Genomic DNA, 134,856 nt, shown 5'->3' with positions numbered 1-134,856 from the left:
GTTGATGGGTTTCTGTTTCCTTCATGGGTCAAAAGTTCTCCACAATATCCAGTCAGCTCTTATGCTGATTGCTTTCCCCTTTGCATGAGATGACATGCAAGCGGTCTCTTACAGGGGAAATACGGTAAAAATGAAAAACATAGGAACCTCAATGTTTAAGTCTTTAATGAAATAGTGTTGACTTACCAGTCCATTCATCTTAGAGGAAGGATAAAATGAAGAAATGGGCTGGGATTACATATTTAAAGAAATGTATCTGCTTTGTCAGCACCACTGGTACAAACAGAACCAAGTTAAAAATAATATTTATTTCTGCATAATTGAGGATTTTCTGAGATTACTGAGAACACAGTTGTTGTGTATTTAACTATTTGAAGAGATTGATTTTCTGTTGTAGGTTGGAATGTGGAAAGACCTTGATGAAAAGTACAGAACTACTTTACTTTTCTATGTTTCTGACACCTAAAATAATAACTGATTTGCTCCCAGCAGTGCTGAAAGCCACTGTTTCTTCTTTGGTGGTTGGTTGTAGCCCAAGCACAATTGGGGTAAGGATTTTCATCTTACATTCACCCAACGGGCTTTCTGTGGACTTAAAATTTGATTCTTCAGCCACATTCATCTTGATTCCTCACTTGTTGGATGGAAAATAATCCACTGATCGCAGGAATAATATCTTCAGTAGACACAACCTGAAGCCACAGGTTTAGCTTCATCTGATTCGAGTTGCTGCTGCAAGCAGTGCAACAAATAGACATATTCAAACATGTCCATGCTTTAAAACGTCATGTCTATAGTTATGTGATTATCGTAACCGACAAAAAAGAGAGAAATTCAGCTAACCAGTTACTTCGAAAATACACCTCAATTTGAAACCAAAAGAAATGCTTTGCTGTAGCTGCTGCCATCATACTGGAAGTTGATAACATATTAAATCCCCCAGCAGCACCACCTGGAATAAGGATACAAATCGCAGATTATTACCAGAATATATACTGATATTTGTTTGTGACCAAAACAGATATATAATTAACAGCAACGTTGCTGTTTTAAATGCACTACCCTTTCTACAGTCCCTCTGTTAAACAGTTGATGTCTCTGCAGTGGAAATAAAGCAGCTTCGCTGCGTAAATTACACCAGAACAGTCATACTTCTTATACACAAGGAGGGGGGTGTAAATACTTGTAGTGACTATCTGGACAGCGAGAACAAAACGGACTGGCCAGCAGGGATGAGGATTTAGTACCTCATTACTCCACCAAACGTTCTTACAATAACCAATGCTAAATGCTTGGTTCCTCACTTCTAAGCGGCTCTGGGTAAAATGCTTTGCCGACTGTAAATTGAATGTTGATGTTTTCAGTTTGAGAAGCAAGTATTCACAAGTTGTGCGCTGTTTTTTCATTAAAGATGGGCCGTCACGAGGGAGTCATTACATTAACTTGATGTTGTTCTTATCAGCGGCATCTCCAGGCTCTCTGCTTTAGCCTTACCAAAATTAGTTCCCCCACCTTTTTACCTTTTCCTGCTGCAAGCAGAAGCACCTTAATGTGCAGGTTAGATTTTTAAACCTTAGCCCAGGGGGTGTAGTTACCACACATTTCCACACCTTCTCGTACACTATGCAAATCTTGGTGAGTGATGGTAATTGTGTAGCAAGCCTAGACTGAAAACCAAAGGCTGCGGGCGAGCCAGCTGCTGAGGAAGATCTGTCTCTGCAAGTAGCAGGACCTAAACTCCCACACCAGGAGGAGAGAGAATGAAACAGCCCGGCTATAAATTGGGATGTGATGCTGGAAACAGAGAAATTATATCTCCTGTACAAATATTAAGGTGGTAATAATGTTGATCAGAGTGAGCACAGCTTCTGGCCTTGGAGCTGCAGTAACTTTAACCATTGGCTTACATCTATATATCTACATTGTATTGTGCAAAAGTCTCAAGTCATACTTTTTACCAGTCAATCATTCAAAATGTGTTAGTATAGCACATTTAAAAGATATTTTCCATTGACTAAAGTGTTTTACATTGAGTGAAGTTATGAATCAAAATATCCCAATAAAAGTTAAGATGTTCTGTTCAACTAGAAATAAAAGCAGGCAGAAACAAATGGACCTCAGGCAGGGATTTAAACTGTCTGAACTGTTCTAATTGGCAAAGTTAGGCTGCTCTACATACAGAGGTTGGACAATGAAACTGAAACACCGGTCATTTTAGTGAGGGAGGTTTCATGGCTAAATTGGACCAGCCTGGTAGCCAGTCTTCATTGATTGCACATTGCACCAGTAAGAGCAGAGTGTGAAGGTTCAATTAGCAGGGTAAGAACACAGTTTTACTCAAAATATTGAAATGCACACAACATTATGGGTGACATACCAGAGTTCAAAAGAGGATATATTGTTGGTGCACGTCTTGCTGGCGCATCTGTGACCAAGACAGCAAGTCTTTGTGATGTATCAAGAGCCACGGTATCCAGGGTAATGTCAGCATACCACCAAGAAGGACGAACCACATCTAACAAGATTAACTGTGGACGCAAGAGGAAGCTGTCTGAAAGGGATGTTCAGGTGCTAACCCGGATTGTATCCAAAAAACATAAAACCACAGCTGCCCAAATCACGACAGAATTAAATGTGCACCTCAACTCTCCTGTTTCCACCAGAACTGTTCGTCGGGAGCTCCACAGGGTCAATATACACGGCCGGGCTGCTATAGCCAAACCTTTGGTCACTCATGCCAATGCCAAACGTCGGTTTCAATGGTGCAAGGAGCGCAAATCTTGGGCTGTGTACAATGTAAAACATGTAGTGTTCTCTGATCAGTGCAGCTTTACTGTTTCCCCACATTCGGGAGAGTTACGGTGTGGAGAAGCCTCAAAGAAGCGTACCACCCAGACTGTTGCATGCCCAGAGTGAAGCATGGGGGTGGATCAGTGATGGTTTGGGCTGCCATATCATGGCATTCCCTTGGCCCAATACTTGTGCTAGATGGGCGCGTCACTGCCAAGGACTACCGAATCATTCTTGAGGACCATGTGCATCCAATGGTTCAAACATTGTATCCTGAAGGCGGTGCCGTGTATCAGGATGACAATGCACCAATACACACAGCAAGACTGGTGAAAGATTGGTTTGATGAACATGAAAGTGAAGTTGAACATCTCCCATGGCCTGCACAGTCACCAGATCTAAATATTATTAAGCCACTTTGGGGTGTTTTGGAGGAGCGAGTCAGGAAACGTTTTCCTCCACCAGTATCACGTAGTGACCTGGCCACTATCCTGCAAGAAGAATGGCTTAAAATCCCTCTGACCACTGTGCAGGACTTGTATATGTCATTCCCAAGATGAATTGATGCTGTATTGGCCGCAAAAGGAGGCCCTACACCATACTAATAAATTATTGTGGTCTAAAACCAGGTGTTTCAGTTTCATTGTCCAACCCCTGTAGATCTACTTACATCTCGCTTTTAATGACCCAGAGCTTATCATAACTTTTTTGTGTTCTTAGTTTTTTTTAGGATTCCTGAATGTCTTTTGTTATTCTTGGATTTCAGCTGCTTTTCAACATATTTCCTGTTTATTCGGAGGTATAGTGTTTTTTATTTCAGCCATTAACTCCTAAAAAAAAACCTATTTTGCACAAAACAAAAATGTAGCAAAGAACCAGTTGTAAATTTTATTCTTTAGACATTTTGTTACCAGCTGGCTGTCATAAAGATCCCAAGATTTTTATATAAACTGATAAATATCAATTAAACCCACAGAGCTAATAGCTGAAAACCTGCCATGACCAGCTAAAGGATGGTTCATCTGTTTGCAGTTTTCTCCTTGCAGTTATGCTGACTGGGCCAGATACAGGGATTAGAGGAAATTAGTAAAAAAGCAAAGTCCAAAGAAAAACTTAAACATATCTTTATAAAGAACAATTGATAGAACCTCTTTAAGATATTAAAAGGAAGTCAGACTCCTTAGAAACAAAGTAAAAAGACTTAAGGTATGGTCTACAACCTTCGCAGAGTAATATATAAGCTGATGATACATATGCAAATGTGAGAGAAGCCTGAGTTGACTTGTTAAAAGTTGAATAAATAGCATGAACCATAAAATAACTGAACCCTAGAGCAGAGCAGAAAATCATCTGAAAGCTGTAGTGTTGCCTTGTGTCGTGTTCACACTATAACAGTCATGGGAACCCACTAAAATACTGCTTTTCTTCTGTAATCACAAACTCACAATGGGAGTACCATTAAAGATTTTCTCCAACTCTTTTTGTCTCTCTCTCACACAAACATTCATGCTCTTCGTCTGTGCGCAGCTCTCGGTCCTCAGCATGCAGTGTAATAAACGCCTGGTCGTGGCTGCTTCATAATGGAGAGATAATGGTGGAGTAATGGACTGATGCATTAGCTGCATTCTCACACACACTGTTCCCACCTGCAACTGATGAGTTCACATGTGCAACATATGCTTGTTATAAAGGTCATTTATGTGTGCTAACGTGTGTGTGTGTGTGTGTGTCAGATGGACAGAGTCATCTTCTGCGTGTTCTTGCCGAAGGATAAGGAGCTGTATCTGCAGAACCTCCCGCTCTACTTCCCTCCTGGTGAGCTGTCAGCCCCAGAAAGCACAAACACACACTTTTTAGGGCACTTTTTAGGGCTCAGTCAAATTTAACTACCCTAACACACGCACACGCAGACACACACACATACACAGACAGAGAGGGTGGTGGGAAGACAAACTTAATCATCGGTTGTGAGCTGTTTGCACATCCAACACGTTCATACAAGCTGAAGGCCAGTAAACACACAAGACTGTGTAAATGTTTCCTGTTTAGATCAATTTAATTACATTAAATAAACATACACTTTACTCCACATGTACACTCAGTTCAGTGTCTTAAACCACAAATACACACACTTCACCTGAGTCAGATGTGTGACACAGTCATTATAAATGCATACAGCAAGGTCCTGACCAAAGAAAACAGTCTAAAAACTTTGGTTTTTGAGTCATTTCCATTTATTTATTTCGTCACACTAGACTAGTAATTGTTACTGTGACATTTCTTGGTGAGCTAAATGTAAACACTGATGTTGGTGTACACATAAAGGATTTCAAAGGTTGTAAACAACAGAGCTGTAACAGCTCCTTGCCTCCATACAGCTACAGCACCGTTGATAGATGCAGGCAGAGTTATTATAGTGAGTGCAGTGATCTGTATGAAGCAGTAACAAGCAGAAGATCATCCATGCATTCATTTTGTTTGTTGTTGCTAGATTGTTTAACCCTTCAGAAGTCCTTTCAGATATAATCTGGTAGACTAAAGTATGCTGTGTAAGCATATCAAACACCTAACATGAAAAAGGGGAGCACAATTTCTACCTTTACTGCAATATTGTCATATTATCCCCACATATCACATAGATACAAACCTGGAAAAGGATGTTTCCACTGCAGCTGTTTCAGTCCAAAACTGGTTCTAAAGGGGGTACTCAGCTCTTTCTTGAGTAATAGTTTTATGTCTTCAAACAGATGCCCTAATCCTTATAAATGTTCCTTTTAAACAACAGTCAGTGTTTGTCAACGCTCCTTACAATGCCCACCAGGTCTTTTAGATGTATTTATAATAGTGCTTTAAATGTGCATCACACACACACAATGATCCAAACAGGATTTATTAACACAAGCTTGTGGAACCTCTTAATCCAAATTTAATTTGTATGGCGAAATAATGATGAAACAATAACTAATAAGGACAATTAACACAGATTCTCTTGAACACCCAGCTGCATTTTCATTATTCATTTAATTTTAGGATTTTGATTTTGATTTTGAAAGGATTGTGTGTTCCCCATCCTAGATCATTCTGTCCTGTGCCCAAACACTACACAACAACAACAACAAAACCTTTCGGTATCACTGGCGTCCCATCCTTCCAAGCTCTGGAAGAAATCATGTCACTATCTCTGGGCTTGCCATTAAAACTGAAGCAGGTTATTGGTGACTGTTTCAGCCTGTGCCTCAAGACAAAATAGTAATAGCAGAAGCTTGAATTGGGACACTTCACAAACTGGCACCCTATGAAGGGATTTAAGAGTTTGTGGTGCTTTATGTTTTCAAGGTTTTATGTCTTCTTGCTCTAAAATATAACAAATTCACTTTAAACACAGAGATTGGTTATAACTGGAGGTGCAAACAGTCTCTATACTCTGTGTTTGCTGCCTAACATTTCCATTGCTACAGGCATTATTAAAACAAGCAGCAGGATGATAAAATAGTTACCTCATGGTAACGTAATGCTAGTCTGACACATACTGTTTTCTTATTGTTTTTGTTCAAAATTAGGATCAGATTAAGAGCTGAACTAACTCGATAGTTTTGGAAAAGGTGTTCAAAACATTTTGATTGGTTGATCATCTCCACTAGCCATTCCACAACTTCTGATTAAAATCTTTTTTTTTTCCTCTAAAACACGTTGGTGTTGAAGACAGAGCTGATTTTACTGTGCTATTGTTGTTGCTTTTGGCTGTGGAAATAGAAGAAACTGGTGCTCTAGCGCTGGTTTAGCATTGATATGGGTTTGGTAAATCTGAACTGGGATCAACACATATTTTAGGGCTGATTCAATTACTGTTATTATGAGTGGGCATTATGGTTCAACTGATATTAATCAGTAAAGAAAAAAGTTAAAATAAATCTTGTTGTATGAGCCTTGAATGGTTTCTTGTTGAATGAAAACAGGTCAAACAGACATGATGCTGAAATGAATAAACCTGGTTAAAGATACATAGGTTCATTGAACAAGTTGCAGTACTGTTTGTTTAAATATGTACCTAGCTAAAGTGTTCAGTCAAGCATACGATTTTGTTGGTTTTTTTGTGTTTTTTTGTATTTAATGTTTTATTTCCAACTTTTAATTTTTTACCTTTATTTCTTTGTCCTTCACTTTAGCCTGACCCATCCCAGCAGATTGTAGCGCAGGTAACCTGCATGCTGTGTGCCGACTAGGTTAGAAGTGCTGAAGTTGTTTCAGGAAGAAGGCCTGTGTGTGAAATGTTGAAAGGCGAAATGCTTTTCCAACAATAATTAAAGTCTGGATCATGGTTGTTCAGCCTTCCTTTCAAACAGGGTCTAAAGACGAGAAGATTGATCTGTGTGGGTAAATGAAGTTTAGTGACTGCATAAATTTAATGTGATTTCATGTTGGCTGGTGCCGTTACATGATGACTTCTCCCCATTTGGTTTGATTACGTTTGTGATTTATAGAGTTATACTGCTAAACAGTGCATCTGCTAAGCATGATCACTCATTCACTCAATTATTCAAATTAAGGGTCTGTATTACAATTACAGTCTTAACCCCTAAAGTCCTGCTTTTACCAGCAATATAAATCAAACTCCACCTTCTGCCTTCAAAACATTTTCTAAGCATAATCTCAACTTTATTGGGTCTTCAGATTTTATTTCTTATAACTGAGTTAAGTCCATCATTGGAGAATTGTAGCCACAAGCATGATTACTTAAAATTGTTTGGCAGACTAAGGAACCAGCATGCATTAATAGAACAAGCTTAATATGTCACTTCCTGGTTAGGGATGCAAAAGCATAAGATGAAATTAGGGCATCACTACAAAATATTGTCTAACATTATAAAACAGATGCCTACCTCAAACAGTCATTATTTGTTTATTTTGTCCTTCAAAATACATTTTATCTGATTGTTAAAATGCCAGGTTTTTGTGAAGTAAAACAATGAGACTACAATTAATAATTTCAGAACATTTCCCCCCTCTACTGTAACCCGTACAGTTAAATTGAAAACAAACTTGAATATTTTAGGGACAAAAAGAAGAAAAACTTAAAGTGCCTCTGATTAACCTCAAAGTTCAGCTCTTCTATTTTTTCCCCTTCTGAGAGCAAAAGCCATGATCCAGACCTTTCAAAGCATCTCTGATTGCCAAAAACAATTTCCAACACATCAGGTAGAGAAAATATGGTGCAAACATTCCCAAACCTGGGCATCCCTCCGAAATGGGTAAAAATGTGAGAAGAAAACAGGAGCAATGAGCAGCAAAAATCCTGTACTGGCTGTGTAGCACTTTTATTAACAATCTCCTGATTTCCTTGTTTGCCTGGGCTAAAGAGCAGGTTGACAAGACTGAAGCCTTTTCTAACTCAGAAAACATCTAAGCTAAATTTAGAAAATGTTTTATGGTCTGATACAAAGCCAGGGTGAACGTTTTGGCCATAACTGCTGATGGTTTCTTTGGCACCAAAAACAACACAGCACATAACTAAAATAACACTACGCACAGTGACGCATGGTGGTGGCAGCATCATGCTTTGAAGCATTTGTTACTAGTCAATGTTGGCAGGAAACCTTCAGGCTTCAGCTAGAAAGTAGAAGATGAAGAGGTACCTTCAGTAGGAACCAAATCATTCATCCAGATATAAAAAAAAGAATAACTGGACTGCAAATATTATAATGTCTTGGATGGGCCTAGCAGACCTCAGACCAGAATCTGATTGAAAATCAGCGGGGTGATTAGAACAGGCATATACAACACGGGACTTTTACAGAACGGGCAGATATTGACAGGTTAAGAAAGGCCTTGCTGAAAGTCTCCTGATGGAGTGCTGTAATAAAATCATATGGTTAATTTAGAAAGTATTAGCCTAAGGGTGTGACATACCTTTGCAACCACATTAGTTAAATGTTTATTAATTTTGGCTTTACCTCTCAAAAACATGGCATTTTAACAGGGGTGTGTAGACTTTTGTATCTGTGTGACTGAGAAACTTAGAATAAGATTATTACATTTTTTTATTTTACTTCTTAGAGAAGATTCTGGCTATTATAGAGAATCGTGGGCTTTATGCTTATTGATTTTTCTTTCATAATATGTAATCTGTTGTTAATACACTATATAAAAAGCCCGAAGTTGTTTGCAGTAACTAAGCTTCCGCTGCTGTGGTTTGATGAAGTCTTGCCAGATATTAAACAACTGATTGTTCATGGTAGGTTTTTTTCTTTGTTTTGTTCCCTTATAATATTTATCCTGGAAATAATCTTGAGAAATCCGAAACTCGGGTTTTTAATTATAACCTATAAGAGAAAGGCAAAATATTATTATTATGGACATTCATTAAACTTGGCGTGTACATTACAAAAGAGCAAATATCAAATTAAAGCAGCAATACATAAATACGTTCAGTACCCTGAATTACCTCAGCAACATCAAGACATTTTAAAGTTTGAATCTATAGCATCCGCCACAATTATTGGCAACCGGGTAAAGAGGGGCAATAAGCCCTAAGCTAAATATTTGTTGTGGGCAAATTTAAAAGAGAAGCTATTTTCTTGTTGCCGTTTTCTGACCTGTGACAATCCATAATGATCTGCCTTATGTAGATGACATGTTTTCTTGACTTTCCCGTTTTGAAGATTGGCAAAAAAAGGTTTTCTGCTACATCATATATAAGCAAAAAAAAAGTAATGGAGAAATTATCCTTGACACTGGAATCAACTTTGAAAAAGCAAAAAAAATATAAAACATTTTACACATCTTCACCACGATGTATGTAAGGTTTTCCTTTTTAAAATAGGAAGTTGGTGATTTAAAGCACCTTAGTCATGTTTACTGGGTGCTTTTTAGCACAAGCATTTACTTTCTCCATCTTGCCCATACACTCCATGTACATTATAAATAATACAGCCTTGTACAATGAAGATGTAGCAAGAAAAACACTTATTGAGGGACAAAAAGGATTAAAAGCTGTTTCCCTGATGAATTAGTTTAACAGACTTAAGCTTCATTTTAAAAGATGATTTATTCACTATTTATGCTTTACACTCGACCATGTGGGTGAAATCTTCTCTATTTATGCATATAAACCTTCATTCACCAGCTACTGCATCAAGTATGCTTTTCCTAGTGCTGGGTTAGACTCCATTTTGCCTTCAGAAGGACTAATTCTTCATGATATAGAGATTTTGGTCCCTATAGACATGATAGCAGCGGGTAAATCTGCACCAGCTGCACATCCACAGATCATTCCTCCTGTTCCTCCACATGCCAAAGGATTGGATTGATCTCTAGTGACTGTGTAGCCCGTTGGAGTCCAGTGAGATCATTAGGTGCAAGAAAGCACAGTGAAATGATCAGAACAAGACATTGTGCATTATCCTGCAGGAAGTAGCCATCAGAAGATGGTAAAGTGTGTTTATAAAGGGACGGACAAGGTCAGCAACAATACTCAGTAAGGGGCTCAAAGTCGGGCTAAAGCAGTTTCCCCCATACTAATGCACCACTACCACCACCAGACTAGACCATTGATGCAAAGCTAAATGGATCATTTATGTTGTTTATGCCAAATCTGACCCTGGTCTGGCATCAAAATTGCCCACATTCCCATTCTTCCCCATTTTGATGCTCAGGTTTGAGTCTAGGTGTACCTAAAAACAAGTGGCTGAGTGTATAGTACATGCATTGATGTACAGGGGTTGGACAATGAAACTGAAACACCTGGTTTTAGACCACGATAATTTATTAGTATGGTGTAGGGCCTCCTTTTGCGGCCAATACAGCATCAATTCGTCTTGGGGATGATATATACAAGTCCTGCACAGTGGTCAGAGGGATTTTAAGCCATTCTTCTTGCAGGATAGTGGCCAGGTCACTACGTGATACTGGTGGAAGAAAACGTTTCCTGACTCTCTCCTCCAAAACACCCCAAAGTGGCTCAATAATATTTAGATCTGGTGACTGTGCAGGCCATGGGAGATGTTCAACTTCACTTTCATGTTCATCAAACCAATCTTTCACCAGTCTTGCTGTGTGTATTGGTGCATTGTCATCCTGATACACGGCACCGCCTTCAGGATACAATGTTTGAACCATTGGATGCACATGGTCCTCAAGAATGGTTCGGTAGTCCTTGGCAGTGACGCCCATCTAGCACAAGTATTGGGCCAAGGGAATGCCATGATATGGCAGCCCAAACCATCACTGATCCACCCCCATGCTTCACTCTGGGCATGCAACAGTCTGGGTGGTACGCTTCTTTGGGGCTTCTCCACACCGTAACTCTCTCGGATGTGGGGATAACAGTAAAGGTGGACTCATCAGAGAACAATACATGTTTCACATTGTACACAGCCCAAGATTTGCGCTCCTTGCACCGACGTTTTGCATTGCTATGAGTGACCAAAGGTTTGGCTATAGCAGCCCGGCCGTGTATATTGACCCTGTGGAGCTCCCGACGGACAGTTCTGGTGGAAACAGGAGAGTTGAGGTGCACATTTAATTCTGCCGTGATTTGGGCAGCCGTGGTTTTATGTTTTTTGGATACAATCCAGGTTAGCACCCGAACATCCCTTTCAGACAGCTTCCTCTTGCGTCCACAGTTAATCCTGTTGGATGTGGTTCGTCCTTCTTGGTGGTATGCTGACATTACCCTGGATACCGTGGCTCTTGATACATCACAAAGACTTGCTGTCTTGGTCACAGAAGACGTGCACCAACAATTTGTCCTCTTTTGAACTCTGGTATGTCACCCATAATGTTGTGTGCATTTCAATATTTTGAGCAAAACTGTGCTCTTACCCTGCTAATTGAACCTTCACACTCTGCTCTTACTGGTGCAATGTGCAATCAATGAAGACTGGCTACCAGGCTGGTCCAATTTAGCCATGAAACCTCCCTCACTAAAATGACAGGTGTTTCAGTTTCATTGTCCAACCTCTGTATTTCTACTGTCACTGTTAATAAAGGAATGTAAGCTATACTGTTGCTAACACAAGCAAATATGGCTACATCTTACACACCAATACTGAGGAACATGGTCATCTCACCTCTAAACAGGTTGGCCTTATTTGCTCCCATCTTCTGGAGCTGTTGTATAAAAATGAATGCAAATTAGGTGAAATAAAAAGGCTAATATGAACCACAGCAGACAAACTTCATGCGCTTAATCCAAAGCAGTAAGTGCTTTTTAAAATTTGAAATTAAAAGGAGAAGATTTATGTCTCCATGTGGGAGTAAAAGCCAGACAAGTGCTTCAGGCTCCTGAATACATCACGCTGTACAACCCTGATATGAATTCTGCCTGACAGATCAAGGCAACATGTGTGTTATACCATAAAATAAGGATTTACATCACATAAACTATATCCCCCAACAGACTAACAGTTAAAGAAGAGAGAAGCTGTCCGTACGAGAGCAACTTTTCAGAGTGAAGATTTATTTTGTGGACAGATCCAACCTGGAGGGATTTCTCTTTTTATTTCTTCTCTGGCTTCAGGGAAGATCAATGGCTAAAAATAATGAGATCTCAAGCTGTGATGCACTTGGACCTGCTTTTTAAAATTTTTTTCTTAAGATAAAAATGTAGCATGACTAAGTGTGAATGGTCAGAGCACACCGAAGGTCTAAATTTATTTACAGTCAGTCTCACATACAGCGTATTACTGGCTCCTTTTATCTACTCCAAAAAGTGGAGCCTCATAAATGCAATATTTGACATAGCTAAAAACAACAGAGTGCAGATGTTTTATTCAATCTGTATCTAACCTTTTTAAGTCTTTATCTTTGGCAGAAACAGTATTGCTTTGGTATGAGCTTTAAAGTATCAGGGGGAGTAAGCCATAAGGTATTAAAGGAAAGATGCAGATACAAATAGAAGAACAACTTTATCCTTTATAGGCACAGAAACAGAGAGAACATACAGAAAATTATTAATAAAGTGGAGATAAAACAGAATAGCAGCTCATTTCTGTTTAAAACACATTCTTCTCTTACTCCCCTTTGAGTGATTTTAAAATTCAGAGCATACTTTGAGGAAATTAATAGGAAAAGCATTAATAAAACTTTTATGCAGTGTGCTGCAAGCAGGCTGGTCAATAGTGAACCTTTCAAGGGCTTAAGTAACATGGATTAAGGGTGTGTAAAACTGGCAGTGTTTTATACTCTCAAATGCATGAGGCAGAAATGTATATAAACATCATTTATATCAGGTATATGCACCCAGATCTGAGTCAGTGACAAACCTGTGCAGAAATCCGATTTTTCTCTCCATCTTTAGCCCCTGCCGTGAACTGAAGAGAAGATTTTATTTGGCAAACGGCCAAAAAAGAAAGAAAAAATGGACATTAAACATGTTCAGATCAGAAGGTCGTAGCAGAAGAAAAAATAGAAAAAGCTGAATTTTGACCAGTGTAGCTGAGGACCAGGATACTGCTGGCTGCAGTGTTTTATTTCTAACAGACCCAATGAAATAAAATGGATGATTGTTTTATTTTCAGCAAATCTAGAGGTAAAATGTTCATCGTAAGATTGGCATAATTATGTTAACAATTATTTCAAAAAGTGGGTAAGTTTTTATTATTTCTTGGTAGAAATTATTTAGGGTTAATAGCTAAAAGATGCTTCAGTTACATTCACATTTTTGAAATGAACTTGCTAAACAAAATTTGTTAAATTCTAGCTCATTTTTAAGCTTGTTTTCATATTCAAATGACTTAATACAATCCTAACTAGTCTTTATTTTTGTACCGACTTAAACTTTATACACAACAAGCAATATAGGAACTTTATGTTATGAAGTAAATGCAAGAACTAACCATCTGCACACTCAACACTTCATTAACAACAGGATAATAGTCCTTATTTTAACATTTTTAGCCCAGAATCATCTTCCCTAAACATTCGTTTTAAACCTACAAGCTCAGACCAACCAGCACCAATCACTGCAGATTGATAGGGTTACAGTTTCACAGCTCATTAATTTACAAAAACAAGTTGATGGATGCAGAAGATCTGCTGTGTCCACCTTCATAGGACAATCATGACTAACAAGCACCTTCAGTCTTTCTGAAATCATCCGGTTTGTCCCTCGTGGTTAAAAGAAGTAAAAATAAAAGTTGGTTTGTGATTAAGGCATAAAGTGCTGTTCTAACAAAGAAGCATGTAAAGCTCAGAGGTGACTTTAACTGCCAACGTCTGTCTCAGGGTTCAGAAGCTCAGTTTGACTTTAGTATTAGCGCTGAAGCTAAATTAGTTGAAGCTGGAGACAAACTTCAATTCTTGCTTCAAAAACAGAAACTTTAACAAGTGTTATAACAGTCCAGTTCACATAATTGTTCATATTACAACTTCTATACAGTTAGCCCAAAATTATTCTGCAGAATTTGATTGGAATTGTTTTTATTCAGTCAAGAACTTTGTTTCTGTTAAGAAATGAGACGGGCTGCTCTCAACATATAAGCGATGTAGGAAGGTATCAGTTTAAAACAGTTTATCGGTTTTTAGTTACATTTTATTTACGCCTTTCACAATAATCAATAAAAAGGCTTTACTGACATTACAGCAACCACTCCCTTCTTATAATTGCTGAGCTGGTTTTTGCATTTTTCCACTGGTTTTTTGACAATTTATCTTTGGTGATGAGCTCCAATTGACCTCCTTGCCATCACCCTAATCTTTAACTCCTTCCATAGATTCTCTTTCAGATTTAAGACACGGCTCTGCTGGCTGGCAGGCGGGCTGGCTGGCTGGCTGGCTGGCTGGCTGGCTGGCGGGCTGGCTGGCTGGCTGGCTGGCTGGCTGGCTGGCGGGCTGGCGGGCGGGCTGGCTGGCTGGCGGGCTGGCTGGCTGGCGGGCGGGCTGGCTGGCGGGCGGGCTGGCTGGCTGGCTACAAAAGAAAGATTGGCTCGATGTGAACCCAGATTCAGTGATATTCACATTTAGAATGTCAAATGCATCGAATCTCCACTTCAAGCATGAAATCAGTACTTTTTGCATCTTGACACTGGCTTCTTTGACTGAGGAGGTTGTGTAGCAGAAATTGCAGGTGTTCTTTAAAAAGCTTGTCGCTGTCTTCCACTCTAATGGATATGCAGCAGATTTTTTTTGCAGCAATGAGTGGTGCTCAGCAGGTAGATGAACCGGAACCGTCTGCCTGTGTGACAGAGTGGCTGCAGGCAGGCCTCCAAGCCTCCTCCATAAACCTAATGTGTCTCCAACACCTGGCGATCGCTGCCCACGATGGCTGGCTGCTGGACATCTACGTCTCTGTGTGCTTGCATGTTTTGAACCAAGAGCAACTAATCCTTGCTAACAGAAGCAAGCAGATGCTCCTAAATGCCAAAACGCCACAAACCGCTGTGTGACCTGGGTAAAATGTCTACTTCACTTTTATATTATTATTATTTCTCTGCTCGCTCCCACAGAGGCCACTGTCAGGAGTAAGCTCTGAACGAGTGGATTTCTCAGACATGGTTGCTGTGGATACACACCACCACATCCAGATTCGTCATCCAGATCAAGACCTTCTCCTGCAAGAAAATAGCTTTTTTTTCTCACATGTTGATTAGATTTTTCTGCTTTAGAGAGGTGTTGTGATTAAGGTGGGAAATGATGTTAACTGTTTTTATTAAAAGTCTACCTAAAGCTGCATTAAACCTATGATCTGTTGCGCACCTCCTCCCCTCCCCATGAATCACATGTCGTGTGTGCTTCTGCGTTTGGATTCCAATTAAATGTGTGTGTATGTGAGAAACATGACAAAACTTATTAAAGCAAACCTCACAGGCCCGTTGTGTGTGAAGTGATTATTTCTCTGGATGTGATTTGAGTCAGTGAGTCAGGAGGCCACTGGGAACACATTTTGCATTAATATTTGCTTCTTCGTTATCTCATATTGTTGTGTGTGGGAGGCTGAGTGAGTGGAACAATAAATAATCAAAGAAGGTTCAGTTTATTAGGTATTGGTTCAAGATATATTTCCAATGTTCTGATGTTTGTCCATACTGTTGAGACCCCAGCCATGGGTAACAACATTAAAGGCCAGTATGAACCTTTCTGGAACTTAAATCACATTAACTCTAGTTGAAGCGGCTTTCCGCACGGCCTTGAGAAGGAGGCATCAGGGCCGCAGCATTGCACACCTTCCTGTGTGTATGTGCAGGTAGCGACGTGGATGACCAGACAACTTTGCTTCCCAAAACCAGCGCCTGTCGAAACTCCTCCATCAGAATGGATCACATAAGAGGTGGTGTTTGGGCAGAGAAAATGAGTTTAGGATCAAATAATATGAATAATATTTATTTCATGATGTTTGGTTTTTGTTTGTGTTGAGAAAACTCTGCTATCTAAGTGGTAGCAGGCTAGCTGTTCACCTAATGATGTGTTCTTTGTTGTGTTTTAAAGTTAAGACAAACTTTATTTAAAGGGTGGTTTTAAATGCAGATTGGCCATAACACACCGTCAACGCTTATGCATTTTAATCCTTTTATTAACGGTATTTTAAAGGTACATGTTTGACTTTGAGGAATTTATAGGCGTCCCTTTATTAGCCTTTAACAGCTAGCACCAGTCAAGTCAGAGGTTTACCTGCAACTCGCCGCCATCTTATGAGTCCATAAGCGTTCCTCGGCACCATCTTGGTAGTCCATTACTAAATGTGATAGCTAAGTAAACATCATTAAGAATCATTTATCCAGAAAGGTTTTTGATTCCTATTCAATATTTTCTTAAATATTTGTTTTATCTTTTCTAATAATATTATCTTAAATATTAGTGTACTAAATAAAGACATTTGAAGGTGTACCAATTATTGTCCAAATTAGTTCCAAGATTAATTTAACTTCATTTCCAGATTCCTTAAGATAATCCCTGGTTCTCAAACATAAATAACATTGAATGATAATGTTGCATCACTTTATTGGCCACCAGTATTTTTGTTAATAAATTCTTGCATTTGAGTGTTGCTGTTCAGTAATGCCAGAGCTGGTTCCACCCTTTTCTCTATTGTCACTTAACACTTAACAGGCCAAATAATGATTTAATTAAAAATTAAAATATTAATATTAAATAATGTAATCATAATAATAATCACAACAATACACTGTACAAGAACAGTATAAATTGCACCAGGGGAGTATTCACAGCGTTTCAGTTTTTACTCCTTTTGTTGTGTTACAGCCTTATTCCAAAATGGATTCAATTCATTTCTCCCTCAAAACTCTAGACACAACACCCAATATGGACCGGGTGGAAAGACGTTTTTCATGTGCATTCACAACCTTTGTCGATGCACCTTTAGCAGCAATTATACCCTCAGGTCTTCTTGAATATGATGCGACAAGCTTGGTCCCCCATCTTTGTGCAGTTTGGTCCATTCCTGTTTGCAGAGCCACTCAATCTCAATCAGGTTGGATAGGAAACGTGGGTGCACAGCCACTCGAGATGTTTAATCAGATTCAAGTCAGGGCTCTGGGTCAACAACCAAGGATATTCACAGAGTTGTCCTGGTCCACTCCTCTGATATCTTGGCTCTATGCTTGGGATCATTGTCCTGCAGAAACCACCAATCAAGCTCAAAACCTGGGTGTAGGGATGGACTCAGACCTGAACCTTCAGGGGCACATAAAGACAGTAACAAGGTCGGCCTTCTATCACCTAAAGAACATCTCCAGGATTAAAGGACCTTGAAAAACTAATTCATGCGTTCATCTTTAGTAGAATTGATTACTGCAACGGTGTCTTCACAGGTCTGCCTAAAAAGTCAATCAGACAGCTGCAGTTGATCCAGAACGCTGCTGCCCGCGTCCTCACTAGCACTAAGAAAGTGGAGCACATCACCCCGGTTCTAAAGTCCCTTCACCAGCTCCCTGTAGCTCAGAGAATAGACTTTAAAATACTTCTGTTAGTCTATAAATCACTGAATGACTTAGCACCAAAATACATTACAGACTTGTTGTCAGTGTATCAACCACCCAGACCTCTCAGGTCTTCTGGCTCAAATCTACTCTGCACACCCAGAACCAGAACCAAACATGGAGAAGCAGCTTTTAGTTCTTATGCTCCACTAATCTGGAATAAACTGCCAGAAAACTGTAAAAGCGCTGAAACCCTAAATTGCTTTAAATCAAGATTAAAAACGTATTTGTTTAGAGTGGCCTTTGACTGTGCCATCTAGGCATGATTAGTTTAGTTTTCATATCCAACTTTCCTGTCATTTTCTTATCCATCATTTTATCATTTATTTTTTATTTAATTTATTTTTTATTATCATCTGTTTAATTATTCATTTTTTATTCTCTTTAATTATTTAATTATCTTTATGGCATTGCAATGTACTTTTCCTACTTTTATGTCTCTTTTTTTTTCATGTACAGCACTTTGAATTGTCTTGCCTCCCGAAATGTGCTATATAAATAAACTTGCCTTGAAAGATGAACCACCTCATGAGGTCAAGAGCTCCCCGAAGCAGGTTTTCATCCAGGATGTCTCTGTACATTGCTGCATTCAGCTTTCCCATTATCCTGACTAGTCTCCCAGTTACTTCTGCTGCAAAAACATCCCCACAGCATGATGGTGATTCCCCCATGCTTCACTGTAAGGATGGTGTTGGCCACTCGAAGAGCCTCCAAACATGAAGCCTACAGTTCATGGCAGAGAGTTCAATCTTTGTCTCCACGGATTAAAGAATTGTATCTCTAATCATCTGACTCCTTCACGAGCCTTTTAGCCAACACCAGGTCGACGGCCTTGTGCCTCTTATTAAGAAGTGGCTTCCATTTGCTGACTCTACCACACATTCCTTCAACAGAGATGGTTGTCCTTCTAGAAGGTTCTCTCCACACAGAGAGGTGCTCCTACAGAGTGACCTCGGGTTCTTGGCCACCTCCCTAACTAAGGCCCTTTAGACGGCCGGCCAGCTGTAGGAGTCCTGGTGGTTCCAAGCTTCTTCCATTTAGGAAAGATGGAGGCCACCTTGCTTTCCCATAATTCTGCCTTGAGACAATCCTGCTTCAAGGTCTACAGATAATTCCTTTGACTTCATGCTTGGTTTTTGTTATATAGACAGGGATGCGTTTTCAAATCCCGTCCAGTCAACTGAATTTAGCACAGGTGGAGTCCTTGCATCTCCATGCTCCAAACATCTTAAAGATGTTCAGTGGAAACAAATTTCACCTGATATCAAAATTGAGGTTCATGGCAAAGGCTGTGAATACTTGTGTAAATGTGGTTTCTTACTTTTTTTAATATATGTGCACAAAATATGTTGAGGGAAATAATAAATTTAATCCCATTTGGAATAAGGCTGCAACATAGGATGTGGAAAACATAAGGCGCTGTGAATACCGTCTGGGCCGGGCTGTAGGAGTAATTACAACTCATCATTTCATCCCCTGAAAGACAGGTTTGGCTTCACCAGATGGTTGTTTCAGGTGAAGATACATTTATTTATATTGTTGATGAGCTCGCTTTCTTTAGATCTGATTTGCTGTGTAAAATAAAACAAAAATGCAGTGCTTTGCAGTTTATGTAAACCTCATATGTCTAAATCCAAATTTATATGAAAGCAACTCAGCGTTTCATTAAGTTTCAGAACCTTTTAAAATAATTGAATGACTTTGGTTTTGATGCTTGCTTTTAAAACTTAAGGTTGGAGAAGGCTATAAAAGGACTGGAAAATATTTGTAGAATTAGATAAAATGATTTAAAACAATCCTGAGCAGCTTTTGTCTTCTAACCATAATCTGCTGTTTACAGAACAATATTCTGGGTTTGGAGCAAAACATTTCACAGTTCTTCAAATTCTTCAAGGAGGCCATCTAAATACTCATTATTGTTCCTGTTTAGCCCAAATAAATACATTGAAAACCACCTTTTTTAGCCCATATTCTTAGTTCATCCTAAACAAAGACTTTCAAAATCAGGCTTGTTTGATCAGCCTCCAATAGCTTTTCAACTACATTTCTTTAGTTTTCACCCACATTTTGAACAAATGGGAGAAGATTTTGCTCAGGAGGAGGTTTTTTCTTTTTTGGTTTTAGGGGATCATTTTGAAAACACACAAAAGAAAAAAATATTTACAAGTTTAAATTCTGAAACGGACTCTGCATGGTCTTAAAAACAATAATAATAATGAATCTGAATTATAGGCCCTAAAAAGTCTCATCATTTCATCAGTAATCACTTAAGTTACCTTTAGTTGGGTCTTAAATATATAAATTTAAGTCAATGCTTCTTTAAATTTTGGGGGATATGTTTGTTTTTTTGACAATACTTTAACTGCATAATTGTTTTTCACTGCATTGTAGTCCTGGCTAAGGAATCTGGTGCATTATTACACTTAAACAAAACTACATAGCCCATGATCAAGGACAGTGAACAGTACAGTGGGAAGCAGCACCTGAAAATATTGGCTCTTTCCAAAGCTGACTTATTGTTAATACAGCAAATAAAATCAAAGCATTCTTGTTTGTTGTTTGCAGCAAGCTACGTTGTAATGAAATGTATACATTTTTTAACAAAGGGGATTTCAGTAGTTGACTAAAGTCTATTTACATTAAACGTGAAGCCTACTGTAGACTGTTTGAAAACCCATATTTCAGAGATGTGAAACACCTCAACTAAAAAACAACAGCCAAAGTGGACAAAGTTACAGGTAAGTAAGGTGTTAGGGGAACTCAGTCTACAATTTAAATGAAATCTTTAATATGAGACCAATAGAAAACATATTTTAGTACAGAAATGTTGTGTTACTGCCTACACAGTCATAGGGAAGATGCCTAACCCTGACAGTTGTCCTGCAGACACTCACGGGCACCTCGCTCCTCAAGGAGGCTCAGCCACTGAAGGTCAATGCTAGAACTGCAAACTGTAGACTGCAGCTGCAATCAGGGCTTCAAAACCCACAACAAACACATGCTACAGCTGTTGTGTTCGCTTCTGAACCGGACACAGTGGTTGGACCGTTGATCTGTGGTCCAAACTCTTCCTTTCAGATGAAAGTAAAGTTTGGATTTTATTTGGAGATCAAGGTCCCAGAGGAGTGAAGAGGTGCAGAGTCCACATTGCTTGAAGCCCAGAGTGACATTTTCACAGTCAGTGATGATTTAAGAAGCCATGTCATTAAACTGGCAAACTCACCTTACCAAACCCCTGAAGAACCTATTGAGCATTGTCAACAAGAACATGAGAGATGCCACATCCAACAACGTAGACAAGCTGAAGGTCGCTATTAAATCAACCTGGGTTTCCTGAAGACCTCAGCAGAGCCACAAACTGGTCCTCCAACTGTACAGTTCATGCAACGTTTCCACAGAGAATACACCACTATACCTTCACTTCCACTGGGCCATAAGCTTCTATTAAGTGCAAATTATTTGGTGTGGGGCTTCATCTGCCTTGTCTACATTAAAAATGTGGAAAAATCCGTGTTAAAGACACCCTGCAGTAAGTACCTTCTGGATAAATTGAACTAAAAGTGAAATTGTACTGAACAGTCAGCACTCCCTGATCATCCCATGTAACAGTCATCCCTCCATCTTCATTTCCCTCCTGTCTCTGTGCTTTTTAATTCCCATCCACCCCGCCTGCCTGTCAAAACGCACCATATGCACATTAATGCAAGCGCTATCAAGCCTTCCCCGCAGCACATTTGTATGAGTTTTTAATTGTTGCAGAACGCGGCCGTCGCATGTCGGCTTTAACGCAGGTGTTGATTTGTGTGAGGCGAAATGAGCATTTAGCGAGCCACCATCCCGCCCCACGACTCTCGTCTGCCAACAACCATCTTTATTGATTCCAAGCAATCTGCCACAGTGGCACAGACGCACGGGGAAGGAAGAGGAGAAGGAGGAGAGGTGGGCCTGAGGGGATGGAGGGGAAGAAAACTACAAAGAATATAAACAGGAAATTGGAAGAAGGGCCTATATTTTATATAAAACCATCATCTGTCACAAAAGGGATTGTCTTTTTCCTCTCCTGAGCTCTTTGATTCACTCCCTGTGTGAAGCTCAGTGGCCTCCTCCTCAGCAGCAGCAGCTCTCTGTCTCACTGTTCTGCTCTACAGGATGGTGGAAAAAATAAACAGATGGAAGAGCAAGGGATAAAGAATCAGAGGAAGGATGTAGGAGTTCAAACTGAGGGAGGAGGAGAAAGATTTTAAGATGCAGCGCCTGCAGTTGAATGGGAGGATGGAGAGGAGAAGAAGAGGGATGGAGAGGCTGATGAACTCATCTAACGGAGCTGTGGGTTTTTTAATAAGCACCAGACTGTGAAGCTTCTCTCCAACCAGTTACTCTGAATAATGAGAGCAAGAGACACGCAGGATGAGAGGATGAAAAGACAACGAGACTCATTATCCCGCAACCAATTTTCATCACTGTCCCGTCAGTAATCCCTCTCCCTCTTCCTTCTCCTCTCCGCCTCTCCATCTCCAGCCGTCCTCAGCTAAGTTTGAGATGACAGATGAAGACCAATTAACGCTAACTGTTTTGGTAACTTGAAAGCTGATTCCCTGCCATCTTCCAGAACGTGTGCTGATAATCCCATTGGTCCTGGAAATTACTCGCTGCCCACAGCCCACCAGCTCACCTGTGTGTGTGTCTGCTCCAGTTTAACAACCCCAGGAGAAAAGCTCAGGTAGAAAAGCCTCTGAAAGTGCTGCTAACAGCAGTGAACGCTCCTGTGTTTGATGAAGAGTCATTAAAGCTGCCGGCTTTGATGCAGACTAACAAGTTACCGCCCTCTCAACATCCCTTTGGTGTCTAAAAATTTTGGTTCTTTTATCTCTTTCCACCAGAATAAACTTGAAAATTGTTCTTCTCTTCCAATATTTTGCTTTTGTCATTTTAATCTAAGCGGCTCCGACTCAGTATCAGTCACGTCCTGCTGTTTCAGGTTTTGCAGAAAAGCTCTTTGTATGGAAAACGACATGATTTCTGCCCATTAGCAGTTTTGCTGAATGGTTTTTATTACGACAAGCTCTCTTGATGTGTTTCCACCCCCCTCACGCTGTGTCTCAGCTGCTCATTGCGTTTGTGCAAGCTTGGGGAAAGCAGCTAATCGGGCTGGGAAGAGATAATTCATTTAAATGCAGATATTTGTCAAATAACTGCACAAAAAACGTCAACTGCTGAACAAGGTGACACAAAACTTATCTCTGAGTGTGTGCTACAGACAAGTAAATAAGAAAAGATTTATTGGTATGAAACTTTCATGAAAAAGAAAGAAAAACTTTCCAGTAAACAAGTTTATCCTGATAAAATGTGTTCTTTCTGTCAGGAACAGATCAATCAATCAGAGTTGAGACATTTTCACAGCAGTAACTGCTGATAAGTAGAAATATGAGCTGAAGGCTGCACACTCTTCATAAGAATGGACAAAGAGTATTTTGTTCTCCATATGAATACAAGTGATCTAATTTTAGTCGAAACAGAAAAACAGAATCAAAAGCAACTGGACTCCTCGTAGTTCTTGAAGACGTTCCAACCTCTTTCAGAGGTCTTTGTCAGTTCTGAGTTCTTGTGCTGCTCATCTCTCGCCATTGTTGTTGCCATTCTTTGACCTCTTAGACTTGCTACCCTGGTCACATGATTCAAGGTGTGAATTGCACTGAAACATCTTTGGAAGATGGTGAAACCTCAGGCCTCCTCCTTGGTGAAGGAATGGTTTCTCATGTCTGATGTAAATGGCTTCCTTTACTAATCTAAGATTAGGCTTTTCCCCGGCCCCCAGTCCAATCTGATACTTCATTAAAGTTAATAAGATCAGTGGTATCTATGTGCTTGAAACCTCTTGCTTTAAAGTGCATCAAAATACCACACATTTCATCAGTATTACAGTTTTAATCAGCAAAACCTACTATAGGCGTGAATGTCATATTCATTTCAAGCTTTTTGATGATGCATTTGGACTCTTCAGACTTAATTTGCAGCAAATATCTTCAATAAATTTTAAAGTCAAGAGTTGGGTTCACATGTTTGGATTCCCTGATCCACACAGGGTCGGAATTAGACATGAAAACTCAGAAATATACATACACTAAATTACTACAAGGTTGGATCTTACTTGTACCTCCATCAAATGTCATCAATAAGCTTCTGGCACTATTCTGGCTGGATATTTGATGAATTTTATTGGGAGAATTTCTTGACTTCATTTAAAGAGTCAGGTTTCCTGACTTTAATGCATAAGTCGTCAAATCTTCAGCATGTTCTTGGGTCGGGGCTTTTCCAGTGTTTTGGATCATGGTCCTCTTAGAACATCCATCTGTGTTACAGCAACTAGCTCCTGGTTGCAGAAGGAGAAGAAATGGAAGGTAGCTGTCCTTCATTTTAGTCCATCTGCACCAGTACCACTGACACTAAAACAGTCCCATAGCATGATGCTACCACCACCATGCTAGACAGTTGGTTCTTAAGTTGTGTACAAATAACTCAATCTTAGTCCTTTCTGACCATAAAACATTTCTCCAGAGGAAATTTATTTTCTCCCTGTGGACAGTTGCTCTCAAGCTTGAAGGTGTTGATTTTGGAGCAGGGACCTCTTCATCCTCTCAGTTTTAACTTCACTGTGGCCACCACTGATGCTGATGTTACAGTTCATGGCAGGCTTTAACCTTGGTGATTTCTGAACTGTTGCTGATTATTTTACCAGGTTTTCTTTCATCTAAAAGGGGTTTGGGGTTGAAAAGGTTGAAATGTGGACACAACTATGAGCTCCAACATGACCATCATCCTAGTAAACACATAAATACAGGAAGTTTGGGGATAGATAAAACAGGTTAATTTTGGAAAGCCCTGATCTCAACCTACTAGCCTGATCCTTGCTAGGAAACCAACCAGTTTAGAGAAACTCTACAAATGGTTTTTGGTTTCTCTGCATCTTGCTAAGGGATATATAACCAAATATTAGTGGGGTGTGTATGTGTAGTTTCGACCATGTTTGGATTAGAGAACTACTACCCCACAAATAATTTGAACCTGTGCACTGAATTATTGGTTTTAAAAATATTTTGTTTTGTTGTCATTGCACTCTGGAAAGAATCTGTTTAAATAAACAATTTTATAGCCAAGAAAATAATGTGGGAGTAATGTCCATGATAAGAGTATATATATTTCTAACTAGCACTGATTGTGCTTTACTTCAGTTTTCTGATGTGAATCATTGAAATTCACCCACCAACGGCATGCTGGACACGTCCTCCTATCCGTTTTTCTTGACAGCAAAAGCAGCTTTGTCCGGAACCAACGTTTGTGCAGGAGAGCCTTCTGGTGATACAGCCTTTTAAAATCTCCCATTTTCTTCCTGACTTCATGCAGAGCAGTTTGCTGAATAATGTAGGTAGGTGTACTCTCTGTTTTTATATGATAATTTGTGTTGTAACAAATGTGATTATAGTCCCTAGTAAATTATGTGTGGACAAACATAATGAAAATATTGTTTTTATCCCATTTCTTAACTCAACACTTTGTTTTAAATGTGTTAACATTTAGTAACTGGTTTTTCAGCCGCTTTCTGACCAACTTTCCCCCACATCTGCAGGTTTCTGTCCCTATCCAAGTACAGCACGCCTGGCCAAAAGCCCAGTTTATTACTGACAAATTATTCTTTAAGTGTTGTTCAGATCTCTAAATAGAGAACGAAGTCTTCTCTATAAAGTCTTGTACTCACCATGACCTTATGAAGGAAGACGTTGCAACTTAACTCTTTAAGTTGAGTGATAACCTGACTGAGATGAAAAACTAAGGCACAGGGTTTAAAACTTTGAAGCTAATCCAATTAAAGGTTACTTTGACAAAATTGTTAGCTGGGTTGTTTTTTTCTATTACACCCAAACTATAAAAACTGGTTTACAAAAGAGCAGCAGTCAAAGGAAAACTGCCAGGAGTCTGTTATGCAAATTTTGTGAGTGATCCATGAGAGATTAAGATGTCAAATAAAGCTGCAGAGTTTAACTTTGAATATCACTCCCGATCGTAAATTGCAAGGTTCCCTTTTTACCTTAATTCAAACCCGCAAAGTGGCAGTGGTTAAAGATGGGGCCCTCCTTTAGAGGTCTATATCTATCAGCTGTCCCTGAATGTTTTTCCTTTTTATGTAGGCTGAGCACGGAGTCCTTCCTTTTGCTGCTATACCACTGGTATACCAGGATTTTGATGTCTTCTCACTTCTTGTCATCTGACTTAGTCTCTAGAGTGTCATCAGGGATGCATGTCTCCATGCTGACAGCATTATCGCCTGGGTTTGCAGTAGTGAAGCAATCTCTGACTGCCATTTCACAAGTTTTTATTATCATTTCCTGGAAACCATCCCCCCCCAGCACACACAGACTCAAACACATCCTCTGGGTCACAAGTGTTATGGCTCTCACACGGATGCTGTGGAAGATGACACGTGGGATCCCACATTTGCTCTGGAGTCTTGCACAGTATGCTGACTAGAGTGATTTCTGGGAAGATGCATACTGTGTCCGTCTGTGAGGTAAACGTTCACTACAGTAGGGAAGTGGTTCTGCCAGTAGACAGGACTGTTGCAAAGTTTCTGGTTAATGGTCGCCACGTCCTTCATTGCTCTGTGGATTATACATCCCAAAATCTTTCAAAACAGCTTCCTTTGATGCTCAACGTGTCAACTTGGGTCCCACTTTTTATCCAGAATGGTCTTGCATGAAGCATTTTCTGGCTATTTACATTATGCCATTTTGTACCCCACAAACAATACTATCTGAGGTCAGTTTTCCATCCTATCTCTTACCCATCTCTGGGTGTTGGCTGGGTTGTTGTTATCAGCTTGAAAGCCAGTAGTTGCTTGCCCAGTTCACTGAACACAACGATAAGCAAATTGCATTAGTTTTCCACCTCCAGGCTGGAATACAGTATGTACCCAGATCAAAGTTCCACCTAAGGTAGCCCAAAAATACCCACATTCACCATAAGCAACTATGCTTTTGCTGCTTCATGCTCTTGTTGATTATCAAAGTTTCTTTCTAACTTAATTTTACGGATGCATCTGAATAATAATATCAGCTCCAAAAGAGTTGCACAATGCAACATCTACTGGCTGCTGTGAACTCTAAACCTAAACATCCTTCTTGATGATTCTCATGGTATTCAATGAATCAAACAAAACTTGATTTATAAATAACATGCCATAAGTGCTGCACAAGTGAATAAAAAAAGCAGAAAGCAATAACAACACAATAAAAAAACTAACAAAAAAATAATACAATAAACAATAAAAAGCAAAGACAGTACACAGATTGGCCTGTTAATCATGCTCTCTGGAGTTAGAAGTCAGTGTAAAAAAATGTGTTATTAAAGGACATTTAAATTCATCAAGAGTTCTGGTAGACCTCACAGAAAGAGGAAGATTGTTCCAAAGTTTAGAAGCTGTAGCTGAAAAGGCTCTGTCCCCCCATCACAAGTCAAATCCTAGAAACCACCAAGAGCATTTGATCTTCTGATCTCAGAGCTCTACAAGGACGATAACTATGTAGGAGCTCAGCGAGATAAGGAGGTGCCAGACCAGGGAAACATTTAAAAGCTAAGAGTGAAATTTAAATTCAACAATTCTAAAAGAAACAGGCAGCCAGTGAAGAGAATGCCATATTGGGGTAATGTGCTCACAGCGTCTAGTCCCCGTTTATAGGCGGTCCAATGAATTTTGGACCAGCTGGAGACAGCAGAGTAGAGACTGGTCAATCCCACTATAAAGGGAGTTATGATTGTCCAATCTAGAAAAGATAAAAGTGTTAATGACCCTTTCAGGGACATTTGCCTGAGATGATAAAAACCAGACTAGACTACTGCACTGATCTGTCTATTAAATTTGAAGTTATTATCAAAAATAATCCCAAGATCCTTAATAAGAAGAGGGTCAAATGAGTCCAAGGAGCCGACAGCACTGCTACAGTACATCTTGTCAGCACGTTAGTTTTCCTAAACCCAATGACCTCAGTTTTATGTTCATCAAAGCAAAGGAAGTTGAGCTCCATTAATGTTTTAACATCCTGTAAACAATTCATTCTCTATACACTGGGCTCCATCAGATTTCAATGTGCATACACATGAAATTACACATTATATTTTAAATAAAAATGGCCCTCGAGTGGAAGCAAATAGCTAGAAAACAAAGTAAGCCAAAAATGGAGCCTTGAGGAACCCCACCTTTAAGTGGGGCTTCTATGAAGAAAACTGTCCAGGTTAGACAAGAAAGTCCTATCAAACAAGTAGGACTCAAACCATTTAAGTGCTGTGCTCTTCACACCCACAGACTGTTCCAATAATGATAATATGATGACATGATCCACTGTGTCGAAGGCAGCAGGTAGATCAAGAAGAATTAAAACAGCAGAAGCTCCACAATCAACAGTTAAAAGCAATCCTTGAACACCTTGAGAAGTGTGACGTTGACTTAAACCAGACGGAAGTTTATCTTAAATGCCATCTACCTCTAGACGGCCCTGTAACTGAGGATAAACCACCTGCTCTAACAGAAAGAAAAGGCAGCTTGGAACTTGGTCTAAATTGTGAGAGAACATTAGTTCATTAGAGTAGAGCAGGCTCTGAAGGTTTTAAAACAGCAGGAGATACAGGCAAGATAGTAGGATCAAGGGTGCAAGTAAAGGGCACTCACCTTATCAATAAACTATTTTAAAATGAAACAGAAGAAGTCAGGCTAAGAGGGTTTTTTTAAGGATTCAACAGAGTTCAGAGAGTTAAAAAGGGTTTGAGGCTTGCTGATATTCTTAGACACAAACTGGAATAAACGGGACCTGAGCATTTTTGACACCAGCCTAATACTCAGATAAACTGTTTAAGATCTCCATGTGAACCAAAAGCTAAAATTCATATATGTCTGCATACAATCTCCACCTTTTATTTGTGTTGAGACAAAGGTAGCCAGTGGATAAAACTGTAACTCAAAAATGTTTAAAGGTTTTGAAAAGTACAGAATGACTTAAAGATGGAGCTCGATCAGGTTAGTAGTTTGACAATTAAATTATCAGTGACTGCCATAGTCTTCCTCAAAGATCTCACTGAGTCAGTCGCTAAAATATGAGTAAGTAATGATGACAGTAGCTTCAGGGATTTCAGGAATCATTCTTAGAAACCACAGTCCCCCTTTAGCTAAGTGTATATTTGCAGCTTGAAATTTTGTTCTTATATATATAGGTTTTTGTGAAAAATCCAAACTCAATCCAAACTGGTAATCTGGGGCAGGTCTGCTGGGAAGATCAAGTTAAAAATTAAGCAAGCTGAAGTAGTTTTCAGATTTCAGCTAGCCTTCTGAATACTTTAGGTTTCCTAATTATTTGAATCACTTAAATGAGAATTTAAATTGCTACTAAGCATTTTCCTTTTTGTCCCTATTAAACATTTGTAAAATCACCTCTCAAACCATTATTGTGCTTGTTTTTAGTTTTAAATGCCAATTTAAATTCTCCTTAGCTACACTTCTTCATTATTTTCTTTCTATAAATATGTTTTATGTTGCATGTTTTCACCATCTTAATGCATTATGCAAATCACTTTAAAATGTGTCCATGAAAAAAAAATCCTTCACTTTGCCTTTGGTTCAGAGGCTTTATTGGAATCTACAGCTGTTGGCAGAAGGAAGGTTATGACTCTTGATGTTTGGATTCAGGTAATCACATCAAGAGCCGAGATTGGAGTTGCTTTCATAAAAGTGGCAAGCTAAAGTATTATTCCAGCTGGGTCTTGTTAGCTAAAACTGCATTAGGCAACAACATAAACTGTGGTTTCGGGCTATTTTAAGCCCAATTAATTAATTACACGTAATCACGACTGTAAACGCTGCTGCAGGTGGCTCACATCAGAGGTAAATCCAATTAGCGGCGACAATAAGGACTGTAATTGCAATTTTCCAACAATATGAGGAAACAGAACAACAGTATGTTGTATTTGTCTTGTTTTTGAAGAAAAGAATAAAGGCCTCAAATAGTAACCGACCGGTCTAATCTAATTAGAGAGGACTGAAATTGACGGCCTCACAAAGAGTAACATATAAGCACTGCACTTCCTTCCTTGTTCCTCCCTGTTTGGGTTATGTTGTCACACTTAAATGTTTCAGATCATCGAAACACTTTTTTAATGGCAGGCAAAGAACACCAGAATAAATTCAAAATTATTTAATATTTTAATAGAAAAGGCTATCCACACCAACCTGTGTAAAAAAGTAGTTGGCTCCTTGTGTCAGATTCAGTTCAATTAAAAAATACTAGATAATGAACTAACTGGGATTAACCAAATTTTGGACGTTATTACCTGATTACCGCCTTAATTCTGTTTAATAGAACCTGTCTGGCAACGTGAAAAAAAAAAAAAACCTTCACATCATGTTCCGGTCTAAATTCAAGAACAAGAAAGTCGTTGATGTCTGTCGGTCTAGAAAGGGTTAAAAAGCCATTTCTAAAGCTTTGGGATCCAGCAAACCACACTGAGAGCCTGAAATGGAGAGAACATGGAAGAGTGGTGAACCTTCCCAGGAGAGCTTGGTCTAACAAAATACTCTGAGAGTGCATTAAAGATTCATCTAGGAGGTCACAGTAGAACCCAGAGCAGAATCTAAAGCCCTGGAGGCCTTACTTACTTCAGGTCCAGCAAGGGTTCATGATTCAACAATAAGAAAAAGAAATGGCCTCCATGGGAAGGATCCAAAGTGAAAAACCACTGCTCACAAACACAGAGACCTATCACACACTTGCCAAGAAACATCTTGATGATCTCTAGGACTTGATGAGATAAAAAACTGATGGAAATGTGCATTCTGCGCTCTACCAGAAAATCCTGAAGAACGTCCAGCCATCAGTTCGTCTGTTCACCTATAGCCCATGTGCACCTGCCTGGTGCAGCAGGACAATGGTCCAGGCCTTAGGCCTTAAGAGAGCTCCTAACGTGAGGACATGTTAAGAGTAGTGAGGACTTTTAGTGAGCATAAGAGTGTCTTAAGCAGAGAAGATGGTGGAAAGACAGAGAAAAGAGAGATACTGTCCGAACAATAAATAAAAGTGAATTAATAAAACGCTACCGGCTCAAACGCACAGGGATCCACACCCATAAACAGTCGAGTAAATGAGCACATAAACTTCTATAACAATCACACAAATATTATTATTGAGAAAAGAAAAACCTTATCACCCCTCTAGGGGGAAATTCAACTCAGTTTATTTATAAAGTGCCAATTTGCAACACAAATAAATAGTTTCAGCAGCAGGGCAGGTTAAAGGTGCACCTCTAGGATGTAATATTAGGAAGGATAAATAAATAATAGAAACAATAATAAATAACCATGAATAAAAAGTGAAAATAAATTACAGACAATATAGTACAGACTTATTTAAATGTTATTTGGACTGTAAAATGCTTTCCAAAATAAAAATTTGGAATAAATTGAAAAAGTTGAAAAAAATATAGAAATAAATGTTCTCTCTTTGTGATCCTGACAGCAGATTTATCTTTAAACGCTCCCCTATTCTCCTCCACCAGCTGTGCCACCAGCAGGCTCTGCTCTTCTACCCGGTTTTCTCCACCTTTTTTCTACATTTTGTTTTGGTCGTTTTACCAAAGCAAACCTCTTTGTAAAAGAAGGCAATCAGAGTAACATGCCGACAGGTGATATATATTAACAAATAAATGAAGTAGGAAAATGACCATCATGGCGAGTAAACATACTGTAGCAATAAGCAAATCAAAATGATAAGCATGTAAATAATGAAATGTATTATGTTTGAGATTTATTTACGTTGCAGTCTGATTTGAATCTGGTTACATGGTTGGTCTGCACTAAAATGAAATGGATTAATAAAAATGGAATTTGTACCAAATTGGATTCGATATGAACCAGACCTGTTTGTCTTGTAAAGGGCCTTGAAATGACATTTGTTCTGAACTGGTGCTACATAAACAAACTAAAACTGATGTTAAATGTTTTCACATTTAAACAAAATGCCAACTTTCAGAATCTCTAAACCAATCCTTTTACAAAGTCCCACAAGCCAACCACAGCCAATAGGACTCCTTCTTCAGCTTGACAGCATCCCTTACTGCCGGTGTCCACCACTGGGTTCTGGGATTGCCGCCGCGACTGGCACCGCAGACCTTACGGCCGCAGCTACGGGCAGCAGCATCGACAATAGATGCGGAGAACATGGTCCACTTGGACTCTATGTCTCCAACATCCCCCGGGATGTGGTCAAAGCTCTCCCGGAGGTGGGAGTTGAATATATCCCTGGCCGAGGGCTCCGCCAGGCGTTCCCAGCAGACCCTCACCATGCGCTTGGTCCTGCCAAGTCTGTCCGGCTTTCTCCTCCTCCAGCGGATCCAACTCACCACCAGGTGGTGATCAGTGGACAGCTCAGCCCCTCTCTTCACCCGAGTGTCCAAAACATGCGGCCAAAGGTCTGATGACACGACAACAAAGTCGATCATCGACCTCCTGCCTAGGGTGTCCTGGTGCCAAGTGCACTGATGGACACCCTTATGTTTGAACATGGTGTTCGTTATGGACAATCCGTGACTAGCACAGAAGTCCAATAACAAAACACCACTCGGATTCAGATCGGGGAGGCCATTCCTCCCGATCACACCTCTCCAGGTGTCACTGTCGTTTCCCACGTGGGCGTTGAAGTCCCTCAGCAGAATAATGGAGTCCCCGGGAGGGGCACTATCCAGCACCCCCGACAGGGACACCAAGAAGGCCGGGCACTCCGTACTACCGCTCGGACCGTAGGCCGAGACGACAGTCAGAGACCTATCCCCAACCCGAAGGCGCAGGGATACAACCCTCTCATCCACTGGGGTAAACCCCAACACGAGACCGCTGAGCTGGGGGGCAACAAGCAAACCCACACGAGCCCGGCGTCTCTCCCCATGGGCCACTCCAGAGTAGAAGAGAGTCCAACCCCTTTCAACGAGATGGGTTCCAGAACCCACGCTGTGTGTGGAGGCGAGCCCGACTATTTCTAGTCGATATCTCTCGACCTCCCGCACAAGCTCAGACTCCTTCCCCCCCAGCGAGGTGACATTCCACGTCCCTAGAGCCAGCCTAAGCATCCGGGGATCGGGCCGCTGAGGTCTCCACCTTCGTCCGCCACCTTAGTCCGCCACCCAATCCTCTTTGCACTGGTCCCTCATGGTTCCCCCTGCAGGTGGTGGGCCCACTGGGGGAGATAAAATATTATTTTAAGAAAATAAAGTTTTTAATAATGATCTGCTGAATAAAACCAACTTTCTGGATGAATTCTCAACGGTGTCTCTTTAGCTGCCTTTATTTATTGAAATAATAATAGAAGAAATACTATTAAGGGAATATTTTTGAAAGAGCCAAATCTTTCTTGAGAAATGGGGCTTAATGGTGTTTACTTAGTTATCAAATTTAGTAAAATGATGTTAGGGACACATTTACTGGATTGAAAACTAAACCTTTCTGGGTAAATATTATTTGGCAGCAAGCACATGTCCTTAGCTGTTAGCAGTTAAGCTAACAAAGAAGCTGCTAGCTTAGCACCAGATTCAAACACACACCTTTAAAAATACCGTTAATGAAAGGGTTAAACTGCATAAGTGCAGACGGCGCGTTATGATCAATCTTCTGTTTAAAATCACCCTTTAAATAAAGTTTGTCTTAACCTTAAAAACACACAAACAAAGAACACAAAACTGAACATGTGTGCTACAGATAGTCTGCTAGCACCAAGATAGCTGAGTTCAACACAAACAAAACCAAACTTCATAAAATGAAAACATTTAGATCATTTCAATCTAAATCACTTCTATGTTATTCTGCCCAAACACTTCCAGGCACGTCCCACCGGGAGGAGGCCCAGGGGACGGCCCAGGACACACTGGAGGGACTATGACTCTTGGCTGGCCTGGGAACGCCTTGGGCTTCCCCCGGAGGAGCTGGAGGAGGTGTCTGGGGAGAGGGACGTCTGGGCGTCTCTCCTGAGTCTGCTGCCCCGCGACCTCATGAACTGTGGTGAGGGACGTTGTCCAAGGCGGAGAAGTTTGAAGAAACGTCCACAGTCTTTAAACAGTCAGCTACAGCTAACCTCCTTAGCTGTGGATGAAAGACGGCTCGTTCTGTCCGCCAACCACACTGCACATTAACTCGGTGATGCGGCTCCTGTTGTCCTTCTCTCAGACAGGGAAAACCGCTCCGCTCGACTTCATAGACAGTCTCTGTAGGGAACTTCTCTGGGACAGTTTGCTTCTGCAGGCCTCAGAGAGAAAGTAAGCAATTCTCACACCTTAATTTCCCCGTTCATGAATGAAAATACCAGATACACAGACAGTATTTCATTTGTACTTAACTTTGCTTATGATCGATGATCGTATGACATCCTTGGATCCAGTTTCTCCCCTATCCGGTCCCTTTGGAAGGCCGTGTGGAAGAGGTCGGCTTGTTGGAGAGGGGGTGCTCTTATTCAAACAGTGGCATCATGGGAAGTCTGCTTACCCCCCTTTCCTCAGTTGCTGGAAGTCAGTTAAATGCAATTTATTTTGAAAGTTCCAGAAAAGTCCGTACCGGAGTTTAATGTTGTTTCCATGGCTGGGTCCCAACAGGACTGTAGCCTCAGTTTCCTGTTCATAACTGATAGGGGTGACATCTAGTGTGGTTTGCTGCTAATGTAGTGCATCAGCTTCAAGGTGCATTCAGATACCTCTTGAAGCTCATCAACAGAATGCCAAGAGTGTGTGGAGCAGTAATCAAAGCAAAAGGTGGCTACTTTGAAGAACCTAGAATATAAGACATATTTTCAATTGTTTCACACTTTTTTGTTCAGTATATAATTCCACATGTGTTCATTCATAGTTTTGATGCCTTCAGTGTGAAGCTACAATATTCATAGTCATGAAAATAAAGAAAACTCTTTCAATGAGAAGGTGTGTCCAAACCTTTGGTCTATACTGTGTATATATATATATATATATATATATATATATATATATATATATATATAATTATGATTTTATTATATATATATGTATAAATAAGTTGTTTAGTTGAGGAATCCCAGATAAATTGATCTGAATCTGTTTAATAGGAGGAAACGGTTCATCACGTCCCTGCTGTGGAGCATGTCTCATCAGTGCAGGCAGAAAATGTTCTCTCTGTTACCGGTAATTATTTCAAAAGTTTTCACAATATTTCCAATCCTACACACTGAATGACACATTTCTTGTGTGGCATAAGTTTGGTCACATTGTGCCTGTTTATGTTATGAAGCCTTTTTATAAGCGTTTAATCCAGAAACACTTGTAATTCTTGCAGCTTTACCAGCAAACAACAGAAGCATGAATGCATGCAGAAATAATTTAATTGCTGCTCACGATCATCTTCAGACTTTGCTACCAGGTCGCATCAAGATTCAAGCATTCTGTGTGGTTATTCCTCCAGAGTGCAGGCATAAATGTCAGACCTGTGATGTTTAGAGTGTAGAAAAGGCATAAATCTTGTAATACACCAGCAGCTCTGGGCTGCTTTTTTCTCCAGAGTTTCAAAGCTATAAAACTCAGATTGAAAAACTACCTTCATAGAAAAGTACAGAGTTCATATCGAAAGAGGGAGAAAACCAGCCTGGAAAGTAAGAACTCAATTCTTTACCCAGCTCATGTCAAACTAAGTCCAGTAAGGATGATTTGCTCCTAATATGGACGGACTCAGAACTGTTGATATCAGAGGACATAGCTGCTGAAGAGGTGTGGTGCAGTATATAAATACGTGATTATGTGTGTTGAATTATTAACAAAACCTTTCAGGCCTTCTAAAGGTGTTTCGCTTGTATGAAAATTGAGAGTCGGCAGCAGCGGCTGGCACTCAGAGAGAATGAACATCCAGCAGCTAGGTGAGACGGGTGATGTGTATGGATGAGGCCATGATGGAGGGAGCGAGAGAAGAGGGCGGAGAACGATGTTTACAGGTGGGGGGTAGCGCGGCCAGTAAACTGCTTGTGAAATGAAAATGGCTCTTTAGCAGAATCCAGGACACTTGGGCGCTGCGCTGGATCAATGTCTCTGATTTACTGTCTGAAAGCCTGTCAAAGAGAAAGAGAGGCAGAGTAGGGGGGTGGACGGAGAGAAGTTAGAGCTTAAGAGGTAGAAGAGTCCTTTAATGGAAGGAGAAAGGGGAGAGAAGGGGAGCACTATGGATGGAGAGGGAAATTGTCCATCACAGTGACAGTGCAAGGAGGGAAAATGAGAGGGATTGCTCCTCAAGTCCTCACAGCCAAGATACAAAATCAATCACTCAAGTCGGTGGGGAAGGGCAATCTTGTTTTGTGCAGGGAATTGGTGCGGTCATTTGGGGTAAAATCAATAAGGGACACACGGTGCTTCTTAAATCCTGACTATCCCACGGAGGCCAGGTTATTGACAAACAGGGTAGTGGAAGAAGGCAGTACACAAATCCTTAGCTTGACCTATCTGGAAGGGATCTATGTTCTTATGGTGCCTTAAGGAGTGCTGGTAACAGATAAAGGTGCATGATGATATTTGGTAATTAGAGCAAAACCCCAACATTTCTAAAAGCAGGGGTTCAAGCAGAAGTGCATCAGAGGTAGAAGGTATGAGTTTGATGAATATTTATTGCAGTTTTCCCATTTTCTGTGAGTGTGTTTGGATCGGGGAATGTTTCCTTTAATTTCAGAAGAATTTCCAGTTCTTCAGAAATCATAAGTAATAAGTTGGAACTCAAAACTCCGTAATTACTTTCAAAAACCTGAAGCTCAAAGACAAAAATGTCTGTTTGCTTAGTTACTGTTTCAAAATCCTCACATTCTGTTGAATGAAAATGGAAAAACATAATTCATTTAAATTATCCAACCAGAGCGCAGATGCTTACAGTTAGTTTGTTCCTGTGATTCATATAAAGAGGATCATGGTGAAAATTTCATTATAAAACATCTGGTTGCTCAGTAAAATGGCTTTAATTATAAAATGTAATCTAAAAGTAATCATCAAACACAGACTGTACAGCAAAAACTGTTGGGTGTACTGAATTAAACTATTGTATTTGTATATTTAAATGACAACCAAAAACAATAAAATGCAGAAGGCAATGCTAAAACAACTGATCAGAATTACCGAGTAAAAAACTGTCGCATGCCTTTCAATCAGGTGAACCAGTCCAACACCCCTGCCCCAACGAGCATCCCATATCTGCTAGTTGGTGTCATATATCAAGCCCGTCCTCATCTGAAGTTTAGTTTGGATACAGTTTGGCAGCAGAGACCATTGCCCAACAAGTATATTTAGACACCATAGCTTAGGGCTTAAATTAGAGGTTCACTTGGAAGTTGGCAAAAAATTGTGCAGCACTGTCCCAGTAAGATCTTAACGGTTTGTGTAAAGCTGCTGCTAAATTATTAACAGTTACAAGATAAATAAAGCAATTTACAGTAATGATCCAACAGGCAATACTTGTCAGTGGATAAATCTAGTTTTTTGAATGTTCTCCTTCTCAGACATATATTTGCTCTAAAGCAAAAACCTAAAACTAAAAAATCTAAAGAGGCATCCTGCATTTGGTTATAGCATCTAAACACAGTAAATGCTTTCCACAGTTCAGTATATCATTAATAGCAGCAATACCCCATTCACCTTATTTCTGTGTACCTGGTGCTGTTGCATCTGTAACGCGTTCTCCAGCTAAGTCAGGCATGAGTATCGCATCTTAAAGATGCCACATATATCGCACATATGAATTTTATGCAACTGAAGTATTGCAGCAATGACCCGATAATAATGTTACTTAATCTCATGCTACTCTTTGTAGACGCTCTGTCTGCACTGATGAAGATTCACCCGCTGTGCAGCGGCTCCAACTGCAGGGTAGTCTAGCTGTACAGAGCATCCTTTAACCAGAGAAAAAAGAAACTGTAAAATGACAGCAAAAGTTAGCAGTAGCGACCTTTAAATTAACACCCTTCATCCCAAAACACTCTCTGAATACAGTACTTCATCGACTTGATGATGTGTTGTTGAATGGGGTTCGTTTCTGAGCCTTTAGACAAACTAAAAATGTGTTTTCAGATACTTCGACATCAGATTACAGTGATGTTGTGATCTTTTAGAAAGGTTGCTTGGCTGTGTTGGATGTATACATGTTTAAGAGAATGAACTTGTTGACCATGTCGCTGACTTCGTATTCTGCTTTAGACAATGTCTCCATCTTAAAACGTCAATACATTTTATGTAAGAGACATTGTGAGGACTTTGCTTTTGTCTTCATAAAGGGGCAATATAATACCTGCTCACTGACAACACAGACAGACAGGGAGCTGTGGGAACCAGGAAAACACAAGAGACGTCTTGACCAGTGTTTTCTTGCAGCCCCTGGACATCCAAACGTCTAGAGAGAGAGAGAGAGAGTGTGTGTGTGTGTGTGTGTGTGTGTGTGTGTGTGTGTGTGTGTGTGTAAGGCTAGGTGTGTTTTATTTTTATTTTGAGTGTTTAATGTATTAAAAGGGGCCGGGGTAATGAATTATAATCTTTAATGCAAAAACCGATCGATACCACCCAGAGAATAAATCAGCTTTTACTGAGAGCGTCAAAGCCCCTTAATACACTAGAGGAGAGAAAGGGAGTGCATGGTGGGGGGGGGTTTAGGAGCCGGTACAAACTAGGAGGAGGAGGAGGGATCCAAACGAACCAGATAGAGAGAGAGGAAGGCCAGCAGGGTGAAACAAAGGCGAGGGGCAGTACGAGGTAATAGAAGAGGATGAAGAGATGGATGGATGGAAGTTATAGAGGAACAGCTTCACCTCAGGGTTAACCTCATTGAGTAAAAGCCCAGTGAAAACACATAGATTCTGACAGGTTTGCGAGGAGGAGAGGTTGCAGGGTCACTCACTGAGAGGTACTTATTTTTTCTATCCAGACGCATTGTGTTCACTCTCAATGACTTTCTCCCTGATTTCTGTCACCAGAAGCAAAATATAAATTTAGTTATGCCCTTCGGTTTAATACCGCATTACTTTCCCTCAGTCTCTCCCTACCAAAGAGCTCTAACCGAGGGGGGCGGATACCTAAAGGAAAATCAAGAATTTAAGGAGTTTATATTGACTAATAGTTAGATTTTGGTTTTCTGTGCTTTCTCCAAGTGTAAATCGACCCCTTTCCCAGAGCAATCGGTTTGAATAGCTTTTTTCCAATACTACCCCCGGTTCCTAATTTAGTGTCACAAAAAGCAGTGGAGAAAACCGATGATGAACAGCACACATAAACCACGGTTTGGTGAGGATTTGGTGTGGCAGCAACAAGAAAATAACCTCAGTTGCTGGTTCTCGTTTCATTTATTTCCAACAGAAAATAACAAACACAAAAACAGAGACAGTTCAACAAACCACCTCTTCTAGTGAATAAATTATGACTTTGTGAGGAAAGGTAGGATTTATATTTGTATTTAAATGAACTGGAATGTCATAAAAAACTTTCTTTTTTACATGTTTAGTATTCACAGAGGGATAAAGTGCCAGCATTTATTTCTATTAATTCTGGTGATTATGCCTTATAGCTAATACAAACCCCAAATTCAGGATTTGTAATACAGATATGTTATGTTACGTTGTGCATCTCGTCCAGTTTTCATTGTCACCCGTCACAAGGTGGCTCAGCCATATAAGGTCGCTGCCTCTTCACTGAGTGCTATATCCAAGCATATTGATGAAAAGTTGAAAGGAAGGAAAGAAAGTGTGGTAGAAAAGGCTGAGCAAGCAGCAGGGACAGCCGCAGCCTTGACAGAATTGTGAAGAAAACACGCATGTTTGGTGGAGATTCACAGGTGAGGACTGCTGATGGAGTCAGTGCTTTAGGACCACTGCACACAGATGTATCTACAACATAGACTACAACTGTTATAGTTTTTGGAACTCCTCAACCAGGGACAACATCAGAAGTGACTGAAAAGAAAGAAGACAGAGCTTTTGCTCAGTGGTCCACTGTCCTCTTTTCAGATGAAAGTAAAGCTTGCATTTCATTTGGAAATCAAGGTCCCAGAGTCTGGAGGGAGAGTGGAGAGACACAGAATCCATGTTGCTTGAAGTCCAGAGTGAAGTCTCCACAGTTAGTAATGATTTGGGGTGCCATGTCATCTGCTGGTGTTGGTCCACTGGGTTTCCTGAAGTCCACATCTACCGGGAGGTTTTAGAGCACTTCATGGAAATGCTGATTTCATTTTCCAGCAGGACTTTGCACCTACCCACACTGCCAAAGATACCAGAAGCTGGTTCAGTGACCATGGTATCAGTTTGCTTGACTGGCTAACAAACTGGCCTGCCTGAACCCCATAGAGATGGACTATTGTCAAGAAGAAGACAAGAGACACCAGGCCCAACAGTAGAAATAAGCTGAAGGATGCAATAAAGTAACTTTGGATTCCTTAACATGTTAGCAAAGCCGCAGGCTGGTCTCTATGCAAGGCTAAATTAGCCCTGAGTTCATATACTCTACAGTATGTGGAAATAGTCTGTTTTAAAACAATTTTATGGTCTTTTTAATTGAACATATTAATATTTTTTATTTTGTGAGAAACAGGATTTGGTGTTTAAATTACCTTTAAGCCATAATCATCCATATCAGCAGTAAAATCATCATTGTGTAATGAATCAAACTTTTTGATGACATTGTAATTTATTGAGCTGTACCTGTAGATGTGATCTTTTTTATTCATTCTTTGCCAGATGGTCCTGTTGGTTCCCAGCATGTTCCCATGTTCTTGGTCACTCTCATGTAGCCTGTTTTACGTGTGCTAGTTTTGATCCTTGTTTAAGGACAACCTCAATTCCAATGAAGTATGGACGTTTTGTAAAATGTAAATGAAAACGGAATATAAGGATTTGTAAATCCTGTTCAACCTATATGCAATTGAATACTATATTTAATGTTCAAACTGATACACTTTATTGTTTTTTTGCAAACAGTCACTCAATTTTAATTTGATGCTTGCTACACGTTCCAATAAAGCTGGGACAGGGGCAACAAAAGCCTGGGAAAAGCTGAGGAATACTCAAAAAACACCAGCTTGGAACATTCCACAGGTGAACAGGTTAACTGGAAACAAGTGAGTGTCATGACTGGGTATTAAAGGAGCATCCCAGAAAGATGTGTATTTGTAGGTGCCATTTTGATGTGTTGATTTGATTTGTCAACAATGACCAAATGATAGGATGTGAGGAGAGAGACAAGACATCAGGGACACAAAGCTGGACAATAAACTGTTTCAACTATCGGAGCTAATTTACGAAAAAGCAAGTTTCATGTTTATATTTAACATTCTATGAAAAATGGTTGGAACCATGACATGTATTAATGTCAAGTTCAGTAGATGCTTCATAGAGTACATGCATCTGATTTATTTTCTAGGTGGAAATTGAAAAACACAAAATTGATATTCACTGGCTCTACTTGGGCTGCCCAGCTCCACTCCACTTGGTCTCGTTCTATTCGGCATGGTACCTGTAGCGTTTCTATTGACCCACTGGCGGCTGAAGCTCCGCCTCCAGCCGTCAGTGTAGTATGCTGTTGCTTCTAATAATGTTAATTTGTGACATTTTCACATTAAGAAACAATAAAAAAAAGAAAAATAATAACAGAAATAAACGAAATACCAATAATGTTTGTATTATTGTATATGCAACAATGTTTTATATATGTGTTTTTTTATGTATAAAATGATCCACTCAGATAATTATCTGGACCACAGCCCAGCCAGAACTTATAAAATAAGGCTCAGGGGTTCAGATGCTGCTGTCTGGACTGGTAATGCTCCAAAGTTTGCCTGAAGAAGTTACAATTTTGGGCTTTAGGAGGAAGTTTTTATCTCACCCATGACAATAACAAGAACAAGGAAGTTAGTTTTAGATTGGATAGTGGACATTCGTGCTCCGTGGATTCACCGGGGTCTTCTTCCAGTTTGACCCGATACAGGCAGTCTGATTACGGGCAGCTGCTCTGTGCCTGCTCCCTCCTGCAGACGCTGGTTCGCTAAAGGACCATCAATAAATTTCCGAACCAAACACGCTGTTTCATGGTGGTTTTGTTTTGTGTGTTTTGGGGAAAATGTTTGTGCATTTGAACAGCTGTTTTTATGTGTGATCAGCTGATTTAGGATGTTAAACACAGCTCCCCACCTGCATGTAATTCAGAAAGTTAACATGTCCTTTTCCTTTTCTTTCAGCCTTCAAGCATGGTTTATGATTTATTATTATTGTATTCGCTCCTCTTTTCCCTGCACTACCTCCTCCAGAACCTTCTCATTTCTCATCTTCCCATGGCCAATCAGTGAACAGCAGCCTGTTCATGTCACATGAAGTCCCTACTCAGTCACTAAAAAAGTAGGTACGGGTTCAGAAAAAGCAGTAGTGGATTTCAGTTAAATGTGTTTGTTGTTTTATTAGAAGGATTCTCAGAGGTCTCAGAACTCCGATCCAAGCTTCATAATAATAAATTATAAACCAGATTTTGAAACAAAGTTTGTATCACATTTACGTCTGTTAATATGTCCATCTTTAATGCCCTGTAGAATAAAATGTTTTTGCGATTTGTTATTTATGAATTTGTTGCATCTTCATATAAAGCATGTGTTTTTTTTTTTGAGGAATTGTGCAAAGATTGTTACAATATCTTCAAAAGTTACTGAGAAATCAGGTTTTAAAAGGATTAACATTACAGGCGTAAATGTTGGGAATGTAAGTTAAAACCATACAAAGCGAAAGCCACATATCAACAACACCCAGAAACATCCCCAGCTTCTCTGGGCTTGAGCTCATCTCAGATTGACTCATGCAAAGTGGAAAGGTATGCTGTGGTCTGACGAGTCCACACTTCAACATGTTTTTGGAAATCATAGTGTTGTGTCCTCCTGTCCAAAGAGGAAAAGGACATCAAATTCAAAGTGAAGGTTTGCAAAAAAAAAAAAAAAAGACAACAAAGTTTATCAGTTTAGACATTAAATATCTTGTCTTTGTAGTGTATTCAGTTGCATATAGGTTGAACAGGATTTGCAAATAATTGTATTCTGTTTTTAATTACATTTTACACAACATCCCAACTTCATTGGAATTGAGGTTGTAAGTTTTGGTCTCTTTATATTATTAAATCTTCACTTCCTTTATGATATTGCCTGCCTCCTGCCTGCATTTGGGTCCACCATCAACTCCAACGTGACAGAATGAAAATTGGGATCATTCATAACCCTATTCTTACATTTTTGTGTTCTCCCACCAAGTGGTGAACATATCCCAGATCATACTGGTGATTTAAGTGGAAGGCAAAGAACTAAAGTGAGCAAGGCACACTAAAAACAATTCACAGTCACACTGCAGGTGAATAAAGGTCTGTTTTTCCAAGTTTTACAGTGTGCAAGAGTTTCGCTTTTGTTTCTGGATTGATCTGTTTTTCTCCTGCACAGCTTTCTTTTGCAAGCTGAACAATGGGAACTGTAGTACAAATACACAATCTCTTTATAAGCAAGAAACAGGTCCAAATCAATTATTCATAAACTAGGGTTACCCAAAAAATTTAATTTACCTTAAATATGCTAAGCAGCAGAGAAAAGGTAAGAGTTAAAAATAACATTTAGATTTGGTTGCAGAGATTGATCTTGGATGTTCACAAACAAAAGCCTAATGCAACTCTGAGCATTTAGGATGTCTACCCTGTTCAGTCAGTGCACTAAGTGGTTTAAGCGAGGCTTTTGGTCGCTGGAGACTCTTTAGTGAGACACAGTGATTAAAATTTGATAGCTCAAGCCAGGACTGGAGGTACATAGGCAGAGGGGGCACTGGGGTAAAGGGCAAAATGAATACGGACAATACAGACATGGGGCGAGGTAACCTAAAAAAATCTAAATCAGATGTTAGTTCAGAAAAAGGAAATCCTTGATATCTAGAGAGGTGTCTTTACAAGCAAAGGAAGGCTACAAACGTTGAAAAAGATCCTGTTACACCTCTCAGGTGCTCAATAATTAATCAGCTGAGCAGACTCCTGAGATGCAGCAATGATGCCAGCCAAGGCAACCATCCATCATTCATCGCTTAAGGAATCAGAGCCGGAGATAACATTCAAGCACTAATTTTGTTGCAGTTTCTTCCCACTATTTTTTTTAATTTTATTTCAAGGCTTCTTTTTGTCTGACTGTGTTGCTTCTGCATTTTATCCTTGCCATGTTCAAGCTTTCTATCGTTTTTTTTTTCAGACAGAGCTTGTGCTGGATAAACAGAGATCAGATGACAAATGAGTCAGTTTGGTGTCTTTTTTCATTATCTTCTTTTTAACGTCACTATGCTTTATTGGTTTTTTTTATGTGATACATCGACACAAATTTGTGCATATTTGTAAAGTAGAAGGAAAATGCTAGATGTTTAAAAAAATCCAAATCTAAAGTGTTGCGTGCATTTGTATTTGGATCAGTAGAACAACAATTCACTTCAGTTGCATTAGCAAATATTTTGGGGTATGTGCCTACCAGCACTGCACATCCAGGGCTGAATTTTTAGCCTATTCTTTAATAGCTGGAGTTCAGTCATCCTGGATGGAGAACATCTGTAACCATCAGTTATTTAGTCTTTCAAGTCTGGCTGTGTGTTTGGGACTGTTTTCCTGCTGGAAGGTGAACCTCCACCTCAGTCTCAAGTCTTTTGCAGCTTCTAAGAGGGTTTCTTCCCAGCCTACTCTGTATTAGCTCCATTCATTATCCCATTAACTCAGACCAGCTTCTTGCCCCTATTGAGACACATCCCCACAACATGATGCTGCTACCACCATGTTTCACTAAGAGGATGGTGTGTTTAGGATGTTGTGCAGTGTCAGCTCTCCTCCACACTCCAAAGGGCTTTCTTCCAAATGTTTGCTGTCCTGTTGACAGATTCTTCCCCCTGATTTGTTGATCTTTGCAGCCCCCTTCAGAATTACCGTTGGTCTCTTGGCTGATTCTCTAGCTAATGCTGTCCTTTCCCAGCTTGTTAAGGTAGATGCCCATCGCTTGGTAGGTTACCAGTTGTCACATACTCTTTCCATTTTCAGATGAGGGATTGAACAATGCTCCATAAGATGTTCAAACCTAACTCTGCTTTAAAGGTCTCCACAACTTGATGTCTGATTTTTCTGCTGTGCTCCTTGGTCCTTATGATGCTGATTTTCTCTGAGGCCTTCACAGAACAGTTGAATGTATAAATTACACACAGGTGGACTCTGTTTACATGTTAGGTGACGTCTGAAGGCAACTGGGTGCACTGGATTTTATTCTCAGAATAACTGGGAGAGATTTCAAATACACTTTTTAGATTTTTTAATTGCTTGTGTCATATTCATTCAACTAAACACTGAGGTGATATACGCAGGTGATATATGGGTGTGAAAACTTCTGCAAGATGCTGTGTTTAAATTGAGAAAACACTTGCAGGAGTCTTTGCTGTTGAAAGTTTAAGGCTTCCCGCTTCAGTGTTTCCTCTGTGGGGGCTGTCTGTCTGTGTGCCTGAGGGCGTGTGATTGTTGCATCGCACTCATAATAAGCCTCTGAGTGACTGGCAGAACCAATATCTTGCTTTCGCTTTGCCCTGCGTTCAGTCAGGCGGCTCAGTGTGCAGCTCCCGTCATGCATCTCAATTCCACAAACACAATTTTCAAAGCCGAGAAAGGGAGTCTGTTTTTTGATTAATGTCACCATGACAACTACATAATTCATGAATTGTATTAGAGATCCATTTGTCATTTGCAAATCATAATTCATGATGTGTTTGGGGAGGGCAGCTTGAGAAAACGGAGTTTCGGCCTGCTATAGTCTCCTGCAGTCATCAAAAAAAGAACCGGGGGGAAATGCTGACGTGTCCTTGTCTGGGAGGCAGAAGCTGCTTGTTTTGTAGGAGAGCACTTTTAGCTTCATAATGAACTCTCAGGTCTGCTCATTTGGGAAGCTTGCATGCTAATTCCCCCTTTTCATCTGTCCGTCTGGCTGTCTGTTGACAGAGGCCTGGCCGGCTCTAAACTGACACTATTTGGTGCAGCCGTGGAAGGAAATGAAGAGGACGCTCATGAGAGCAGTGGGGTAGATTGTTTCTAAATAGATCAATGGTTGGATTTCTACCGGAGCCCTAAAATGAAATAGGATTGTCCTCCTTTCTAAGCCAGATGGTGGGGTTTTCCTTGTTTGCCCAGCTGTATCCACACCAGATCTGGGTGTTACAAACAGATTTATCACTCTTATACTTCCTGACCCACAAAGTCAAACAGGATTGCAGAAGACAAAACATTTTTCCTCTTGGATCATTTTTGTGGAGGGAATCCTTGTGGTTTTGGTTCACTGGTAATACTTAACATTTTACTCACTCCCTGTAAGGTGTCTACTCTTACCTAAAAGTACATCCAATATGGGACCCTATTTATCTTGAAAAGCATGGTCATCTTCTTAAAGGCACACTCCTTTGAGTATGAATGAGTTTAAAAGTGGACGATTTCCAGCTAATCCTGTAAAGGTTTATAGATGAAACACTTCAAGCACTGAACTCTAATGATCAAATAAAATGTACATATGAGGGCTTTTAGTTCTCCTAGCTCCTTGGCTGAGCTCCGTATTTGTCATATGGATACCAAAACAACCAACAGGATCCCGACCGATATTCCCAGTTCCTCTGCAGCCATTTGTAATTAATGTTCCATGCTCTCTACAGAGTGGCTCTTTGACCGCTAAAGGATTTATAGGTTCGATATGAAGCCTTACAGCATTTCTGAAGATCTCACAAAAATACCAACAAATATATAATTAGTAAATAATGTTATCAAATAAAAGGGACTAAAGAGATTTACATGAATTCTGCTGTGTATATAGTTTTTTCCCCTTAAACTGTTATTAGGTAACACTTTATAGATGCAGTGGTGAATGAGGCTCCTATGGACTCTGGAAAAGTCTGGAAGATGATTTCTGTGTTCTCCAGGTCTGCTTAAATATGGAAAAAAGAATTATGGGTATAGAAGAAATATTAGCATTTCCAGTCTTTATTTCCTATCCCACTGTCTAAATGTTATCCTTTCTTTCTTCTTCCTAGTAGACTTCTGTCTGTTCTTTTTTTTTGCTTTTTTCCTCACTCCCTCTTTTTAGTCCTTCCATTATTCCTTTCTTCTAATCCTTCCTTCCTATCATTCTTCCTCCATCCTTTATACTTGCTTTTCTTCTTTCCCTCTGTCTTTCTGTCCTTTTATACTTCCTTTATTCCACCATCATGTCCTTCTTTCATTCCTCGTCCTGATTCCCATTCCTTCTTTGTATCCTTCATTCTTCTTCCTTCTATCATCTCCTTTATTTCATTTCTTCGTTGTGTCCTTCCTGTGCTACCATCACTGTATCCTTCCATTGTTCCTTCCTTATTTCCTTTTCATGTATTCCTTCTTCCTTTCCTTCAATGGGTCCTCTCTTCCTTTCGTTCCTCATTTGTTTCTTTTTCATATCCCTCCATTTTCTTGTGACCTTGCTTCTTCTTCTCCCCTTTGTCCTTGTACCCTTGAGTCCTACTTCCCTTTATTGTGTTCTTCCTTTCTTCTGTTTCTTCATCTTTCTGTACACCCATCCTTTTGTTCTGCCTCCCTTCCTTCATTTCTTTCTCTCCTTACTCATGTCCTCAGTCTCTTTTGTGTCCTCGCACCCTTCCTTCCTTGCTTTAATAGATACAAGGCCAACTTTCCAACTTTCTAATGCTGTTTTAATATTGGATATCAGGATGCCATCATTGCGGAGCTGACTGTGGCAGAAAACCTGGCACTGTTAGCCAATGTTGGCAGAGCTCCTTCTAACAAGACATTGTACGGTTTTCTGCACATGCAGCAACATGTCCACAGATAGACACTACTGTATATGACAGACTGAGTAAGGCACATATAGAAAGAGCTGCTTAAATTGTGTTTTACTGTAGAATTCACCCCGGTTGATGGACAGAGCAGATATCTTGGAAATTGGAGCAACTATATAAAACCTCTCATTTAACACTTAGTTCAACTTTATTTGGAGGAAAAATGGGCAAATGGGTTTCTGGGAATTTGCTTCTGAAACGTATCAGCTGCCTATATGAAGACGAGATAATGTTTCTGACTGTGAGCATTTTATGTTTAAAATTCAGAATAAAACTTGAGCATATTTAACATGTTTGACATATTAAGCCCGTAATAAAGGCCTGTAAATTACCCCCCTATTTACAGCCACTTGATACTTTGACTACCATCTTTAAATCTACTCAATATGTATATATTTTGTTACCTCTATTTAATACTGGTGGTGTTCATTATTGATCAATATGCTGGTGGTCTTTCTAATAATTCAGCAAATGTTTACATTCAGAGAGAACTACTGTTCCTCCAGCTCAGGTACAGACACTTTTTGTCATTTTGTTGTCTTAAACTCACAAACAGCTTCCCTTTTCCTGCTGGAAAAAAAAGAGTCCTCACAGCATGATGCTTGGTGATGATCAGGGTGATGTGATGAGTTATTATTTTAAACAAAGAATTTATATATAAATATATGAGCACATTACACTTTTTGTTTTTTATTTGTAAAACACGTTTGAGAACCTGGTATCATTTTTTTCCTTCTAATTTACAATAATGCACTACTTTGTGTTGGTTTATTACATAAAATCCCAATGCAATATATGAAGTTTGTGGTTGTAATGTGATAAAATGCCAGAGTTCAAAGGTAAAACAACTACTTACATTAAAAAAAAGTATTGTGATAATGATGAAAGATGTCCTCTTCAGACACAGAGGACATGTTTAACATTTGTGATGTAAAACCTGGAGGTATGGGTTGAAGAGCGGGAACAGAGGTACTGATTTAGCAGCCACTGATTGCACCGTGGGCTGCCCGGGTGTCCCAAGTGTTTCCGGTGTTTAGCTCTTGTTAGCGTTAAACTCATTTTTAGATTTCCCTGCTATACAACAATTACATTCAGCTCTCAGACATAAGTGGTGCTTCTTAGCTTGTCTAGCCAATTTCCTCCCTCTGCGCTTATCTTTTGGGAAAATTTTGAAACGTCTCTCCCAAAAAGGAAGAACAATCACATACGATAGACAAACTAAAATACTAAATCTGAAGACACTGATCTTTGCTGATGTAGAAAAGGTAGCTTAATGCTTTGACTTCATTTAGGTTTACTTCCTTCAGCAGTTTTTATTTAGGTGTTTGTTTTAACTGCAGTCCTAAACCCAGCAGTTCCACTCCTGACGGGTTCAGCTTCTTTACGCTGGCTTGTCATTAATTTTACTCTCCTTTGAACCATCTCATTTCTTTCATCCTTAACTTTCGGCTGAATGAAGATTGCCCCGATTCTCCTGGTTGTACTGAGCAGCTCTTTAGAAGCGCAGTGAAGATCCTTTTACTGCCCTTTCACATGGAGACCTCGCCAACACTTGACATTTTCAAAACCTGTTTGAAAACTCAGTTTTATTCGTTGGCATTTAAACCAGACTACACCATGACATTTGACTTTTGTCTATTTGTTTGCAAAGTGCATCTTTTTACTGTTTTTCTTTTGTTGTTACCCAGAGCATATTATATTTTCAGCTCATTTGTTTTAAAATGCGCTCCTAAATGATTTGACTTTATTTTGTGGTTAATGGCATCAGCACATAACAGCCTATGACCAAAAAACATTTAAAATATGTAGTTTAAAAAAATAAAATGATTACAGCGATACTTATATAAAATAATACTTCAGTTTAAAAAGCCTGAATACTTGATTTTAGTATGGTTACAACTTGTATTTTGCAGGAAAAGAAACTGAAAATTTAGACTTTTCTGATTTCTGTAAATTTTATTGCAACTATAATCTATGAAGCAGCTGATGACGTAGGACAGTATTGTCCAACTTCAGTCCTCGAGGGCCAATGTCTTGTATGTTTTAGATGTGACTGTGCTTCAGGACACCTGGTTTAAATCCATGGATGGTTGTCAGACCATGTAAATCGGGGGTCTTGGAGCAGGGACTCATCTAATCAGATGAATCTGTCAAACACGGGGGTGGTAGTGTAATGCTCAGGGGCTGCTTTGCCACTTCAGGACCTGAATGACTTGTTGTAATTGATGATCATGAGAATGTCTGACCATCAATTTGAAACCTTTAAATGTCTCCAAAGTACCAACATTTGGTTTTGGAGTGGCCTAGTCAAAGTCTGGACTTAAATTCGATTGAGATGCTGTGATATGATCTTAAACAATCCAATGTGACTGAGTTGAAATAATTCTGCAAGGAAGAGTGGGCCAACGTTCGTCCACAATGTGAAACACTCATTGTCAGTTATCAGCATCAAGAGTGGCACAACCAGTTATTATGTTTAGGGAACAATTACTTTTTTCACATAAAGCAAGGTAGCCTTTTTCCTTTAACAAATTAAATCATTTGAATAATTTTGTATTTACCCGGTTTGCCTTTATCTGATATTAAGATCTGTTTGAGGATCTGAAACATGTAAATGTGACAGAAAACAACTTTTTATTTAACAGCTTAATGTAACCTAATCATGCAGCAACTTTAAGAGGGCATTAGCCTGTGTGTAAAAGTACCAACGTCACACACCAGATGTGAAACACAATGTAGATTATATTTAATTCTATAGATATTAAGTTAAATCAAGTTTATTTTTTGTACCATCTTAAAATTAACTGTCCTTAAATGTTGTGAATTGTACTGCTGGAACCTGCAGAAACATTGTTATAACAAGCCACTTTTCTGTTTTCTGGAGCATCTTAGTGGAGGTCTGGAGCATGGATATAAGAGGCAGAGCTGTTAAATTTTCATGGGGATCCAGATGTCCCACTAAGGACATCTGCCTCTGCATGGGAGGTTGTTTTCTGTCTTTTAACTTACTGACTTATGAGTCATGGTGGAGGATGCTTGTGACGGTTAACTAATCATCAGTTTACAGACGTGAGCAACACTTCAACAATTTATTTATTTGTATTTAAAAACTCTATAAAGATCATATTTGAAAATAGTTCATAGTATGTTGACACAGTTTGTATTTTATATAAAATATGTCATCAGTTTACAGAGGATGTATCAGCAGGTCTCTCCTGTGCTGATGTGTCGTCGCTAGAGGGATGACTGTCTAAAATGCAGAAAAGATTGCAGTTTATTAGGCAACGTGTATTTATTAGAATAAATGTTTTAAATTTTTTTTTATTGCAAATAATCCAGTTTAGTTTTAAAGTCTTGATACTACTTAAAGCTTCATAATCCCACCTACCCCTCCTCACCTTTCCCTCCTTCCTCCTCAGTACTCTCCTGGCTGGTCAGAGAAGTAGCATCATGAGGTGCCTCCTTCTCTCTTCCTGTCCCCTCCCACAGGATGGTACTATTCTGACTGGAGCGAAGCCACTGGCGGGGAGGTGTCTTGTTGTCACCGGGACTAAAGGATTGGGAGATCCCAGAGCCCCCTCGGGCCAAACCAATCCCCCAACCGTGACGGGAGCCCAGCTTTCGTCGGGGCCCGGAGCGTGAAGGGTTTGGAGTCCCTGGAGCCGAGATGTCCGGCTCTGGGTTGGACGATGTTTTCCTCAAGGGTAACGGAGAAACTGGAGCACTGCAGAGATCTGAAACGTTATGAAATATATATAGAAAAAAATTAAATGTTAACCTAAATATTAAAGTTCAATATTGTAAATCCTACCATATTACAGGTTGGTAAATTTATCAGATCAAAGCACAGATCATCTATCAAGTGTCACATGATTATATTTTATCTGGTGCTAATGCAGTTTTATAGACTGCGACTAAGACGGGTTTATGTTTGATGAAGTGAATTCATTCTGCATTTCATTTTATTTTTACAGAAGATGACATTTTTAAATCTGAAGTTGGAGGTTTTTCATCAATCCAGACCCCGAAATCCAAGATGTATGTAGAAAGTAGTTATTGTTATGAAGGTTTGTATCAAATCAAATTTTTATTCCACACATTTACTAAATGAATGTCCAAACTGGAGCTCAGAGGGAAGAGTCTGCTGCCACCGGGTTAGGTTGGTTATGTTTTAGGCACCTTATTGATGCCGAGCAGTTCATTTTAGATTATGAATTAAGTAATAATTGGGTAATATTAACGCATAACAGTTTTAGCGGTTTCGGTCTTTATGAAAACAGTTACATACATTCGGACCAACTCAACCATGTTTGCAAGTCAGAAATCTAGTTGTATCCGCTAATAAGGTGGCTCTCTGGGTGTTTTTTGGTCCTTTCTCTTTCTTCTTTTTTCATAGAACCAGTTAAGAAGGATCTATAGGACCGGCTCTGGTTTAGCATTGGGAACACTTTAGCTGGAAAACCAAGAATAATGAGCTTCAGATGTCAACGTTAACCTTAGTGTTAGCGTTCTCTGTTGGCTCAGATTACAGAGCACGATTTTGACCAATACACCGTACAACCTCACTCCAATTAACAAGCTTCTGGTGCTTGAAATTTCACTCAACAACAAATGCTAACTAGCAATAAAGTACATAAGCAGACTGGTCTAGCACATCTACTGTAGCTCTTGTCATGAAAAAAGAAAAAAGGATCATAGGAAAGGCACAAGGCTTGGAAAATTTATCAGGGAACAAAAGAGATTCTTAACACTAAGTTACAAACTTGAACCCAACTTTTAAACTTTACAATCCAGCCGGAGGTCAATATTTTCTCCCAAAAATCACGCATCAACAAATGTGCATCATACATGACAGTGCCTAAAAATAATTATTTAATGAAAGGAGGGAGTATTGTGATGCCCACAATGCAAACACACACCAAACACACACACAGTGAATGTTGTGGTACTCTGTGCTACATCAGGCAAAGATCCAGGCTTTGGATCATTATATATAACAGCATTAATGAAACTGCTTTCTGTGGACACTGCAGTGAAGATCTGCTCTTCACTGATTACAGCTCTAATCTTAATCACACCTTTTAAGACCTGGGTTGCTACAGTTTTCTCCTGTACATTAGCAGCTCCAACAATGCTGCTGAAATAGCAACATTTAAGACAATAAACTCAAAAAGTGAAACAGCAGCAGCTATTTTCACTTGGGCTCTATGCTGAGTGAAAGATCTTTTCAATCCATTCACATGATGCAGGGGTTTACTTTCTTTTCATCCTGTACAGCACAGATTTTAAAACAGTAGTTGGAATCCTCAGGACTGAAAAACCTGTGGCCTTGTTTCAATATGATTTAAATTATTTAATAAAGAGAATACATTTAAAGAAAATAGAATGCTAATTAGATCCGTAATGAGCCGAACAAAACTTGCTTGGGTGTTAAAATATGCTCTTGAACTGTGTGGCACATTAAGCAGGTACTTTCCCTATTTCTATTGAAGCACATAAAACAAGAAAGAGGATTATAAGGTTAAAATATGTACATAAACAGTCAAATATGCTGGTGAAATTTTAAAAGACTGCTTTAAAAATGTCCGCAGTGAGATTTCCAGGTCAGTAAATGCATCAAAAGGGAATAAAGCCTCAGAAATCATCTCCTTTCAATGCGTGGTTAGCAGGAAAAAGGCCTGCTTCAGTGAGTCCAGGCTCTTTACAAGGAGAGATCTAAGGAGATGAGAGCGTTATCAGTGCAGCCCACACTCAGTAGTCATGAGATGATTTGTATGCGTGCCTGCACTCTTCCTTGATGGCGTATCTTTGAGAAAACCAGTCAGCTGATGTTTCGGTATTTCTCTGAAAACGACCAGTTGTGTTCAGATCTGTGTGTGTGTAAGATCTCACCAGGCTTTGGCGTGTGTGTGTCCGATGTAAATTCATTGCTGTCAGCCAGGTTTTCTATGCTGCCTGCGGCAGTGAAGAGGGCACGCCCCTCTCTTCCTCCTCCACGAGGCTTGATTAGTTTCTTCATCCTGTCTGCGATCCAGTTAGACTTTCTGTGAGGACACAGTGGACAGGGACCTTTTACAAAGAGGGTGAAGCATTTCAGTGCACAGTGGTTCATATTATGTACACAAGCTGGTTTTCCTGAAACTGGTAGGATTCCAACTGTTGGTAAGAGGTGGCGGAAACTAGCCTCGGTGGAGATGTATTTTCAGCATCATTAGCTGATTAGTTGTGTTTGCCTATTTCTTATCCAGCCTGATTACACAAGAACAACCAAGCTGAACTTCACAAAGAAATTATGCAGGTGTAGCACAACTGAAGCAAAAGTATTCCTACACCGTCATGTTTTCACATTTCGTAGCATCACCACCACAAGCCTCAGTGTGTTTTATCTGTATTTTCTGTGATAGACCAACACAAACTAGTAAGTACACCACTGTGAAGTGGAGGGAAAAGGAAACATAGTTTTAAAATCTTTTAGCAATGAAAATCTGAGTGTGCCATTTATTTGTATTGAGTCCCACTGAGTCAGTAATTGGTATAACACCCTTTTTGGATATGTCTCCACCATCTAGACACAGATATTTTTGCCCATTCTTCTTTGCAAAACAGCTCTAACTCAGCCAGGATGGAAGTAAACATAATTTTTTAAGTCTTCCTACAGATTCTCAATTGTATTTTGGTCTGGACTTTGAATGGGCCATTCTAACACATGAATATGCTTTAAACTAAAATCCTCCATTGTGGCTCTTGCTGTATGTTCAGGTTTATTGTTCAGCTAGAACATAAATCTCTGCCCCATTATCAAGTCTTTTGCAGCCTCTACAAGGTTTTTTTTTTTTTTAGGATTGCCCTGAATTTAGCTCCATCAACTCTGACTGGCTTCCCTGTGTCTGCTGAAGAAAACTGTCCCCACAGCATGATGCTGCAACCACCATGTTACACCAAGGGGATGGTGTGTTTAGGTTCACGTGCCGTGTTAGTCTTCCACCACACATGGTGTTTTGCATGTAGGAGAAACAGTTTTTTTGGTTTCATCTAAACAGAGCACATTATTCCATGTTTGCTTTTGTCCCTTATATGACCTGTGTCAAACTGCAGGTTCTTATGGCTTTCTTTCAACGATAACTTTCCTCCAGCCACTCTTCCGTAAAGGCCAGCTTTGTGAAGTAAATGACTAATAGTTGTCCAGCTGACAGATTTTCTCACTGGGCTTAGTTACCATGGGCCTCTTGGTTTTGTCTCTGGTTCCCTGGCCTATTGGTATGGGTGGATCGCCATGTCTTAGTAACCTTGCAGTTTGTTCATACTCGTTCCATAATCACATGGTGGACTGAAGAGTGCTCCATTAAATGTTAACAGCTTGGGATATTGTTTTAGAACCTAACCCTGCTTTAAACATCTCCACACCTTTATCCTTGACCTGTCTGCTGTGATCCTTGGTCTTCATGAGGCTGTTTGTTCTCTAACAAACCTCTTTGATATTCACAGAACATCTGTATTTACACTCATTAGATTGCACACATGTGGATTCTACTAATTAGGTTCTATTCATAAGACAACTAGCTGCACTGAATTTTATTTAGGGGTATCAAAGTAAATTGAGCTGAATCCAAGTGCAAGCCACACTTTTTGGATTTTTATTCATTTTTTCTTGAAAGTCACAGTTATGAACAACTTTGTTCTGGTTTATCACCTAAAAAACATTTAACTTTGTGGCAGTAACATGATAAGATGTTCAAAAGTTTAGGGATGAATACTTTTGGACAGCAGTGCACGCAAAGGATTTTGCTTCCAACCTGCAAGAAAAACCTTTCATAATATTAGAGATATTTGTGAAAAAATTGCTTATATTTCCTTTTATTTCTTTAAAGCTCCTAAACCTCTCAAAGAGGTCCTGGTTTATTTTCTTTGCCAATTTTTCTTCCTGCCATGTTTACCATCATATTCACGCTGGTAATCATAGTAAAGATTAGAAAGCAGCATGGTGGTAAGTTAATGTCTTTTAACTCAGAGTAATGTTAAGAAGCAAGTGCTTCTTAAAAGGATTAAGACAGAATTAGTGACTGAGATGGCTAAAAGTTACAGATGGCTGACTGTTATCCTGCAGAGTTATGTAACCCATTAATTAATGCCAGTTTTGCAATTATGTGTTTCTTCCGGATGAGAAAAGGCCAGAAAGTAATGGATCTTTGTCACAGTAAGTTCAGTTTTAAAATATTAGAACTATTAAAACAAATAAAAAGGACAAAATTTTTCTTGATCAGAAAACTGCTTTAGCTCTGCAGTCTAAGAAAGATGCTCTATTTTAAAACAGATAACTGTTCGAGCAGGATGAGGATGAATAATTTGTCTTAATAAAAGATGAGTAAGGATGAGGATGGGACAGAGGCATCCTATATAAATATGCATTTCTGTAAGGCACTGATGGGGTAAATCTTCAGCCTGATCTTTGGTCGTGTTTGTTATAGATGTTTCTCTGCTCCGACAGACCTGATTTAAAATGATGCTATCATTAAAAGCTATCTGTTTAAATTGATGACACACTGAGAAGATCTACAGCAGAAGGCAGAGGAAATAAGGTGTGGGAAAACATCTAATACATGCAGAGTGGTTTTTACTGGAGAGCAGCACTCAGAAACACTGATAAATACATACACTGAGCACAAACATATCTGGCCACTGCTCTCCTCCAAGGCCATTTAACACATTACTCCTGAACCTTTTGAATGTAGCCACATCAACCTTGTATCCCAGGCAGATGGTTTCATGAATCTTCAACTTATTAATGTTTTTTCAACCCTGAAGTGTTACGCTCAAAGAATCTGAACGTCTGTTAATACATATTAAAGTCTCTCTTATGTGAAATGTCTTAGTTTAAAAAACTTTCAATATTGAACTTTGAATATTGATTAATGCATTAAAGCTTTAATGTGAGCTTATGTTTTTATTTAACAGAATGATTACATGTTGAAAACCTTAAAGGTGAAACAGCTTCAGCCTGGAAATAGTTTAATCTACAAAAATATTTTTAACATTTTTGGTTCCAACTCTAGGTTTAAAAAATGTGGTAAATAAATAGTAGAAACACTTTTGGCTGACCATGTAAGGGGGCCACCTGTTTACCCAAGTCCATTTCTGATTGGTTGATCACCACCTCTTGACGAGTCTTTTCTCAGAAGTTGGAGGAGCCAGAGGAACTGCTGGGTTCTGAGACTCGCACACAGCAAAACAGAACCAGCAACAAGCCAGCCAGAGCAGAACCAACCCTGATTAACCTGACAGATAGGGATTGAGATAAATGTTTTATTTTCATTGTACTTTTCACTATGTCCATCTAATTTGGTTAAATTCCTAATTGATTTTTCTCATGATTTCCTTCATGTCAACTGGTTCTGAATCCAAAGTGATCCACCACCTGGATAACTGAACCAGAAAAAACAGCCTTCTAGTCAGAGGGGCTTTCCAGCTTGAGAAACGGTTCTTTAATTAGTCTGTTTAGTATATTGAATATTCATTGTTTATTCAGACATATTTCATAAATTATTTGTTAATAGTGTTGTGTTATTTATTAAACACATTTTAAAGTTAAGAAATATGAAGAATCTCATTGCTTCATTTAATGAGAAATGAAAGTATTTTTCCTCACTGGACAAGTTATTGACAGATTCTGAGAAGGATTATATTAATTTATGCACGTACATTTGTATATTTAACATGGTTATAAACTGTTGCTTACAGAACACAAGCAAAACATTGAGAGAAAAAAAACTATCATCAGTTATTTAATTTTTTTTTTGGGGGGGGGGCTTTCTAAAACTGTTAATAAAATCTCTAAATTATATTTTTCCTCTCTTAACACAGAAGCTTCTTTTAAGACAATAAACATTTCTCAATAAAAAAAATGTGACAAAATAAAAAGACAAACTAACCAATTGTAAACACACTGAGAAAAATAGTCATCTCACATTCTTATCACCAATTTTCAATTCAGTCTTACTTTTAAAAAAAAGTTATTTTGGGATAATTAAATATTTTAAATCGTTATCTCAAGAAAACTTGGCTTTTGGTTCAAAGTGAATGCCTATTATGAAGTGCAAGAAAGTCATGGAGCAGAAATAACCTATTCATTGTAACACTTTAATTTGCTGAAATATTTTCATTTAAAACCGGCACAAAACCTCTGCAAAGTTAGTGACGTCTATTCAGTTTCTACATTTTAGTTCTGATGTCACCCTTTATGTAAACAGTCCGTTGTTTAACATTTTAGAGGCTTAGTGACGTTGAAAGTTATGTTCTTTAGTTCATGATTGACTTTTTCTCCCCTCAACATTGAGTGGTTCCATATTTTTTCCCTTCTCTACTTGATCTAAGCAAACAGATTTTTCATTGATTACAAACAACTTTCATTTAATACAGTCTGAGTTATGTTTGAGAAACCAGAATCTTCAGCAGGTTAATAACATATTTTTTGTTCTTATTGATTCCAGTTTTGACCAATCTATTACAGCATCTCATTTAACTCTGGCAATGTCGGCAAATGCCTTTTACAGTAAACATTTTTGATACTGTATCAAACACTGTGTATACAACTGCACATATAGAATATGTGTATTTACCAATAAATAAAACTATAGACTTATTTTCATACTGGTAAAAAGAATTTGTACTGAGTTGATCTTTTTGGAAAATTCTGTTTAACATTTATTTTCTTTCCTGTTTACAATTTTCCTGACAGCTATCGCACCAAATATTATTGTATTATAATTATTCTTGATGATGCACCTAAGAAAACACCAATTACCATTTGGCGTATGTAAGTATAAAAAAGTAAAATAAAAAAAAGGATCAGAGTTCACATTCATCAACACGCTAGTGTAAACAGCAGTTGTTCTGCAAAATAGTGTAATCTGTGTGTAATTATGTCTGTACTTGGCCTTGCTGGTAGGAGGTTGCATGTTGGGCTCGAGGACTCTGTACTGATCCATAATCTTCTCCACCAACTTCTGCTTCTCCCGACGGAGCTCACTCAGCTTCTCCCTGAAGGCAAATGCATGAATCATTAGATGAGGAAGGAGGGAATATCTAATTTATTTCATGCTGGCATTATCAGTTCATTTTACTTGTATTATGCTGGTTGTGTGTATGCAACGTGGCTGTTTTATTCAACCGTAACCTTACGTCTAAAGAAACTGAGTCTGTTGTGATGTTTGAGCTGGAATTGTTTTACAACCTTCACATTAGAGAAGATTAGATGAACTGCAAAATAACATAAGCTGGGTTTGTTGACATGAACCACTGCTTAATACCTCTAACTCTGGACATTTTGTCTATTCTGACATAGTGGTAGGGTTGAAGAGAAATAGAAGTTCTGTTCTTCACTCAGCACACCAACTGGGTTCAGACTGAAATAAATCAATAATTTACATGGAATGTTTTGATCAGTACAAACAAGGATATGCTTTGAAACTGACAACATTGCAGCAGAATAATTTATGGCATAATTATGTAACAGCAAGCTTAATTGTAATTTATTACTTTATTTAGTAAACCATTTATAAATATGTGGCAAGTAGAATGGCTATAATTATTATTTTTTTATTTTCCAAATTGTTTTTCTGTTGATATACTGGGTGCAAAAAATATTAAATGTATGCCCTCAAACAAAAATGCAGAACCTAACACAGCTCTGTCCTTTATGTTTAATTTACAACAAATTATGAAATATTTTCATATTTTTGATGTTCTTCCCTCTGGTTGTAAAAATTAAAACATGACTCATAAGGTTAGGCAAGGTAAGATAACTACAGCTCAGATACATTTGAGTTAACTTAGCTAAAACAAACCAAAATAAGTGAGAGTATGGTAAACTAAGATAAATTACATTTAAATAAACTAAGGTAATCTAAGCTAAGGTAAACCAACATCAGCTAAAATAAAATAAGGTAATCTAAGATTTAAAAAAAAACAATATATATATATATATGCAGGGATTGGACAATAAAACTGAAACATCTGTCATTTTAGTGTGGGAGGTTTCATGGCTAAATTGGACCAGCCTGATAGCCAGTCTTCATTGATTGCACATTGCACCAGTAAGAGCAGAGTATGAAGGTTCAATTAGCAGGGTAAGAGCACAGTTTTGCTCAAAATAGTGAAATGCACACAACATTATGGGTGACATACCAGAGTTCAAAAGAGGACAAATTGTTGGTGCACGTCTTGCTGGCGCATCTGTGACCAAGACACCAAGTCTTTATGATGTATCAAGAGCCACGGTATCCAGGGTAATGTCAGCATACCACCAAGAAGGACGAACCACATCCAACAGGATTAACTGTGGACGCAAGAGGAAGCTGTCTGAAAGGGATGTTCGGGTGCTAACCCGGATTGTATCCAAAAAACATAAAACCCCAGCTGCCCAAATCACGGCAGAATTAAATGTGCACCTCAACTCTCCTGTTTCCACCAGAACTGTCCGTAGGGAGCTCCACAGGGTCAATACACACGGCCGGGCTGCTATAGTCAAACCTTTGGTCACTCATGCCAATGCCAAACGTCGGTTTCAATGGTGCAAGGAGCACAAATCTTGGGCTGTGGACAATGTGAAACATGTATTGTTCTCTGATGAGTCCACCTTTACTGTTTTCTCCACATCCAGGAGAGTTACGGTGTGGAGAAGCCCCAAAGAAGCGTACCACCCAGACTGTTGCATGCCCAGAATGAAGCTTGGGGGTGGATCAATGATGGTTTGGGCTGCCATATCATGGCATTCCCTTGGCCCAATACTCATGCTAGATGGGCGCGTCACTGCCAAGGACTACCGAACCATTCTTGAGGACCATGTGCATCCAATGGTTCAAACATTGTATCCTGAAGGCAGTGCCGTGTATCAGGATGACAATGCACCAATACACACAGCAAGACTGGTGAAAGATTGGTTTGATGAACATGAAAGTGAAGTTGAACATCTCCCATGGCCTGCACAGTCACCAGATCTAAATATTATTGAGCCACTTTGGTGTGTTTTGGAGGAGCGAGTCAGGAAACATTTTCCTCCACCAGTATCACGTAGTGACCTGGCCACAATCCTGCAAGAAGAATGGCTTAAAATCTCTCTGACCACTGTGCAGGACTTGTATATGTCATTCCTAAGACATATGCTAAGATAAACTTAAATAAACTAGGCAAAACGTAAACTAGCCTTTGCTACTTTAAACTAAGATAAACAAAAATAATCTCAGCTAAATTAAACTAGGCTAAGATAAATTAAAATAAGAAAACTAAGGTAATGTAAAATGAAATAAAATAATCCAAAATAAGATTTGCTAAACTAAGCTATTCTAAAAGAAGCTAGGCTAAAATAAACTAAGATATGCTAAACTAACATACGTTAAATTAAACTAATATTAAATGATCTAAGATATGATTAAGTACTCTAAAATAAGATTTGTTAGATAAACCAAAGTAAACTAAGCTTTACTTTGCGAAACTCAAAAAGATAAGTTAACCAAAGTAATCTAAGATATAAGATATTCTAAAATAAGCCAAAGTTAACTAAGATAAACTAAAATAAGCTTGGCTAAAGTAAACTAAGCTTTTTTACGCTAAACTAAGATAAGATAGGCTAAGGTAAGCAAAGCTTAACTAAAATAGTCTAAAACAAGCTACATTAAAATAACATAGACTAAGATAAATAAAATAAGCTGAGATAAACTAAACTAAGCCACACTAAAGTATGCTGAATCAAACAAAGATATCTCTACTGATCACCATATTGTAAATGTCTAAGCTACAACAGCAAAATGTTAAAATGTCACATTTTCATGATAAAAAAAAGATATAAATGGTAAATGGACTGAACTTATATAGCGCCTTTCCAGTCATAATGACCACTCAAAGCACTGTACACTAGAGCACATTCATCCAATTGCATTCTAAATTTTATAACTTTTTTCACCTTTATTGTGGTGTGTAAACAGCACAATTCACCTGAGAAACAAACTGAAAAAATAAATAATTTGGATACTTAAGTGTGTGCATGCTCTGTTCACGTCTGTTCAGAATTGAAGGCAGTTATGCACATATCAGTGGATGAGGGCACTGGGCTAAAAAGGCTAGCAGTAAGGATTTAGGGAAGACCACACACTTGATCAAGTACTTATATTTGGCCTGGGTTTTCTTTTAGCTGTACATATATAATATTTTTTGGTTTCTAGTTTTGCTCCTCACAAAAACATAAAACATTATCTAATCTTCTCAAGGTGAATACGTTTTTGCTTTTCACAGCTGACACATTTGATCGTTTAGCCATCCAGCGACATGTTTAGGGCTGCAGGAGTAAAGAGGAAATGGGTTGGGGGTGGTGGGTGCTGGGGTGGCTGGAGCCAATTCCAGCTGTCACTGGGCGAGAGGCGAGGTATAACCTGAAAAGGTCGTTAGTCCTTCACAGAGACATACGAGACTATAAATCATGCACGCTCCCACTCATTTCCAAGGTCAATTTGAAATCACAAACATCCTAATATGCATGTTTTTTGCCTGCAGGAGAAGAGCCATGAATGCATGAGGAGAACAGACAAAGTCCCCACAGCCAACCAAAAAAAATTAAAAGCTTCTTGCTGTGAGACAAGTGCAAATAAAATAAAGGAAAATATGACTTAATTTCTAATTCTTCTATGTGCAAATAGCCACTATTCTACTCCTGACTGTCTTCCAAATTCCTGTTCTTGTATGAGTTTGAATAAGATTATTCATCCTAATGAGCTATCCAACAGTTTGCTCAGTTCAGGCCAGTGAGCTGTTCAAACAGTCTGGACTACAAGAACAAAGACGTGGTCTAAATAAACTCCACTGCCAATCTACAGAGTACATTCTGGCAAAAGCCCCATCAAATAATTCAAGTGTAAAAAGACGGATCAGAAAGTCTGGTAAGGTCTCATTTAAAGCTTTAATGAGTGAACACCAAAAACATGCAATGTTTTTAAAGTGAACATTTTCAAATATATAGCACCTTGCAAAAGTATTCATACCCCTATAACTTTTTCACATTTTGTGACGTTACAACCAAAAACTTTCATCATGTTGGCAGTTCAAGTGATAGACCAATACAATGTAGCCTATTATAGTAACGTGGAAGGAGGAAGATACATGATTTTAAATATTTTTTTTACAAGTGAAAATCTTAAAAGCATGGCATTTCTTCTTATTCAGTCCCCCAAGGCAGCACCTTCTAGAACCACATTTTACTATAATTATATCTGTGAATCTTTTGGGGTATGTCTGCAGCAGCTTTCTACTTCTAGAGACTTATCTACTTGCCCATTTGTCTTTGCAAAAATCGCGCTAGCTAAGTCAGATTGGACGGAGAGCATCAGATTTACAGATCTGGACTTTGACTGGGCCATTCTTACACATGTATATGTTTTGATGTAAATATTGTTGCTCTGCCTGTATGTTTAGGGCTGGTTTATTGCCACAAGGTGAAACTCTACACCAAGATCAAGTCTTTCACAGCTTCTAACAAGTTTTGTTTTGGTATTGTAGTGAATATAGCTTCAACCATCTTACCATAAACTTACACCAGCTTTCCTGACTCTGCTGAAGAAAAGTATCCCCACAGCATGACGCTGCCACCCTCATGCATTACCATGGGGATACAGTGTTCAGACTGAAGTACAGCATTAGTTTTCTACCACACACAAGGTTTTGCATGTAGTCCAATACATTTTAGTTTGGTATGTGGGCCATGTCCTCTACCTGGTGTTGTGGCCAACTGCAAATGGCATTTCTTAGTCCACACTGTGAGATGGTCAACGTTTGGGATGTTGTTTTATAACCTAACCCTGCTTTCAACGTCTCCACAACTTTCTCCCTGACCTGTCTGGTTAGTTACTTGGCCTTTTTTGTTCATTAATTAAAGACCTTGACAGAAGAGTTGGATTTATACTGAACTTGAATTACACACAGGTGGACTTTATATACCAACTCTGTAATTGATGAAGGCAGTTGGTTCCACTGGATTTCATTTGGGTACATCAGAGTAAAGGGGGTCAATAGAAATGCATGCCACATCTTTTTCCTTTCAATTTGTAATTACGCACAACCTTCTGTTAATCTCCTACATAAAGTATCAATAAAATACATGTTTTTTGTGGCTGTCATGTAAAAAAGGTTCAGATGATATGAAAACCAAGGCATTGAATAACAATAAAACAACTGTCAACAAGGTGTGTTGATGTCCCTAATCTGCCTTAATCCGACTGCTGTCTAATCAACTCTTTTTGGAATGGTGGCACAAAATCTTCATGATCACATCAAAATTGCTTAAAATTGGCATTTGTCACCAGTGCAAGCACCAGTGGAGGCATTTCCTCTATTTAAAGTGAGCTTTCAAGCGGTACACAGAACTGTTCCTTGTTTTCACAGCACATAACATCTCAACCACTCATTAAACATCATGTGTGTTGCCATCTAATTAAATCCAATATCGATCTTCCTGTTAGCTGTTTCAGTCCCCAGCTGACCAGTTGAGAAAATATTTTTGCAGCTAAATACTGCTTGGCAACAAGTCACCTTTTATTTCCCCCGGGCCCTTATGTTTCTTTCAAATGTCCCCAACCTGCCGTTCTCCATCAGCTCAATGATCACAGACTTCCTAATTGGTCCCATTCACCTGACTGCAACATCCATTGGCTCCTTGTTCAGCAGTTACCTCACACAACTTCTAAATCTGCTTCCACCTGCATCTGTAGATTAGTTTGTTGCTATGTGGGGTTTTTTTTCTGTGAAAACCATCTAAACCTGATTTATTTTTATGTTCAGGGACCTGCTTTTTTACCTGCTGTCAGCTGATAACCTAACATGTTTCTGTGGGAAAGAAAACCTCATAAACAGAGATTGATTCTATGAGGCTAAACGTTTGAAAACAGACCCCTGTATGTCAAAAATAGCCAGGTCTATAGAACCTCCACCTGTAGGTGCAAATTTTTAACAAGCAATTATGATGAAGCGAAGTCTTAATCTGTGATTGATCACAGTACAACCCTCAGCAAGCAAAAAGGATTCTTTCAAGAAGAAAAGCAGAAAATTGAGGTACAAAAAGGAAGAATGCACAAAAATTAGGTTAATTATATTTTAAGTGTGAAACCAGCTCTGCTTGCAAACTATAAACCCTGAATTAATCTTTGAGTCTGTCAAAAGGTCGACCACTAAGTGCTGTTGGACTATGAAATCGTTGTTTCACAGTCTCAAACCTTTTGCATGACTGTTCCTTTTCACAATCTCTTTGAAAGGCTTTCATTCACTTCCAATTATTCAAAGGTAGTTTTTCATAACAGGATTCAAATCCTTTGTTTGAAAAAATAAAACCTCGTTTCTTTTTTTTTACCATCTCCTTTTCCAGATGATTATTTCAAAACAAAACAAATGTACAAGTTCTTCCGGTATATGTGTACTTACTGGTACTCCTGCTGCTGTGAATAGTGCTGGTCACGGCGCTCCAGGCTCTGCTCCAGTAAGGCCCGGTTCTCCTTCAGCAGGCTCTGGTTTTGTTCGGCTACGTGTCGGTTCTCCTCTTCCATGTTCCCTTTCAGCTGTGTTAACAGCTATTCAAATATAAAATAAACATGTTACCCTGATACACGTATCCTCAATGCCATCTTTGAGTTTATATATATTTTTTAAATACATCATTACCATGATAAAAAAGCAACTCAAATAAGGATCTCTTTGAATAAATTGACAGATTTTAAGTCTAATATAATGTCACAGAAGCGTTCTTACTAGCACAAGTTATATTTAAAAGAAAAACAAACTACTTATAAACCAACTTTTACTGTGTAAATTTATTATTGTTGTCACAACACAAAATGCAAAAATGTTGTCTTAGAATTGTAAATTGGTATCTGTTATTTTAAAACCCTTTAAATCCCTTTTTTGTGTTTGCTGTTTGACCTTTTTTACTTTAAAGTCATTTAAACTCAAAGACACAAAATAAAAAAGACCAATGTGTCCCAATTACAGACTTAATCATAGGTTTTGCTCCCCCAGAGAACTCAAACACATATTGTAGTACAAGACCTGTGAATTTTGGGATTGGAATTAAAATTAAGATATTTCTTCACAATGTTTGGTCAAAACCGATTTAAAGTTTTTAATCTGTGCAGCCCGTCAAGCATGATAGAGGCAGCATTATGCTTTGGGATTGTTTCATTGCTATATGTGGTAAATAATTTCACAAAGTAGATGGAAGGATGAAAGAGGAGGACCATCTCGATGTTCTTCAAGTTCACTTCACAAAAAAAGTTAGATGATTGAAACTTAGACACAGTTGTGACAATGATACCAAACATGCATCAAAACTGGCTCTAGAGTGAATGAAAAAGTCTAACATTATGATCCTGGGTTCTGGAAAGGCCTTCCCAAAGCCCTGACCTCAATCTTATTAAAAACTGTACCAAGAACTCTGATGAAATAAAGTATTTGTGACAACTTTTTAGGTTTAAACTTTAAATTTTTAAAACAAGAGACTAGATGGCTCCAACATCGACTGACAGAAAGACAATGGCAAAGATTTTCTTAAATGACTTTTCTAAAGTACAACAATTTACTTGTTGCTTTGTGTATTTATTTCCAAGGTGCAATGGAAAAATGATCCCACAAACAGACGACCAGTATTGATTTCATAAATTTCATGTACAGAACATGTACAGAAAATCTCATCTACTTTAATCTTTGCAAATCCTTTTCCAATTATTATGTCCTGTCAAATGCAGCTCCAGCAGAGAAATGCTGCAGCAATGCTTTAATTACTGTGGCACAGACTCCAACATGAACTGTGAGACATTTATTCCTCTAAAATACTGCATAATGAGAGGGAATAATATAAACTATTTGCACCTATGCTAACTCAGTGTAGAGAAGAATACATCATTTCAACAGATAATGAGCTAATCTGAGCAGAAATAATTTTCATTAAATAAAAACACACTGATGTAATTTGGGGAAAAGCAACAAGAAGGAAAGCTATTATTTCTGTGTGCTTTGCATTATTAATCTGCTATTTAAAGCAACTGCCTGGCAACATGGGATACTTAATCATTTCTTGATAAATTTTAAATCAAATGGTTGAAGCTTAGCTTTTATGTGAAAATGAAGCTGGAGCTTGTTAGCTTACTTTATTCAGGGCTAAAAACAGTTAGCCTGGTACTAAAAAAAAAAGCAAATTTAATATACCCACTGATACCACTAAAAGCTACTGATTATTAACATTTTCAAACAGGTATAGCATAATTAATCACTTGTCATTGCTCTTATTAAAGCAGATTAAGGTAGATCTTTTAAGTGATCTATTAATGCATGTTGTATTCATTCAAAATAAAGCTAGCTACTTTGTGACACCGAACTAAGCTAAGCTAACTTGACTCCAGTCCAGGTTACATTTATTCGACATGAGCGCTGTAAATTTTAAATTCAAATATTCAGCACAGCCAAACGGTTAAATTACAACTTGAATTTAAATGATCAGACTAAACATATAGGTAAATATAAGACCTTTCTCATTTTTCACAGTTGTTTTTCTAAAAGATATTTAGGCTCTTTGGACATCGTTTGAATTTTTATTTTGCAAAGATTTAGCTATGTTGATGATCAAAAGTATCACATTTAGCTAGAATGTGGATTTAGAGGTGAAGTTTTTATTATTCTACAACTAAATAGAAAAGGGTGTTCCTGACAATTTTTTGTGTCACTGATTTCAATTCTAAATGTACTTTTTAAAACGCACAACAATTTTATTTGATTTGTTAATATTTTATTGTTTTCCAATAAATGTAAAAACTAACCTTTTGGGGGGTTTTTTTCATGGGAAAAAAACAGAGAGAGAGACTTTCATTCTTAAAAATAGAATGTTGGATGTTTTACAAAAAATCAGGACTATTTAATATGAAATATGTTGATACGTTATATATTGATGGCATTCTTTAGAAATAGCATTTATTGCGTCCAAGGTGGAGCCCAATACAAAGTGACCTCCAAGGGTTTTGTCATAGACATTAAGTTTCAGTCAGCTTGGTGGATCACATTTTATTGTTCAGTTTCAACAATTTACAGTTTATTATCAAATATATCCTTGGAGAATTTGTGTTCTCCAAGGATATATTTGGCCCGTGACAACAGTCACAGTTTATAGTCACACAAGAGATATGTTGTGAGAGAATGTATATGAGAATTATCTGTAGTCTGGTGAAGTAAGAGAACATCCTTGCTCTGCCTGCAACTGGGAAGGACAGCTGTATGAGTACTGGGCTGTCTGTGAGCGTTTTAAGACAAAGGAGGGGCCACGGCAGTAATAGATATATTCTTTGACACTACCTACTTTCAGGTAAAAGTTTGTGGAAGCGTCAGACAACCCCCAAAAAAGTCGCCAGATTTGTCGCTAGAATAGTTAAAAATAAAAGCACCAAGAAGGTTCAGAGTGCTTGCTAAATATAACGACACAATTGCTAGAAGCTGGCAACACCGATGGGTGACTGAACACAGGATTGCTCCAACCCCAAATTCTGACCTTCAAGGTAAATAGCACACAGCATTAGATTAATAAATTAATAAAAAATAACGATTACATTAAATGTTGTCATTGTGGAAGTGTAGCTCAATATGTTCCTACAACATCTGTCTGTAATAAGTGCCTGTGTGATATCCAGCACCACGTTTGAGTCTTTTCTTGTCCAAAACCCTTTTTTTTCCCACCAAAAGCCTTTAAGCCATACTTTAATGGTGCCAGGTGGTTCAGAAATGGTTTCACGAGCAGCTGGATCAAGCAGCAGAATACAACATCTGCTAGTTGACTTCTAAAACCTTTTTTAGGAAGTCAATTTCCATCTGTCTTTACTCATCACTCAAATGTGTTTAAAATGCTGTGCTTGATTGTATTTTACAGAGCAGTTTGGCTGGTAAAAGATGCTAGTGCTCCTTCAGAACTACTTAGTATTCATTCTCTGTTTGGACAAATACATCATTTTTGGCTGATATGTCAAGCTGAAAATGGCTTTTATATCACGGATGTGAGATTAGACAACCACTGCTCCCCACTGTTGATATTACTGCTGTTCCTCCCCGTCACATTTATGGGAATTGCTCACTAAAACCTGCTAGGAATTCCTATTAAATCCCTCCAATTTGCCCATAATTCTTTTAGATACATTTGTTTGTATTACAAGTGGATAATACCTCTGAGTGTCTCCATTATTAATCCAGTTTAACCCAGTGATCCGTGAGCTACAAAATAGCAGTGTTTTTCTGCAGAAGGTGGCTAGATTTTTGTGTGAATTTGCGTGCTCGGGTCCTGTTACCTGGTACTGGCTGGTTAGCCGAGCGTTGCTGAGGTCCAGACTCTGATTGGTTTCTCTCAGGGCGCTGAGCTCCCCCTCCAGTCGGGTCTTCTCCAGCTGGGAGGCACTCAGCTCCGCCTTTAGCACAGAACCCTGAGCCAGCAACTCCGCCTGTGAGGCCAACCAGTCCTTCTGCTGGGCCTGCAGCCTGCAACCCAACATGCACCATCACTGCTGTGTCCTGTGAAGGGCTCTGAGTCACCGCTTGCTGAGTGCTCACTAACAGATGCTCAAATTATCATCATTATACAACGAAGCTAGAAAGCAGCTAATACATAAGCCTGCCAACATCCTGGAGAAAATCTTTAAAAGATCACATTTACTAAACACGACTGTATTATTTTATATAAATGTGCATGAAGTTGGGAGATAAATATTTTTTTTTTGTGAGGATTAAAAATAAGTAACATGAAACCTTTGGTTTAAAATAAAATGGAAACAGGATAGATGAATTAGCCCCTACAACCTGTCAGTCTGACGATAATAAAATAACTTAGGTACGTTTTTAGCTCATGTTGAGGACTGGGTTGTCTGTGAGTGTTTTCAAGACTTGGTCCCCTGTCTTAAACATGACAAATGGAAAAAAATAAATAAATAAAAAAAATAATAATAATATATATATAGAATAGGATAGTCCTGTGTATGTCCCTCAATGGGAAAATTCATTGTATTCATTGTATATTTTAAAAAATTGTGTACAGTAATGTGAAATAGTCAAAGTTAAAAAAGCTACAGTTAAGAAAAATAGCAGAAGCTAAATCTCAGTTTTGGTGCTGAAAGTGTGTAACACCCCAGCTGCAACAGACATTATTTAAACACCTCTGCAAATTAGGTTTATTGTGATATTTCTAAATTGCTTGGTAGCTTGGCTATCCTCATACTACAAAAGGATAGCCTAAACAGTTAAATGTGGCTAATATTACAAGGATTTTATTCAGATTCAGCCCTAAATCCTGCTTTTAATCACCACTGCTCTTAAAATTGTGCAATCCCCCTCAATATATTCTTCATCAGTAAACCAGGTGTTGTCCCAGGCACACCTGACGGAGCCAATCAGAGCTTCATTATTACTGATTAAAAAGATCTACATCAAGACTTGGTGGCAGCAGCCCCCGAGAATTCAGTTTCCACAGTAAGGCAAACACCATGGGCCTCCATGTCTAAACTCAAAAACACACATCAACCAAGCATCGAAAATGACAAGGAAAGTCAGCTTTAAGTTGTTCACAATATAGTAAAAACCTATGAGGTTTGGGGATTCAGTTCTGTAGAAGAATTAATCAAAACTGTACATTTTCAAGCCTATAGATCTAGAGGAGGCTGATTGAAGCATATGCTGTAATGAACATCATACCTACAGTGAGCCACGTTTGTGGCTCATTTATGGTCTGGAGCTGCTTTGCTTGCTGTGGGGCTGGAAACCTACAATGTGAGCAAGGCTAGATGGATTCAATAAAGTTGCTGGAAGGAAATGTCAGGCTGATCGCGAAGAAGCCAAAATGTGGGCATAATTGGAACTTCAAACAGGATGATTCAAAGCATTTTTTTTTTTAAATTGTCCACATGTAATTTGTTTTTTGCAAGCACCTGAACAATATTGAATTTTGCCACCAAATCTTTGCAGAGGGTGTTGAATAATTTTAAATACAGCTTTCTGTCACATTACCTGCACTATGTTGATCATGTGCTTTCCTTGTTGTGACACTTGGCAGGTTTATCTGTTTATCTGTCTCAAAGGCCTCCGAAGAAACAATTTTCCTCACTAACAAAATACTAGAATTTGTGCCCTTTAGTTTCAACAGTGAACCTGGCCGCGTTCATCCACTCCACCTTCAAGTCATGGGGTGAGGAGATCTTTGACCTGAATGAAACTGAATGGACCTGAACATGAAAGAACTATAATAACACCCTTTGCCTGATTAATTCAGAGCGGGTATGTTTTAAAAAACATCGTGAGACACATACACCTCTGCACAAAAACAATGTGACCTAAGTGAGATAAAAAAAGCCAACAAGGAACTACAGCAATCTCACTTTATATCACAAACTTAGCTGATTCTGGATGTGCATAATTAAGCACCGATGTCTAGATTCATATATGTTGACAAAGAGAAATTATGAGCGTGGACCTTATACCTTAGCTGTGCCTATGAGCAGTCTCACCTTCAAGCAAATTCAGTCAGGAAAAAGGAGTAGATTTTCTATTTGTAAACTCTCTGTGCTTTTCTCTCCCATAGAAAGGATGCCTGGCTCAGAACTCCTTTACTAATGTTTGTGTCCTTTTTCTGTCCCCTTCCTGTCAGCTAAACCAGTTGTGGCCATCAGGATTATTGCTGTAAGTCTGGTTCTGCTGCAGGTTTCTTCCTGTTAAAATTGAGTGGTCCCTCTCTACAGTTGCCATATGCTTGCTCATGCTGAGAGATTTCTACAAAGTAACAAATTGATGGAATGACAAAGTCACCTTCCATCTACAAGAAATGTTTTCTCCAGGTCACTACAGGCATGTCTTGAAGACATAAAAACCTGTATGACCTTAATTTTTCTGCTTCTAAATAGAAGACAGAAGTTGTCGTCTTTGGACTGGAGTCTTTGACAAAGAAATTGCTTAGTCAATCAATTAATGCGGATGGCATTAAACTGACCTTTGGTAAGTAAAAAACATTGGTGTTATTTTTGACCAGGACATGTCTGTCATCAAACAGGTTTCTAGGATTTTCTTCTTTCACCTCCGGAATATTAGAAATATCTTGTCAAGGATTGACGCTGAAAAACTAGTCCATGCATAAGTCGTTACTTCAAGGTTGGACTTTTGTAATTCTTTACTATCATGATGTCCACAAAATGCAGTTAAAAGCATTCAATTGGTCCAAAATGGTGCAGCAAGAGTTCTGATGAAAATTAAAGAGAGATCATATTTCTCTTATTTTAGCTTCCCTTCATTGGTTCCCTGTTAAATCCAGAATAGAATTTAAAATTCACCTCCTAACATATAAAGCCCTTAATGATTTAGCTGATTGTTCCATATGTTCCTAACAGAGCACTTCGTTCTCAGACTGCATGTTTACTGGTGGTTCCTAGAGTCTCTAGAAGTAAATGGGAGGCAGCTCCTTTAGTTATCAGGCTCCTCTCCTGTGGAACCAGCTCCCAGTTTTAGTCCGTGAGGCAGACACCCTGTCTACTTTTAAGGCTAGGCTTAAAACCTGGCTTAGGTTATCCTGGGCTATCTCTGTAGTTATGCTATTGGTTTAGACTGCTGGAGGACATAATGACCACTTTCAGTCTCTCCGCTACATTCTCATACTACTCTCCAATTTTGCAATATGTTTAACTTTATGTTTTCTCTCTGTTTTTTTTTTTTTTCTCTTCCCTGAGTACACCTGGCCTGGTTTCTCCCAGTTAAAGGGGAGATTTCCTCTTCACTGTCGCTACATGGATGCTCAGTATGAGGGATTGCTGCAAAGTCAACGACACAATGGCAGCAACTGGACGCTGTTGCAACATGCTCGTCCAGGGGGAATGAATGCTGCAAAGTCCCTGACTCAATACAATCAAGTGCCTTGAGACAACATGTGCTGTGAATTGGTGCTGTATAAATAAACCTAAATTGAATTTTGTCTTCAAAATTTCTTTGCCCTGAGCTGAGCTCCAGTCAAAACAACTTGGTTTCCTGGAACCGAGAATATTAATGCCTTTCATGACCTTGAAAGAGACTTTATCACATTTGTTACAATGAACAGGCTCACACAAACATTACACCTTTTGTTATTATCTTTTTATCAAAGGAAAATATTGTTCATGTTAAATAAAACATGGACAGACTTTTGGTTCTTGGAAATATTTTTGAACTTCACCTGAAAGTCACCTTACATTTAAATTTACTGACCGTAAAATTTTTAACCGTAGTGTGGTTCTTATTTTAACCTGGAAGTGGTCCAGCTCTGCAAATATCATACATTCTTTTAGTGCTTATGAGTTTAAACTGCATGGAAATGTTATAAATCCACGGGATGTACATTTTCTCTGGAATCTATAATTTTGAGATGGGTTGTTTTAGAATAAGAAACTTTTATGCATTTATGCACCTTTCCTATATAATATTTAAGTCTGACGTGTACAGACTCCAGCTCTGCAGGCCGTCAATAGTTCCATCAGTCAGTAATCAGTTGCATCAGCATGATGATAGCTGATTAATTAATTATAGTACACAAGCATCTTATGATGATGATCATTAATATCATATACCCATCAGCCTCGAGAGAAATTACAATCAGAACCACTTATTTTGAAATGGAGATCTCAGCCTGATTTATTGTTGAAATAAATACAAAAACTAATTAAAAAAATATCTACTAGCGTTGCATAAATTCAGATGCTATAATAAAGTGCTTTGAAAAGTCCTCAGAACAAACTTTACATTCACTTAAAGTGCTTGAGTTTTGTTTCTTATGTTTTATGGAGTGAAACCTTGTTTTTCTGTTCTCAAACCCAAACGTCTGCAATCAGGGACAAAAATGCGTTCAGTGCATTATTTAGTACATTTGCATTCAAATCGATTCCCGTGTTGCTCGCTGTGCATCATACAGAGGCATTACTTCTGCGGCTCCCTGCATTCAAATGAACAAGAGTGCCATGAAAGGCTGATCAGATCTCATGAAAGGGACTGTGAGGAAGCTGTCAAGATCGGTTACCTCTCATTGTCGTCTTTCAGCCTCTCCAGCTCCCGTTCTCTCTCCAGCGTCTTCTGGGCTTCTGCTTCCATCTTCTGCCTCTCCAGCTTTATCTCTGTCTCCCTCTCCTCCAGCTGGGTTTTACTATCCAGGAGCTCCTTGTACCTTGAAAATACAAACAGTATTCAAACCAACAGGAATATTATCTTCAGACAGCTGGCTAAGGAATCCTGGCCAGATGTGTAGATTTCAATGCTGTTTTGGGGGAACTAAAAAAGTTTTTATACCTCCCCTCCAGCTCCCTATGTTGAGCCTCCAGGCTGCGATAGCTGCCCCTCAACTGGGAATATTTCTCCAGCAGCTCCTCCAGCTCAACCTCCTGCTGCTGTTGCAACGCTGTCATCCGCTCATGGTCCCGCCTCAGAGCCTCCATCCTGGCCGCAGACTCCTCTCGCTCCCGTGCCCACACCTTTGATTCGGCCTCCAAGGCTGCACGCCGGGCCTCACTGTCGCTGCAGCGTGCCAACACTGTTGCATGCTGGGAGCTTAAAGATGCTTGGTCCACCTGAGTGTGTATATGACAGAGAGACCATGTCTGTGAATTTGCATATCATACATTACCATGACAACATATTGTGCAGTAAGAGCTCAGAAAATGAGGACATGTAAGGCAAAAAAATTATAGCAGTTAATTCCCGTGAAAATAGCAAAGTAAAAAAAAAATTATGAAACACCTTAACAAAGCCCAAAGAAATTTTACTCAAGACAAGATTAAAACATGACAAAAAAGTCTGGCCTTCTGGAAGTAAGTGTACATAAATGTGAGATGAATCAAAACTTTTGCACGGTGCTGTATATACAGCATCTTTGAAATATATTCATAAGTCTTTTTCTCATTATGTCACATGACAAAAACTTCAACGTGTTTTATGCGTATGCGAGGCTAACACAAAGTAGTGCATATTTGTGATGTGGAATGATAAAAATAAATCATCGCTTTCAACACTATTTACAAAAATCTGAAACTTTTGTTTGCTTCGTGTTTAACCTCCTTTACTCTGATAAAAAAATACAGGGCAACCAATTGCCTTTAGAAGTCACCTAATTCATACATAGAGATTGTGTGTGAAAGTTAATTTCTGTATAAACTCAGATGCTGCCACTTCCATGTTGAAACATGGGAGTGGCAGCAACATGCTGTGGGGATGTTTTTGGGGAGGCTGTTGTAAGTGGAAGGGGAGATAATTGATGATAAATACAAGGCAATCCTGCAAAATAGTTGAAACTGTAGCTGAAGTTAACCTTTTGGTTGTAAATTGGTTGTAATTTGGCTCAGTCAAAGTCCAGACCTAAATCCTATGGAAAATCTTAAAGAGAAATGCTCACAGATGATTTCTGAGGGCGGTGCAGAAAGCACTGAATGGTCCCTTCACGAGTAATTCGAGTGATACCAACAGAGTCACACCTTTTACACACCGGATGACCACAGAGGCTATATATGCCTACGTCATCCGAGGCTCTGTTCCTACAGAATCTTCTTGTGAAAGCAAGGATTCTGAGTGACAGAGAATCTCTGGAGGTCATCCGGGATTCATAGAACCGTAGTTACACGCGTAACTTTCGTTTTCTATGTAAAAAAAAATAATCATACATCTTTTTCACTACACTTGACAATTGTGCACTGTGTGCTGGTCTATCAAGTAAAATCCCAATACAGTATATTGAAGTTTGTGATTGTAATGTTAAGAAATGTGAAAACTTAATGGGATCAGAATCCTTTGGTAAGGCAATGGAGACGCTGGAACAATGTTTGCACTGTAATGTTTGCTCTTACACCAAACTGCATTCATAAGGAAGATCTGTGCTTGTTTTATAAAAATGAAATGGGATCACACAAAAAAAAAACAGCCTGTGAAACTTTGTGGGTCTCTAAATCATTCATATCATGCCATGCCTTTAAATATTTCATAGATCATGTGTAAAATGGTACAGCAATCTGCCTCTTCTGGTCTTTTTACATAACTTTCTGCATGATGGTGACTATGAATACTTAAATATCACACTAGTTCTGGCAAAATCTACAGAATCTTTGGTCTTTGTTGAAAAAGGTTGATGTAGGGATCCCAGATGTAATGAGCTTATGGTCTCAGTTTCCCTACTCCAGTCATCCTCTTGCTGTTTGTGTGTGTGGTCACCTGTAGCTGAGTGTTGAGTGTCTGTAGGCTTGTGCAGGAGTCCTGCAGGCTGAGGGAGTGCCGACGTAGAGCTTCCAGCTGCTCCCTGAGGTGCTCACACGCCTCCTGGGACTGAGACAAGCGCATCTGCAAAGCCTCTTGCCCTGCTTCTGCCACGGCTCTCTGAGGGAGGAAAAAAAAAGCTTGCATTTTAACGGGGTCTGCAGATGTAGTGTCAAATACCTCTGAAAATAGTCATGTTATTTTCATGTTATTTGGATACGAGTAGAATCAGCAGCTGACCTTGTAAATTACCCTCATGCTGGTCAGACATTGAGGGTTATCTGATCTTAATATCAGTCTATATGTACTGAAATTCTTCCTGTATCTATTGTAAAGTAAATTTCAAAACTTTGTTTCTTGTAAACATGCAAAACACATCTAAATATGTTGATTAGGCATTGTCAGGCATATTCTAATGGAAAAAAATGCTGACAGTATTGAACAAAACAGTGTCTTGCTCCAAAATAATTCTACAGCAGCACATCACAGCTCATTTCTATTCCCACCACACAGGCTGACTGTATTTTTGCACACATCGGCAAGGAAACTGTGTCGGGGCATGGACCGGAGAGTCTGCAGCTCAGGTTTAGTGTGTGACGGCTCTTTTTTAAAACACATTTTGCTCATATTTAATACCTGCACACTGCTGACTCAATCATACACAGATACATTCTTCTTTCGTAAATGGACACCTTAAAATTTTGCTTTCCTGCACCAAAATTCACTCTCCTGGCTTCAGCCATTAAATGTCAGCTGTGGAAGATTGTGCTATTTTTATATCGGATGACAATGAGTCCACAGAACTACAGCTAATATTTTTGCTGCTTTAATAAGGACTTCCTTCCTGTGGAGGATGTCTTACCTCTCTCTAATCATACCCAATCAAGACTGACCAATCAAGGTCTTCTGCCAGTTTATCAAGTTAAGATTATTTATCTATCAAATGATCATGTGAGGTAACAATTTTTTTTTGTATTTGCTGCATATTACAGCAAATGAGAGTATCATCAGCATAACATGAGACCTACGGGCTAAACATAGACATGCCACAGTAAACTATCTGGTTGCAAATGTGCTGGTGGTGAAGATTTAAGGGCTTTTTTGGTGTTTCTCGCTTTTAATGCAATTTGGGTTATATACAGTACAGACCAAAAGTTTGGACATACCTTCTCATTCAAAAAGTTGTCTTTATTTTCATAACTATGCATATTGTAGCTTCACAGTGAAGGCATCAAAACTATGAATTAACACATGTGGAATTATATACTGAACAAAAAAAGTGTGAAACAACTGAAAATATGTCTTATATTCTATGTTCTTCAAAGTAGCCACCTTTTGCTTTGATTACTGCTCCGCACACTCTTGGCATTCTGTTGATGAGCTTCAAGAGGTAGTCACCTGAAATGGTTTTCACTTCACAGGTGTGCCCTGTAAGGTTTAATAAGTGGGATTTCAAGCCTTATAAATGGGGTTGGGATCATTAGTTTTGTTGTGCAGGAGGTGGATACAGTACACAGCTGATGGTCCTACTGAATAGACTGTTAGAATTTGTATTATGGCAAGAAAAAAGCAGCTAAGTAAAGAAAAACGAGTGGCCATCATTACTTTAAGAAATGAAGGTCAGTCAGTCTGAACAATTGGGAAAACTTTGAAAGTGTCCCCAAGTGCAGTCGCAAAAACCATCAAGCGCCACAAAGAAACTGGCTCACATGAGGACCGCCCCAGGAAAGGAAGACCAAGAGTCACCTCTGCTGCGGACGATAAGTTCATCCGAGTCACCAGCCTCAGAAATCACAGGTTAACAGCAGCTCAGATTAGAGAACAGTTCAATGCCACACAGAGTTGTAGCAGCAGACACATCTCTAGAACAACTGTTAAGAGGAGACTGTGTGAATCAGGCCTTCATGGTAAAATAGCTGCTAGGAAACCACTGCTGAGGACAGGCAACAAGCAGAAGAGACTTGTTTGGGCTAAAGAACACAAGGAATGGACATTAGACCAGTGGAAATCTGTGCTTTGGTCTGATGAGTCCAAGTTTGAGATCTTTGGTTCCAACCACCGTGTCTTTGTGCGGCGCAGAAGAGGTGAACGGATAGACTCTACATGCCTGGTACTCATCGTGAAGCATGGAAGAGGAGGTGTGATGGTGTGGGGATGCATTGCTGGTGACACTGTTGGGGATTTATTCAAAATTGAAGGCATACTGAACCAGCATGTCTACCACAGCATCTTGCAGCAGCATGCGTTTAGTTGGACCATCATTTATTTTTCAACAGGATAATGACCCCAAACACACCTCCAGGCTGTGTAAGGGCTATTTGACCAAGAAGGAGAGTGATGGGTTGCTGCGCCAGATGACCTGGCCTCCACAGTCACCAGACCTGAACCCAATCGAGATGGTTTGGGGTGAACTGGACCGCAGAGTGAAGGCAAAAGGGCCAACAAGTGCTAAGCATCTCTGGGAACTCCTTCAAGATGGTTGGAAAACCATTTCAGGTGACTACCTCTTGAAGCTCATCAACAGAATGCCAAGAGTGTGCAGAGCAGTAATCAAAGCAAAAGGTGGCTACTTTGAAGAACCTAGAATATAAGACATATTTTCAGTTGTTTCACACTTTTTTGTTCAGTATATAATTCCACATGTGTTAATTCATAGTTCTGATGCCTTCAGTCAGAAGCTACAATATTCATAGTCATAAAAATAAAGACAACTCTTTGAATGAGAAGGTGTGTCCAAACGTTTGGTCTGTACTGTATGTTAGCTGTTGAGTGTTAGTCCAAAACTCTAAAGGTAGACTGGTTGGTTGGTAGACTACCACCTCATGATTAATAATTTACTATTAGGATTAGAAGTTAGGGTAGAATGCAACAAAGAACTTCAGTGATTTTTAGAAAACAACTGGGTGCACGTCCTTTTAATGAAATGTTATTAATTTGATTTTTATTTATGCAGATTTTATTTATTCTACATGGGGTGAAAACTATACAATAAAGCCTAAATATATTTGTATGACACCACCAATATTTGGTTAAATGTTTGTTATCAAGTTGCATCTTGGTCACATGCTTTTTGTTGTAACCAAGAAGTTTTTGTCATAACTGGTTTGCTTCAACAGGCCATTCTTTTTTTCCTAGTCACCCAATTTTCAATAGTGTTAAGTTAGGGGCTTTAATGTAAGCCTGCATTGTTCATTCCAAAACCATCCAACTTGGTCCAAGTTTCAACTTTCTGACCCACGTCGTCACCCTCAAGTGAATTGGTCAGGTCGATTAGGAAAAACCCAGAAACCACCAAGGCATCATAAACCGCTGACTGGGAAAGAACCCCCTGCTCTAACATTGACACCTTAAAGCTTGACAGAAAATTGCTGCTACCCACATAGACAAGCCAAATAACTTCAGGACAAAAGTTAAAGGGTCAAACGAGACAAAGATTGAGCTATCTGGCCACAATGACAAGAACACTGTAACGGCTGTCAAGTACTATACTAGTATCGTCAACCTCTGGAGTTGCTTCACTGCCAGTTACATTGGTGCATTGCTCAAAGTGCATGAAAAAAAGAAAGTGAGCTAAATCTTCAAAAACCTTAGACACAACTGGGAAATCTAACAGGACAGGGATCCCAAACACCCATCAAAGCCGGTTATCATTAGAGCGCCTGGAGTGGCCCCCACTCTCATCCCTGTGGAAAAGTGTCAATTCCAAATGGACCCAGCCTTAAAATACATTTGAGTTTTTGTGTATAATCCTTTATCTATTAAGGAAGAGCCAAGAAGAGAGAAGTAAATTCAGACATGTGCGCTCAGTTGTTAAATGTTGAATACTCCTTCCACCATGGAAAGAGAAAGCTTAAAGTGAGTCATTAAAAGCTCAAAATTAACATGAAGTTCATGTCAGTAATGATTGAATGTAAACTTCTGATTAGAGCTGTATACCTGCAGTCATAGCACTCACTATTGTCTTTAAAACATAACTTTTATACTTTAATCTTCTGCTCATGATTTTACTATAACATAACTTAACCTATTTCAATTTAAACTGTTTGAACTATGTCAATTTAAGGCTTTATACTTACTGTCCCATAATCTGAAAGTTTAAGATAATAATAACTTTAATCAATATATGCTATTATATATTATATAACTTTGCTTAAAATATTTTAGTTAAGCTTCTTAAGTATAAAACCTCTTTGTGATTAAATTAATTAATTAATGACTCACAATATTAAATGATGTCCACTTGAAAAAGCATTAAATAAAACAGTGTGTGGCACAACACCCTTAAATCAAATTTTAATTATTTTACAGAAAACTATGGAAAAATCTCAAACAGGCACTGTATGTACACATAAATTTGTGTAACTGGATTTGTTTTGCACATCTCCCAGTAGGATACGTGAAAAACAAAAATTTTTAACACTTTTGAGCATTTTTGCTATTTAATGAAAATTACTGATGATATTTCTGTCTATTTCCTTTGAATATATTTTAAATACACGTCTTGCTGAGTGTTTTTTTAAAATATGTCTAGCTGAACCAGGAATTAAAGCCCAAAGTTGTTTGCGTCTTCATTATTCAGCTGTCCTTAATCTCAAAGTTTACCAGTAATAATGCAGCAGTGGCTGAGAAATGCACTGGATGAAATTCCTGACCTTGGAGATGATGCAGCTCCACTCCAACAGCTTGATGTTGGGATTAATGTGTGTTTTTGAGCCAGAGAGGAACAGTATGAGCTGCATCCGGGGAGCAGCAGAGGAGATAAGGAAGATTAACAGTAGCCGAGGTGACATTTTAAAACTGATGAGCAGAGATAAAACCGAAGTTCTGGAAATAAACCGCCATGCTCGGGGAAGTGGCCTTGTGCGAGCTGATAGTCGCAGAGTGTCCCTACAGCAACAATTTTAGCAGACTACAGCCCAACCCCTCACATAACCACACACACACACATCCTTTACAGACTTACACACCTCTTTCTCCAGCTCCAACACCCTCTCACTCAGCAGCCTCTCTGACTCTCCTGTGGTGTGCCGCCGGGTCATGCATGGGGCGAGATCTTTGGCGGTTTCAGGGCTTTGATCTAGATGTGATGTCGTGTTTTTGTGCGACAGCTCTGAATTTGAATTGGGATGAGATTCGCTCGTGTTGAGCCGCTGTGAGAGCGACTCGGCTTTCTCCTGAGACTGCTTGAGAGAATCTGTTGTCGCCTTGAGCTTAGCCTCGGATCTTTGTAACTTCTGCCTGAGGTCGTTCACTTCGTCAGCCAGTTTCTGAGCATGATCCTGCTCACTGGATATTTCCTACAGAGATGGAAAATGGATGGGAAAGTATTAAAAGATTAAAATCTGAGATAAACAACAAAATGCATTAACAAAAAATTTATATTTCTCAATCGGTGAGAGTATTTGCTGGGATTTTAGTTCAAGAACAACCTTCCAAGGAAAAACTTACAGCCATTATGACTATGAGGTATTAAGCTACTCATTTGGCTCCCAATGGCCTTTGTTTCTTACCTGGGAGACCCCATGTTTGCATCTACAGAAAAGCTTCCCCAGGAAGCTGAATCTTCTTGTTTGTTTTAATGATCGATTTTTTAATGATCGATTGTTTTATCCATCAATGATGAGTAAACCAACATTTTAGGCGTGTTCAAGAAATGGCTGTAAATTAAGAAAATGCATTAAATGCATCTTCTTGTTTGTTTTAATGAATGTTTGTATCTTGGGGGCCTAATCATACGTAATTTTGCTTGTTTGCATGCTAAATATCAAAATCTATATTTATTGTATGTGCTATATTCAAATTACCAATTTCTGCTTAATTTAGAATCTGATTGACAGCAAAAACACAAACACATTTTTATATAATTGTTAATACATTCAAGTAGTAAGGGGTTAACATAAATATTATCGATGATGGATAAAACAACATTTTAGGCATGTTCTAGAAATGGCTGCAAATTATGAAAATGCATTAAATGCATACTCACTATTTTAATGACATTTGAAAGGCTATCATGCATCTATTAAAGGAAGGGTGTATTTTGGATCTTTAGTAACAATTGTGTTTTTTCTTCTGCTCCAATGTGAATAGTTTTGACAGAATCAAACGCCAGAAATGTCTCGCTTGTATATTAATGCAGTGCTTCCCAAAGTTTTCCAGCTTGCAGCACACAAATTATAGCTACAAAAACTAATGGGCCCAACTTCTACTGGTTCAAGTGTTTGAACATAGTTAATATGCTAATTAAACAAGGGCATAACGACAACACGTGTAACCACAACAACCACTGTAGTAGTTTAATGCATTTATAACCAATTTCTTTTTATGTCTTGGAACAACTAACAGAAAAATATGCAATTAGCAATAAATTCTGAATTCAATTTAATTTCTGGAAATCATTTTCGGATCCCCCATGAGGTCCTGAAACAATTTCTGTGGGTCACAGCAGGCTCCCAGCTCAATCTGTTTTATTGTCCTCTATTCTGAGAGAAACATATCTTTCCTCTTTTCATTTTGGGAAAAATAGTGTCCACAAATAACTTGTTTGAAAAGATCAAGTCTAATCTAATTTCTAGTTTGCTTTTGAGTGCATGTTTAACAACTTAATTCTTTAGCCGTAAAGTTTTAGCGTTCAGGGAAATTTTCAGTCCAGTTCAGTGCAGCAGAACCATGGGTAACAAATGAGCCTTTCTTTAAAACAGACCTGAGACAGTGAGCTGATCTTCGCCTGAGCCTCTGCATGCTGCTCCTGCAGCTGCAGTTTCACCTCCTCCATGCTGCTCAATTGAAAGCTGAGTTTTTTCTCCAGGTCCTGCAGCCGAGCGCAGAGCTCCTTGGACTCAGACAGTTGCTGACACACACGTCTACACACACAGCAGAAACATGGGTCAGAAGAGGGTAGACTGAAGGAAGATTTGACAACCAAGAGGCTCTCTGATGCCTTGTAAAAGTTAATTGCAAAATGAAGGTTAAATATGTGTGCAGCAGTTTTGCACCTGTGTTCAGCATCCAGGGCAAACGCTCTCTGGTTGCTGTGCTCCAGGGCCAAGGTCGTGCTCTCCAGCTGCTGCCTGAGCCTCGCCGCCTCCCTTTCTCTCTGACGCCCTTCCTTTCGCTCATCGTCCAGCTCAGACTGGCACACGTCCTTGTCCTGCTCTAGCCGTGAGACCTCCAGCAGTGCCTGGTCTCGCACTCGGACCAGAGACTCGGCTTCCAGGGCAGCCTCGCGGAGCTCCACCTCCAGCTGCTCCTCCCGACGCCGCGAGGTCTCTAGACTGCGGCCCTGGCGTTCCAGCTCCGCTCCCAGAGTCTGGATGGTGAGGTCCAACAGGTCAGTCTATTAAACAGAGAAAGAATGGAATAATGAGGCACATAAGCTGAGGTACTAGTCTGATCCAGCAGCAAATAATCAAAGTTACTAAAGCTCTAAACATGGCTTACAGTGAGCCAGGTGATAAACTGATCATAATATTAAATACTAAAGCAAAGATAGAAATCATGAATAAGATAACAGCCAGGCAGCAGTCAGGTAATAATTCCCACATGACATAGGAGCTCCATAAACCCTGAGCTTCACCTATTATTTCTCTTCTTCAGGTTATTAGAAGATAATTATTAAAATGTTGCTTTTATGGGCTACTATCACAGAATCCTAGCCATCTATTGTTTTGAAAATCTACTTTTGTTATATCTATAAAAAAAATAAAAGATAAAATTATGTTATCTAAATGTTTGTCTTTTGGCAGGGCAAAATGAAAACAAAAACAGGTCTTTATTTCTTGTATTCTGCAGTTTGGTAAAAAAAACATTTACAGCTTTGTGCCTTGCAGAAGATTAATGTAATTTACTGTGTTTTTATGTGGTGGACGCAAAGTAATGCATAATTGTGAAGTGGAAGGACAATGATACATTTAATATGTATTCACACCCCTTTCATCTAATACCTCAAATGAAAACTAGTCCAACCATTTGATTTGAGAAGTCACAAAATTAGAAATCAAAGTCCACCTTTGGGTAAGAAGCCAGGAGGCACGCAGTAACTCTGGAGGAGATGCAAAGATCCATAGCTCAGGTAGGAGAATCAGTTGAAATAACGAATATTAGTTATGCACTACACCCATCTAAAAAGTATTGACCCAGGGGGGCTAAACACAAATGTACGACACACTTTACAGAATTTATTTTCCAAAAAAATTGAAAGCAACGTATGATCGTGCTTTCAGTTCACAATTATGTACTACTTTGCTCTTTCACATAAAATCCCAAAAAAAATACATTGAAGAGGTTTTAACCTGTAAAAATAGGAAAAAGTAAAAGTACAAATGCTGTATATCTTGACTTTCATTTAAGCCTTTAAAGTGGTTTTCATTGATACTTCTGCTGGCTTTTTAAGTCTTTCAAGGATTTTCTTTGGATTTTTTAGCTGGCAAACCTCAGGTCAAGCTTTTTTGTTGTTTGTTTTTAACTCACCTAACAATCACCTAGAAATCATTCAGCCATAAAACGTAAAAAGAACAGCCTGAACCTTCTGTAATTATGTTGCTAGCAGACTGATATGAACACAAACTTTGTCCATTAACCCAATTAATAAAAGTGTTCATTTATTAAATATGAGTTTTTAAAGAGCTGAAAACTGGGCATACAGCAGATGATCAACTGAAGGTTGATGCATTGCTTAGGCCCTGCATTGAAAGACGTGATATTCAATTTCTTTCTTTGCATCACTAGTGGGCTTCATTTTTACGAGACAGGAAGTGGGGTAGAGGGTGGGTGAAGACACGCAGCACATCTGCATCGAGGACTGAAGCCTCCGTAAATGGGTCATGCGCTCCACCGCTACACCACGCGTTGCGCCCATATTCTAAATCTTCAAGCACAGAATGCATTGTATGCTAGAATGGTCAGGAACGACCCAGAAAAACAGAAAGCCTTTACAAACTGTAGAAAATTAGACTGCCTCCTTGCATGTACATTTTGATGAAATAAGGAGTTGTTTAAAATGTCTGTTTTGTACAGTGCAAAAGTTTTAATGTCTCCTGTAAAATTAAATACACGTATTAGTCCACAAGTTTCCAACGGATTAAGATATAAATTTAATAGCAAAAACTGCAGCTTTTCTGAATGAGCTGCACAGAACAATACATGTGTTTCAGAATCTGCTTTATTTCTGCAAAAAGCAAGAAATTTTGCTTCGTTTAGACTTTCCTTTCAATGTACAGACATCATATTATAACTCTATAAATCTGGTTGGACATAAAAAGAGTTTCATATGCACAGCATTATTACAAAAGAGAAAAACATGGACGAAATAGTGCATATGCATAGTATCAGTCTGGGAACTCTGACTGTGAAGCGTTCAACAATGAAACAGCCTGGGGAAAGAAACTGTTTCTGTGGTGGCTGGTTTTTGCAAACAGCACTCTGTAGCGCTGACCTGAAGGTAAAAGTCTAAACAGCTTGAGTCCAGGATGTGTGGGGTCTGCAGAGATGTTAGCTACCCTTTTCCTGACCCTAGACCTGTACAGGTCCTGGATAGAGGGAAGGTCAACCCTCATGATCCTCTCTGCAGACCTGGTTGTCCGCTGCAGTTTCGACCTGTCCTGTTTTGTGGCTGAGTCGAACCACTGAGTATCATCACACAAAGTAGTTCAGTGAAGCCACACATGTAAAAGAGAGAAAGAGGATAAGAAGCAATTTTTCTATCTGGGTTAAATTGAGGCCCAAAGCTGGGGGAAGTAGAGCGCTCTTCATGTTTCATTTAAGGTTCACCGATTTAAACCCCAGGAGCTCCTGGTCTGTAATAACTTTTTCCGTTACATGAAGTGAATCATCAAATATTCAAATGTACAAATTTTTATTTTGGAGCTGACTATGCAGATGTACAACTAATGGTATTTAATTCATAAACCGAGGAGGAAAAAGATGCAGCTCCGCTCCAATGTTGCTGGAAGCAGCTGCATTTAGTTTTTATTTAGTTTTTTTCTAACAGGAAATCCCAATATGCAAGAGCGCCATTGAACTTCTTGAACATATCGACGGCTAGAAAAAGCAGCGTAAGCTTTCACTTCTAGGTAAATGGCGTCAAAGCATGAAACATTTATTTCATAAAACTTTAAACACGCTTGAAAATGGTTTTAACTGGATGTAAAAACTGTATTGAATCAACTAATTTAGAGAGAAAATCTGCATAAATCATACAAAAAATTGGATTTGCTCTTTTAGCAAAGAGTCAGTCTGGTGCAGAGGAAGACCAGAAAAATGATTATTAACAGCTCTTTGTGTTGAGGAGGTGTTCAAGAACCTCGTTTTATGGTTTTCTTCAATGCTGACTAAGCAGTTCTCTTTTCCTTAACTTGCAGCTTTACTCATGTCCTGAAATTTTACTGCAAATAGGACATTAAACATAACATTCACTGTGACTTCATTCTGCTGACGCAGAATGTCTGAACAAGCTGGTTTCAGGTTTAATTTTTAAATAAAATCATGTCAAAGTTAATGTAATAAAAAAATACACTGAAGTCATAACAAGGATTTCTGCTCTGAGTTAATTAGTTTCTTATTCATGTGCTGCAGCTGAAAACAAACCTGTTTGAAACAGATTATACTATAACAATGTTTTATAGTACACAAACCTTGTCCATCTGCTGCCAAACATGTTTATTTCAAAAATAACTGAATTCATTTTCACAAAAAAACTAAATCAGCTCGACTCCATCCTTTCTGATTTAATTATTAAAACTGCTCCTGTCCCACCATCCTTTAGTTTAATGAGATTTGCAGAGTGTGTGGATAGCTAACCTTGCGCTGGGCGGCTCGCAGGGTGTCCACCGTGCTGCGTAGAGTGTCTTTGTCTCTCTCTAGTGCAGCACGCTCCCCCTCCAGGGTGGCGATGACCATGGTCTGTATCCGGTGAAGCTCCGCTTGGCTCCGCAAGCGGCACAGCTCCTCCTCCATGGCTAGACCCTCCGACTGAAGGACCTGGAGGAACGCCAGGGAGAGAATCGCAGAGCTGCACACCTGACCCCCCTTTATAAATACTGGACAGTTTCATTTAGATAACACATCTCAGTTCTGTGTAAGGATAAGGTATACTGTGTCAGCCACAAAGGTTTGCACCTCTGGTTAAGACATAAAAATAGCCTTAAAATTTGGGCCTGTTTCTCTTCCAAAAGGACCTGGGAACCTTGTTAAAGGACATGGCTTCATGAACATTTTGAAACAGTTGATGATTTTACGTGGTTTTATGTCAGAAATCTTTTAGCAGGGATATTGACTCAAAATATAACCCTAAATTCGCCACAGAAAAGGTTTACCAGGTGCAAAAAATCAACCTTCTTCCATGAAATCACAGCCTCCAGACCTAAATCCACATAAAACCTTTGAGATGAGCTGAAGAGAGCAAAGTGGAAATCTCTTCATGACCTTTATGCAAAGAGGAATGATCAAAGATCTCCCCTGCTGTATGCTCCAAGCTTAAGAAACATTAATCAAGAAAACCAAAAGCTGACAGCATGGGTACAAACAATTATTTCGTAATGTGATACCACCCCCTCCCTTTCGAAATAAATTAAATCCAATTTATGACTGGATTTTTGTAAAATTTCTCAGTATTTTTCAGGGTTTCTTACTTGGGGTGCCAATAAATATTGCTGTCACTTCAGCTGTTGAATTGAAGGAGAAATAACTAAAACTATTCTGTAGCAGAAGGATGAAAGAACATTTCTGAGCTTGTTTTCCTTATAATGTGCTAATATTTGGTTTCACGTTAATATTTTCTGTTCTGTCAGGTGTGTATTTGGTTTCTGTATGGTTTCTTGGTTTTTTTACCTGACTTCCTGTTTTATTTTATAGAATCAGCTCCTCTGTCATACAGGCCCTGTTACCCTTCCCCCTTAACAGTCCCAGGTTTTCTGTGTGCTTTGTTGGATCCTCGCGTTGGTTTCCCCATAGGATCACTGTTATCTTCTGTGTTATCTTGGGTTCCTCCTTTATCCTGTAGTTATTTTGTTTTATATTCTGCTTTTGCAGAATATACTAGTAAGTTTTTGTTTGTTTTCATTTCTTTTTAGTTTCTGTTTGTCTTGGTTGTCCCGATTTCTTTGGTTGCGCCTCAAAATCCGCCATTTAACCCCTCAGCCTCATCATTAAATCCTATTAACATCCACTTATCTGTGATGGACCTTATGTGTATTTGCCTCCTCTCTGGCATTTTCAGATTTAGCTAGTAACTATTTAAAGTTAGCTTTTGAGATCAAACAAAGTAATTTAAAGCATTTACATCTTGAATAAACTTTAATATGTGGTCATTTAAAATGAATATTACCACTAGATTAAGTGCAACATCATGGTCCATCGCAAGTCTGGTGTTCAAAGCTCGCTAATACAGAAATAAAATTTAATTTTTTTAATTTTACTGGACAGCAGGAATTAATTTCAGTTTCTTTAACACTATGAACCATAAAAACAATTTACATCTTTTTAGTAAAATGTCTGGACTGTTCAGTTATGACTGTCCTGAGTTCTGTTAATTACAATATAACCTATAAACTGCTATTTATAGGTTGAGCACTACATAGTGGTCGCTATGCAACTTGTGTGTCAAAAAGTGAAAATATCTTGGGAATAACAGCAATGCATTAGTCAAACTCATTTCACAATTAATTTATCATCCAAACATGTAGCAAGCCCGACAGCATTTCATCATCTGTCCCTTCTTTACCTCCTCAGCATAACTAACCTCACTTACGGACTGGACTCTGTCTCTCCATCCTGACTGACACAGATTAACTCGTCTTTTTCAGTGAAGGTTTCACAATGATCTTTCTCTGCTCGTGTATTGCTTCTCCACAAACTCACTGTTTAATGTTGTAGCTAAAGCTAGTCGTGTGGTGCAGAAAGTCTTATGTTAATCCTGTTATAATGTGAAAACATGTGCCTGGTAATAATAATCTGTTGCAGAAATGTATCGATGCATATGAGAGCAACACTGGTTAAGATTTGCAGCCTTTAAGCCAGTGGGAAGCGCTCTTGTGCATGCTGTTCTATGGACATCCTAAGAGATTACATTTCTTATACTAGATGTTTTGTCAGGTCAAAAACCTTTAATTTTGTCCTCTAGAATATTTTCAAAGATTTGTTGGAGAAAGTTGTTTGTGTTGGGGTTGAAACATATTTTTATTCACTTGATATGCATAAGTTATATGCTAGCAGTTGTTTTTAAACACAAGCAAATATTCATAATGTTGTACATTTTGTATTAAAGTAAACAAGTGTATCTGTTAGACACCCTCCGCACTTATTGGCACACCTGTGTAAAAAGGCTTGAAAAATCCTACCTTTAATTTGAGTAAATTTATTTGGTGATTTTTTCAAAGACAAAACTAAACAGTTTTATGCACCCCTGCTGTTAATACTTTGTACAGTCTTTTGCCAACAGGATAGCGCTTCTTCATCTGTAAAATTCCACACGTTAGGAGCATAATCTTTAAGAGAAATACAGGCGCACAGCATCACAAGTCCCTCCACCATACTTAACAGGGGGCATGTGGTGCTTTTCCAAATATTCATCCTTTGTTTCCCAGTAAACGTACCTGTAGTGTTGAGTGGAGCTCAATCTTAGTCTAGCCTGACCAAAACAAACAGTTCCAGTTAAAATCTCAGTGGAGTTTAGCAAACTCACATATTTAAGTTGGTGCTGGTCAGAAAATGCTTTTTTCCTTTGCTTGCATGGCATGTACATTGCATTTAATAGATGTTATGGAGGCTCGCATATAAAAAAAATTTTATGTTGTGAAAAACCTGTTGTCACTCATTCCAGAAAGTTAAACTCATCTATTATATAGATTCATTAGAATATTGTAAAAAGGTTCAATATTGGAAAATCATGGTGAACTGAAAACTCCTGCAAAGGTTTCCTGAGCTTCTAAATGGTCTCTCAGTCTGGGTCAGTAGGCTACACAATCATGAGGAAGACTGCTGACTGGACAGATGTCCAGAAGACAGTTATAGACACCCTCAACAACCAGGGTTAGACACATAAGGTAATTCATAGAAAGTTGAGTATAAGGAAAACGTCTGGTAGGAAAGGGTGCACCAGCAAACCCAATAAATGCAGCCTTGATAGGATTGTCAATATAAATTAATTTAGGGTGAGGTTGGAGTCTTACCTGGGCTAAGCAGAAAAACTGCTGCTCAGTGGTCCTAAGTCATCTTTTCAGATGAAAGTAAAGTTTATTTGAAAATTAATGTCTGAGAGTGTGGGGAAGAGTGGGGAGGCACAGAATCCTCGTTGCCTGAGGTCCAGTGTAAAGTTTCCACAGTCAGCGATGATTTGGGGTGCCATCTTTTCTTTCTGCTCTCGGTGGAGGTGGACGCTTTTTCTCTGTCTCCCGCACCCCTCCCATATCTGCCCTGCTTCAGCTCTGTGTCTTGTCTTCTTTTTGGAGCCTCTTCTTGCATATCTTCCAAATTCTGAGTTATGGATTTGGTCAGCTGGTCTCTCAATGCAATTGATAAAATTTTCTCGACGAGAACACAGGGTGGGGGAGAACCCTCTTGTCCGGACGGGACATTTTTCTCTGGATATACAATGGACTCCTGGCAGAAGTGGAAGATTGTGTGTTTGTCGATAATGTCAGTCGAGGAAGTGGAAGATGTGTATATAATTGGATGTTTGATATCAGGATTTCTGCTTTTTGGAGTCAGCGGTTACCTGGCATATCGAGAAATTCAGAGAATGTCAGCAGCTGTTCTGACAATTGTGAGGCTGCCTGGCATGTGTGATGGGATCTTCAGGGCGATCAACACTCAGACTGCGATGTTATGTGAGCTGAATCGCAGACTGGATGTGATCCTTACACAGGATCGCAGGCAGGTTGCGGTTCCTGGACTCAGGGGTGAAATGGGATAAATCTTGGAGAAAGTTGTTCGCTCAAATCTGGCGAAAGACCAGGAATTTGGCTGTTTGGATTCGCCTTTGAGAAGCACCAGCGAGACTCTCAAGGCTGACGGAAAATTAAGAGTCAGCCTAACCCAAATAATTATTGTTTTTCTGAATCTGGCTCCCCTGCACGGCGTTGATGGCTGACTATCTTCAACTTCTCCTGGAAGTTATGTAAACATGGCGCTCTGCTCCCTCTGCCCCCTCCCTTCCCTGAGGACATCTGTGGACCTGCTCAGAACTTTGTGGCCGTTTGATGAACCTTCCAACGTACCATCAAGGACAATGGCCTCTGTGACAGTGCTTCATGGACTTACTTGCACACACTCACTTGCACACACACACATGCTCAAGATAAACATATGCACCCTCTCACACCACCTTCACCGTTCCCGGCATGATGTTGTTTTGTAAACTTGTTGCTTCTTTGTGCTGAGGTTTTTTGCAATCTCAAACTGTATCCTGCTAAGGATAAAGTGTGAAATATGTTTTTTTCCCTCTACTTAACTAATGTGGCCTCTTTTCTCATCTAACAAGGGCAGCGCCTGTGAGTGGGCAGCAAAGCCTCGGTGACCCGTCCCCCTCTTGTCTAGTGTCATGATGTATGTTTGGATGGGTTGTACTGGAATTCTAATTTCCCCTCGGGGATCAATAAAGTATCTTTGAATTGATTTGAATGTCATCTGCTGGTGTTGGTCCACTGTGTTTTCTGAAGTTGACAGTCAACGCAGCCATCCACAAGGGCATTTTAAAGCACTACATCCTTCCTTCTGCTGACAAGCTTTATGTAGATATTAATTTCATTTTCCAGCAGGATTGGTACATGTCCACACTTCTAAAAGGTACCAAAACCTGGTTCAGTGACCATGTTGCTATGCTTGATTGGCTAGCAAAGCAGCCTGACCTGAACCCCATAGAGAACTTCCAGGTTGATTAATCCAATGTAATATTCTAATTTTTGTTTTCCTTATCTGTAAGCCATAATCATCAAAATTACAACAAATAAAAGCTTGAATTACTTCACTCCATGTGTAATGTATATATATACATGAGTTTCACTTCTGAAATGAGTGACAAAAATATTATAATATCTATATTATAATATAATAAATATTTTGAGAGATGAGTTGGTAAAATGTGTGAAATGGCAAACCTGGGTCACCATCTGGCCCCATTTGTCACAGTTTTAGTTGTTTTCAACTATTTGTTTATCGCTCTGACTTTAGATAAGTGTATGCTTACTTGTAGCCATGTCCTGACTTTATCAAGACACCTGCCTTAGTTAAATGGCATGTTCTCTTATCTTTCCAATTTTGAAGATTGGTTTAGAGAAAGGGGCCTCAGTGTGACAAGATGTCCTGGATTTGAAAAGTCCTGGACACGCTGATCAACTTAAAAAGTAAATAAAACTCCAGTTACATTCAGTTTTTATTTGTTTTACAGCACTGGTGGCCTTTATTTTTCTCAATTTTTTGACAGTAAGCTGACAGAAAGGGGTCGAGAGAGGGGGAAGACATGCAGTTAAGGTCACCAGGGCCGGGAGTCGAACCTGCGATGGGCTGCGTCAAGGACTCAAGCCTCTGAATATGGGTCGCATGCTTTAGCCTTGTGCCCTATTACATTCATTTTAAGTGGCAGGAGAGCCAAAGATTGTGTAAAAAGGTGATTTGATTAGTCATTTGTTTAACCTCAATGAAGTTTCCATTTGTTCTGAAATATTAACACTTGTAGTTTCATTAGTATTCAATGGACCATGTTTTACTTCATAAAAGTTAGTTTTTGTTTTCAGAAATCGTATCAGCTCTTTAGCTCGATAAACCAAACAGATTTTAAAATGATTTTATTGCGTTTTATAAATGTATTCTTAGAGGCAATCACTGACCTATCATTACGTACCTCTATATGCTTGCGAGCCTCCACCAGACTCTCTCCAGCTTTCTTCAGACGCTGCAGCTCGGCCTCCACCAGCACCAGCTTCTGCTCCGCTTCCCATGTCTTCCTGCTTTGCTCCCCCAGCTTCGATCGCAAGTCCTGAGCTGACTTTGCCTGTCGGTCGGCCTCCTCCTGGATCTCCTGGAGTCGGCTTGTTAGGAGCTGCAAGTCAGGACCTGATGAGGAACACACATCTGGGTGTGTCTCTGTGGCCTCAGCGTTATCTTCAACAGGACACTTCATGGTCTTTGATCCAGTGTTTTCCATCTGTGGTTCTTCGTCCTGTTTTTCCAGTTCTTTCTGCCCACCTTCAGCCTCCCCTCTCCTTTTGGTCTTGATCTCCTCATCACATAGCTCGCCTTTCCCCACTTGAACATGGAGACCCTCTTCACCTACTCCTGCTTCCCGCTGTGTCCTTATGATTTCTCCCCTTTTCTCCCTCTCCTCCATCAGCCTCACCCTTCCTTCCCCCTCTCCCCTGCTGGTTTCAGAGCCCTGGACTCCTCTCACCACTTCCCCCTTCTTCTCTTTTCCCTTCTTCACACCTTCCTCCGTTCTCTTGCCTTGTAGGTGTTGAAGCTCGCTTAGCAGCTCCTCCAGCCGCTGCTTCTGAGTGGTATTTTCATTCTTCAAGTTTTGAAGCTGAAAAAATGCAATAGGTACAAAATGTTAATGGCACTTTAAAGCTTCTTTTCAGCACACTGAAAATGTATCCTGAATAAAAGCTCCATACATGCAAAAAAGCATATTTAAAATTCCATTAAACCAACTGATTTAACATAGAAATTGAATACAAAAAGCAGCCCCTTTAGAATTAACACAGAAAACTGTCTAAACGCATCACTGCACCGTATGTATATAAAATGTAGAAAGCAGTAGGATGCAGAAAATAGTCAAATAAAAACAGGCTTTAAACGTCAAATCAAACATGATTCATTTGACAGGTCCACCATCATCCATCCAAAACTGCCGGCTGTAGAAATATTACATCTAATTACCATATTCATTTGTCATAGAAATGTAAACTGTAGTATTAATCACTGTTTCCAGCATTACTCCTATTAGATGAGTGATTTTTCTGCTTCATACTGTTTGACTCTAATGGCTGATTTGTATTTGGGACAGTGATGTGGTTTTCATCAGTTTCACATTTGAAATACAGCAATCAAGATATGATTGAAGTCTACAGTTTCAGTTTTCTTTCGCATGCATCTTAAAAATGCAGATAATTTCTTAACAGACGATGATGATGATGTGTTAGTATTTGGTGTTTTTTTTTTATTACGTCATCAATAGAAGCTGAAAGTCTTCAATCACATCTTGATTGCTTCGATTCAAACCCACTGTGGTGGAGCACAGAGGCCAACACATAGAATATGTGATTATTATTAACCCGTCTGTTTCATACAGATGTGTTTCCTGATATACAATATTTACACGGTGTGCAGTTCTTTCACGTGCATGCAAGAATTGCAACAATCTCTCAACACTTCAGTGACTGATAATTTCTATTCACAGATGAGGTATTTTATTTAATGATTATTGAACATACAGGGATGTAAAAAAAAGTGTTTGGCTTCTTGCAGATTTCTTCCGAACTTTATTATTCAGTCTAAAATAACCTAAGGTATTACAATATGCAGTTTTGAAATTACGAACTTGGAGCAAAAACTGCATCCATGGGAGAGTTCAAAGAAGAAAACCACAGATGAACAGAAAACATAAAGGCCAACCTCACATTGGCCAAAAAACACCCCCCGTCCCCGCACCCACAAACACAATATACTAAAGTGAATATCTTACATTTATAAACATATTTTTTCCCTCTAAGCGACCCTAATACTGCTTGATGTAGGAGGGGTTAAGTTATCTTGTTAAGTGAAAAAACTACTCCAACAATACTTTTTGTAAAGTAATGTGACATCTTCTGTGAGATTTTGGCTTTGGCAGAGATTACTCTCTTAATCCAGTCAGAGTGACGTCTGACGTGTTTGTGAACCTCTCTGCTCACCTCCCTGAGTGTTTTTTGATGTTCCACCTCGAGGCAGGCCAGCTCATCTTTGGCATCTGGGGAATCAGCCTGCAGAGAGGGAGCACAGACAGTTAGCATGTCCACCCTGATACCCCAGCCTCATCTAGGCTGTAGCTGAATTTGGCAGGACTAACAGTATTCACATGTCAGGCTTCGGTTTCTGACAGAGGAGCAACAACAGATTATTTATACAAACAGAAACGTTCAGTTTTGGAGTCCTGACCTCCTGCTGGGCCTGCAGCTCCTCCAGCCTCCTCCTCAGCTCAGCATTCTCTTGTTCTGCTCCCAGCAGCCTCAGCGTTGAAGCCTCTCCCACTTCCACGCTCAGTGGCTTCTGATCTAAAACAGGAGGAATTAAGAAAGAATCTTGACACATAATGAAAGGAGTCAAACCAAGAAAGGAAAAAAAACGTCATTATAAATCACTGAGATTTTAATGAATAATGCTATTTGAACCAGCTTTATCTTAATGATTCTTCAATTTTCAGGCAATAAAACTGCAATATATATTAAGGAACAGAAGGACGGGTGCTCAAACCGATTAGCTCGCAGAACTCCTCATCAGAGTCCAGTTCTGATTGTAGAAAATGCTGATGTAGGTTGACATTCAAGGGTGAAACACCTCTTCTTGACGCCCTCCTTTGCCTCAGGTCTGCCTCCAGGCTCATGTTCATCTCCAGCAGCTCATCAACCCGCTGCCTTTCAGTGTCCCGCTCCTGTACATCAACACACAAACGGTTTGCCATGCAGATATTGCAGAAGAAAAAGAAATGTTTCATCAAATGTTCAGAAGACATAGGAACTTAAAAGTTACTGGCTTATCGATTATGAAAATGGACTCAAAACAAACTTTAATATTAGTGCATCTGTTTGGGAAACACATAGCCTCATAGCTCCACTCACTGCCTCCACATCCATGATTCTCTGACGCAGAAGAAGATTGTCCTTCTCCAGCTCCCGTATGGAGGAGCACCGTGCCCAAGCATCTGCCAGCTGTTCTTCAAGAAGACTTTTAGTTTCCTGTAGTGATGCACACAGATGTTGCTGCTCCTAGAGGGGGCGCCACATACAAATGGCATTAGTTTACATGAGAACATTGAGTCATAAAACAAAAGCATAATCTGCAGCAAAGGTATTCATACCCCTTGAACTTCTTTACATTTCATGAAATTACAACAAACCTCTAAGCATTTTTTTTTAGATAAACCAAGACAAAGCTAGTGTAAATACAGGGGTTGGACAATGAAACTGAAACATCTGTCATTTTAGTGTGGGAGGTTTCATGGCTAAATTGGACCAGCCTGGTAGCCAGTCTTCATTGATTGCACATTGCACCAGTAAGAGCAGAGTGTGAAGGTTCAATTAGCAGGGTAAGAGCACAGTTTTGCTCAAAATATTGAAATGCACACAACATTACGGGTGACATACCAGAGTTTAAAAGAGGACAAATTGTTGGTGCACGTCTTGCTGGCGCATCTGTGACCAAGACAGCAAGTCTTTGTGATGTATCAAGAGCCACGGTATCCAGGGTAATGTCAGCATACCACCAAGAAGGATGAACCACATCCAACAGGATTAACTGTGGACGCAAGAGGAAGCTGTCTGAAAGGGATGTTCGGGTGCTAACCCGGATTGTATCCAAAAAATATAAAACCACAGCTGCCCAAATCACGGCAGAATTAAATGTGCACCTCAGCTCTCCTGTTTCCACCAGAACTGTCCGTCGGGAGCTCCACAGGGTCAATATACAAGGCCGGGCTGCTATAGCCAAACCTTTGGTCACTCATGCCAATGCCAAATGTCGGTTTCAATGGTGCAAGGAGCGCAAATCTTGGGCTGTGGACAATGTGAAACATGTATTGTTCTCTGATGAGTCCACCTTTACAGTTTTCCCCACATCCAGGAGAGTTACGATGTGGAGAAGCCCCAAAGAAGCGTACCAACCAAACTGTTGCATGCCCAGAGTGAAGCATGGGGGTGGATCAGTGATGGTTTGGGCTGCCATATCATGGCATTCCCTTGGCCCAATACTTGTGCTAGATGGACGCGTCACTGCCAAGGACTACCGAACCATTCTTGAGGACCATGTGCATCCAATGGTTCAAACATTGTATCCTGAAGGTGGTGCCGTGTATCAGGATGACAATGCAACAATACACACAGCAAGACTGGTGAAAGATTGGTTTGATGAACATGAACGTGAAGTTGAACATCTCCCATGGCCTGCACAGTCACCAGATCTAAATATTATTGAGCCACTTTAGGGTGTTTTGGAGGAGCGAGTCAGGAAACGTTTTCCTCCACCAGTATCATGTAGTGACCTGGTCACTATCCTGCAAGAAGAATGGCTTAAAATCCCTCTGACCACTGTGCAGGACTTGTATATGTCATTCCCAAGACGAATTAATGCTGTATTGGCCGCAAAAGGAGGCCCTACACTATACTAATAAATCATTGTGGTCTAAAACCAGGTGTTTCAGTTTCATTGTCCAAACAATCAGTGTAAAATATGTATGATGTAAAATATAGCAACTCACATCACCCTGAACACACAAATCCCACTGTAAAATATGGTGGTGGCAGCATTATGCTGTGGGGTGCTTTTCCTCATCAGGCTCAAGAAAGCTGGTCAGAGTTAAATAAAAGATAAGTGGAGCTAAATTGAGCTCAAACTGGAAGAAACCGTGTTAGATGCTGCAAAATATTGGGGAGGAGGTTCAGCTTTCAGCTGGACGACTGTCATTATACATCCAAAGCAACACTAGAAGGATTTAGAGCAATGTATGTTCATTGGTTAGACAGGCCTAGTCAAAGTCCAGAGCCAAACCAAGTTGAGAATATATGGCAAGACTTTAAAGTTTTTGTGCACATGCTCTCCATGAAATCTGACTGTAATTGAGCTTTTTTGCAAAGAAGAATGGGCAGAAATCTCCGTCTCGATCTGTCACATAATATCAGAATCATAAAATCAACTAAAGTAACAGAAACATAGGTAAGTACGTATGCATGTGACCTTCATCCAACTTCCTCCTCTAGAAAGAAACATAACTTTTCTTTGTAACTGAAAGATGCAATGAACAAAACATGACTATAACTGACTATAAAACCCGTGCCTCATTTTCTTTTATTTAGTTTTATTAAGACTCTTTAGTGGTTCCATAAAGATTTTACTGTTCAAACTGTTTTAAAAAAAGGTCTTGAAGCACGATAACTACATCAAAGTAAAACCTGTGACCAGGATCAGAAAGCCCAACATATTCAGGGTATCACTGGGTTGTTATCCTGAACTAATCCCATCAGCTGTGATCTCACAAAGCAGTTTCAATAATGGTTAAAAACTCTGGAAACAAACCCAGCTTTGGGTTTGTGTATAATCAAGTAAAAATGTTTGATAAATCAGACAGACATGGACCTGGAGATCTCAGAGCTCTACTCTAATGCAACTCTTTGGATATTTAGAGCAGCTGAAAGCAACACAACTTTAAACTCAAAACACAAAGAAGCAGACTAACAAAAATATCCCAGTGCTTAAACTAAAAAGCTGATAATGGCATATTATTATTACAGCACGTACAGGTTTATGGCTCAGCCTTTATTAGGTGCTGCAAAAGAGACTGTTTAGACCAGTGGTCCCCATCCACCGGGCCGCAGACCGGTACCGGTCCGTAGATCAATTGGTGCCGGGCCTTAAACTTAGGCCCCACCCCCCGGCAAACGGGGAAACTCCAGGTTGTTTTTTCCTTATGTTTATTGCTCAAACTTCCCTTAGTTAAACATAGACATGTGTGGTATCCTCTGAAACATCAGAATCTTGGCTAAAAGCCGATATAACCCATTTCTACGAACAACAAACACAGTTAAAACTACAAGCAGTTGAATCAGAAAGTAAACACACCATACAAAATGGAGTCACCGGAGGTCTTGGCCTCTGCTTCCTGATTGGTGGAATTGACGTGAAAGACTTGGAGATAACATTATTCTACTGGCTCTAAGGATCAAAAGGAGGGGTCATTTGTGGAATTCGGCCCATCCAAACTCTAGTTATGGGCATGCGTAACGACGCGTAGTTCAAAAATCCACATCGAGTTCAAACAGGGCAGAACCGATTATGCAGCTGAGCGTGTATGTGTTTTTTTTTTTAATAATTTCTTGTGTTGGATTATTTGGTTTTTTAAGCCCAATGGCTTCCCGAAAAAAGTTTTAAACCGTGGATGAAGCATTGGACCAAATTACGGCTGAGTTTTGTGCTGAGGACGGCAAATGAAGACCGGGACCATGTTTTTCTCAGACAATGGGACAACAAAGTGCCGCAGCTTGACAAAAGGTATGTTCATAACGATGCAGGTGTATTCACTCCTGCTACGTTTGGTCCGCTTTTAACTGAACAACACGTCTCTTTGTCGCTGGTATCAAAGGTATATAAAGTTATAAAATCATAGCTGTTCAGCTGGGCGTTGCTTAGCAACACGTTGTAGAAGAGAACGCCGTCTCTTGCTTGTAGCACATTCCAAAAGTATAAATAGATCGCCGCGAAATCTGTGTAGAATGAGCTGCTCTTGGCTCTCACAATAATATTTCTCCTTAAAAAACCCCCTCAACCCGGGCCGCAGTAAAATTGTCAAGCGTTGACCGGTCCGCGGTGATATAAACGTTGGGGACCACTGGTTACTATAAAGAAGTAGAACCAAACTACTTTTTTAAAGGTCTAAAATGCTGAAATACATTGGTTTTTATTAATCTAGTAATCTAAGTTCCCGTTTTTCTAAAGGATTTTAATAGATTGATGTGTTTTTGGAAATAAATGCGAGATATTCTATGCAGTTTGGCAAGTAAGATGGTTTACAGCTAAAACCAAACTAATTCATACCCCTAGCAGACTTAGTTGTAAAGCAACCTTTTAATTTTAACATTTTTCTTCCGACAGGAAATAATATTAACATTTTGGAGTGACCCAGCCAGAGTCCTGACTTTAATCTCATAGATAATCTGTGATAAGAAGCTAAAGATTAGGGTGATGGCATGGAGGCTTTAAGCTCATCATCAAACCTAAACATGTAAAAATCTGGTCAGTAACTATAAGAATGGTTGGATTGCTATAAAGCCAATAAATATTTTTTATAATTACTAAAAAATGTATAGGTAGTTTTTTTAGTAGAATGTAAATAAAGATTTTTTTTTTTTTTTAACTGATGCTCATTTTACATTTCCTTTGTGAAATCCCTGTCTCATTTCCTGTCAGAAACAAACGTCTTGGTTGAATTAAATAATTTGAAATCTAAATTTGCCAAGGGCACAAATTATTTTTGGCTCAACTATATATGCTCACATGCTTTATTGACAGCAACAAGGTTCAATGGGGGATCATTGTTTTTAACGCTCCAGAAGAATTTCCCTCTGCTGAAGTGTTTTTCAAGGAAATGCTTCTCCGTAAATGAAAGCAAGAACCGTGCAGTTCTGAGAAAGACAGAGCTGAGAAAAAATCTCTCCATCTGATGTCTTTTTTAATTTTGAATCCATTACATGAGAGTCTGAACTTTTACAGTAGGTGGATTCTTATCTCACAACCTAACCACATCTGGAGAATGCTAGCTTTTCAACACATAAAAATTTGATCCCAAGATGAGAAGCCCAGCTTCTTTCATGAGCAAACTACACTGTGCATGCTACAGCATCAAACATGCAATAAACGATGGTGCAGCATTACTTTCCTTTGGTGTTTTCATTAAGCCATTCAAGGTAAATGCACAGCAGTGTAACAGGGGTATAAGCAATTCATCCAGCTATAGGAAAGATGAGACAACATAAACTATTTGGAAACACAAACCCACTGAAATAATATTTATGATTGTGTTTCGAAATAATTTCACTCCTTTTTAACTGGAGTGGGTCCTCACTTTACAAATAACCTTGTAGAGGCAACGCTGAGAGGAATGAGCCCCAAAAGTAACAGTATGGTAGAAAATGTTATAAGTTATTTAGGATTGTAACGTTTAAAAAGTTTATGAATTTAGTTTTTGCTTTGGCAAATGTTTAGCTGGAATTTGCGACATTTAATTCAATAGAAACTGTATAACATAACAACTACAAGGACATAGCTGGAGGGAAGAATGAATCAAATAAGTCGGAGAAGGTGACAGTGAGGACACCAGAAGACGTTTTACAAGGATGTGAGGACATTTTCTGCCTCAGAACATTTCAGCTAGTTCAGAATAAATTTCATTTGGTTGTAAAAGTTCCAGCGACTAGAGGCGAACTCCTGCTCCTCCTCGTCAATCAGGCAGCTCTGAGCTGTAAATCCAGATGACATCACACAGAATAATCTCCTTCTATGGCGTTGGATTCACAGTGGTTCATACTCACTTTTGGGTGAGACGCTAAGGGCCACAAGAGGGAATAATAATAAGAGAGAATGTAATAAGATTAAATGATACTTCTTTTTGTTAAATATTAGCTATTCCCAGGTGGGTTTAATTTGAGATCTTTCTGATGTGAGCTTCTCTGAATGTAGTCATATTACATTCATTCATTTTCCTGTTAAAACATAAATTTGATTTTGTGCTTTATTGAATGTTTTTATACCTGTGTTTTGGGTGGGACTGTGCAGCTTGCTTGAATGTGTTTTGTAATTTGTATGCTGACAGTTTGTTTGTGTGCGTACCTTCAGCTGAGTGCGAGTCAGCTCCAGGCTGCGCAGTCTGTTTTTGCAGCTCTGAAGCTCAGCCTGGAGCTGCTCGGTCCGCGTAGCTCGCTCCCGGGCGCAGTCCAGCTCGTCCCGCAGAGTGCGCATGCCCCTCACCTCGCTCTGCAGAGAACGGTTCTGGAAGAACACATAAAATACAGAATCACACACCACAAACAGGACTGTGGATGTGCGGAAATTTCGAAGCTGAGCATGATGCAAAAAGAGGGAAATGTGCCTTTGACTGTGAGCACAGCATGTGTTTACAGTCAAATGTGCTGAATGTCACCTGAATGTCTAAATGTCTCCTCTCCCAGCAGATCCTAATTTAAAAGGTATGTTTACAACTATTAGTTGAATTATTACTCAGATATGTGTATATGCATAAGCCATATACAAATTAGTCCTGAGTTCAAGGTTTTCTGAGTTGAGAGACAATAATGTAAAAGCAAATCAGATAAATAGGTTGCCCCAAAAAACATTATTACTTTTCAAACCAATGAGTATCTTAATGTTATCTTCATAATATGAGCTATAACAACATTTAATTTCCCTTTGGGATTAATAAAGTATTTTTGAATTGAATTGAATTGAATTGAATGTTGTTTCTATAATGCCCTGGTGTGTCGAGCAGGGATGTTAAAACTGGTGTGGTGTGAGCTCTCTCTCTCCACATCAGCATTCTTGCAGCTACATGTTGTAATAAGTACCGTGGCGCTGTGGTTTTCTTAGGAAGATCAGTCAGCAGAACATTACATTAATCAATTTGTCATGTTATAAAAGTGAGCACCTGACTCTGAACTGGACTGAGAGAGAAACAGTCGAACTTTGGCCAGGTTCTTCACATAATAAAAGGCATTCTTTGTAACGTTTTTACCAAGCAAAACAAAATGAAATCTGATTTTGATTAAATATAACGATTTTTTTTATTGTGAAGGATTTAGTACCTGGACTTTAAGTTGTTCTTTGAGTTTCTCTCTCTCTGTGCCAATAACTAAAACTTCAGATCTAGTTAATATAATTGCTCTCAAAGAAATAATAAAACAAATAAATAAAAAAGAATATTTAATAAATTCAACATATGATTTTAAATTTTAATTTAACAGCTTTCCGATATTTAATTACATATATAATAAACTGCTGATACATTTCAATCATGGATACCGTAATTCATTTATACTTAAGCCATATTTGAAAACATCGAGTGGATTTCTAGAAAATTTGGCAACAATAAAATTGTTAAATTCAGTGTATTTATAAAGGCGCCAATTTATAACATACATCATCTTGAGGTACTTTACAAGAAAAACAAAAACAAATTAAAAAACAAATTTAGTCCAATCGTCTAAACAGATTCCAAGTCAGTTACATCCATCCCAAATTGATCCTAGTCATTAAACAATGTAATCAAGTTCAGTGTGTATATTTATTTATTTAATCGACATCAAGTCAATCAAGTCACGTGCAGCATTCAGTTCTCCTGGACGAGCATAGAGGAGGTTTGTGAAGGCATAAATGACTGGAAGGAAATTGAAAAGCATACCTGACGACTGTTTACTAATGTCAGCTTGATCTCTTCTGATGTCATCAACCCAAATACACACAGGGCAGATTTGACAGTTATTTTCTTCAGTGCACTTTATTTTGTAAAACTTTGTAATTTGTTAAATCTTTTATTGGAAATGTTTACTCCATCTCCAGGCTGTGATTTTATTGTCAATGTACCATTGTTTGTTAAAGAAATAAAGCTCTGGATAGTTTCTTTCAGAGGTGGCCGTTTGCATTGGCCACACAGGCGTTTGCCTAGGGTGCCACCTGCAGGAGGGGGCGCTGCTGCAAAAACTCAGAATAAAATAAACTAATATACATATTAGTAAAGATCTGAAGTCCAGACTGATGCCCTTTGCTCATGACTGGTACTGAAAAACAATTATGAAAATATAACAACGACCCCATGCGCCCTGGTAACTCATTCTTTGATAGGCCTCCCAAAACATCTGATCCAGGGTAAGCAGGTAAAGAAATGCTTAAATAAATTCACTTTTAGATTATTTTCTTCAGAGCTTAATGATGTTGTTTTGGAGATAATGCTAACCTTTCTAACATGCTCCTAGGTTACAGGTTAGCTAAACTGCATTAGCAGCTGGGTTCTATTGTTACAAGCTGAAGTTGGTATATGATTTTAGCTTCTGAAAGAACAATTTCTCTTATTTAACTGCCGACATCGATGCTTTGAATCAAATGCTCACTTTAGTGTCATGTTTTCACCCTGAAACAGCTAAGCATAAGGCCATAACAAGACAAAAATTAAATAAAAGTTGTTTTAAGAAGTAAAATTTTATTTTACTCCAGATAAGGGTAATGGTTTTTTTTTAATAGTTTGCATTCTTAAACAGCTAAAAGTTGCCTAGGGCACCAAAGCAGCTGGAGCCTCTGTTGTCGTTAATGATGTATATGACTGTGACGCAGTACCAGCAAACGCTTTACGGGTAAAATGACTTGGATCAGTATCGGGGATGAAAAAATTCTGAACAAAACATCAAGACCAAGGTGTCCGTACCTCTTTTTGAAGTTTCTTCAGCTGATCTTCCATCGTCTGAATCTCCTGCTTATAATCCAAAATCTGATCGCCTTTGTCTTCCCTAAAAAACATAAAACTCTCAGCACAGCATGCCACTTTTCTGATGCCTTTTTACCGGTCAGATCTCTTACAACTGGAACAAAAAGTACAAGACTAATACACATAATGTGTGCAGAAAATAGATAAAAAATATGAATTTGAAACTTGTGACCTTTAGCTGAACTATAACCTTTGGGTACATTTTCATACACAGCGGAAATTAGATTGTTACATCGAGTACCTGACTTGTTGCTGAGTAACAACTCATTTTTGTGCATTGAGGGGAGTGACAAAACTTACAAATTATTAATCTTGACCTTTATGACTTCACTAAAGGTTCTCCAAGGCTTTTCCTCCACACACACACCCACCCACTCACACACCCACACTCACAGTTGTTGTTTGAGGCGGCGGAGTTTGGCCTTGCTGTCAGCCAGTTGGAGGGCCAGACTCTGCGGCGGATCTTCATTGCGTCCCCCCAGCGGTGCCGTTGTTGAATCACCGTGGGCTTCACGCTCCTGACACAGCTCTGCTATCCTCTGAGGATGAAAATATACTAACTCTTTAAAAGTTCCTTAACACTTTATTTCATGCAGTATAAACACATCTCAGTGTAACGTTGGCAAATTTAGGGATGCAAAATGTGTCTAAATTCACAAAAAAAGAGAATAAATTAAAGATTAAATTAGAACTTTCTTTAGAAAAACAAAACAGCCGTCCTTAGAGACAGTCTCACAACACTTTACCTCCAGAAAGTTTCAAACAGATCCATATGAAGAAGTTTTTACCTGCTACTTATGTTTTTTCTGTTTGGGAAGAAAATAAAATTTTCTATGTTTCTCATTTACATATACACTGAAAAACACCGACAGGTTTAAATAAAGTGTGCTTCACATATATTTAGCATTTCAAGTTCATTTTGCTAAGAATCATTTTAGTAATGATGATATATTTACAAGATCATACTTTTTTTAAACATACACAGGAAATATACCACAGCATCATGAGCACAATAACCATTTACCACAATGACAGAAGGAGGTAAACACACAATAACAGCAGCCAGAGAGCGAATGGAGATGTCGGACCCAAGATCACCTCTGCTTTCTACTATAGTTTTTTTATTGTATTTTTTGTCTTTCAGAACTCCACATTGTAAGTCAGGTTTGTGGTTCATAAAGCAAGACTCCTTTCTACACATGAAACCTCATCTATAGTGGCCAAACATTTATGTTAAGCAACAAAGTTTATGAAAACACTAAGGAGCTGTGGACACTGTAGGGTTGGGACAGCTGACACGCTTCTATAGTGTCACGTGGACTTTTGTTTTACAATAGGAGGCAGAACAGTATGTCCCACTAACTGGAGCAACACACTTACATACAAAATTGAGCTCTCACCTATTAATATGAGCACGGATTACAAGCAGTAATATTGTAAATCAAAACAGAGAATCACATTGGTGGAAAGGGCATGGCTGATTTCAAGGTTTATGTGTTTATTGACACAACAGCTGCAAGGAGGCTCTCAGAGGCTTGGTAGAAAACTCTGAAACTGTATTTTAACCAGCAAAAAACAGGAAGTGAGTCACTAAACTAATGACTAATAATAATACAGCAAGGACAGGCTGATGTTCAGAGGTGCACAGCCCTGATTAAGGGGATATACATTTTATATATATTATATATTTATAATGTAAATTTCCTTACCAAACAGCCATACATCCTGCACAGAGCCAGCTTGTAGTTTGTTCTTAACTATGTTATTTTTAAGAATGAATAAATTGTGTGTTGCACCTCTCCAGAATGTTGCTTAGTAACATTTGTGCATCAAATAGAAATACTTTCATTACTGAAGGGAAATGCTACCTGATTGCATAAGCATATTAATCCTGTGAAGGTGCTTTAGCCATGTTTGTACAGTCAATAACATTAGGATAACCGTGCTTTAATGTTGGCTTGTTCAGATGCATTGTTATGAGAATTGGATCAACCTGGCTGACTAATTCTACCTCATAAACCTGGGATGGTGTGGCTCTGGGTCAACTGGTACAGTCCTCATTGGTCTGGCAGTTCCCTCTGAAATGTTCCTGTTGTTTTGAACCCAGTGTGGTCAGTACCTGTATGGGTTCAGTTCATCCCCATAACATGCGCAAAAACCTACCTCATCTCTAAGAGCGATTCCAAAAAGATCACCCCTGGAAACCTAAAGCGACATCTTGGGTCAGAAAATCCTCTCAGTCACTAAGTACACACTCTTATCACTCACTGCCAACTGTTTTAAAAAGGGGGGTCAGTTACCTCCACTTTGTACTAATACATTTTTTTATCTGAGAAACAGCTGTCAAAATTTTACATTTAACAAATATGTTTCTATAAGTCTAATCTAGGCTATTTATACATTTCTTATCTTAAAATCTAATTACATATAGTTAATAATGATTATGTGCAATAGTTGTTATGCAAGCTTGGAGGTTTTCATCCTGATTTTATCCTGGAAGAAGGTGTTCATTCCTCGAACCCAAAAGCATACATACCTCCAGGTGTGTGTCTCTCTGTGCCAGCATGCTCTGGATTTGCTTGACCATGGAGCTGAAGACCAGCTGTAAGTCTGCACCCTCTGCCTCCACCAGCTCCTCCCACTGAAGCGGCAGGACCACTCTAGGATCCTGAGTCACCTGCAGCAAGGACAGTTCTTCAGGTTTCTGTGATAAAAATCAATGTAAGTCTGATAAAACCAACAGATCAGGGGACAAACTCTCCAGGCAGAGCAAGTGTGCTGTGAATACCAAGCATCTGCGTAGATTAGAAACAACTCCATTTTACAATCTGCCTGGCTCGACTCGTGCATGCAAAACTAATGATCATGTTGATGGCTTTGAGAGGTTCACGGGTGGAGGCCATATGATCAGGAAGTAGGAGATGCATCCATCTACACAGGAGGAGCACTTCTCACCTCTGTGATTTTTTTTTACATGGAAAGGTTTGGCAATAAAAAGGCTGGTGGGCTACATGCTGGTTCTGAAATTCAGCCACGCTGATATCCAGCATGCTGTTTTTGTGAAGCTGGCAATTATTTATAGAGGGGGTATTTTCAATGGGGAGCCAAGTGGCATTTATGCTCTAATTGATGGCAGAGAATGACAAAAAGCAAGAAAAGATGGAGCAGTGACGTGACAGAGGTGGAGGTGGAGAGGTGGACATGACGGGTGGAAGATCCATCACCAGGGGGCACCCAGAGGTCTTTACAAGACAGTCAGCAGAATGACAAGTAGCTCATTCTCACACTTACTTGAAGCATCAGAAAGAGGAATAATAATTCATCTCTCTTCGCCTACAGGCAGAGACCACAGAAATACTGTGCAATATATTATTTAGGGACTAATGTGTTCTTTAGAAACTCTCCCCAGGACAAAATATACCCCAGTGAAAACCTTTTATATTTTAGGTAGAGGGCACCTGATTTAATTCAGACAACTTCTTTACTTACCTGCTGAATACAGATGGCAATGGCTGCCTGAGTCTCAATGTCCAGAGACTGGATCTGCTGGATGAAGGTCTCCTTGTTCTCACACTGCAAAGACACAATGAAGAGCAATGACGTGAACGCAGCATTGTGTGTGTGTGTGTGTGTGTGTGTGTGTGTGTGTGTGTGTGTGTGTGTGTGTGTGTGATCAAAACACAGCAGCCCCCACAAGGTAAGGCTTGGATTGATTAATCAACTCAATTCTCTTTTGAATAATGCATTATTTGGTGCATTCACTGTGATAGTTTGGGTTGTTAATCACACAAAACAAGCAACTAAAGCTGCTAAAAATAAGAAAAGGACCTCTGATACAGATACAATGTAACATGCAGCTATAAAAAGATGTGCTCAAGCAAGTGTTCTGAGATCCAAAACCAACTTACTTTACTCTTCATCTGTGTAAGTGGGCGTTCAAGAAGGCCAAATTATTATTATTATTATTATTAATAATAGTCCTGACAATTATTTAAACCAATAGAGGCAAAGCAAGTTTTATATGTGTTATATCCAGTTGAAATAATTATTGGGACCCCTCTACAGAACAAAACTATACATAAACAACTGTTTAGCTAAGTTACAAGCTCAATAGAGATGTGTGTCAACATGTGGAGGTAATGATGTGGGGAAATATTTCTGCAGTATCCTAAGTGTCCCAAAGCTCTATTGCCTCCACTGATTCAAGTTAGGAACCGTCAACAGACTTTCTGGCTTATCACTCTGGCTTTAACGCTTATCACCATGGCAGAGAACCTGAGTTCCCTTCAGCAACACAAAGCAAGCTGCCAAGAAGATGCACAAATGGCTTCAGGGAAGAATAATCAGGGAAACTGTGAAAGTCCTGGCGATGAGCTTGAATATTTCTGCTGAGAAGAAGAAGAGAAACCTCCAAAGATAAGTGCCAGCCTAAATGTGCCAGGTGAGTTATTTCCAATCACTTCCTGAGTGAAGAATGTGAATACTAAAAGGTAATTGCAAATTTTCAGTGCTGTGTTTTTAATATGTCAATTTAAAGAACCCTTTTCACTTTGTAAGTCTTAATTGAACCCATGAGTCTTGAGCATGAGCAAAAAAATAAAAGCTTAAAAGATTCCCATCAAAGCTGTTTTAAAAAAAAAGTTTTGGTTCTATTATCCTTATTTGTGTAATTACCTCCTTATAGGTGTGTGTGTGTGTGTGTGTGTGTGTGTTCCTGTCTTGGCATCACAGTGAGAACCATTTTCCCGATTTCACCATCAAATTGAGGACCGTTTGTACCAAAGTGAGGACATTTTGCAGGTCCTCACGACTTATTTTGCTAACGGTTAGGTTTAGGACTAAGGTGTGAATTGACTTTAGGTTAAGGTTATGGTTAGGCATGCACTGGTAATGGTTAGGTTTAGGGTTATTGTCAGGGTTAGGGCATAGAAGGGTTGAAAATGGCTGAAAATCAATGGAAGTCAATGGGAGTCAACACATGGTCCTCATGGTGTGTGTGTGTGTGTGTGTGTGTGTGTGTCTGATCACCTGCACTGCACATCCCAGTAAAAGCAGCAGCAGTCCCCGGAGCTCTTCCACAGCTGCCTCTGAGGACACAGAAATAACTGTCATCATCCTCATTAACATCATCATCATCATCATCTCCACCCTGCTCCACCGTCATCCCCATTATTATCACCTTAATGTGCTTCACAGATCGCCCAGATATGGACTCGTGCATGAAATAATGAGTTTCTGGTGGCGGAGAGACACGCCACTGATAGGATCATGTTGTTATCTTGTACCTGTTAGGGGGTCCTGCCCCAGAATGGCAACATTTGGAAGAGGCACGAGGATCAACTGCTGCAGGTCTTCCTGTATGAAAAGGATGAACATGGAGAGTTAGGCACAAATAATTCTCCGTCAGTCCAGTCCGTCTGCAAAAAGTTGGACTGGATAAAAGCTAGGGGCAACATTTTCCACCTGGCTGCTGTAATTTATTGTGTAAACAAAGAGAAACCCAATGAGAGTGAATGTATTTTATCCTTTAAGTTGAAAGAAGGTTAGAGCAATTTAGAATAGTTCAGCATCTACTATTTCAAAATCTTTTACATTTAGCAAAAACGAAGAGAAAGTGATTGTTATGTGAAGTAAAGATCAGCGAAGTGTTTGTCCCTGACTCTGAAGCATGTGGGTAATGTGGGCACTGGGACATCCACTGAGTCACAAAGCTCACAGCAGATATAATTTACATCTACTGGCCGTTACTGGCAACAGACAGTGGTTCTTCATTACCACCAAGCTACCCTTATAAAGCCTGAGAACAATGTTAAAGCTTTTCTCTTGTGTGTCTGTTTTTGATGAGTAGACGGTTTTTATTTACAGAACCTTGCAAACAGATAAATGTCACTTAACCCTTTTAATATTCTCTCACATTATAATCAAAGACTGTCTTGAGGTTTCATGTGATAGACCAAGACAAAGTAGTGCATAATTGTAAAGTGAAAGGAAACAAAGAAATTGTTTTCATTTTTTTGTACTTTGTAGCCCCCTTTTCTCTGATACCCCTAAACAAAATGTAACACAACTAGCTGTCTTCAGGAGTCACCCATTAACAGAGTCCACCTTTGTGGAACTTATTCTCAGTATAAAACCTGCAAACCTGTCATTACATGGCCACCCATCAGGGGATCTTCAGCAAGGGCAGTGAAGTTGTTCAGAGTGGAAGGGAAGATGGATCGACATATATACATAATAAACCTGGAAGAAAACCTGTTAAAGGCTGCTGCTGGGGCAGAGGTTTATCTTCCAGCAAGACAACAACTCTAAACATACACTCAGTTAAATGTGTTACAATGGTCTAGTAAAAGTCCAGATCTTTTTTAACTGAAAATGTGTGTCAAAACCTGAATACTGAACACTGAAGTTTCTGGTTGCAACGAGACAAACTGTGACAAGGTTGAAGAGGCGTGAATACTTTTGTAAGGTATTGTCTAAAAACTTTAATGGTATTCTCTGTATGATCTGATGGTTCGTGTTGAATAAAGAAAGCCATTTTTCACATTTAGAAAGTCTTACTTCTAGTCCATTATCCTCTAAAGCCTGGCAAAATAAACTCTAAATTGTACGACAAATCATGTATAATTTGTTTCAGAGGAAATTACATGATGGGGGAATGCAGAAGGTCCAACATTGTGGTCAGCTTGTTTCAGCGAGTTGTAATTTGTGCTCTGAGCTCTTGGAGAAATCTCCTGACTCTGAATCAAGCTGGACTGCAGACGCCTCAGACATTTCCCATCCAGAAAACCTGGCTTCCCTGGCAGCAACAGAGGATTCATGGAGTGGGTCTGCAGCGTGTTCCTCCTCCTACATCTAATGCAGTCAAGAGTTTAGCAGGTGATCCTTCTGTTGCTCATTTTATTTAATTAGTCTTAGACAAGAACAGCATCTCTGGTAATTAAAAACATTTCTGTCAAAAAGCCACACTCTGACGTTGGCGAGCTCCTTCCCCAACTGCTCCGGACGTCTGTTCACATCCATCAAAGGAAAACCATCAGACTGCACAAGCGAGTCACAATTACAGCTCCATACTTTAAATTTATAAACTGTACCGCAGGAGAGGTAGACAGGGACTACCTTTAACAACTGCAATATGCAGCCAACCCCTACATTCAGGATAAAAGCCTCTGCAGCCGTGACATGGTCATCGAGACGCTTGTGGCTCCAGATGCCAAATAGGCTAGACACTGGAAGTTATATACCAACGGCTTGTTGTTGTTGGCAAGCTGATTTCTCTGAGTGAATAACTCCCTGCTTGGCAGTGCAGCCAAGATCAACCTACAGTTCAGGGTTATATTTGCTCAAATTTCCCAGCTGCTATAATTTAAACATCATCGTTTATAGACTAATGCATCCTTCCAGGGGAAATGAGAGTAATATGAGTAACACACATTGCAATTATCTGTGCTGTGCTGTGATTTCTGTGACAGTTACACTTGGGGCAAAGAATTGTGCAAAAGAAGCCAGATGTCCTTGTATTCTTTGAAAGCGAGAAACGGTCCATAGTTCTCACAATAAAAGTAACTATTTTCCACCTCTCTTATACATTACTGTTGAAAAACCACCTATAATTTTTTCATGTTTTGTATATAATGATAGATAGTTTTCCTGGGCTTTTCTATTTACTTTGAATGTGTTTTATTCATATTCAGTGCCGGAACGTTTTCAGAGGAAGGCATTTTGTTTGTTATTCAACCTGATTCCTATAAATCATTTAGGAGTAAAAACTGGACACATGAGAGACAGACGAATTTGATCCTTACATACTTTGCTTCTAGCAATTTTTTTAGTTGAGTCGATGAAAAATACCAAAGGTTTTTCATCAATCTTTCAGAGTTTTACAGATAAAATTGTGTTTTAGCACCCACAAAATTATTCTGAAAGCTGAAAACTTGGCATAGAAAAGGTGATCAGCTGTTTTAATATGTTTTATAACTTGTAATGTTATTTGGTGCCAGATGGGCGTGAGTGAGAATTTCCGAAACTGCCAGTCTATAGGGATTTTACACATAACCATCTCTCAGGTTTATGGAGAATTTTAAAAAAAAGAAGAAACATCCAAAGAACTGCAAAAAATAGCATCACCGTTGCCATGCATGAAGATGTTGCAGAACTGGTAAGCTCCTTCAGTGAAAGACTGCTGAGGAGCACAAAGGAGTGTTATCGCAGATCCTTCCTCCCAGCAGCTGTTATAACCATCAATGCTCCAAACAAGCTCAATAAGTGTTTACAACCTGCTGTTTAAGGATAGTTTGTCAGTTTCTTCTTAATAGTCTGATGTTGTTTTTTTATGCTGAAACATACACGTGCATTTTGTACATTTTCAAAATTATCCAATCTGAGGCCTCAATTTGCTTTTCACTAGGCTGCTGGTACACCTGAATTTCCCCACTGTGGGACAATAAAGGATATTTCTATTTCTATTCTAGCATGGATATTTCTATTTCTAGCATGGATGAAATACCCTGTTAATGTCAGAAGTCAAAGGGAAAATGGACAGTCTGTTTGATATGTTAGAAAAGCAACAACAGCTAGAAAAACCATTTGTTACAACCAATGTATGAAGAGTGGGCAACACATCGAGAAGTAGATGAGCTACAGCAGCAGAGGACCACATCCAATGCCACTCCTGTCAGCTAACTAAGGCTACAACTGACACAGGCTCACCAAGTTTGGATAATAAACAGACAGGAAACATGTTTCCTGGCTTGCTGAATCTCAATTTCAGCTGCAACACTCAGATGGTAAGTTCAGAAACGACATGAAAGCATAGATCCACCCTTCCTTCTCTTAACATTTTAGGCTGGTGGTGTAATAGGGTTGTTTTCTTAGTACCAGCCAAGCTTTATTTTAAAAACACAGCCTACCTGAGTACGGTTGTTGTTCATCCCTTTATGAACACAATGAATCCATCTTCTGATGGCTTTTTCCAGCAAGATAATATACCATCATATCATCTAAAACTGGCTTCTTAGACATGACAATGAGTTCACTGTATTCCAGTGGCCTCCACATTTACCAGAACTCAATCCAACAAACCAACGTTGGGATTTAGTAGAAACACATCATGGATGTGCTGCAACTGCGTGATGCTGTCATGTCAATATGGACCAAAAAAGGAAAAGGCAGTTCTGAAGGCAAAACCTAATTCTACCTAGGTGAACCTAATAAAGTGGCCGATAAGTGTGATTTGTCAGTGTCAGATACAAAGACTGGACACAATGTCTGAAGAGAATCTATTAATCAGTAATCCTTTAAGAGCAAAAAAGACATGGCTCATTACATGCAAAGTAGGAGAAATTTAGAGATATTCAAAATATTTAAGCAATGCTGTATATAAAATGGTGGAAAAGAGCTAGCTTTATTTAAATACAGTATTAGAGTGAAATGTTGAGATGCTTTATTTACATTTTTATGCGGTCTTATAATTCATATCCACCTACATTTCAATTTAAATAGTTTGGTTTCTGCTCTACTGGATTTAATGGAGAGTTTAGTTACTTTCAATATCCTGAATTTAAAGCAATAGAAGATGAAAATATCTTTAAAAGCTTATCTTTAAAAGTATATCAGGCCTGAGAATTACAAAGCAACAGCTCCATTATATATGTTCTAATATCAGATAAAAATGGTAACTGAGAACAAACAGAGACCTCTAAATTTACTTGGTGTCTCAATAAGCCCTTATAGATAACCTAGCTCTACTTTCTGCTGTGACCACAGTAAGATGAGTCTCACAGACACATGCTGAGAAGCTTATTTTGTCATTTACAGTAAAATTATCAACCAAAAGGAACCAATACTTTCATATTCATACCTTACATTTTACTGCAACAGCAGGACATTTGCTTTTAAGTCTTTTCATTGCTGTGATGGCAGCTTTACCTCATCATCAGGGGGTCTCTGCCAACACGAGGTTAATTAAGAGAACCAGGATAGTTAAAATCTTATTTATTACATGCTGAGTTCCCTTAAGAAATATCATGATTTAACAGCAACAGATCTCTTTAAAGGCTCCATAAATTAGTAGTCAAGTGAAAATGAACACTTAAAATCCCATTAACTTAAGGTTGAAATGTGTGCGAGTAATTTAAACAGAGCAAGTCAAACAACACAGAGTAAATAAATCAGACCAAAACACAAAAATGCACAATGAATCATAGCTTCTTCCCAGCGATTTAAAATGATACTTTTAAAGTAAAGATAGGTGCATCCAGTGTAAAAGCTCTGCTTTCACACATAATAATCTGCAATTAGTGGAGTCGATGTATTAGAAAGGCTGGGGTCAGAGAAGGGAAAACCCTTGCCTCGCTTCATGCTATTGCTATGACTTAAGATCGCAGCTCCCATGATCTTTTGAGTCACACACATTTGCGTGAGCCCATAAACAGCAAGAGCAGGAGTGAGAAGTAGAACTGCGACCAATGTGGAAACAAACGTCTTGAGTGACAGTGGAGCCAAGTGTGAGTGTACCTGGTGAAATTCTAGTGTGCCCAATAAAAGCTTCCCATTTACTGCCTGTGTTTTCTTAAGCCCTGAACTTTCAAGGGACATTAGTAGCTCACTGGAAATAAGGAAGTGAAACCTTGTAGACTCGTGTTCTTATTCTGTGTGACAAGCTAACCAGTGCATGTTCAGTCTACCTGACTTGGGAATGCTCTCTGGGCTGAAAACAGAGGCTTTTGAATTATCCTCAGAGGAAATAATTGTGTCAGTTCCTGAAATGCCACGGGTGCCCACCATGCACATTATGAAATGTATGCTACCTGGAGCTATTGAAGAGACTTTTATGCTAAAGCCTTTAACCACAGATAAGGCTAAAAGAAACCTCTGCCTGAAACTCCTCTATTTTTTTTCACCTCACTGGATTGATAATAGGCAAGGACACATTAACCAAGGATGGAAATTTTGTGTTTCATCTTCTCTTTTGAGCAAATGCTCTGTCACACCCCCGCACACACTTCAGACTCTACAATATCCTAAGGCCAAATGCTCATGTGTTGCGAATGATACTTGAGCTTCATCTTGTCCTCTGCTTATACCACCTTAAAGCAAGTTAACAACTTCTACATTTTTGTCAGCCTCCTCTCCCTTGCCATTTGGCGTAGCCTGGAGTTATGTTTGAGCGAGACTTTTCTGCTTATAGTGAGCCCTGAGTAATTTCACTCTATCCAGAAAACAAAATGATTACTCACATGTTTATGGAAACAAGGTATGGAAACAACAACTTGAATTTAAGATGGTTTTGTTTTCTGTATCTTTGCAGCAATATTTCGTCCTGATAGCTGACTTCCATCAATGTATCCGTTGGTTTTTGCAGGAGTTACAGCTGACATTAAACTCTTTAATAAAACAACTTTAATAAAACACTTCAATATTTAATCAATAAAGCTTTCAGGTGTTTTGCTATGAACTAAAAGAGACAGATTAAATCATTGCATAAAAAGAAAAAGCTTGGGATTAAAAAAAAGCAGAAGAAGCAAAGATATTAGTTCCCTAAGCATTTAAAGCACAAATAAAACTAAAATACATACTACTATCATCATGGCAGTCATGACAAAAAGAGTTACCCCCTATGAGGTATCTAGGGTTTTAATGTACAATGTTCAATCCTTGAGAACAAAGGTCACCCCACAAATCCTAAATATAATAACAACCCAAAATACGTAAAAGCCTAAACTTTAGGGAGGGTGCGCTTTTTTTTCTATGACAGTCAATGTTCTAAACAGAGAATCACACAAAATCATCAATGGAAATCAAATTTATTAACCAACGGAGGCCTGGATTTGGAGTCACACACAAAATTAAAGTGGAAAAACACACAACAGGCTGATCCAACTTTGATGTAATGTCCTTAAAACAAGTCAATGAGGCCCAGTATTGTGTGTGGCCTCCACGTGTCTATATGACCTCCCTACAACGCCTGGGCATGCTCATGATGAGATGGCGGATGGTCTCCTGAGGGATCTCCTCCCAGATCTGGACTAAAGCATCCACCAACTCCTGGACAGTCTGTGGTGCAACGTGACGTTGGTGGATGGAGCGAGACATGATGTCCCAGATGTGCTCAATTGGATTCAGGTCTGGGGAACGGGCGGGCCAGTCCATAGCTTCAATGTCTTCATCTTGCAGGAACTGCTGACACACTCCAGCCACATGAGGTCTAGCATTGTCCTGCATTAGGAGGAACCCAGGGCCAACCGCACCAGCATATGGTCTCACAAGGGGTCTGAGGATCTCATCTCGGTACCTAATGGCAGTCAGGCTACCTCTGGCGAGCACATGGAGGGCCGTGCGGCCCTCCAAAGAAATGCCACCCCACACCATTACTGACCCACTGCCAAACCAGTCATGCTGAAGGATGTTGCAGGCAGCAGATCGCTCTCCATGGTGTCTCCAGACTCTGTCACGTCTGTCACATGTTCTCAGTATGAAGCTGCTTTCATCTGTGAAGAGCACAGGGCGCCAGTGGCGAATTTGCCAATCCTGGTGTTCTCTGGCAAAAGCCGAGCGTCCTGCATGGTGTTGGGCTGTGAGCACAACCCCCATTTGTGGATGTCGGGCCCTCATACCATCCTCATGGAGTCGGTTTCTAACTGTTTGTGCAGACACATGCACATTTGTGGCCTGCTGGAGGTCATTTTGCAGGTCTCTGGCAGTGCTCCTCCTGTTCCTCCTTGCACAAAGGTGGAGGTAGCGGTCCTGCTGCTGGGTTGTTGACCTCCTACGGCCTCCTCCACATCTCCTGGTGTACTGGTCTGTCTCCTGGTAGCGCCTCCAGGCTCTGGACACTACGCTGACAGACACAGCAAACCTTCTTGCCACAGCTCGCATTGATGTGCCATCCTGGATGAGCTGCACTACCTGAGCCACTTGTGTGGGTTGTAGAGTCCGTCTCATGCTACCACGAGTGTGAAAGCACCACCAACATTCAAAAGTGACCAAAACATTAGCCAGAAAGCAAAGGTACTGAGAAGTGGTCTGTGGTCCCCACCTGCAGAACCACTCCTTCATTGAGTGTCTTGCTAATCGCCAAAGATTTCCCCCTGTTGTCTATTCAAATTTGAACAACAACATGTGAAATTGATTGTTAATCAGTGTTGCTTCCTAAGTGGACAGTTTGATTTCACAGAAGTTTGACTTACTTGGAGTAATATTCTGTTGTTTAAGTGTTCCCTTTATTTTTTTGAACAGTTTATATCCAAAGATAATAAGCTACAAATAAAATGTGTACAGCCCCAGTATTTAAAAGGGTTGTACTTTCTTTACACCACAACTGCATCTCAGACACGGTCGTAAACCTTTAACATTTGGGCAGGTTATTCTATTGACAGCATTTCTGCCAAGATAAACAACATTTAGATCAGGTGTCATTTAGGCTACCCATATTTATTTCATATAAATTGAAGAATTTTAATCCACACTAGTTTTTTTTCTGTCCTAGCTTAGTCAAGCTTAACTTCTAAGACTATAGCCGTCTTAGCTTAGATTCTTAAGTTAGAGTTAGCTCTTCATATATTGTCAAACAAACTGCTCGGTGGGAACAAGTCTCCACATCAAACTGTTTTATATGCGACACACTGCTCCGAGCAGCCGGTCACGAGTACAGGCAGCGTCACGTCCTTTTCTTCATCCCTAGTGTGGTTTAATGGACTTTAACACCACCTTGTTTTCTTTTTGTTTTCCCAAAGCTGCACGGAAAATTAGTTCTGCCTCCCTGTCCGATGACACCATGGCAGAAAGTGTGGGAATATAGAAAATACACTCGACTATGAAGCCGCGGAGTCCGCGCTCCTCACATTACTTCTCAGCTCTTAGCTTCTTAGGTTGTCAGATAGATTGTTTTTAAGTGATTTATTGATTTTACAGTCTGACAGTAATCAGGCCTTAGTATGGAAAGTGAAAGGGAACTCAGCTCTCCAAAAAAAGTGGTTAATCACAGGTGTTGCACTATACTGATTTTCATAGTTACACTCTTTGGGTTAGTTTTTGTTTTTTCATATAAATGACAACATTTCTCAGAACTTTGTTAAGAAACATAAAATAGAAAGACTGTTGTTATGGGTGGAAGGTCGAACTGTTCAACTTCATTAAAACTGAAAACTTAAATTTCAAACATAATTCAATAGTTTAAAAAATGTGACATAAAAATATATTGTGGTCACTGTGTTATTGTTTTTATGTAATCAGAAAAATTATGATATTAAAAACAGACTTGAAGGGTTCATTGTGCATTCAGTGGTTTTCATTTATTCTCACGTGGAAACTCATAAGAATATGGATATTTTCTGTGGACTCTCTGTAAACTTTTAATTTCCCTCTGAAGATTTAATCTAAAAGCTCAGTTTCTACCTCTATCCTGCTCCCACGGGACCCTCCCCTACCTGGTAGAAGGCCCTGAGGTGTCGACTTAAAATGGAGAAGTTCTGGACTCTTAGCATGTGGTCATCTCTCTCGCTGTTGTAAAGCCGCTCCACCTTGGGGTTTGGGTCTCTGAGTGAACAGAAACAAAAAAATCACTGTGCTGTGTATACTGTTGCTTGATCAAACAGCCCAGCATCATGTCTCTCCAGATGAGAAACTCTTATGCAACAGTTAATTTAAGCAGAGTAAATAAAATCTTCATGTGCCCGGCAAGCGGGCAATGCGGATCCACACCCAATTATTTGCTGAAATAATATTGCTCAGGTCAGTCCAAATTAACCAGGTACTCCACGGATACTAAGATCCTGTCTTTCCTAATAGCAGACAAAATGTTTTCTCCTGCAGAAATCTGAACGAGAAGACAAGAAATTCAGTAAAAATAACTAACAACATGGCAAGTGTCCAGAACCCCATTTCGTGATTTACTTGAAATTTGTGGGTCGTACATTCAGGCCAGCCATTCTTTATCAGAAGCGGGAGAACAATGTGAAGTTATGAAAGGTTGGGTGATGAATGTTACATCACATTTTATGCAGGGAAAAAACATTAAGATTCTGCCGCCATGCTTATTACTCTCTTGAGGCTCTGCTGTGGCTCAGAGAAAAGAGGATGTAATATCTGTTGTGTTCACTGCTTTGGTTCAGCGTTTTAGCGTGTTAACATGCGTTAATTAGAAATACACTCATGGGAACAATCTATTTGGAAGGTATTTATGCATAAGCTGTTTTATTTGTCCCAAGGTGCAAACAAGTACTTCATGTTATCTTCAGTTCAGAGAGATATCTGTGAACTACAGATGATGAACATACAGAGATGACCTTTGCTGCCAGTTTGTTGTTGTCACTATCAGTAAATATTGTATTTAATTAACCTCGATTATATTATAAAATGGAGGAGTAAAGTAGGAAAAAATATAACTAGTAACTGTGTGAGTTGGACTGAACCAATTCAGAGGTGTTGCAGGCTAAGACTAAAACTTTTGCAATTAAATGCAGAACTTTTGGCTTTCTCCAATTATTTCAAATTCCTATTTAGTCTGTATATACTGTTGCTATCTCATTGTGCTGCATGATGAGACACCATGATGCTGTGGAGAGACTGCTCTTCAGCAGGGACAGGCAAGCCAGTTAGAGTTGATAAGAAGGGAACAGAGCCAAATACAGGTTGTAAAAACCTGCTGGAGACTGCAAAAGCCTTGAGACTGGACCAAAGGTTTAACTTGCACCAGGACCAAAACCCTAATTATACACACAGATGTTCGCTCTCCATGCGATTTGAGTTATTTTGCAAAAACCAAAGGGTCAAAATGTTAATCTCTAGGTATCCAGAGCTGATAGAGACATACCTTCAAAGACTTGTACCTGTAATTACAGGTGGTTCCACTTAGTACTGACTCTGGGCACTTTTCTTTTTTGTATTTGTAAAAAACTCTTTTGACAATTACACGTCCTTCTCAAAATATTAGCATATTGTGATAAAGTTCATTATTTTCCATAATGTCATGATGAAAATGTAACATTCATATATTTTAGATTCATTGCACACTAACTGAAATATTTCAGGTCTTTTATTGTCTTAATACGGATGATTGTGGCATACAGCTCATGAAAACCCAAAATTCCTATCTCACAAAATTAGCATATTTCATCCGACCAATAAAAGAAAAGTGTTTTTAATACAAAAAACGTCAACCTTCAAATAATCATGTACAGTTATGCACTCAATACTTGGTCGGGAATCCTTTTGCAGAAATGACTGCTTCAATGCGGCGTGGCATGGAGGCAATCAGCCTGTGGCACTGCTGAGGTCTTATGGAGGCCCAGGATGCTTCGATAGCGGCCTTTAGCTCATCCAGAGTGTTGGGTCTTGAGTCTCTCAACGTTCTCTTCACAATATCCCACAGATTCTCTATGGGGTTCAGGTCAGGAGAGTTGGCAGGCCAATTGAGCACAGTGATACCATGGTCAGTAAACCATTTACCAGTGGTTTTGGCACTGTGAGCAGGTGCCAGGTCGTGCTGAAAAATGAAATCTTCATCTCCATAAAGCTTTTCAGCAGATGGAAGCATGAAGTGCTCCAAAATCTCCTGATAGCTAGCTGCATTGACCCTGCCCTTGATAAAACACAGTGGACCAACACCAGCAGCTGACACGGCACCCCAGACCATCACTGACTGTGGGTACTTGACACTGGACTTCTGGCATTTTGGCATTTCCTTCTCCCCAGTCTTCCTCCAGACTCTGGCACCTTGATTTCCGAATGACATGCAGAATTTGCTTTCATCCGAAAAAAGTACTTTGGACCACTGAGCAACAGTCCAGTGCTGCTTCTCTGTAGCCCAGGTCAGGCGCTTCTGCCGCTGTTTCTGGTTCAAAAGTGGCTTGACCTGGGGAATGCGGCACCTGTAACCCATTTCCTGCACACGCCTGTGCACGGTGGCTCTGGATGTTTCTACTCCAGACTCAGTCCACTGCTTCCGCAGGTCCCCCAAGGTCTGGAATCGGCCCTTCTCCACAATCTTCCTCAGGGTCCGGTCACCTCTTCTCGTTGTGCAGCGTTTTCTGCCACACTTTTTCCTTCCCAAAGTCTTCCCACTGAGGTGCCTTGATACAGCACTCTGGGAACAGCCTATTCGTTCAGAGATTTTTTTCTGTATCTTACCCTCTTCCTTGAGGGTGTCGATAGTGGCCTTCTGGACAGCAGTCAGGTCGGCAGTCTTACCCATGATTGGGGTTTTGAGTGATGAACCAGGCTGGGAGTTTTAAAGGCCTCAGGAATCTTTTGCAGGTGTTTAGAGTTAACTCGTTGATTCAGATGATTAGGTTCATAGCTCGTTTAGAGACCCTTTTAATGATATGCTAATTTTGTGAGATAGGAATTTTGGGTTTTCATGAGCTGTATGCCAAAATCATCCGTATTAAGACAATAAAAGACCTGAAATATTTCAGTTAGTGTGCAATGAATCTAAAATATATGAATGTTAAATTTTCATCATGACATTATGGAAAATAATGAACTTTATCACAATATGCTAATATTTTGAGAAGGACCTATATACACTACTTTGTTTTGAAACATTAATGTGTTTGCAATGTGACAAAATGTGAAAAAGTTTAAAACATAAACCCTCTTGTATGGTACTGTGATATGCAACCTTTTACAACATTCACCAAAATTTGCTTATAAGTTTGGAGTTTAACCTGACTAAATTAGGCGACACTTTCTCTTATAGGAGGCTTGCTTTTGAGTCATTATAAATCAGCTCATTTATAAGAATCTCTTCCTGATTCACTAAACCAATGTCCCTCAGACAGCCGTCCTTAGCCGGCAAGTTAGTTACTACTTATCACAACTCCTGACCCAACCACATTTACACAAAAACTCTTAAAATGTGCTTACTCACTATTATTAAATATTTTATCCTACTCTTTTTTTTCCTGTCAACATTTTTTTTTCTATGACAGGTCCAGGTGCAGGACAGTATGTGACGATATAAGGCTTTGTCTCTGACAGACTGGTCTCCAGTATGGTGGTCCGCAGGGAACTGTGCTGGAACTGTTCCAGTTCAACCTCTACACTGCAGACTTGTACATCATCTCCCCTGGCTGCCATATGCATAAGTTCTCTGATGACTCTGTCATAGTTGGCCTCATCACTGTTGAGGACCACTCAGAGAAAGGATAGTGGACACAGGACGTTGTGGACTGGTGCCAGCGGAACCACTTCCTGATCAACATAAGGAAAAACCAAGGAGCTGGTGGTGGATTTACATGGACACAGATCCACCAAACCCACATCAGTGAACATCCAGGGAACTGACGTTGAGATAGTGGACTCTTTTAAGTACCTGGGTGTTCACCTGAACAATAAACTGCACTAGAGTCACAACACTGGTCCTTTTTACACGAAGGGTCAGAGCAGACTCTACCTGCTAAGGAGACTGAGGTCTTTTAGAGTGCAGGGATGATCCTGAAGACCTTTTTTGACTCTGTGGTATCTCAGGACACCAGAGCAAGGTTTTCTGTTTTTTTAAAATAATTTCTTCAGCACTAGAGGCCTTTATTTTGATAGTAGGCAGACAGGAAGGAGGGGCAAAGAGAGTCGGAGACATTCAGCAAAGGTCGCTGGGTCCAGGACTCAAATCCGGGACGGCCACTTTGAGGACTACAGCCTCTATATGTGGTCGCGCACTAACCCCTACACCACCAGCGCTGCGCCAGAGCAAGGTTAAACTTTCTAAATATTGCTCTCTTCTGAAAGCGAAGACTATTTGTCTATGATTAGCTGAATGTTTCAACTGAAAGAAATACATTCACACACAGAAAGCATCAATTTGTTTGAATCTTTGTTGCATATTTCCATCTGGTCCTGTCTCAAGTGATAGGAAGAAAAACTAATAACTGAGGATTTTCTAAAAGTAACTTGGAGCACGTACTACTTAAATTAAAAAAATTTAAAAACATCTGTTTTCTCTCTGGGTTCGGTCTTTCCAGAGTGTAAACTGTAATTTTTCTCCATGCAAAATGTAAAAGCTTCCTTCACTATTGAAATTAACAGGACTTGCTTCTAGCCCAAACAAGCACCACTAATCCGTTATAACACGCTTCTTAAAGTACAAGGTCAGTTCTGTGGTTTATTGAAAATAATCAATTAATGGGGAGTTCATGCTTGTAAAACCTGCCTAATAGCAAAAAAGTTTGTTAAGTCTCTGAACCAATACTTTTATACATGTTTCCTTGTTTTTAAATGAGACAGGGCTAATTTAGATTTTACTGATATGATGACTTATATGTTATATCAAGAGGTTTTATTTGGTCTGCACACAATAGTTCAATGGAAAATATTTGATGGTTCAATGGAGGAACTGTCAGTCATTTTCTATACCACTTCTTTCATAGTGGGTCGCGGGGGGAGCTGGTGTCTATCTCCAGCAGTCTACGGGCAAGAGGCGAGGTACACCCTGGAGAAGTCGCCAATCCATCGCAGGGCAACACACAAACAACCATGCACACACTCATTCATACCCCTAAGGGCAATTGAGAGAGACTAATTAACCTAACAGGCATGACTTTGGACTGTGGGAGGAAGCCAGAGTACCCGGTGAGAACCCACAGGGAGAACATTCAAACTCCATGCAGAAAGACCCCCGCCGGGAATCGAACTCAGAACTTTCTTGCTGCAAGGCAACAGTGCTACCAACTGTACCAGCATGCAGCCCAATGGAGGACCAATCCTGTCATAATTAAGAATATATATAGAAAAAATAAATGCTCATTGAATAAACAAGCATTAAATACACAAGGAATGCAGTAAATAAATAAATGTAGGCAGTAATTTTTCAATGAGACATAAATGTATATATATCTAATTTAATTAGATTCTTTATTTATACACCTTTGTAATAATTACCTAATTAATTTATTTATTATCAATTACAATTTTTACTGTATTTATTAATGACTCAATTTAAAATGTATTTATTTTATTTTAGTATTTTCTGTCTGTTTTATTTTTCCTTTGTATTTTTATTTATTCAATGGTATTTATTTATGCATGTGCTTGTTACATTTCCGTATGCATTTCTGCCTCATTAGGCAAATGAGGAGGGGCTGTGTCTTCAGGTGTCAACTTCTGCCTATTTGTTGGTTAGCATTAGCCTGCATAGGTCGAATCTGCGCGACATTTCCCCATCAAAAAGCATTTAGCAATGGCGAACTCAGCTGGCAGACGTTCGGTGTCAGGTCGGACACCGGGAAGCTGAGGTCGCTGCCTTGCCTTCGCGGTGCACTGTGTGGTGGGAGATGGGATGCTGCGCGGGTGCTTGGAGTAGCTGGAGTTTATATGTCTAAATTCCCTCATGCTTCTATTTTCATTTGTCTCAAATCTGTCATTGCACACACCAAGTTAGCATTTACTTCTCTGCTCTGTGGTCACTTTTATTGCAGTCTGTGTGAATGGCACCAAAGCAATGAAGAGACGTAATCTTAAAATAATAGTCTTACATGATCCTCATGACCTCATTGAGGAAAACCCCATTGGTCAGCCTCTTGTAGCGGTCCAGAGCACTCTGGGAACATGAGTTTACTTCCATGTACTGGTTGTAGAGCTGGATACTGCTTTCGTTCTCCACCATATTCTCAAACAGCTGAATCTGCAGGAGGGAGAATTTGTGAGAATATTTTGAGATCTGGTTTAGTTTTGAGTGTGAACTAAGAGGCAGACAATAATAAAATTGCAGAAAAAGGAGCAAAAAGAGTGTGGACGGAGGAAGGATATGTTCAGTTCCAAACATTTTCACACAGGAAGCCACTTGAGTCAGTGCACCTGTCTGAACAGGTGGGATCCATGCTTTCACACTGGGAAGCACTTCACAGTGACAAGCAGCCAACCGGGACTGCAGCCAAGGTCTCTCTTTCTGCTAAGATGAGTTGTGCCAATACAAACTGCAATATTTTGAAGGTTTTTCCCATCTGCACCTCCTAAAAAAATGCACTGTTGGTCACAAACTTCAGCTGGTAAGAGACCTGCCGCAGAGCGGTTGCCGTGGATGTCCAACAATATATGAAAAGCAGGGTGAAAACTCTCATGTCAGTGATTATAGGACTTGCAAAAAGCCTTTGAGCAAATATTAAACCTCTGGCAGGATCTGAAGCTGGCATCTATGGGTGTTTCATTGTAGAGGTGCAACAACCAATAGTGAACCCCAATGGTTCTGCTTAGTGTAGTGATTCATCATAAACACTTCTCACAGACCAGAAGGATGAAGTCCCCAGAGACTGGCTTCTTGAGAAAAATACCAATGACAGCCTTATAATGCAGCAAATCCTCATGTTATCTCAGTGAGATGACACTCTCTTGAATACAATGAATACACAAGGTCTTCCAAAAGTATCTTCCCTAAAAACCTTTACAGTTTGTCAAATTAAAGCCACAAAGTTTAATGTTCTTTGTGTATGTGATAAAGTCACAAGCAATAGCAATTATATCAGCCTCCTTTTTGTACATCTAGAGACCTAAATGTCTGTCTATTCTTTGCAAAACAGCTCAAGCTCAGTCAGGTTGGATGAATGTTATCTGGGAACATCAGTTTTTGGCTCAAATTCTCAATTGGATTTAGGTCAAGACTTTGACTGGACCATTCTAACAAATGAAAATGTTTCGATATTAACCAGTGGGGTCTGAAGTCGGTTTACAAGGGCTGCTGCGCAGCATGTTTTAGATCTTTCCCTTGTTTTACGAACCTGAGCCAAACAGACGAGTTGTTACTAGGTCTCTGTACAACGTGATGACATGCTGAGGAGGTAATTAAAGCCATTTGATTCAGATGTGTTAGAGCAGGGACACATCTGAAACATGCTGGACACCAGCCCTGGAGGACTGAAGTTGGACACGCCTGATCTAAACCAATCCATTTAATCTCTGTCTGTCTGTTTGTGGTTGTTGTCCTACTCGGAGTTGAACCTCCACTCCAGTCCTAAGTCTCTTGCAGTCAGAAACACGTTCACTGCAGGATTGCTCAGGTTTTAGCCCTATCCATCTTTCCTCTTTCTGCTGAAGAACAGGGTCCTCACAGCATGATGCTGCCATATTTCACAGTGATATTTTTTCAGAGCGATGTGCAGTGTTTTTCCACCATACCTTCTACGGAGGTCAAAGGGGTTAGTTATGGTCTTATCTGTCCAGAGCACCTTGTTCCATATGTTTGCTATGTTCTCCACATGGTGCGTTGCAAACTAAATTGGACTTCTTATGGCTTCATCACTCTTTTAATGCCAGATTTGGCAGAAATGACAGAAGTCCTGTCAACAGATGTTTCCACCTGAGATGCCAAATCTCTGTAGCTTCTCCACACTTGCCACAGGCTCTTTATTACTTCCCTGATGAATGTTCTCCATACGTGGCCTGTCTCCACAACTATATCCGTGACCTGTCTGCTGTGTTCCTTGGTCCTCATGCAGCTGTTTGTTCACTAATGTTCTCCAACAAACCTCTGAGATCTTCACAGAACAGGTGCATTGATACTGAGAGTAAGGTGGGCAGCTGTTTACTGATCAGGTGACCTCTGATGGGGACTGAACTGGATTTTATTTTGGGGTATTCGAGTAAAACAGATTTTTACTTGTAAAAAATATTGAAAACATAGTTTGAGGTTGGAAATGTAGAACAGTTCAAGCTATCTAATTATTTTTGCAAGGCACCTGTGAAGAGTGTCATTTTCAAAAACAGCTCTACATGACGCGGAAGTGTTGAGACTGAGAAAAAAACGCTGGTCAATAAATGACAAAGGAAACTGACAAAAGGAGAAGTAGTGTTTGCTTCTCTGTGCAGAGTATCAAGTTAACTGTCGGGACTTTAAAATGTACTCCGGTTACGCTTGTATATGTATTTGTAAGAAGAAGAGACTGATCTAAAAGATTTTGAACATTAATAAATTTTAATATTAAACATGGAGTCTGATGCAGACTGGAAACAAAACGGGATTTGTCCCTACGTAGTTTTCCACATCATCGTCCTATATTCCTCTACTTGTAGAAATTACGATGATTTCTCTAATTCAAGGTGACAATAACAAATGACATACCCACTGCGCCAGCGCACTCCCCATGAATTCCTCTATTATCTCCTTAAGGCCGGACTCCATTGCTGTGTTAACGAGGGCTGAGTAGGACTCAAATAGACGAATAACAAAATATCATGAACTTTTCTGTTTGTAATGAATAAAAGCGCGATGATCCATCCTGAGCTGGGTGAAGCAGTCTGTCATTTCTGCGGCCCTGCCCTCCCCTCCCCTCCCTCCACCTCGCTTCTTTCTTCCTCTATGACAGGGTGTCAGTTAGTTTCATTGCAAAACCGCACCGGAATTTCTCAAAACGCACATGTTGCGTTTTTTTTTCCAGCACACCACGCACACGTCATCTCATAGCATCCAGATATCTCAGAATTAAAAATATATGATAAAAATGTAGGCTGTAGCAGCAGAAATGTCGATTGATACATTGGAAATTAATGTGTGTCTTGATGTAAATGTTTCTAACGGTATACCCCACTTTTAAAAATGATGTTTGTTTATTATCCCCATTGTTTATGTGATCTCATGTTGTTGAAAACAACGTGACAACATTTATTCGTCACCTCAAAGTTCAAAAGGACTATTTTCAGCACAATAAGCTTAGGTATAAATCTAGCACTGTGCAACCCTGAACTCTGCTGGTTGGGAAGGTAATTACAGGCTTTCCTGTTTGAGATTAATGACTTATACATCATTGTTTCCGTGACAAAATCATTCGAAGAAATATTCCTCCACCATGGTGCTGTTTTCCGTTTTTTTTTCTGTCAAAACGAGTGAAAAGCGCGTTACACTCTCATAAATGTACTTGCAAAGATGAACAAACAGATTATTGATAGATAGATAGATAGATAGATAGATAGATAGATAGATAGATAGATAGATAGATAGATAGATAGATAGATAGATAGATAGATAGATAGATAGATAGATAGATAGATAGATAGATAGATAGATAGATAGATAGATAGATAGATAGATAGATAGATAGATAGATAGATAGATAGATAGATAGATAGATAGATAGATAGATAGATAGATAGATAGATAGATAGATAGATAGATAGATAGATAGATAGATAGATAGATAGATAGATAGATAGATAGATAGATAGATAGATAGATAGATAGATAGATAGATAGATAGATAGATAGATAGATAGATAGATAGATAGATAGATAGATAGATAGATAGATAGATAGATAGATAGATACAGGTCCTTCTCTGCTTCAATGCGGCGTGGCATGGAGGCAATCAGCCTGTGGCACTGCTGAGGTCTTATGGAGGCCCAGGATGCTTCGATAGCGGGCTTTAGCTCATCCAGAGTGTTGGGTCTTGAGTCTCTCAACGTTCTCTTCACAATATCCCACAGATTCTCTATGGGGTTCAGGTCAGGAGAGTTGGCAGGCCAATTGAGCACAGTGATACCATGGTCAGTAAACCATTTACCAGTGGTTTTGGCACTGTGAGCAGGTGCCAGGTCGTGCTGAAAAATGAAATCTTCATCTCCATAAAGCTTTTCAGCAGATGGAAGCATGAAGTGCTCTGAAATCTCCTGATAGCTAGCTGCATTGACCCTGCCCTTGATAAAACACAGTGGACCAACACCAGCAGCTGACACGGCACCCCAGACCATCACTGACTGTGGGTACTTGACACTGGACTTCTGGCATTTTGGCATTTCCTTCTCCCCAGTCTTCCTCCAGACTCTGGCACCTTGATTTCCGAATGACATGCAGAATTTGCTTTCATCCGAAAAAAGTACTTTGGACCACTGAGCAACAGTCCAGTGCTGCTTCTCTGTAGCCCAGGTCAGGCGCTTCTGCCGCTGTTTCTGGTTCAAAAGTGGCTTGACCTGGGGAATGCGGCACCTGTAGCCCATTTCCTGCACACGCCTGTGCACGGTGGCTCTGGATGTTTCTACTCCAGACTCAGTCCACTGCTTCCGCAGGTCCCCCAAGGTCTGGAATCGGCCCTTCTCCACAATCTTCCTCAGGGTCCGGTCACCTCTTCTCGTTGTGCAGCGTTTTCTGCCACACTTTTTCCTTCCCACAGACTTCCCACTGAGGTGCCTTGATACAGCACTCTGGGAACAGCCTATTCGTTCAGAAATTTCTTTCTGTGTCTTACCCTCTTGCTTGAAGGTGTCAATAGTGGCCTTCTGGACAGCAGTCAGGTCGGCAGTCTTACCCATGATTGGGGTTTTGAGTGATGAACCAGGCTGGGAGTTTTAAAGGCCTCAGGAATCTTTTGCAGGTGTTTAGAGTTAACTCGTTGATTCAGATGATTAAGTTCATAGCTCGTTTAGAGACCCTTTTAATGATATGCTAATTTTGTGAGATAGGAATTTTGGGTTTTCATGAGCTGTATGCCAAAATCATCTGTATTAAGACAATAAAAGACCTGAAATATTTCAGTTAGTGTGCAATGAATCTAAAATATATGAATGTTAAATTTTCATCATGACATTATGGAAAATAATGAACTTTATCACAATATGCTAATATTTTGAGAAGGACTTGTAGATAGATAGATAGATAGATAGATAGATAGATAGATAGATAGATAGATAGATAGATAGATAGATAGATAGATAGATAGATAGATAGATAGATAGATAGATAGATAGATAGATAGATAGATAGATAGATAGATAGATAGATAGATAGATAGATAGATAGATAGATAGATAGATAGATAGATAGATAGATAGATAGATAGATAGATAGATAGATAGATAGATAGATAGATAGATAGATAGATAGATAGATAGATAGATAGATAGATAGATAGATAGATAGATAGATAGATAGATAGATAGATAGATAGATAGATAGATAGATATTTTAGGACATTGATGTTGATGATACCATAAGAATCATTAAGAAATCTGCTCCTTCCAGCACACCACAGCACAGTGAATGGCACATGTCAGATCTTCAGCATCTTGCTTTCTAAATTCGGCCTAATGGATCTAAGCTTTCTTAGAAAGTAAAATGTGCACTTTACTTTGGTTTTAATTGTAATTTGCTTGGCTTCTTTTTCTTATTTTTGCTGTGGGTTTGAAAATATAGGTGAATAAGTAGTTCTGGGGTCAGTTATTTTAATTCACAGCCTTTTGATGTGCTACATTGCCCTGTTACCAGCATTTTGTCTTGTTTCCATTTAGCTATACTTTGGCAATTTGTAAAAATTCTTAAAAACACAATCTTTTATTGCAGTTACATAATCTCACACTGAAAAAAAATAGCTACTGAGACTTGTTTTTACCTCCTGTCCTCACTGCGCTTGGTGGAACGATACCAGAGTTCTAGTCTTGTTTGCTTGAAGTTCTGGTTGTTTTAAGCGTTTACCTATGACAATCTAAAAATGCTTCCCTTACTTGAACAGTATGTTTTCTTGTTTTTCCCATTTCATGAAAAGATTTTTGACTGTGTCACTTAATATTTATGCCCCAGGCAAGCAGGAAAATGATTACTAATAAGAAGTTTCTCTGCACAGGGATCCACTTAAAAACATACCATAGGGTTCAGTTAAATTTATTTTCTGTGATTTTGTAAAAAAAACTTTCCTTTAATTAAATTTTCTACATTTTCAGTGTGAGACTATGAATATGCTGCAGCAGTTAAAGGGTATTTTATATTAGGGCTTTCAAGACACCTTCGTAAGGGAAGGGTGTTATAAATGATATTTTGGATTTCTTTGTCTTCCATCAGATCCTCCTTTTTTTATTCTATTATTCTAAAATGATGGAGTGTTGAGCTTAATTTCTCTTCAGTTGCTTAGAAGCCCCTCCTTGAACCGTCACCTTAACGTGGTGGAGGGGTTTGAGTGCTCAAATGATCCTAGAGGCTATGTTGTCTGGGGCCTAAATGCCCCTGGTAGGGTCTCCCATGGCAAACAGGCTCTAGGTGATGTGTCAGACAAAAAATGGTTCAAGAACCCCTCATGAAGAAAAAAATATCGAGGCACGTGACGTCGCCTGGTACGGCGGAGCCGGGGTCCCACCCTGGAGCCAGGCCTGGGGTCGGGACTCGTCGGAGAGCGCCTGGTGACAGGGTTGCTCCTCGCGGGACCCGGCCGGGCCAAGCCCGGACGAGAGACGCGAGGCCATCCCCCAGTGGGCCCACCACCTGCAGGGGGAACCGTGAGGGACCGGTGCAAAGAGGATTGGGTGGCGGACGAAGGTGGAGACCTCAGCGGCCCGATCCCCGGATGCTTAGGCTGGCTCTAGGGACGTGGAATGTCACCTTGCTGGGGGGGAAGGAGCCTGAGCTTGTGCGGGAGGTCGAGAGATATCGACTAGAAATAGTCGGGCTCGCCTCCACGCACAGCGTGGGCTCTGGAACCCATCTCCTTGAGAGGGGTTGGACTCTCTTCTACTCTGGAGTGGCCCACGGGGAGAGGCGGCGGGCCGGTGTGGGTTTGCTTGTTGCCCCCCAGCTCAGCCGTCTCGTGTTGGGGTTTACCCCAGTGGATGAGAGGGTTGTATCCCTGCGCCTTCGGGTTGGGGAGAGGTCTCTGACTATCATTTCAGCCTACGGGCCGAGTGGTAGTGCAGAGTACCAGGCCTTCTTGGCGTCCCTGTCGGGTATGCTGGATAGTGCCCCTCCCGGGGACTCCATTATTCTGCTGGGGGACTTCAACGCCCACGTGGGGAACGACAGTGACACCTGGAGAGGCGTGATCGGGAGGAATGGCCTCCCCGATCTGAATCCGAGTGGTGTTTAGTTATTGGACTTCTGTGCTAGTCACGGATTGTCCATAACGAACACCATGTTCAAACATAAGGGTGTCCATCCGTGCACTTGGCACCAGGACACCCTAGGCAGGAGGTCGATGATCGAATTTGTTGTCGTATCATCAGACCTTCGGCCGCATGTTTTGGACACTCGGGTGAAGAGAGGGGCTGAGCTGTCCACTGATCACCACCTGGTGAGTTGGATCCGCTGGAGGAGGAGAAAGCCAGACAGACTTGGCAGGCCCAAGCGCATAGTGAGGGTCTGCTGGGAACGCCTGGCGGAGCCCTCGGCCAGGGATGTATTCAACTCCCACCTCCGGGAGAGCTTCGACCAGATCCCGGGGGATGTTGGAGACATAGAGTCCGAGTGGACCATGTTCTCCGCATCTATTGTTGATGCTGCTGCCCGTAGCTGCGGCCGTGAGGTCTGCGGTGCCTGTCATGGCAGCAATCCCAGAACCCGGTGGTGGACACTGGCAGTAAGGGATGCTGTTAAGCTGAAGAAGGAGTCCTATCGGCTGTGGTTGGCTTGTGGGACTCCTGAGGCGGCTGACGGGTACTGTGAGGCCAAGCGTGCTGCAGCCCGGGCTGTGGCAGAGGCAAAAACTCGGGCCTGGGAAGAGTTCGGTGAGGCAATGGAGAAGGACTACCGGTTGGCCTCGAAGCGATTCTGGCAAACCTTCCGGCGCCTCAGGAGGGGGAAGCAGTGCTTTGCCAACACTGTTTATAATGGGGGCAGGAGACTGCTGACCTCGACTGAGGACATTATCGGGCGGTGGAAGGAGTACTTCGAGGATCTCCTCAATCCTGCCATCACGCATTCCGTGGTGGAAACAGAGGCTGGGGACTCGGGGTTGGACTCTTTCATCACCCAGGCTGAAGTCACCGAGGAGGTTAAAAACCCCGGGGTGGCAAGGCTTTGGGGGTGGATGAGATCCGCCCTGAGTACCTCAAGTCTCTGGATGTTGTAGGGCTGTCATGGTTGACACGCCTCTTCAACATTGCGTGTCGGACAGGGAATGGGCCTCTGGACTGGCAGACTGGGGTGGTGGTCCCCCTTTATAAGAAGGGGGACCGGAGGGTGTGTTCCAACTACAGGGGGATCACACTCCTCAGCCTCCCTGGTAAGGCCTACGCCAGGGTATTGGAGAGGAGAGTCCGACCGATAGTCGAACCTCGGCTTCAGGAGGAACAGTGTGGTTTTCGTCCCAGCCGTGGAACACTGGACCAGCTCTATACCCTCTACAGGGTGCTCGAGGGTTCATGGGAGTTTGCCCAACCGGTTCACATGTGTTTTGTGGACCTGGAGAAGGCATTCGACTGTGTCCCTCGTGATGCCCTGTGGGGGGTGCTCCAGGAGTATGGAATCGGGGGCCCTTTATTAGGGGCCATCTGGTCCCTGTACGAGCGGAGCAGGAGTTTGGTCCGCATTGCCGGCACTAAGTCAGACCTGTTCCCAGTGCATGTTGGACTCCGGCAGGGCTGCCCTTTGTCGCCGGTCCTGTTCATAACTTTTATGGACAGGATTTCTAGACGCAGCCAAGGGCCGGAGGGGGTCTGGTTTGGGGACCAGTGGATTTCGTCTCTTCTTTGTGCGGATGACGTGGTCCTGCTGGCCCCTTCTAGCCAAGACCTACAGCATGGGCTGTGGCGGTTCGCAGCTGAGTGTGAAGCGGCTGGGATGAGGATCAGCTCCTCCAAGTCCGAGGCCATGGTACTCGACCGGAAAAGGGTGGCTTGTCCTCTTCAGGTCGGAGGGGAGTTCCTGCCTCAAGTGGAGGAGTTTAAGTATCTCGGGGTCTTGTTCACGAGTGAGGGAAGAATGGAGCGGGAGATCGACAGACGGATCGGTGCGGCTGCCACAGTAATGGGGGCGCTGTGCAAAAAAGCAAAGCTCTCAATTTACTGGTTGGTCTACGTTCCTACCCTCACCTATGGCCATGAACTTTGGGTCATGACCGAAAGAACGAGATCCCGGATACAAGCGGCTGAAATGAGCTTCCTCCGTAGGTTGCCGGGCACTCCCTTAGAGATAGGGTGAGGAGCTCGGCCATCCGGGAGGGGCTCGGAGTAGAGCCGCTGCTCCTCCACATCGACAGGAGCCAGTTGAGGTGGCTCGGGCATCTATACCGGATGCCTCCTGGACGCCTTCCTCGGGAGGTGTTCCAGGCACGTCCCACCGGGAGGAGGCCCAGGGGACGGCCCAGGACACGCTGGAGGGACTATGTCTCTCGGCTGGCCTGGGAACGCCTTGGGCTCCCCCTGGAGGAACTGGAGGAGGTGTCTGGAGAGAGGGACGTCTGGGCATCTCTGCTGAGTCTGCTGCCCCCGCGACCCGGTCCTGGATAAGCGGAAGACGACGAACGAACGAACTTTCCTTTAATTAAATTTTCTACATTTTTCAGTGTGAGACTATGCTGCAGCAGTTAAAGGGTATTTTATATTAGGGCTTTCAAGACACCTTCGTAAGGGAAGGGTGTTATAAATGATCTTTTGGATTTCTTTGTCTTCCATCAGATCCTCCTTTTTTTATTCTATTATTCTAAAATGATGGAGTGTTGAGCTTAATTTCTCTTCAGTTGCTTAGAAGCTGACTGATTATTGGCCACGCTACACTCACAGAGACAAGAACAACCATTGTTAAGTGCAAATATAATGATTAAATGTTGTCTATTCAACTTAAAATCTGTCTTTTTATATACTCTCTAAGTTAATGATGATTTGTGCTGATCAGATTTAGTTATTTTGTCTTACAAAAACCTGTTAGCAGCAGGGAGATTATGTTAGTATAAATGAGTCAACTCCTTCTTAACTATAAACATTTTCATAATACTGAAATTACTGGGTGAGGCAGAAGAGCAACAACCATCTTCGATTCAGAATTATTTAGTCCCTCAGTTTTTGTCATTCAGGTCACAAAGCACACAAA

At 39.8% G+C, this 134,856-nt stretch overlaps 2 protein-coding genes across 4 annotated transcripts in view; one reads left to right on the top strand and one right to left on the bottom strand.

Annotated features, from left to right (window-relative positions):
• The window catches only part of macrod1 (mono-ADP ribosylhydrolase 1), a 226,039-nt gene extending 210,442 nt beyond the window's left edge, over positions 1-15,597 (top strand). The window contains exons 9-11 of one of the 2 annotated variants that reach the window (XM_047353216.1): positions 4,524-4,605; positions 6,957-6,986; positions 15,234-15,597. In XM_047353216.1, the coding sequence (XP_047209172.1) occupies positions 4,524-4,605; positions 6,957-6,961 (87 nt within the window). In that variant the 3' untranslated portion in view covers positions 6,962-6,986; positions 15,234-15,597. The remainder of the gene's footprint in view (positions 1-4,523; positions 4,606-6,956; positions 6,987-15,233) is intronic. The other variant, XM_047353214.1, reaches the window with a different exon arrangement.
• A 35,143-nt stretch (positions 15,598-50,740) lies between these two features.
• On the bottom strand, positions 50,741-127,399 carry ccdc88b (coiled-coil domain containing 88B). 2 transcript variants are annotated; one of them, XM_047352636.1, is made up of 28 exons: positions 127,201-127,399; positions 124,622-124,770; positions 118,580-118,688; positions 109,442-109,511; positions 109,185-109,243; positions 107,646-107,729; positions 106,693-106,833; positions 104,550-104,695; positions 104,097-104,178; positions 101,516-101,674; positions 95,761-95,907; positions 95,396-95,573; positions 95,081-95,196; positions 94,837-94,905; positions 92,790-93,467; positions 86,753-86,932; positions 82,951-83,291; positions 82,659-82,818; positions 80,923-81,252; positions 75,914-76,075; positions 74,006-74,283; positions 73,740-73,883; positions 69,013-69,199; positions 65,120-65,265; positions 58,592-58,699; positions 53,558-53,709; positions 51,054-51,399; positions 50,741-50,915 (listed from the first exon to the last, which is right to left on the bottom strand). In XM_047352636.1, the coding sequence occupies exons 1-28, from the start codon at positions 127,258-127,260 to the stop codon at positions 50,900-50,902; spliced, it is 4,797 nt and encodes a 1,598-aa protein (XP_047208592.1). In that variant the 5' UTR covers positions 127,261-127,399; the 3' UTR covers positions 50,741-50,899. The 2 variants fall into 2 exon arrangements, with proteins under 2 accessions (XP_047208592.1, XP_047208591.1); XM_047352635.1 differs by having other exon boundaries at positions 51,064-51,399.
• Positions 127,400-134,856: the final 7,457 nt, after the last annotated feature.

Source organism: Girardinichthys multiradiatus, chromosome 23 (assembly GCF_021462225.1).
Source record: "Girardinichthys multiradiatus isolate DD_20200921_A chromosome 23, DD_fGirMul_XY1, whole genome shotgun sequence".
Taxonomy (NCBI): domain Eukaryota; kingdom Metazoa; phylum Chordata; class Actinopteri; order Cyprinodontiformes; family Goodeidae; genus Girardinichthys; species Girardinichthys multiradiatus.
Note: the sequence above shows the minus strand (reverse complement) of the source record. Positions and strands in the feature narration are given on the sequence as shown.

Coding starts and splice junctions, on each gene's coding strand:
- ccdc88b (XM_047352635.1), bottom strand. CDS start 127,260: ATGGAGTCCGGCCTTAAGGAGATAATAGAGGAATTCATGGGGAGTGCG. Junction 93,468..94,836: donor ATCAAAAAACACTCAGGGAG/GTGAGCAGAGAG, acceptor GCATTTTTTCAG/CTTCAAAACTTGAAGAATGA. Junction 81,253..82,658: donor AGATCAGCTCACTGTCTCAG/GTCTGTTTTAAA, acceptor CCATCTCTGTAG/GAAATATCCAGTGAGCAGGA.